We start from the raw sequence: 116,021 nt of genomic DNA, 5'->3' as shown, positions 1-116,021 counted from the left end.
GCCGCTTAGGCAATCTTAAGGCAGTTCTATTTATTTGCATAATATATACAAATCATTTGTACAAAGTTAGGCTGGGAATGACCTACTCATCAAAATATTGGCAACCAATGACAAGACGGACACTTTACTTTATAACCTGTAATTTTCAAGAAGATATTTGTGTATCGGAGCCTTGGCTGGCGTAGCTCAGTGGATTGAGCGCAGGCTGAGAACCAAAATGTCGCAGGTTTGATTCCCAGTCAGGGTATATGCCTGGGTTGCAGGCCATGACCCCCAGCACCTGCACATTGATGTTTCTCTCTCTTTCTCCTTCCCTTCCCTCTCTAAAAATAAATAATATCTTTTTTTAAAAAAGATATTTTTGTATCTGATATTATTGGTAATTTGCATTCTTTACAGTCTCATGGTTTGAAATCGCACTTACGTGCTGATGACTCCCAAATGAAATACATCAGAGACCTCACTTTCCAGTTCCAGGCTTGTATATATAGCTATGTATTTGACATTTCCTCTTAAGTATCTAATACATCATTTCAAACTCAGTATGTCCAAAACTTAGCACTTGATCTACAGCTCCTCAAAACCTGCTCTATGCACATCCTTCACCATCTCAGCAAAAGGCAACTTAAAAATTACAGTAAAGTAAAAAGCCTTGGGATTCTCATCACTCTTTTTATCTCACTCTCCCCCAGCCTCTTCACTTCCCCTTCTTTCATCTTGATCTGAACCATCCTCAACTCTCACTGGGGTTGCAGCAACAACTTCCTAACTAGTCTTCCTGAGTTTACACCTGTTTCTACAGTCTATGTATTCTCTACATTGCAGCCTTTTTTTCCCCCCAAACGAGGCCTCACAGGACTTCTTTGCTTAAAGCCCTGCAATACCTCTCTGTTTCTCTCAGAACAGAAGCCTAAGTTTTTACAGTGAATTATGAGATCCTAGATAAGTTGGCCCCTTTTTATATCTCTGATTTTATTACTCTCTTTACCTACATCAGGCATATTTCCCCTTGGGGCCCTTCTGCTCCTTTTCCCTCTGCCCAATTGGCCTCTTCTGAGCCTTCCCCAAAGCTAACTACTATCCTGACTTCTAACAACATATATTAGTTTTACCTGGTTTTGTACTTAAGACAAATGGAATTGTACAGTAAGGGCTCTTTTATGTCTGTATTCTGTTCAACATATTAATGAGTTTCATCTTCATTGTTGCATATAGTTATAGTTTGTTTATTCTCATTGTTGTATAATAATAATCCATTATGTGAATATGACCCAATTTATCTTGCCCTGGCTGGTGTGGCTCAGTGGATTGAGCACCAGCCTGCAAACCGAAGGGTTGATGGTTCTATTCCTGGTCAGGGCACATATGCCTATGTTGCAGGCCAGGTCCCTTGTTTCTCCTTCCCTTCCCCTCTCTCTAAAAATAAATAAATAAAATCTTTAAAAAACAAACAAATCCACGTTTATAAAAAGATACCCAGATCTTCTCTTTCCTTCTTGGTGTTACCAGAGTTGTTGTGAAGATTAAATGAATTAATACAGAAAGCATTTGGAATGGTATTCAATATATAGCAGGTGCTCAATAGAGGTTAGCTATTAATTTTGTTATATTCAGATATTTTATTCAATTCAATACTTTTATCCTTATCTGAAGTGCTGTACAGCCACTGCAGCATTCTTTGGAATGCCAGTCTGGCTTCACTACTGGGAGGGGCCAACATGGGTGGTCTCAGTAGCCCATTCTGTCCTCAGTACATGAAACAATCTGGGCCAATTGGATTCTCTCTTTCCAGGGTGGCAGGAAATCTGAAATAGTGGCCAGTGACTGGGGGTTGCTACTTTCCTTTGAGGAAAGGTCCAAGAATAGTCTCACTGAGTTCTTTGGCATCTGCCTTCCCTGTGGTTGGCTATTTAACCCTTTTTGCCATCCAGGGATCCTGTATCCCTAACATCTGCCCTCAGTATCCTCCTAATCCAAGCCCCTTCCCCCTTCATTAGATAGCTGTTTTGTAGCTTGTCCCCAAAAAGACCTTGAAGACTCATTTAACACTTAAATTGTCAGGCTCTATAGTGTTGTGAATCCTTTACTCCATCCAGTTACACCAGTTCTTTCATCCATACATCTGTCCATTTATTCATCAATCCATCCATTCAATTTTAAGCATTATTGAGGGTTTGTGATATGTCAGGCATTACAGGATGGATTATATTATCCTTATTTTCAGGGGAAAGACTCAGAGAGCTTGAGGAATTTGTTAAGATCACAGAGCTTATAGTGATGGAGAATGTTGGTTTAAAGTAATCCTTTGTCTTCACCATGGGCCTGGGTGATTTTTCTTTTTTCTTTCCTTCCTTTTTTTTTTTCTTTTTTGAGTACATGTCTTGTCATCCCCTCTAACTTCCTTGAGGTCAAGGTTACTGTATACAAGGGTGTGGAGGGGAATAACGTGGGAAAGAAGGGAAAGGGTCATAAATGAACATGTATAAAGGACCCATGGACAAAGCCAAAGTGGGGCAAGATTGAGGGTGGGAGATGGGGGTGGGTAGTGTGGGGGAAAGTTGTGGTAGAAAAATGGAGACAACTGCATTCAAATATCAATAAAAAAAAAGGTTACCTTATACATCTGGAATCCCCCTTGGCATACAAAATTCTCTCCTGTAGCAGACATTGCTTATCTTGGCAAATCCTTGCTCCCCTTCCCTCAAAGATGCTTCACTCCTTTCCAAACCCAGGGGGGGAAAATCCCTCCAAACACTGACAAAGCTGACTTGATCTGCAGAAGGAGAATTTATTTTGGTTTGACTTTGGCTCACAATTTTGTCTTTTTTGTGTGTGTTGGGTTATTAGAAACACCTTCAATCCCACCACAAATCAGGGCAACTCAGAGATGGCTTTCTTGGCTGGAGGACCCGTTGGTTTCTCCTGCTCCCTTGCTTTCTCCTCATACATCAGGATCCTGGTCAAAATGGGAAGAGACACAAAGATCAGGGAACAGTCCTCTCAAGAGAATAAATCTTATGCTGCTATGAAAGTCCAGAAGAAGATGGGGGTTTCAAGGGTGGAAGGAGGAGGGGGGTGTGAAGAGCAGGAGTAGGAATGCAGGGGGCTGTAGGGACCAAACTGTGGATGGGGATAGGACCTTGGAAGGGTTTCTCAAAGGATGGAAGAAATAGATGCTGAGTAATATGTAGAAGGTGAGCCTGGGGATGGGGGTAGTGGTGGGGACAAAACAGGTAAGTATAGGAGAGGTTGGAACTGGATGCGGAGGGCCTACGCTTGCTCTGCCTTCCCCCCCACAGCAATTCCCTCACATTTTTAGGATGGCAGATCTCTTGCCCAACATCATCCTGAGAAAGTCAGAGTAGTTGAAAGTCTCCCCAGAGCCACTGGAAACCTCCTTGATTAATTTCTTTAGTTCCAGATGGGTCTTGGGTACCCCAAGTTTCTCAAGCATTCGCTTCAGAGACATGATATCTGGAGAGAAAGAATGGGGGTGACAAGATAGGAAGTCTCCCTTGTACCTCCACATTCCCATTCCCTTTCTCTTATCCTGGAGGCTGGGCCCTTTCCCAAACCATCAGTACTGGAACACTATAGCAGAGACCTCTCTCTTCCTAGGTCTGCACATGTCCCCAAATCACCCTTTTCTCACCGATATCTCCGTTTCCATTCAGGTCAAACTCCATGTATTTCTCTGGGTGAGGGGAAAAAGCAGAGGGTAAGATCTCGCTGGAAGGGCAGGGGCAAGACAGAGGACTAAGAAAGAGGTTACTACCTAATGCTAGGTGGGGGAGAAGGTATGGAAGGAGGAAGTGGGGCGGGCAGAGGAAGTAGAGGTTGAGGAGTTGAAGGGCCCAGTTAAGGTATCCTGAACTTAGAGGGGCTGCTGAGAGGGGCTGGCCAGGGAAGAGAACTGCAACCAGAGGAACAATAGAGGCAGCCTTCCTTCATCCCACCACAAAAGTAGACTGTGTCTCTGCTCCCCACCCTCTGTTCTTGGGAAAACCCTACCCCCTCACCTCCCACCCGCCCCTATAGTTTTCCCCTCACTCTTGAAGGCTTCCAGTTTGGAGGGCAGATCCTCATCACTGCTGTACTTAGGATCATCCAGGAATTGCTGTGGAAAAAAATAGAGACACAGTAGGCATTCCAGCCCAGGGCCTCTTCCCCCAGGCCCTGCCCCCTTAGTTCTTCCTTTCACCTTGTTGATTTCATTCAGGCTCTCTTCCTGCCTGGCCTTCAGCAGCCCAAAGGTTTTTCCTCCTGAGGGGGCACAAAGGTTAATGTACCCTCACCCCCAGACCAGCCCAGGGCTATCACAGTTTTGCCTCCTTAGGCCAGCTAACTGCCCTCCTAGCCACTGGCCCATGCTGTTGGCTCCTTGCTCATGTTTGAGGCTTCTGCCTATCCCACCTTTCCTACCCTGTAAATCCCTGGTTTGGCTCATGGCTCAGCAGATGCTGGTGGAGACAGACAAGCTTGCTGTTTCTCTGCCTGCTGGTTCTGCTCTCCCACAGCCTCCTGGGAGGCCTCCTTCACAAACTTCCCCTTTCCCCTCATTCCCTCCTCCTCTACCTCCAGGCATCACTTCCCCATCAGCTTCTGCTGACACTGGCAGAAGGGGGAGCTAAGTGTAGATGGAGATGAGAAAATAACATTCTCTCAAGTTCCTTTTAAGGAGAGCCCTATGTGTGCATGAAAGAAATTTCTTGATGAGCTACTGGAGGTGTGGGGGAAGGACGAACCCCAGGGGTATTTATTCTCAGGAACAAGTGGTCTTTGAGCAGGTCCAGAGATTCAGGTAACACTAAGGCCTTGCATTTCCTCAGGTTTCATGAGTCTGGGCGCACAGTTTGGGATAGGGAGCTGAGGAAGGGCTAACTGGATTTTTCTGTGCTTAGGAGAAGAATCTAAAGTCCAAAAGGGTGGCAAATGGGTGTAGGGTCTGGAAAGGGGCGAAACTTCATTCCTGGTTCGGCAGCTCCAGAAAGGCATTTGGAAATAGGGAAATGTCTAATAAAGGCATTTTAGTTTATTTGCTTTAGGATGTACAATGTACTCCCTTTAGGATGTACATCTTACTCCCTTTAATTCTTTATAAAATCTGCAGAGCTCAGGAATTTGAGAATTGAAGTAGATTCTTTGGAGGAACTGAAAGTGGTGCTGAGAGAGACTGCATTTATAGACATGAGAGCCAGGGTGGCCCTGGCCAGTGTAGCTCAGTTGGTTGGAATGTTGTCTTGTAAACCGAAAGGTCATGGGTTTGATTCCTGGTCAGGGCACATGCCTGGGTTGTGGGTTTGGTTCCCAGTTGGGGCGCAGGCAGGAGGCAACCAATCAATGCATCTCTCTTATATCCATGTTCTTTCCCTTTCTTCCTCCCTTCCCATCTCTCTAAAATCAATAAGCAGCCCTGGCTGGTGTGGCTTAGTGGATTGAGCACAGGCCTGTGAACCAAAAGGTCACCAGTTCAATTCCTGGCCAGGGCAAATGCCTGGGTTGTGGGCCAGTTGGGTTAGGGGTGTTTGAGGGGGCAACCACTTGATATATCTCTTGCACATTGGTGTTTCTCCCCTTCTCCTTCTCCCTCCCTTCCCCTCTCTCTAAAAGTAAATAAATAAAATCTTTAAAAATGTCATTGGGTTAGGATTAAAAAAAAGTTCCGGGGGCGAGGTCAACATTAGGTTAGTGTGTGTTTATGTAGGTGGTAAGGGTGCTGGTCATTGTGGGTTCAACAGAGCCCTGATCAACATCCTCCGTAGGCAAACCTTCATCTCCCTTGCTGCTCTGTTTGACTAGTCACTGCTAGGGAAGGTAAGGACAGTGTGTCCCTGTCACTGAGACCCTTTCGTGCAAACACCCTGCCCAGAGTTCCATCCCTTCTGCCCCAGCATTGATCAAAACACCTTTCCTTCTCTCCCCTCGACCTACTTCCCTTCTATGGCTGGGAGTTTTCACTTCTCATTGTGCTCTCCCTGACCCATGCAGGTAGGGGGAGATGCTGGAGGGGACTTTGACTTAATTTTTAATTAATTAATTAGCTTTTTATCCTCACCCGAGGACATGCTTATTGATTTTAGAGAGAGGGGAAGGGAGAGAGACAGGAAGAGAAACATCAATGTCAAAGAGAAAGGCATCAATTCGCTTGCCTCTGGCATGTACCCCAAATGGGACCGAACCTGCAACCTAGGCACATGTCCTGACAGGGCATCAACCTGCTCCCCTTCAGTTTACTGGACCATGCTCCAACCAGCTGAGTCACACTGGCCAGCGCAAACTTTGGCTTCATGACTACGCTTTATTGCAGCTGCTTCTCTCCTTGGAAAGAAAGTTGGAACCCTGCAGTCCTAATGGTCTCACTGCCTGGTGGGGGGAATTAATTTCTTTATTCTTATATTCATTCAACAAATATTTATTGAATGCTAACTATATGCCAGATGTACTTTAAAGCCCAGTGAACCAAACAAGTGTATACTCTTGTCCTCAGGGACAGTCTAACTGGAGAAGACAAACGATAAAAATAAACAAATGTGTTGAAGGCGGTAGGTACCCATGGAGAAGTGAGGAAGGGGGACAGGAAGTGCTGTGGTGGACTGCAGTTCATTGGTTAATAACATTATACAAGTTTCAGGTATACGACTTTGTAACACACCATTGTGTGTTCACCATCCAAAGCGTAGTCTCCTTCTGTCACCATGTATTTGATCCCCTTTACCCACTTCATTTTTCCCTTTCCCCCCTTCCCCTAGACTGCATTCTTAAATAACTACAATCTTAAATAGGGTAGTCAGGGAGACTTCACTGAGAAAGTAATTTTTTTTTAATCTTTTTTTTTTAAGATTTTATTTATTTATTATTTTTAGGGAGGGAAGGGAGGGAGATAGAGAGAGAGAGAGAGAGAGAGAGAGAGAGAGAAACATCAATGTGCGGTTGCTGGGGGTTATGGCCTGCAACCCAGGAATGTACCCTGGCTGGGAATCGAACCTGGGACACTTTGGTTCCCAGCCCGCGCTCAATCCACTGAGCCACACCAGCCAGGGCCGAGAAAGTAATATTTAAAAAAAATTTTTTTAATGTATTGATTTTGGAGAGAGAAGGAGAGACAGAGAGAGAAAGACATCGATGTACTGTTCCACATATTTATGCATCATTAGTTGATTCCTACATGTGCCCTGACTGGGGGTCAAACCTACAACCTTGGCATATCAGGATGGTGCCCTAACCAGCTGAGCCACCCAGCCAGGGCAAGAAAGTAATATTTGAGCAAAGATTTCAAGGAGGTGAAGGAATAAGCCATGTGGATATATGGGAGAAGCAGAGGGAACAGGAAGTACAAAGGTTCTGAAGTGATATGTTTGGGTACCTGGAGTATTTGTGAAGCAGCAGGGAGGACAGTGTAGCTGGAGCCAGGTTATGTGAGGAGAAACAGAGGCAGAAGATGAGGCCAGACTGAGTAGAACTATTGGGAAAACTCTGGCTTTTATTCAGAGTGATGTTGCTTCTCAAAGTGGTCTTTTTTTTTTTTAGTTTATTTATTTATTTATTTAGAGACAGGGGAAGGGAGGGAGAAAGAGAGGGAGAGAAATACCAATGTGTGAGAGATGCATTGATCTGTTGCCTCTTGTACGCCCCCAGCTGGAGACTTGGCCTACAACCCAGACACGTGCCCTGACTGAGAATCAAACTGGCACCTTTTGGTTTGCAGGCCAATGCTCAATCCATTGAGCCACACCAGCCAGAGCTCAGAGTGGTCTTTCCATCCAGGATGGCTTGGCAGACTACCATGATGAGGCAGAGCTTAGATGCTCAGAAAAATGTCCTGTGCTAATATGACAGCTTCTCTGACCATGGGACAAAAATTAAAAGTGAAGAGTATCTAACAGGGCAAGTGGGTGGAAAATCGTACTTAGCCTAAACATAGATGTGAGGAAAGCCTGTGAACATGAGACATGAGAGAAGACACCTCCCACCCAAACTTGGGGTTGGCCTTTTGACCACAGAGAGGGCCGGTGTGCAGCAGTTAGGGCTGAAGGAGACATGGGGCCTCTGGGCAGAGAGCTGCCAGGGTGCATCATGGGAGCTACCACAAAGAATCCACTGAAAACTTCAAAATAGGGGAAGATAACCCTCTCTTTAAAGCAGAGGTTCTCAGTGAGTGGTCCTTCCACCAGCATCACACAGAAGCATGGTGGAAATGCACATTGTTGGGCCCCAGCCCAGACCCACTGATTCAGAAACCCTGCGGTGGGAGCCTAACAATAGCTTTTGTAACAGGTGTCTCAGATGATTTTGATACACACTCAAGTCTAAGAGCCACTGCCCTAAAGCAATAAAGTGGTTTCCAAGCCTACAAGGCTGCTAAACCCAGGCTGTGGGTATCAACACAGCTTAAGCACAGGTCAGTGGGTGGTGGGACTGATCAGCCTTGGGCGCAGAAAAAAGGAGTCACTGAGGCCAGGGTCGTTAGTGTCCAGCCATGCAGTCACGGAGAGAATGATGAGCTGGCTTAAAAAATTACCTGCTGGGCCCTGCCTGGTGTGGTTCAGTGGACTGAGCACTGGCCTGTGGACTAAAAAGTTGCCCATTAGATTCCCAGTCAGGGCACATGCCTGGGTTGCCAGCCATGTCCCCAGTTGGGGGCATTGAGACAGGCAACCCACCAATAGTTGTTTCTCTGGCACATTATGTTTCTCTCCCTCTTTCTCCCTACTTTCCCCTCTCTCTAAAAATAAATAAAGAAGTAATTACCTGCTGGAAGTTGGTGACATCAGAGTCCCTTATGGAACTGGCACCGTGTTGCCAACAGCCTGTGTCATGATGCCATGATCTCTGGGGGCATGGCTGGTTAGAATCACGCCCTGTAGAGTGTGCCTACAGGAAGTGTGTACACTGGCCAGAGAGCTTGTCTGTGTGTGTGTCCTGGATGTTTTCTGTTTATCCTTCTATTTCCCCTCCCCCTCCACTCTGCCCAGGAGACTAGCCTGTACAGACCACATTAAGGGCACCTCTGGCTTCTAGCTGTTTTTGGCTGATGGAAAGCCTGGCAGAAAAACAGTGGGAGGAAGGACATTAGGTTGAGAGTATTCGTTCTTCTGGCTGCCTTCCACAAGGTCACCTCAGGCTGGCTGAAATCTCCACCTCGGGGCAGTGCTCGTCTTCAGGTAGCCTGCTGTGCCAGACCATGTTCTTCCAGGTGTTGGTAGGCCTTGGAATTCATTTTAGGTAGTCTATGAACTTGGAAAAGAAAAGTTGTACCTCATCTTCTCATGTCCAACATTACATGTGTTGCCTTGCCAAAGACTGCTTCACAGTTTCGACTTCTTATTTAAGCCAAGCAAAAATACTGTTTGCACTGTCTTTATTTATTAAAATCTAACTTCAATCTCTTATGTTTTAAATGTCTTGCCTTTTATTTAATGTGGTAATAAAGAAGTACATGGTTTATGCTTTCTCAACTTTTTAGTAATATTTTGATAACTGAAATTCAATATAATTGGTTTACTTTGTATTAATAATTACAAATGAGTAAGCATCCCCGCTGGAACCAATATTTATGGGATGTGAAGTACAGCACAGGGAATATGGTCAATACTATTGTAATAACTCTGTATGGTGTCAGGTGGGTACTGGAATTAGTGGGGGCATTACTCATAAATTACATAAATGTCTAATCACTATGCTGTATACCTGAAACTAATATAATATTGAATGTGAACGGTCATTAAAAAATAAAATAAAAAATAATAAGAACAACAATAAAAAAGAATCCCTGCTGGAACCTGTCCCTCCCCTCATCCCTGGGGTCTGGGCTGGCAATATCCCTGTACACCCACCCCACTCCCACCTTTGTAAAGAAACCATCTCCAGCCCTGGATGGTGTGGCTCAGTGGATTGAATGCCAGCCTGTGAACCAAAGTGTCGCCAGCTGATTCCCAGTCAGGGCACTGCCTTGGTGCTGGGCCAGGTCCCCAGTAGGGGGCATGCAAGAGGCAACCACACATTGATGTTTCTCTCTCTCTCTTTCTTCCTCCTTTCCCCTTTTTCTAAAAATAAATAAATAAAATATTAAAAAAGAAAGAAAGAAACCATTTCCTCAGGTAGCCTAATTGGAGGGCTGTGTTCTGTTTGGACCCTGACTAATACAATGTGTATGTTAGTGTATGCCTGTGTGCACATATGTGCACGCACGTGTGGTTTGTGTGTGTGGAGTACAGGGCTGGGAAAAAATGGACCTCCTTGGCTCTATTTCCCACTGGAAATGAACAAAAAGTGTGTCCGTCCTGGTGTGTGAACCAGACTGTGCAGCCTGGGAAACCAGAGGCCCTCTATGAGGAAAGGTGGGTAAACAAGCCAGAATTCCTCCACGCCCACAAGGTTCAGCTCTGTAGAATCTTAGCCCACTCACTTATGCTGCCTTTGCCAAAAGCCTTTTCTTTCTAAAATGCCTCCTTGCGGGGCTTTCATGGAAACATGACAGCAGTTTATTTCCAAATTTCCCCCTTTCTCCTGGAAGCCTTATAGATCAATAAAGAGATTGGAAACACACACACACACACCATTTTCCAATCTCCAAGCTAGGAGGTACAGAATACCTACATACTCCTACCTCCTTGTGGGACCAAATTCAAAGCTGAGCAGGCAGTTCCCAGCAGCGCCTCAGGGAAGAGTGGGAGGGAGGAACCCAGTGATGTTACACAAACAGCAAATAGTCCTTCCTGGGAGGAAAGGCCTCACCCCAAGAGGGAAAAGCCAAGGGCAGGGCTAACTGAACAGACTCAGCACTGGTAAAGGTAAAGTGAGAACGTCTTAAAGCACCCAAAGCAACCCAGGTGTCTCAGAAATTGCCAGGAAAATTCTCTTTCTAGCATTAAGTGTATGACTTAAGTACAGTTGGGAGATGGCCATCTGTGAGGCCTCCTGTGAAACAAAGAAGCCTAAGGTGGTGGTGGACTCTTGCTTAACAGGGAGAGGTTCTCAGAGGAAAGGAGGTAGTAGCTACACAGAGGTGCCAAATTTAAAGGAAATAATCCATGGTTATGGCAAAAGGAGAAACCCTTGAACTTGTAAGTTTGGAAAACTACGTATTCTGGGCTTTCTCCCCACCCACAACGAGGTCCTCTGATAATAGTTCAGAAAAATCTGGCATATTTCAACAGGAGTAACAAAAAGAAATGACTAGCCCCGGCTGGTATGGCTCAGTGGACTGAGCACCAGCCTGAGAACCAAAGGGTCTCTGGTTTGATTCCCAGTCAGGGCACATGCCTGGGTTGCAGGGCAGGTCCCTAGTTGGGGGTGCATGAGAGGCAAATACACATTGTTTCTCTCCCTCTCTTTCTCCCTCCCTTACCCTCTGTCTACAAATAAATAAACACATAAAGTATCCTTAAAAAACAAAACAAAACAAGAAATGACCAAAGCTTCTGTTCAATTAACTATGAGAAAAAAAGGTTAAAAGGAAAAAAAGAGCAATCCAGCTTACTGACAGATGACAATACACCAGAAGCAATTTCCCACTTGGTGGAAATTGTAGCCAAAATTCCACCATGAACTGAAAAACAAAATTTTGTGTAGCATTTTAGTAGTGATGGAAAGCCACACATCACAAGTGCAAGTACTCAGAGAAGATGTAACGGGAAGGGATGAATGGGAACAGGAGGAAAGATGTAGAAGAAAAATACAAAGCCATTTCAAAAATGAACACTACATTTTATAGGAGAACAGAGACACATGGTATACATTTCTAATTTTTAAATCATAAATGACTGTTGGAAATGGTTTTCTTCTATTTTTAAAACAGAGAGGTTGCTATCATGAACAGCTTTTGTGAATGCTTTTATTGTATTGATTGAGATGGTCATACGATGGTCATAAAGATTGTCCTCCTTAATCTCTTTTTTTAAAACATTATTTATTTTTAGAGAGAGGGGAAGGAAGGGAGAAAGAGGGAGAGAAACATGAATGTATGATTGCCTCTCACTTGGCCCCCACTGGGAACCTGGCCTGCAAACCAGGCATGTGCCCTGATGGTAATCGAACTGGCAACCCCTTGGTTGGCAGCCCATGTTCAATTCACTGAACTACACCAGCCAGGGCTGTCCTCCCTAATTTCTTAATGCAATGAACGATATGAATAGGAACTAGGAATTACATGAATAGTGACTTGCTTTCCCAGATAAAGACTGCTTGGTTGTTTGATATTATTTAGTCAATTCTGGCTTAGGGTTCCTAATATTTTTATTGTGCTTTTTTTCTTGTATCTATGTTCATGAGTGAAATTGTTTTATGCTTTTTCCTTTTTCAAATTGTCTTTGCCTGGTTTTTGTATCAAGGTTATATTATGTAATGAAATAAGTTGAGAAACTTTTCCTGTTTTCTGATTACTAGAATAATTTTTATATGAGTGGAATGATCTCTGTTTTAAAGATTTCATAATGATCTGGGCTTGGTGGTTTTTCTGGTGGTTAAATTTTTAACAACTGATTCATTTCTTTAATGGTTACAGATACATCAGTCTTTTGATTTTTTCTTGAGTCAATTTTGGTCATATGTTTTTTAGAACATTATTTGTCTTATCAAAATTTGCAATTTAAATACTGTATCTGACATTGCATTCCCTCTAAATTACTTATTTTTGGTATGTGCCTGCTTTTTCTCTTCTTTTTCTGCTTAGTCAATTTGGTCAGAGATTTTTAGTATTAGTGGTCTCTGTAAATAAATATTTGTATTTTGCTTCATTGTTTTCTGTTTCATTAATTCCTAAAAGTGTTTTATGGGTTTCACTTTGTGCTCTTTTTCTAATTTTTTTTAAAGAGAGGTTTATTTGGAAAGTTACAGATGTAACTTTCAGTGTACAGAAGTGAGCCAGCTGTAACTTAAAGTTACAGATGTAACTTACAGTGTACAGAAGTGAGCCAGCTGGGCTGCATAGGCGCAGGAAACAAGTTACAGAAGCAAAAGAAGGGCCCTTGGAATTTGGGAGAGAGAAAGGCAAGATAATGCACCAGCCACCAGCAGGGAAGAAGACGGAGACAGGAAAGGTACAGCGTGTTCTGGAGAGGAAGAGCCCTAATTTCTTGAAATACCTGTTTGACTTACTGATTTTCAAGCTTTCTTCCCACCCTGGCTGGTGTAGCTCAGTGGACTGAGTGCTGGCCTGGGAACCAAAGAGTCGAGGGTTCCATTCCAGTCAGGGCACATGCCTGGGTTGTAGGCCAGGTCCCCAGTAGGGGGTGTGTGAGAGGCAACCACACAATGATGTTTCTCTACCTCTTCCTCCCTCCCTTCCCCTCTCTTTAAAAATAAAATAAAGTCTTAAAAGAAGACTTTCTTTCCTAAAATGCACATTCTATGAGTTATTTTAGCTACATCCCATAGTTTAGATAAGCAGTATTTTCAGTCATTCTATTCAAAATATTTTAAATTCTATTATAATATTTTCTTTTAAGATTTGAATTTTTATAAGTAGGCTTTTAAAGATAAAAAAATATATTAGAGATGCATTTTTAAATTTTCTAAATACATACCAAATATTCTTTGTTATTGATCTTAAATTGTGATAGATTTGGGCAGCAATTGTGTTCTATGTAAGTTTGATTCTTTTTCCAAATGTCTGCCTATGCATACCTGAAAAGAATGTGTATTTTCTACTTTTTCTAAGATTCTACATACTTCTGTTAGAGCAAGCTTGTTGATTGTCTGGTTTTATTCTTCAGTCTTTAGTAATATTTGTCTGAGTTATCAGTTTCTGAAAGATGTGGATTAAAAATCTTCTATTATTATACATTAAAATTTTAAGCATCCTTGCACAGGGAGTCTGACGGCACGTGGGAGTGGTCCTAGTCAGCCTGGCAGAGTGAGGGAAGGCTTCTCAGTGGAGTGGTGATCGGCCCCCAAAGGAAAGAGGTGAGTGCCTTCCCAGCCTTGGCTCCTTCTCACACCCAGAGAGAAATGGGGGAGAAAAAAGGTAAGAGATGGGGTGGGGGAAAGAGGTGTGCTGATAGGGGGAGGTGGGGAGGGAAAACTTGGCAAGAGACAGGGAGGCAGAAAAAGATGTGGAGAGAGATCAGGGAAGAGAGAAGGATGGAGAGAGAGGATGTCTTTCACGGGAAGATGCTAACTAAAGATTCGTTGAATGCTCACAGCACATAAATGAATTAGTGAATAAACAGGCATGTGTGTGTGTATAGATGAGGGGTGTAGAGATGTGAGGTATGGGGAGAGAGATAGGGAAGAAACAAGTGATATGAATAAAGATGGTGAGACAAAAAGAGTGGAGGACAGAGATATGAGATAAGGAAAGAGGTGAGGGGAAGCGACATAAGAGGAGATAAGGCTAGGTTGACTGGCACACAGAAGGCACTCAGTGAAATCATTGTTGAATGGATGGATGAGCCTTGATGCTCAGAGAGGGAGATATGGAATGATACTGAAAAGAAATCATACTAGCTACCAGAGAAGCCACTGTGAGAGGCCATCTTGAGATGATGGCCTTTACTAGCAGTGGGAATTAAGAGGCAGAGAGATACCTAAGACATTTCAGAGGCAGAATGGATCAGACTTAGAGATTGTGTGGATGGGGGGATTAAAGGAGAAGGCAGAATAGGATAAATCCTGAGGATTTGCCTTAAGTGAATGGATGGCTGTATTTCCATTCACTGAGAGAATACAGGGTGCTGACCGAGTATGGCAGACACTGATGATTTTGGAGTGCTTCTGTAACATTCTGGAGGAGTATCTAGAGGGCAGTTAGCTATTCTGGACTCAGACCTCAAGAAAGAGGTCTGAGATAAAGGTGCAGACTGTGATGGAGATATAGCTTGGGGAGACAGTGGTTAAAACTGTGGCTAGGACAGGGTTGCCTGGGTAAGTCCATTGCAGATGCTCAAAATGTGTTGACTTAAACTGAGAGAAACTCCAACAGGAGAATGGTGTCAATGTCCTTGTGTAGGGTACAGGAGTCTGGAGGGACTCAGGCCTGACTGCTCTTATGTTCCTGTGAAAAAGCAGGTAAGATTACAAAGTGGAACAGCTTCCATAGTGATGAGATCTAAGGTGTGGGTCATGCAGAGTCAAGGTGTTAGCTGGAGTGGACAAGTGGAAGCAACTGTGAAATCGAGGATGGAAAAGTCATTTGCAAGACATATGCAAAAATGTTCGTAGGAGCCCTGGCCAGCTCACTCAGATGGTTAGGATGTCATCCCAATGTGCCAAGGTTGCGGGTCCAATCCCTGCTCATAACACATAAAAAAATCAACCAATGAATGAACAGACAAGTAAAATAACAAATCCATGTCTCTCTCCCTCTCCCTCTCTCTAAAATCAATTAATCAGTCAATAAAAAAATAAAACATTTAATTAATTAATTTATTTTTTAGAGAGGCGGAAGGGAGGGACAAAGAGAAGGAGAGAAACATCGACGTGTGAGAGAAACATCAAACACATGCTTCTTGCATGCCCCTAGTTGGGGACCTGGCCCACAACCCAGGCATGTGCACCCTGACTGGGAATCAAACCAGTGGCCTTTAGTTTTGCAGGACGATGCCCAGCCCACTGAGCCACACCAATCAGGGCAATAAATAAACATTTTTAAAAAGAATGTTCATAGGAGATTTATTCACAGTAGCAAAAAAATAAGAAACAACCCAATTGTACATCATGAGGTGAATGGATATACAAAGTAGTATAGTCCTGGCTGGTGTGGCTCAGTGGACTGAGTGCTGGCCTGTGAACCAAAGGGTCGCCAGTTCCATTCCCAGTCGGGGCACATGCCTGGGTTGTGGGCCAGGTCCCCGGTTGGGGGTGTGTGAGAAGCAACCACACACTGATGTTTCTCTCCCTGTCTTTCTCCCTCCCTTCCCCTCTCTCTAAAAACAAATAAATAAATATCTTAAAAAAAAAACTAGTATAATTGACATTACTCAGCAATAAAGGCACAAGCTACTGAGGTGTGCGACAACATAGGTGAATGTCACAGACATTATGCAGATTGAAAGAAGCCAGATACAAGAGTGCATACCACATGATTCCATTTATCTGAAGTTTAAAAACAGATTAAACTGATCCATAGGGGTTTAAAACCATGGATTTATAACCCCAATAGATTACAGGGAGGGGAGAGGGATTGACCAAAAATGGACATGGGAAAATTCTGGGGTGATGGAAATGATCTATATCTCAATTGCAGTGCTGTTTGATGAGTCACCAGAGGTGGGTCATCAAAGTATACGCTTAAGATCTGTGCATTTTATTGTATATACTATATCTCAGTGTTTAAAATGTCATCTCTCTGGACATTAAGTCTTCTAGAGAGATGACAGAGGTTGAAATAGAGGGGAAGCCAGAGAGTCAGATGCCATCTGTCGGTGAATGTGGGGGAGGTTGGACAAATGCCAGGGGAAGAATGAAGGTGATGGGATCCAATGCTCTGACCCTCAGAGAAGAAATTGTGGTCAGAAATTGAAAGTATAAACTGGAACCGTTAATTAGTTTGAAAACATTTATAAGGACTTGGCCAGAGATGTAACTCATATCTCACCCTTTCCTGCACTTAGAGGAAGAAACACCAGGTGAGGTGGAATCACCTGTGCTGGGGTTCCAGAGTCCCTTCTGGGTCGTCACCTGCTCTGAGCTCTGAGGTGGGAGTTTACTTGTTCTGACCACACTGAAGTCAGCCCACAGCTGGATGTTAAAAAAGTTAGACCAGCCCTGGCTTGGTAGTTCAGTTGATTAGAGGATCATCTCTATACACCAAAGTTGCAGGTTCGATCCTGGCTCAATAATTAACCAACGAATGCAAACCTAAGAGGAATAGCAAACTGATGTCTCTCTTTCTCTCTCTCTAAAAATCAACTTAAAAAATAGGCCAGGTATGTGTGTATGTCCACTTCACACCTTTTCTTTTTATTTTATTTTAATCTTTTTTTAAAATTATTTTTTAATATATTTTATTGATTATGCTATTACAGTTGTCCCATTTCCCCCTTCACTCCCCTCCACCCTGTACGCCCTCTCCCACCCACGTTCCCCCCCTTTAGTCCATGTCCATGTGTCATACTTATGAGTTCTTTAGCTTCTACATTTCCTGTACTATTCTTGCCCTCCCCCTATCTATTTTCAACCTACATTCTATGCTACTTATTCTCTATACCTTTTCCCCCTCTCTCCTCCTCCCACCCCCCTACTGCTAGCCCCCCATGTGCCCTCCATTTCTGTGGTTCTCTTCCTATTCTAGTTGTTTGCTTAGTTTCTTTTGGTTTTGCTTTAGGTGTGGTTGTTAATAGTTGTGAGTTTGCTGTCCTTTTACTATACATGTCTTTTCTTTATCTTCTTTTCTTAGATAAGTCCCTTTAGCATTTCATAAAGTAAGGGCTTGGTGATGATGAACTCCTTTAATTTGACCTTATCTGAAAAGCACTTTATCTTCTCTTCCATTCTAAATGAGAGCTTTGCTGGATAGAGCAATCTGGGATGTAGGTCCTTGTCTTTCATGACTTGGAATATTTCTTTCCAGCCCCTTCTTGCCTGTAAGGTCTCTTTTGAAAAATCAGCTGACAGTCTGATGGGAACTCCTTTGTAGGTGACTGTCCCCTTATCTCTTGCTGCTTCTAGGATTCTCTCCTTTGTTTTTTACCTTGGCTAAAGTAATTATGATGTGCCTTGGTGTGTTTCTTTTTGGGTCCAACTTCTTTGGGGCTCTCTGCGCTCCTTGGATTTCTTGGAAGACTGTTCCCTTTGCCAGTTTGGGGAAGTTCTCCTTTATTATTTGTTCAAATAACTTTTCCACTTGTTGCTCCTCCCCTTCTGGTACCCCTATAATTCGGATGTTGGAACGTTTAAAGGTGTCCTCGATGGTCTTAAGCTTTTCTTCGATTTTTTGAATTCTTATTTCATCATGCTTTCCTGCTTGGTTGATTCTATCTTCCTTCTGGTCCACTGTGTTGTTTTGAGACTCAGATTCCTTCCTTTCACTATTGGCTCTCCTCCGTGTATCTTCCTGCATCCCTTTTATGGTAATCTGCATTTTTTCATGTAATTTGCATCCAAAATCAACCAGTTCCGTGAGCTTCCTGATCACCAGTGTTTTGAACTGTGCATCTGATAGACTGGCTATTTCTTGGTCACTCAAAAGGATGAGTCCTGGGGGACTGATCTGTTCTGCTGGAAACATGTCTTATGTCTTTCCCTGTCTCTCCTATTATTTTATTTATTTATTTATTTGTTCTCCGGTCTGGTCGCTCTTGTTATGGTAGGGGGCGGAGCCTTAGGTGTTCACCGGGGCTGGGTGCCCCAGTCGCTAGATTGTGACGTTATATGTGGGGGCAGGGGTGGGAGCGGGGACAGGAGGGATCAATGGCGACCGTTCTGTACTCCTGGAGCCAGACACTTCCCTGGGCTTCTGGGCCGTGAGCTCTACCCTGGTCCACGATCGCTGCCCCACTGATTCCCCCAGCCGCTGCTTGCGTACTCAGGGATCACCGCTGCAACGCTGTGCTCCTGCGCCCCGGATTGCTGTCGTGCCGATTTTGCGCCAAATTTCCCCCGACCTACGCGCGCCTGCGACCCGCGCCAGCCCCGCACCCGCTTGGCTTGTCGTCCCCTACCAGTCTGGATGTACGGGTCTACTTCAACTTCTTGGCTGTCCGACTTCCATTTAGATAAATCCTCTGACAGTTCTGATATTATGACTGCAAATCATTGTTGTAAATTATTGTTGTTCTGTTCTTGGTTGTGCGAGGAGATACGATGCGTCCACCTATTCCTCCATCTTGCCGGAAGTCCTATTTTAATCTTTTAAAAATTTAATTTATTTCTATTGTTTATGCTATTACAGTCGTTCACTCTTTTTCTCCCTTTTTCCACCCAACAACTTTCTATTCATTGCCTCTCCTCTTGAGTCCCTGCTAGAATTTTCTTTTGAAAAATTCCATCCTTGTGTGTGCTGAGCTGATTTGCATGGCAGTTCCCATTCTTCGGGTGAAAGTTCCCCAGAGCATCTCAGAATTATTGAAAAAGTTCTACACAGAATTTATTCTAGATGGACTTAAAAAAATCTAAATATTGTCTTTGGAATCCACAGCATTTTTGTATATTTAAAATCGTAAGTAAATAAAAGGTAGAGAGAACAAAACACCCATGAGTTCAGGCCCAGCTGTCACATGGGTCGTCCTAGCCCGTGACTGGGGAGGAGCTAGGGGCTACCAGACACTGCGCACCCAGCACAGCAGGATCTGGGAGTGACAGATGCTACACTCCCATTTTCCACATGTGCTAGTAGTGGAACCAGGACTCCAATTTAGGCTGACTAGACTTCTAAGCTATGTTGCCTTAGGCCATGAAGTAGAGCTCTGTGAGTATGCACTGTGACAGTAAGGTTTTACTTTCAGGCCAGTCACCCATTCCAGCCCCCGCCCCCACTCCACTAAGTGGTCACCTTCTCTCCCTCTCCAAACCATGGGTTTCTCACAGTTGAGTGAACACCCTGTTTTCTCTACATTGACTCTTTGTGGGGTGGTAGGTGTTGATAGCAAGAGGCAAGGTAAGGGACAGGGCAGAAGCTGGAATTTAAGATCCTGGGGAGGCTTCTCATTCAATGTAGCCACCAGGGGGCAGCCCTTGCCTTGCCTTGGCACCGCAGTCCCACACCCTCTGGTTAGGCCCCCCTGGCATGCGTCCTGGCCTAGACGGTTCAGAGTAAGTTAAATAATTTGTTCAAACTTATATAACTAGTTTGTTGGGGAGCTGGCATTTGAATCCAACCTGACTCTAAGACAGAACTCTTAAGCATGAGATTACTGCTTCTCCAGAAAAACAAAACAAAACACTCCAGTTTACTGCAGTAGAAGGGGGACTGTGGGGGCGGCGGGGAAGAGTTGGAAACACAGACACAAAGAAAAATAACGTGTTGATCTGAAAGGAGCCAGAGAGAAGTGTGTGGTGAGAGCTGGGCCCATGTTTCACCAGACACATTACAGGTAATCTTTCTTTTCTACCCGCTGTGTTGTCTCACAAAGGTCTGTAAGATACACGTGTGGCATACTCTTGTATTAATCCCTGTATAACTTTGCAGCCACATGTAACACAATGTATCTTTCATTTGTGTCTCTACAAACACATTTCATGTAATGGACACTTTGTAGTTTCTCAATAAATGTTAGTTAAACAATGAATAAAATAATAAATGAGTGAATTTACCAGTGGGTGATAAGTCCATGCACCGAGTTCTCCATAAAGCAGACCTCTGTGAGAGGTGAATTCCTTTAGTGGAGACCTGAATGAGTCCAAGCATCTCCATCAGCTGCACTCACTTTGCCAAACCTTCCTAGTCAACAGCCAAAGTTAAACAGGGATTAAGTCTCTAGCAACCCTGTCACCACCAATCAGTTTGCTTCTCCTAAACCCTACAATTATAGAATTTCTAGAGCTGCTCTGGGGGAGATCCAGATTCAAGGGAAAAAAATGAATGGGGTGGGCCTGGGCCCTGTTGACCCAAAGGGTGGGGACTTAGGTTAGCTCTGGGCCAGGAGGGCTCTGGGAGGTGCTTCTGGGTTAAGGGTTGGTCTTCTTGAACATCGGAAGTTGGGGGAACCACATCCTGGTCTCACCTGCCCACCCACCCACCCTGGTGTTACCAGGCATTTAAGCCCTACCTTCTCTCTCAAATACTTAGGCAACCTGCTCCCACCTCCTCGTGACCCAGATATCACCATCAGCAGAAGCCTCTCTCCTCAGAGAGGCATGCATTTCATGCCCAAGGTCCCAGGCGGTTGAGGTTCTTGGCAAGTGATATGTGAGTCCTGTGGGTCATAGAAAGCTTCCCACCCTCATCGTCACCAAAGGCCTTCGAGACCAAAGACCATTCCTCCTCCGCTCAGACCTCACTGCCCAGGTTCCCTTCAACTGGAATGTCCTCCGGCACAGCCCAGATGATGGTGCTCATCTTTATCGCGGTCCATCCAGGTGACAGGGCTTTCTCCCAGGACTCTGAGGGCTATGGGGCTGGGAGGAGGAAGAATGAGGGAGGCCGGACATAGATGTCCTGCGGTGCAGGCTGGTGGGGGCTGAATATTGAGCCCTGAGGGAGCGGCAAGGAAAGGAGAGTGGGAGCACGTGGCCCTCCACAGAGCTGAAATCCAGGGACTCCGCAGTTCAGTTTCTTCCATGTTGCCTGCTGGCGGGGTCACTCCCCAGCTTCCACCCAGAGCTCTTTTCTCCTCAGCCACCTACCTAAAAGGATAAAGTTGAAAGGGCCAATAAAATTGGCTTGAAGGGATCTATTTTTTTAAGGGGTCAGTTTTAATTTGATGAGCGTAATAAGCCAATTAAACAAGGCTTATTATCTGGGTCTAGATATAATTAGGAGTTTGGAAGGCCTAATTAAATCTGAGATAAGTTTCTTAGTGAAGCTGATTTTAATTAACTGAGAGACCTTACCTATCAGACATATTCCTTAACTCAATGCAGTGTGGACTCCAGACTTGTAGCTTCAGATCAGCTGGAACCTGGGGCAAATCTAGGCCCCACTCCTGACCCACAGAATAAAAAAGTCTGGGGATGGGGCCCAGGGAGCTGGTTTAACAAAGACTCCAGGTGATTTCAATGAGCTTTTAAGTTTGAGAACCACTGAAATAGAAGAATGACTGGTAAATTTCACTAATCAGAGAATTTGATTGGGGATTTTAATAACTGGTTTAATTCATCAATTTAGATAATTTAAATAGGGATCGCAATCAATTACAACCAGGTCCTCACCTGATGTTTTAAGTAGTTAATGCTCTTTAACAAAAACCAAAGTAGCAAGGGTGGTATACTATAGAATGTCATTAGCACAGAAATAATACCTAGGATGATATAATTAATGCTATCAGTGAACTAGGCAGCCACATTCATTTTTGAGATTCAATTTCATTGTGACAGGTTAAATTTCAGCAAGATGTTACTGGTGAGTGTAGCTGGAAAATGATGAAAGCTGAGTGTGAGAGTTGGTACAGGAAAGAATTGAGAATGATTTAATAAGCAATGTTAAGAATTAGATTGGTAAATAGAAATAGGTTTAATGACCCGATGTGTTAGTCCCCCGACTCTCTGTGGGTTAGTGACAGCTGGGATATTCTACTGCAAGCTCTCTTGTCTTTTCAGAGTGACTGGGGAGGCATTTATCTGGGTCTTCTCTCTGCCCCTAGAATCCTGTGCTCTCTGGGTGTCCCAGCCCCCTGAGATTCGTACCCAGGAGGGTGCCGCTGTCCTCCTGCCCTGCTCCTTCAATGTCAGCCAAGGGAGACTGGCCATTGGCTCTGTCACGTGGTACCGGGATAAGGTGGCCCCAGAGAAGGAGGTGAGGAACAGGACTCCAGAGTTCAGGGGCCGCCTGGCCCCTCTTGCCTCTTCCCGCTTCCTCTGTGACCACCAGGCTGAGCTGCAGATTTGGGACACCCGAGGCAGTGACGCCGGAATCTATGTGTGCAGTGTGGAGGTGCTGGGCCTGGGTGTCGGGACAGGGAATGGGACCCTGCTGGTGGTGGAAAAAGGTGAGGCCCCAGGAGGCTGCGTGTCCTTGGCTAGAGGCTCCACTCTCCCTGGAAGAGGGAGTTGAGAGTCCTTCCCTGAGGCTCCCTGCCCTCTATCCCTCCCTGAGCCTGTGCACATTATTCCCTGGGTCCCCTTTACCAAGCTCTTCTTCTTTACCACCCATATGCAGGACCTCCTCGGCTAGGGGCCCTCACAGTCCTCCTCCTTCGGGCTGGATTCTATGCCTTCAGCTTTCTCTCTGTGGCCATGGGCAGCACCATCTATTACCAAGGCAATTGTGAGTTATGGAGCCATGGCAATGGAAGAGATGGAGGGGCAGTGAGAGAGCTGGAGGAGGAGGAGACCGAGATCAAGAAGAGAATTGACTCTGGCCATGTCACCACCAGGCCACTGTCACATGGGAACACACTGCCACAGCTTGGATGGCCTCTGCTAAGTGATTCCAGACCCCAGTGATCCCAGTGCTCATCAGAAGACCCCAATAAATCTCTCTCTCTCCCACCACTAGCTTCTAATAGGTCTTATGTATTTCCTTCCACATTTTCTGGATACCCTGGTGTGCTCTTCTCCAGGTTCCCCTGATTCTTAACTCTTCCTTCTGCTAAGCCTGACCTAGAAAGGTCCAAGAAGGGAGCTTCCCAGCAATTGTGCCTAGAACCCCTCCCACCACTGTCCTGGGGCTCAACAGAATAGGACCCAATTCCCCTGGGCCCAGGAGGCTGAGGCTGATTCTCCTGAGAAATGAGACGTATCAAATCTGATTGGTCCTACTTGTCAGTTGCCCATAGACAAATATAAAAGTCTGCCCCAATCCACAGGAGATATATTTCAAAACCCCTGTTTTTTTTCTGCATGTACATATCTATGATAAGCATTAATTTATGAATTAGGCACAGTAAGAGATTGAAAACAATAGTAATAAAATAGAACAATTATAACAACATACTATAATAAAAATTATATGGATGTGGTTTCTCCCTCTCAAAATATCTGATTGTCCTGTACTCACCCTTCTTCTTGTGATACGTGAGATGAACAATGCTTGCCTAGGTGATGTGATGAAGTGAGGGGACCAACGTGAAAGGTGTAGGCACAGGCACTGTGGCAGAGTGTTAGGCTGCGTGCGATACGGGTGACTTGAACACAAGCACTGCAATGCCACGACGGCTGGTCTTGTAACCCAGTGGGATGCACTGCAGCTGGGTAGCATATCCAGGGTGGATTTGTGCACAAACGGATGACTCATGTACCAGGCAGAATGAGGCGGGACAGCATGAAATCTCAGCAAGCTACTCAGAATGGTGTGCAATTTGAAACTTAGGAATTGTTTACTTCTAGAATTACCCATTTAATATTTTCTGCCTGCAGGTAACTGAAACAGTAGAAAGCGAAACCGCATACAAGGGGTGGGGCAGGGGCTATTATACTCTGTTCTGGCCTCAGGGGAGCTTGGGTCCCTAAACACCCTTCTTCATCCAATAAGTCACTACTTGATCCCAGAGTGGGTGGGAAGGTAAGTCAGTTAAGTTCTGATGGTGGCTATATCGAATGGGGGCTTGAGATAGACTGAGAAGTCTGAGACATGGGAGGCCTCAAGACCATGGTCTTTGCTGGGTGAGCCACAGGATGTTTGCCTGGGTTGAGGGTGGTATCTGGGGGTTCAGGTGGGTTTGTTTTCAGCAATACAGGTGTAGTTGGTGCTGGAGTCCCCCATGGAGCCTTCCCTTTCTGGATCACCAAGGTCAGGTCGCTTGCAGTAGGGCAGCCTCCACAGAGACGCACGGTGGAGTTCCTGCTCCTAGAGGCCAGTGCTGAAGCTGACAGGAGGAAGGTGACAGGAGAGGCCTTCCTCAGCGGAGCCTGACCCGTGAGTGCTTGCCCCACCCCCACTTTCTTACATCATTGCCTCCTCAGCCTCTCCTCCCCACACCCCTCCCTTCTCCCCTCAGCTCAGGCTCTTTTCTCCAGTTTCCCTTTTGCTGTGTGTCTCACTGTCCGCCTCCCTCCGCCCCCGCCCCTTACTCTAATTCTCCCTCACTTTTTCTCTTGGTGTCTCTCTTTTCGAGAGTCTCTTTTATTCTCTCTTTTGCTCTCACTCTTTGTCTCTCTCATTTCTTCCCCTCTCTCTTTCTCTTTTGTTTCACTTCCTTTTCCTATCTCTACACCATTTCTTTCCTCTCTTCTACCCATTCTCTTATTTCTGTTTTTGCTTCTCTTTTCTTTTTCTCTCAGTGACTCTCTCATGTTCCTGCTTTCTCTCTCTTCCCTGGCCCCCACCATCTCAAGCCTCAGCCTTCTCTAGTGGCCCCCTCACCCACTTCCCTGCCCTCTGCACTCACTCACCCAGCTCCTTTCCAGCTTCCTCACTGAAAGGAAAAAAAGGTCAGCATGGCCCAACCTGTGTGCTTCCCAATCCTCCTGAGTGCCCCCCACAGTTCCCCACTCCCTAGGTCTGTTCCTCACTCGACTTGCCTGTTGTTCCCATGGCCAAAGCCCTGGACTCTCTTTTTGGACACTCTCCCCTTCCCTCTCCCACCAGCTTCTCCCACCTTCCTCACCAGGGCGTGTCAGGGTTGATGGGCGCTTCTGGGAAAGCGGTAAGAAAGGGTGTGGGTGGGGGTCCCTTGGGGCATTGCTGGGCGGTGATGACGGAGGTCAGGGTGGGCTCACCTCCCCGATGCAGCCAACACATACAGGAGGACAGAACCACAACCAGGAGCCCTCCCAGCCCTGAGCTGCCATAGAGGTAAAGGCATTTGTCTGTAGGGAAAAGGAATGAGTATGAGAGGGCCCCTTTCCTTCTTCAGTTTACCTCATCCTCCTGGTTGGTGGGGATATCTCAGTGACCCCTCCTACGGTATTAGTGGCAGACAAATATACTCTCCGAGATTCTTCCCTCACCTCCTACCAGAGGGACCCACCCATCATTGGCTATGTCACTCGCTCCTGAGACCTCTTATTCCTCAGAGGCTCCCATTGCCATCCCTACTGCTTCTGGGTCTCTCCATGAAGTCCCTTGCCCACCTCACTGCTGGTCCTGAGAGGTTACTTACTCATGAACTGCACACATCCCTTTTCACACACTGCGCCCTGTGCGAGGGTTACCTCGCCTGCTATCAAGTCATTCAAATCTGCCATTAGGTTGGGGACTGAAGACTGGCTTGGAGATCAGAAAACCTAGCCCCTGCCCTGCCAGCCTAAATGGCCTGGGATGAGTCACGTGCCCCAAGTTCCTCATCTGTAAAGTACAGGCCCTCTGTTATAATCTTCCCAGGCCGAGTACCCTCACTCCTGTCCAGCCCTGAACCGGGCCCTTTCCATTCATCACTGCACATAGGAGGGTGTGGTGGTGCCCATCTCTCTGGTGAGGAACCAGCCTGGAAGTGCCAGAGCTGGGGTTCAAGTTCAGTTTGTCCAGCTCCAGAGTCCATCCCCTTTCGCCTGCCCCAGGCTGACCATAAGGGCCTTCCCAGCACTGGATACTTCTAAGTTCTGTTCAGAAAGGGAGTTGGTGGAAAAGGACAAGCCAGAGTTTGGAATGCCTGTGGGGACTGGTGGAAAGGTAGGGAGGGCAGTGTCTGTTAGAATGTACTGGGACTTCAAGAACAAAGCCACCTCCTATGCTATAACAAAGAAGGTATGCGTCACCAGCTAAATACCTGACTACTAACCAAGACATTCCCTGTTACCAGAAGCAACTGAGACATAGCTGCTGGCATCCTTCTGGAAACCTGTTGAATCCTCACTGCCCTCCCCTCTCCTTCGAGCTTTTTCCAGAGGGAAGGCCCATAAATCTCCCTGACTTTCTGCCACCGAATCAGCCATCACTGATCAGAGGACATCGTCTTGCAAACACCTATGCCCTGGACACCTGGGGCAGATCAGCAGGGTGACCCATCCTCTTCGGAGGTTGGCTATGCACCCTTAAAAATCCTGCTGCCCTTTCCCTTGCTGCTGCAGACTGCTCGGACTCGGCCCGCCTGATCTCAGTGTCTCGCCTTGAATGAAAGCCCTTAATTGGACCTTTTTATCTCCCAGTCCTTTCTTAGCCACTGTGGTGACCTAAAAATATCCAGTACCACCTGGCCCCTGGGGGACTCAGGGGTCCTCTCCTTCAGTCCCAGAGGGACTCAGCAGAGCTTGGAGAGCTGCTTCTCTTGGGCAGATTCTGTGGGGCTGAAGTGGGCCATGGAGGAGTGGCTGGGGCCCCATAACTTCCCTTCAGGCACTTCCTGCCTACAACCACTAGTTCCTGTTTGAAGGCAAAGAGGGGGCCTCTGACTTCACCCCAGAGCCAGATGCACTGACCAGAGTCTGAAAACTGAGACCCTCCTGGGTACAAGAGGAATTCTGGGCTGATGGGGGTTGGGAGGGTGGGAGCAGAAGCCCAGGTGGAGAGGAGGGCCTGAGGTGGCCACGGAAGGCAGTAGGGGCAGAAGTGGATTGTTTTTAATTTTGGAAGGGAGCAGAGACAAAGGGTGGACAGAGGACTCCTCCAGGGCTGAGGGGACCTCAAAGCTATACTTTTTCACCATAGCCTCATGTTACTCTGGGGTGTGCCTGTCCCACACCCTCCCCCAAGGGTCCCTGCACCTTTCCAGCTTACCCCGAGCCTATGGCGGGCAGGGGGTTGAGGGCTGGGTGGGGCAACTGGCTGGAGCTGCCTGGGTGGAAGGAATTGTTGACACCTGTGACATTCCTGCCCCTTCTCTGGCTTTCACTTCTCCCCCAGCCTTGAGGCCTCCCCAGCATTGTTAGAACAGGAAGTTAGGCTTTACGGTAGGGTTAGGACATTTTTCCTTTCAGACTCCTCAGACTGTAAAGAAGCCTGTAATCCCTCTCAGATCCTGCCATCCTATTGAGTCTGCAAGGAGTCAGTGATTGCATACATCCTCCAGGTGCCTTCCCTGATTAACTCTCTCCCAGTTACTTCTTGAACTGCATCCACTGAGAGCTCATGATCTCAGTGTATGTGTGTGGACACACCCTAGCTCCCGCAGCAGACTGGGAGCTCTGGTGCTTTTGGGGTGACTCACCTTCTCCTGTTCTGGGCTCTATCTAGCAGGGTGCTTGGCTGACGGATTTACAAACAGGAAAGTCAAAGGCAGCCAGACTAGACCTACAGAAGTACTGCTGTTAGATCTAGGATAGAAAGTTGATGACAAATTGATGTTTTGAAAAAAGGGATGGGTAATCCAGGTGGACTTTTGCTAGAGGCAGCATTCTGATATTAAGCACAAAAATAAGTAAGGGCAGTAGTCTGAGGCCCTTTGGACAGGGTCGTGGATGAAGCCCTCTTAGTGGCACTGTGATGGTCAGGGAGATGTGTGCTGGAGGGCTGCACACCCGTCCCTGAGGAGGGTGGACTGGGGAACTCAGGGAGGCAAGGGGTCAGGAGGAGATCTGGTGCCTGGGTCCGTAAGCATTTGCATTTTCTTCTCCAAATTCAGAAACTTTTTGCTATTTCCTCTCACTCCCCCTTCATATTGTTTTTTCTCTCTTGCAGGACAGTAGGATAATATTCAGTTTTGGGAAGTTTTATACATTTATTATTAAAAAGTTTAAACATAGAAAAAATGGATAGAATTGTACAGTGAAAGTATTCCTACCATCTAGATTCTACAATTAAACATTTTTCTACACTTGCTATATCACTTATCTATCAATCCATCTGATTTTTTGATACCTTCCAAAGTTGCAAACATCAGCACATTTCATCTCTAAACCCTTTGCCATGTTTAGCATTGACTGAGTTCATTATTTGTTTCTCTGTTTCTCTTTTGGAGAGCTGAAGAAAGCAAAATTTACATGTAGTGAAATGCACAAATCTGAATTCACTTAGCTTTTAAACTTTTGATCAAGGCTCTGGAGCCAGGCTGCCTGGGTTCAAATTCCAACTCCACCACTACTGTGTGACTTTCCACAAGTTCCTTAATGTCTCTCTGTCTCAGTTTCCTCTTATAGGATTTTCATTGGGATTTAAAAGAGTTATTATATATAAAGTGTATGCATCAGTTGCAGGCACATGCTAAGTGCTGTTTGCCTATTAACTTATATTGTTATTATTATCCAAACACACAGAGATGTCGCTGAGAAAGGGAGATGATCTGCGACCACCTCTAACTTCCTTGGACTTGGTCTTTCCCCCAACTCCTACCGCATGGTCTTCCCTAATGTTCGTTTGACCTGTGCTGCCTGATCTTGCTTACTCATTCATTTGTCCTTTCTTCATTTATTCATAAACACTTAGTCAACACCTACTCAATGGATGGAGCTCATTCTGGGCTGCAAAGCTCTTCGAGGACATGCCTTATGGTTTTCTTATGTGTACTCTGCAGCCAGGGAGGTAATGCTCATTCCATCCCTCCTCAGTGAGACCCCCTTCAGCTGCCATTGCTGTGGACTCAGTTCTAGGGGTTGGGGGAGACAGGAATGGAGGAGGTCAGTCCAGTGTGGGGAAATGTTCTTCTTAGGGACCTGGATGTCCATCTCTCAAGACCCCAGTTCTTGACATCAGGGATGTGGGTGCAGCCCTCTCTCCAGCACCCTCCTCTGAGGTGCAGAAGCCTACAGGATGCACTGGATATTGGGAGTTCTGTGTTCTCATTGCAGCTTTGCTACCAGACTTTTCAGCAAGCTATCTGCCCTGCCTGGGCCCCAGTTTCCCTCCCCATTGAGCCAGAAGATCTCTAAGACCCCCTCCAGATCTATGCTGAAAGCCTGTCTCTTCACCTCAACTCCTTCCCCAGTTCAAGGAACCCCGGCATCCAGCTGCCCCACCCCAGCTCTGGGTAAACAGGAAGCTGGGTGAGGGGAGCAGGGGTGTGTGGAAAGTCCCAAGCAGGTGTGTGGGTCTATGGGGAGGGTGGGCCCCACCCCTGAGATATGAAAGCCCCCTTCCCCTGGCCCTGGCTCAGTCTCAATGGGGGCACTGGGGCTGGAAGGCTGGGGGAGGAGGCCCCGGGGGAAGGGCTGCCTCCTGCTGGCTGTGGCAGGAACCACTTCCCTGGTGACCTTACTGCTGGCTGTGCCTATCACTGTCCTGGCTGTGCTGGCTGTGGTGCCCCAGAAGCAAGGAGGACCGGTGAGTGGCCACAAGAACCCAGAGAGCTGTTGCTCATGCTCACTTATTTTGGGCTATGTCTGGGGTCTCTTGCATCACCTGCTCAGCTGGCTTGGCTGTCTCTGGCAGGGGTTTCTGGTTCTCCTCTTTGCTGGCTCTTTCCCTGTTCCTGTGATGCTGTTGTGTCCTGATGTCTGCAAGCCCCTTCCTGGTTGTCTCTCAGTCTCCTCCCTCTTCCCAAGAAATACTTAGGCCTCAGTCTGCCTGTCAAAGTGTATCTACCTTGATTGCTCCCCTGCTGGGGAATGGATGTTGGGCTGGGAGGTTGGGTCTATGGTTGAGAGGGGTGGGACTGGCATCAGCCGAGACTGAATTCTGGCTACTGTGACCCCCACCCACTCAGGTAACGGAGACCACTGACCCCGGGGCACAAGCAAAGGCTCAGCAGCAACTGGGTAAGAGCAGATCATCTCCCCTCCCGGCTCCAGACCCTCAGGGACTCCCATCTCTCATCCAACTGCATTCCCAGATACTCTCTTACTCTTCATCCAGGAATCCAGGTGCCCCATCCCTGGGCCCTGGCGCCCTGTCTTCTCAGGGCGATCATGCCTGGGTAGCCGCCCCGTCCCAATCGTGGACTCTTCGCCCCTTTCAGGGTCCCAGGAGCTGCCTGAGCAGGACTCAGAAACAGATCCCAGCCCCAGGCTCCCAGCTGCTCACCTCATAGGTAAGGGTCTCGTAGATCTGAATAGTCCAAGAGGGCCAGTTCTGTTCGTCCATTGTTAGAGCCCCTTTACTCCGATATTGTAGTGCCCTGGGTCTTACCCAATTCACCACCTCTCGCCCCTAATGAGCCCACCCTTCCACCAGCCCCACATTCCAGCTCCTGGCTTCCCTACGGGAGCAGGCAAAACCCGGCCTGGATCTCCTCCCCAGAGCCGCGCTCCACACCCTGCCCAGGTGCCCTCAGTTCCCAACTGCACCCATTGCAGAGGCAGCACCCTTACCTTGCCCTCTCCCGGCTTGGTTCCCGCAGGGGGTTAGAAGCCCCCCCCCCCGCCGCCCGCCCTCCCTCCCAGGGTATCCCGGTCTCAATCGCTCCTCTGGGATCGGATTTCCGAGAGCCCAGCCGACCCACCCATTTCTCCGCAGGCGCCTGGACGCTGGGACAGGGTCTAGCCTGGGAGGCGGAGAAAGAAGAGGCGTTTCTGAGGAGCGGGGCGCAGTTCTCCAGCGCTGACGGGCTGGCCCTCCCGCGGGACGGCCTCTATTACCTCTACTGCCAGGTCGGCTACCGAGGCCGGGCGCCCCCTGCGGACGGGGACCCCCTCGACCGCTCGTTCACGCTGCGCAGCCGGCTGTACCGGGCGGGGGGCGCCTACGGACCCAGGACTCCCGACCTACTGCTCGAGGGTGTCGAGACTGTGAGCCCAGCCTTGGACCGCACCCGGAAGCTCTGGTACACCAGCGTGGGGGTCGGCGGCCTGGTGCAGCTCCAGAGGGGCGAGAGGGTGTACGTCAACATCAGCCACCCCGACATGGTGGACTACAGGAGAGGGAAGACTTTCTTTGGGGCTGTGATGGTGGGGTGATGATGGTAGCCCTGCAGGGTGGGAGTGTGTCTGTCAGCCCAGCTATTGGGGACCCAATCACCAGGGACCCCGTGGTAGGGGTAAAATGCAGGACACTGTTTGGAAACTGATTTTGATCCTGATGAAAATAAAGAATGTCAAGCTTTAATGCTGCCCATACAGATGCTGACATGTTAACATGTCTCGGTTCAGGGTGGGCACACAAAGTTGGTTAAGTATTCTCTGTGTTCTTCTGGATGCTTGAAACAAGGGTTGGTTAAGTATTCTCTTGTGTTTTACTGGATACTTGAAACAATTCATAACATGTTGTGTGGGGGCTGATCCCTGGGATGGGGGTCTGTAGTCCCACCCACCCTCTGCCTCCGAATGGCCTTGTCCCAGCATTGGCCCAATTAGAGGGTAGAAGGAAGGGGATCTCCTCAGACTCAGAACGCCTGCAAGCATCCTGATTCTCAGAGCCACATGAACCCCACCCCACTGCACTCTTCTCTTGGGCCCCTCCAATATCGAGAGAGGGGTCATTATAGGGGAAGGCAAACACTACTCAGAAAGGCCCAGCCCCAGAGGAACCCTGGAACTGGCTGAGAACTGGAGGCCTGAAGGGCCCAGTACTTCTCCCCTGCGGGTAACCTGAAGGCCCTTTCACCGCTACCCCAGAGTTAACTTTCCTTCCAAGGAGCAAAAACAACAGCTCATGGGGTGTGAAGGGAGGAGGCTGAAGGAAAAAGCTGGGAGGGTGTTTCAGAGAGAGATGGTATGGGGATGGTATCTGAGAACGCCATGGAGAATCTGGGGAGAAGGAGAGGAGGAAAATCTGATGCCACCTGTTGTGGGGATGGAAAGTTCTCACCCCTCTTTCACACTTCAGGTCTCCTTCCCTTGAATGGGCAAATGTGGGGGCCTAGGGTGAGAAACAGCAGCCCTCTCGCCCTATGACTGCCTTTCAGCCCTGGGCTGGAGGAGGCAGAGGGGGACTCCAGGCCCTATCGAGGTCACCCCAGTGGGTCACCCCACCCCTGCGGCACACCATGTGGTTTTCCCCTGCCTGCTGGTGACTCTATTTTATTTCTTCACTCTACTCCTCATTTTCCCTTTTTGATTAGGATTTTTCTCCTAGAAAACACTGTAGATCAAACAAAACATTTTAAAGCCCCTTGATGCCAAGGTAGCAGTGCCTTCCTTGGGTCCATCATGCCCCTTGGAGGGAAGACATGGGCCAGAGACATGCCTGCCATAGGAGTTTATAGTCAGCTCAATATTTGTGCCAATTTTTAGACTGAAGCATTAGGAAAGGATCAATTAAGATATTATTATTTATAGTTTTATTTATTTTCTTTAGAAATTGATTTTAGAGTAGAGAGAGGAGAAGGGAGAGAGAGAAGGAAACTTCTATTTGTTGTTCCATTTAGTTATGCATGTATTGGTCAATTCTTGTATGTACCCTAACTGGGGATCACACTTGCAACCTTGGCCTATCAGCAGGGCACTCTAACCAGCTGAACTAAGTGGCCAGGGCTGTTGGATATCAGTTTTAGAAACCATTTTCAGTCTTGAGAATAGGTGAGTTCAGTTAAACAGTTGTCTCTCATTTTAAGAGGCTACGATGCAGGTAACTCCCAACATTAGGCCTCTAATGAAAATAATCAGGTATTTAATAAGAGGCATCTCTCTGGAAACAAAAGGATAACACTGCTTAGTGATTGAAGCCGACGATAATCCCAGTTTGTGTGTTCTGAAGGCAGCCAGTCGAGAAGATTTGAGGATGTCTGGCTCGAGTCACCTTCAGATGGAGCGAAGGCAGGCGTGCAAGGGTCTGGTAGTTCTCGTGGTTTTCAATTCGAATGTCTTTTTTCTGCAACAGTCATGAAGGCTGTCCATATGTGAACTGTTGTAGTGATTTCTCCGAAGTTTTTATCAAGTTGCCCCACTTTCACCGGTATGGCTTTGGGAAAGGGGCAGTTTTAGTCCTCAGTGATTTTTCTCTCTAAAATAAGCCTCATTTTTACCCCATGTAGCCAAGACTAATTTGTTTGTGAAATAAGTCTAGTTTCAAACAAGTTGGCCTGTTATTTATGTATAAGCAGCAGGAATGGTAAATAACCAATAGGCTTCTTTTAAATCTGCTTTGCTGGAATTTTTCGTAAGGAATCTTCAGATTGAGCTTTAAAGGCCCCTGAGGCCAGAAACGTCAAGGCAAGGACTTGCCATCAGACATCATCTGCAATACCTATATATTTGGGTGAGGTTCTCTCTTTGAGTAATTCAGATTCCTGCACCTGCCAGAAAGCAACCGTCTTTACTCACCTGGTTAAGGCTTCTGAGAACTCTGTAAGCAAAGTACCAGGGTGATATATCCAAGGGTTTTTTGGCTTCCATAAATCAGTCTCAATTCCTCAAAGCTGTCTGCTCATATCGGAGTCCATGCGTGTGTCTCTCCGGTATGACATTACAGTGAAAGCCTCCGTAGTATAATCAGTTTCCAGTTGTGTTCTGTTACAAGGAGAACAGGTTTTTATTAACTTATACAAATAACAATATTGTCATGAAAATAAGAATAGTCACTGAGAGTTTCTGAATTCTGGAGGGACCAAGTAGGTAGAAAAAGGTAAATGTTTCAATTCTGCTTACAAAAGTATAATTTGTTGCTTAAGAGCAAAGTTTCCCCCTGCCGATGTAGCTCAGTGGATTGAGTGCCACCTGCTAACCAAAGGGTCGCCGGCTCAATTCCCAGTCAGGGCACACACTTGGGTTGTGGGCCAGGGCCCTGGTGAGTGGCATGGGAGAGGCGACCACACATTGATGTCTCTCTCCCTTTCTTTCTCCCTCCCTTCCCATCTCTCTAAAAATAAATAAATACAATCTTTAAAAAAAGAGAAAAGTTTCCCTTATATCTAGAAACACAAAAGATTAAAGAACCAGCAATATTTTAAATAAAATTATAAAAATTGTAATCATTCTCATCAGCTCATTCAGCCCCATGTTATTAATTCTTGTTGATCTTGCTCTTTTGGTTAACAGTTTCGTGAATCCAGTTTTTCCTTAGACTTCTGCAAATCCTCAGCCAGTTTAAAGGTATAATCTGAGAGTTAAACAGAAACATGTATTTTAGAGTAAGTGTCCGAGTCCTCTCTGAAGATGAAACATATTTGCAAAAAAAGTCAGAGTAAGACAGTGACGTTCTGTAAATGACAAAGACTTAATGTGACATGGTTAAAGATCTGATTATGATGCAGTTGACATATTTGCTTTCCTCTGTAGCACATTTTAAGATAACTAGAATGATGAATGAAGACATTATATTAGGATATTGTAGATTTCAGGAATTTTAATATAATTTCTAGAACATTTATTTTAACAATAATAATATATGCATACAAGTATAGCATATAATTATTATTTCTTATATGACAATGCTTCTCATGTAATGTCAGCAACTCAAATAGACTTAATTAGTTATTTTCCTTTTTCATAAAGAGAGAGAGAGAGAGGGAGATCCTTTGGAATGTTTCAAGGATTCTTTTTAAAAATCTCAGTTATCTGCCCTGGCTGGTGTAGCTCAGTGGATTGAGCGCGGGCTGGGAACCAAAGTGTCCCAGGTTCGATTCCCAGCCAGGGTACATGCCTGGGTTGCAGGCCATAACCCCCAGCAACCGCACATTGATATTTCTTGTTTCTCTCTCTCTCTCTCTCTCTCTCCCTTCCCTCTCTAAAAATAAATTTAAAAAGTTATTAAAAAAAAAAGAAAAGGACTCTAGTTTTTGAATTTTGGGAAGTTTGTCAAACATATAAAAACTTTAATATAATTGGTCAAATAGGATCATAGGTCACTGTAAGACAATACTTAGTTATCTACTTAGTCATGGTGACAAAGACTTCACTGGCAGCCCTGGCTGGTGTGACTCAGTGGACTGAGTGCCAGCCTGTGAATCCAAAGGTCGCTGGTTCAGTTCCCAGTCAGGGGACATGCCTGCGTTGTGAGCCAGGTCCCCAGTTGGGTGTGTGTGAAGAGGCAACCGATTGATGTATCTCTCACAAGCATCGATATTTCTCCCTCTCTCTTTCTCCCTTCTCCCTTAAATAAATAAATAAAATCTTTAAACACAAAACTTCACAACAAATACAGAAAGTTAAATAGTTGTAAGCAAAATTTAGCTCTTTTTAATATTAAGAAGACTGTTTACTTAAGCAATCAAAAACCTGGAAGTACAGAGGGCAGAACATAACTTTAATAAAGCAAAATGTTTGCTTTCTCTTTATAATCTCTTGTGAAGAGTATATCAGCCCTGGCTGGCGTGGCTCAGTGGATTGAGTGCTGGCCTGTAATGTGGACCCTGGCTCATGGGGTCCATGACATTGTGGATGAGATATGAGACAAATTCACATGAACTACCGAGTCCTGTGGAGAGAAAGGGACAGCACGGCCACTTTCTCAAAGGGAGAGCGCCGACCCTTGACTTGACAAGCTTTTATTGCTTTTCTGGGCACATTACATTGAGGAGGGTCCTTGTTTACTAAGCACAGGTTCACATAGGTTTGCTTTAGGTGGTTACCTTTTACAGAAAACAAAGGGAATGGTGCTACTTACTTCAAAGAGAAGGGTTCAACCAAAGGTAAAAGTGGTTGAACTGGTTACATTCCATATTGGGGAGGTTTAGCACAGACTTTAGGAAGTTACAGTAAGCACTTGCTGCCTCAATTCAGGGTGAGGAAGTTTTAGCAAAAGTAAGTCCCATAGTAGTCTAAGTACAATGCAGGCCTGATTCCCCATGGGAGAATCTATCCATGAGCGTGGGTCCTGTGCATCGGACCTCACTTTCCACTGGCCTTCTGAGTGGGAGCTGGGCCCATGCCACACAGAACGGTCTCCTACAGGCCTGCAAACCAAAGGGTTGCCAGTTTGATTCTGAGTGAAAGCACCTGCAGGGTTGTGGGTCAGGTCCCCAGTTCTGGGTGTGTGAGAGGCAACCACACATTGATGTTTCTCTTCCTCTCTTTCTCCTTCCCATCCCTCCCCTCTCTAAAAATAAATAAATAAAGTCCTTAAAAAATAATACATTCATTTACTGAATTAAACTCATTTTGATTTTATTTAGTTTGACCACATGTAAAATTTCTTTCTCAAGTTTTCTTATTCACAAACCTTTCACAACTTTCCTTGTCCCTCTTAGCTTATCTCTTTTTAGTTATTCAGAAATAATCAACTTATTTTAGTACAAACTATTTTCTTTTTAATTTCTTAAAAAATGCATTTCAAAAAAAATGCATTTCCAGGCCCTGGCCAGGTAGCTCAGTTTGTTAAAGCATTGTCCCAGTAAACCAAGATCTCAGGTTCAATCCTTGGTTGGGGCACATACAAGAAGCAGCAACAAATGCACAAATAAGTGGAACAACAAATCAACGTTTCTCCCCCCCCCACTTCCTTTCTGTTTCTGTAAACACAATCAATAAAAAAAAAGTTTTTTAAAAGACATTTCCATGCCTTATATCTTCTTTTCCTGAACTCTTTTGTTATTCCTTCCATAGTAATTAGAATTCTTAACCCTTAGAAACCTTAATTTATTTTAAAAATATTTTATTTATTTATTTTTAGAGAGAGGGGAAGGGAGGGAGAGAGGGAGATAAACATCAATGTGCAAGAGATACATCGATTAGTTGCTTCTTGCAAGCCCCCAACTGGGGACCTGGCCTGCAACCCAGGCATGTGCCTTGACTGGGAATTGAACCAGCAACATTTGTGTTCATAGGCTGGCACTCAATCCACTGAGCCACACCAGCCAGAGCAAAACCTTAATTTCTAAAGACAGCTGAAAAGTAAGCAATTAGCATTCTGTAGATTGGCAAATTATGACTATATTTCCTAACCTCTGGAAACATAGTGTCTTTTACTGGCAAATACATTTCATAAATTTTAGATAACATATACTTCCTCAACAAAGTATGAAACATGTTCATTAACAGATCCAAATTTATCTTTTAGTTTCTCTGTAATAAGAAGTCAAAAGTAGATAGACTTATTTAATGATTGATGTTCTAGTATTTTATCTTACTGGGAAATGATGTAGACAGTTAATGAATTTAACTTGACTCATAGTTTAACTTAACTTGGCAAAACTCTAGGATACAAGTTACCAAAAGATTTTGATAAACTATTTAAGTAAATATACCATGAAACATAAATATTGCTGAAAATTTCACCTAAAACTTTTAATTCATTTACATCTGTTTATTTTACTTGTTCTCAATAATTTGTTTAGGTTACTTGAAAATTTTATTCTATGCAGTTATTTTTCTTGCTGATAAATTTTGCAACAGAGATAGTGTGAACTTATTTACCTAATAAACCCATGTAAAATAAAAGTATTGTAAATAATTCTGATAACTGTAAAGATATGCTTATTTAAGCAAACCAAACCAGTTTTAGTATCAAATATCTTCCTAGAGCACTTTATCCTGAAAAAGCACTTGGATTTTTTAAAAAGATTTTATTCATTTATTTTTAGAGAGGGGAAGGGAGAGAAAAAGAGAGGGAGAGAAACATCAATGTCAGAATGAAACATTGATTGCTTGCTTCTTGTAAGCACCCTGACCCTGGACTGAACTCACAGCCCAGGCATGTGTCCTGACTGGGTATCAAACCCGATACCAACCTTTCACTTTGTGGGATAACACTCAACCAACTGAGCCACACTGGTGAAAGCTGGATTAGTTTTTATAATATTTTTAGAAGTTTTATGTAAGCATTTAATTTCTTTAAGCCAGGTAAACATAGCTCTTATCCAAATTAGCAGTATTATCCAGAGATAAAAAATACCACACAATATACATGAACATACACAGATGCAAACAAAGACCTAATAGTTTTGTTTTCAAAATTTCAGCCATGAGTCAGTACAATAAGGCAAAACTCCACTAATTTATAAGTTAATTTTTTAGATGGCTAAGGCCTTTTCTTATTAATATTTGTAGATAATACAATTAAGATTTGTATTTGTCTTTGGCAAGGAGTTTTGGAATCAGAGCAGCAGTTTGTGCTTTAAAAAAAGAACATTTCTCTTTCTTGTGTTTCAGTCTTAGGAAGTGAGGATGGTAAAGATAGGTGGATTTGCCCTGCTTTTGGAGCTGCATTTCTGGCTTCACAAAGATTTGTAAGATAAGACCAGTTGCTCTCAACTTCCCGCAGACTGGGTTTTAACTTATGTGGCATCATAGGTTGAGCTACCTGTTCCACTACATCATTCCTAATTTGCTTCTTTCCCTCTGGGTACATAGTTTTATTTTAGGTTAGAGAAGGAGGATTAAAAAACATTCCCATTAAGCTTTGAATCTTTAGCTTTCAATTTTGCCAAATTTCTGATCATAGAGTCATTAAATTATTTGAAATATCAGGTTGCAGTGGGGAGAAAAAGTAAAAAAAAAGCATCTGTTGAGATGGGCAAAGTTTCTTTTAGAATCCTTTTAGAGCTCTTTTAATTAATTAATTAATTAAACTATTTTATTTATTTATTTTTAGAGAGAGGGAAGGGAGGGAGAAAGAGGGAGAGAAACATTAATATGTGTTTGCTTCTTGTGCAACCCCCACCGGGGACCTGGCCCGCAACCCAGGCATGTGCCCTGATTGGGAATGGAACTGGTGACCCTTTGGTTTGTAGCCTGTGTCCAACCCACTGAGCTATACCAGCCAGGGCTAGGCTACCTTTGAATCATTTAATTTCTGAGTCCTTTAAATACCAATTGAAAAGTGCTTTAAATTCAGCTTGTTTAACATTTCTAAGGTTTTTCAATTGTGCATGCAAAGTCACTAATTTTGGAATTTCAGAAGATCCCTCGGCTTGGCAGGGTAGCTCAGATGGTTAGAGCATCATCCCACTATGCCAAGGTTTTGGGTTTGATCCCTAGTCAGGGCACATACAAGAATCAACCAATGAATGCATCAATAAGTGGAAAACCAAATCTTTCTTTCTTTCTTTCTTTCTTTCTTTCTTTCTTTCTTTCTTTCTTTCTTTCTTTCTTTCTTTCTTTCTCTCTCATCAATCAATTAATACATTTTTAAAAATTTCTGAAGTAGCCACTGCAGCCCTGGATGGAGCCACTGAGCCCACTGAGCCCTGCCACTGAGGGCGCAGCCACTGAGCCCTGCAGCAGCTCAGTGGACTGAGTGCTGGCCTTCGAGCCAAAAGGTCACTGGTTCGATTCCCACAAGCTTGAGTTGTGGGCCAGGTCCCCAGTTGAGGGGCGTGTGAGAGGCAGCCAATCAATGTTTCTCTCCCTCTCTTCTCTCCCTTCCCCTCTCTCTAAAAATAAATAAGGAATATCTTTAAAAATAAATAAATAGCCCTGGCTACTGTGGCTCAGTGGATTGTGTGCCAACTCATGAACCAAAGGGTTGCCAGGAACAAAAGGGTCGCTACAGGGAACTGTTCCGAGTTGCATGGCGAATGTAACCCAACCTTGTCAGAAAGCCGACAGGGGCCAGTCAGCACACAGGAAGCCAAACCCACAAGTCAGTTTTCCTGTGGGGAATCAGGCCTGCATTGCACCTAGGCTGCTTTGAGGCTTGCTTTTTGCTAAAACTCCCTCACCTTAAATTGAGGCAGCAAATGTTTACTGCATATCTTGCAAGTAACTTCTAAAATCTATGCTAAACCTCCCAAGGATGGAGTGTAACCAGTTCAAGCACTTTTTCCTCTGCATTTGCAAATATCCTTTTTCTTTGTAGTAATTAGCAACTTCCTCTCCTTTGTTATCTGTAATAGGTAACCACCTAAAGGGAACCTGTGCATAGTAAATGAGGACCATCCTCCATGTAATGTGCCCAGAAAAGCAATAAAAGCCTGTCCAGGCAGGGGTTGGGGCCCTCTCTCACTCAGGGAGTGGCCATGCCATCCCTTTTTCTCCACAGGACTTCTGTAGTCTGTGTGAATTTGTTTGTTGCATCCACAACACATGGACCCTGTGGGCCAGGTTTTGCATCAGGTTGCCAGTTCAATTCCCAGTCAGGGCACATGCCTAAGTTGTGGGCCAGGTCCCCAGAAGGGAATGTGCTGGAGGCAACCACACATTGATGTTTCTCTCCCTCTCTTTCTCCCTCCCTTCCCCTCTCTCTCTCTAAAAAATAAAAATTAAAATTAAACTAAAACAAATAAAGTGTTAAAAATATAAATAAATAAATAAAATGGCCACTGCAGTTCTAAGTTATCTTTTGTATATGTGGTCCTTTGGGGTAATAACTTCATTGAGAATAAACCATCAGTTTTGAACATATATATAGCTGGTGTTCCAGGTGGGGACTCCTTCTGAGGCAAACTTAGACAGAGGACATCCCATTACAAAAACTGGTACTGAAGAATATAAGCTCTGAACCTCAACCACTCAACCAAAGGAAGGAGGTTCAGAACTCAGAGAACGCGCCGCCGGAATCCCAGAATTCTCACGGAGATGACAGAGCACAGAGGGCTCAAACAGCTACCTTGCTCGAATCCAGTGGCGGTGCCGGGATTGCAGCAGAGTGTTTTTCGGATCGCACTGCTGCCCCCATAATGTCGAGTGAGCATAAATGTATCAGAAGGCTTTGGCTAGTAATAAATAATAAAGATTTATTCAAAGGTTTTATGGTTTGCAAAGTGGAAAAAACAAACACCACTAGACAATGTGCAGAGTGTTCTGAGGAAGAGAGGAAAGCTGAGGGTTCTTACAGCAAACAGTACACGTTTGAGAGGAGTCAGTTCTGCATTCTTAGTCTTTGGATTGGTCCAAGATGGCAAAGTTCTAGACGACTAGTATTCTGGATACTGGATGTCAGGTGGTCTGGATACATGAACATTCTTTCCCTAGTCCTTCAGGGGGTAGTCAGGGTTTTATCAGGCAGAAGGTTTGATGTATATCTAAGCATTGACACAGGAAAGGAAAGTTCAAAAGTTTAAGTTCTCGGGCTAGTTAAAACAAGAATAGAATTGTTTCCTCAGGCCCCAACCTACTTGATTTTAGTAATTTAGTGGCTTGACAATAGTGACTCCATTTTATTTCTTCATGCTATTTCAAAGTGGCAGGGGAGAAAGCCCAACTTCTGAGCCCAGTGTGGGCTCACATTCTCTGGGCCTCCATTTCTGACTTCATATTTGTTTGTGACTGTGCCCAGAAGAGCCTCCTGGGGGTAAGAGGTGCTTTTCTCTTGCCAACTCACCCACCTCACATTCCTTTCATCAATTGTCAAGAAAATCAGTGAGACCAAGCTGGCATATGAACCCTTCAGCCACATCTAATTCCTAGTTTGTTATTTTCATCTATCTCTTCAATTCCACCCACTGAGAGATGGAAGGGGATAGGATGGCTGGGGGCTGAATAAAGGAAAAAAGCCAGAATTCACTGAATGCCTACCCTGCCACGTGCTATGCTAAGTGCCCTGAGGTAGCTTATATCTTCTCTTCTCTTGTGGTCCCATATGTGCTGGGCATCCTTATCTCCATCTGATAGATGAGGTTCAGTGACTGGCTCAGGTTGCACAGTTAGGCAAGGGTTGGCTGGAGGGCTCCCAGAGTGTGATCTGGAGTGCAGATGCTTGAATGTCTGGAAGTCCCTTGGCTATGATTCAGGTGTCAGAGAACATGGCTCCTCCCCGTCTTCTTTCACGGGCAACAGCCGGAAATCTCACCCGAGCACCTGAGCTGCAGGACTTCCCCGCTGGTTTGGAATTCCCTGAGCTGGAAATTCCCATGTCCTGAGGGAAAGGTAATTAGGTTTAGGCTTCAGTTTCCTGGGGGTGGGGCATATCTGGTTGAGCTTTGTTTTCTGTAGGGTCTCCAGAGCCCCAGCAGTCCAGGGAGTTAAGACTGGGTCCAAGGATCTTAAGCCTGGTGGAAGAGGACTTCAGGGAGCAGCCTCCCACCCCCAATGCAGAGTTAATTCCAAGAAAGAGACCATGTTTCTTTTCTTAAGCACACTTTATTTCTCGCCACTGACCAGTAGGGCGGTTACAGACACAACTCCCCTGGGGAGCAGAGGTTCTGTGATGTAGCGACAGTCAGTCACCAAATCAGCATTGTTTAGACACCTTGATCAGAAAAACATTTTTTCAAAACATTAGCAAAAGGAGGCACAGAGGCCGAGAGGCTAGGTGGTGATAGCCTAAAGTTCAGCTCCATTTTCACAGAAAATATGTCTGAGCCAAGGCGGCCCCTGTGTTGGGTCTCCCAGGACACCCAACATCCTGAATAAATAACTTTCATCAGTAAATAAATAAATAATAAATAATAAATAAATAATCACAAGTGCAAACATAAATAGAGGGAGCTGGCCCCATGGGGGAGGGGCTGGGCTCTCCATCTCAGGGAAGCGTCTGGAAACATTTGAAGCCATGGAGGCCTGAGGTCCACTTATATCAATTTGTAGGTAAGATCTCAAGGGATGTTCCGAAGTGTTCTGGCCTCCACATTCCAGGTGACCTAGGTTGCATTCAGAGACCCAAACCTGAGGCCCCCAGTGCATTCTGGAAGCCCTAGTTTGAGCGCTTGGTGGTGGCCAGTGCCCCGCTGTCCAGGCAGCGCATTCGTGCATCCTAGGTTTCTAAGTGTTTGAAGTTCTAAGCTCAGGACCGGCCTTGAGCCGCTAATTCCCTTTTTAAACCAGAAGGGATGAAGAGGTCTGAAGGAGAGGTTGATAAAGGGATTAAGGTGGACTGGGATGGACAGCCTGCTCCCTCACAGGGCAATGAGCCCAAAGTAGACCTGCCCAAATTCGGCAAAATCGAGATAGTCAGGCAGGTTGACCTCGGCGCTGAGTTGATCATCTTTCTCCAGCTGGAAGACCCCTCCCAGGTAGATGGGTTCATACCAGGGCTTGGCGTCAGTCCCTTCTGGGGTCTCCCTTTGGCAAGGGCTCTTGATGGCGGAGAGGAGGTTGACCTTTCGGGCGTAGGAGGCGGAATAGCGGCTGATGGTGTGGGTGAGGAGCAAATGGGTGGGAGGGCAGCCTTGGCCCTTGAAGAGGACCTGGGAGTAGATGAGGTACAGCCCATCCAATGGCACAACCAGCTGGTTGTTTCTCAGTTGCACACCATTGGCCAGGAGAGCATTGGCAACCTGATTCTTCCACTGCAGCTGCCCCACAGTTTGCTGATTTGCTGGAGGGAGGGAGAGAGAGGGAGAGGTGAGCCTGTCAGTTCCACTCTCCACATCCTGGCCCTCAAGTTCTGCCCACCCCCCACATCCTGTTTCTGTCCCCTCTGTCTGTCTTCCCATATCCCATTGGGCCACGAGGTTCTGAGTGTACCCTGCAAGGCCTGTGGTGTTTCTCCACCCTCCCCTTGAATTCAGTGAGTTCTCATACTGTCTCCAAGGTCTGTCTACCTTCATCTTGGGTTCAGCCCCCAAATCCTATCCTTCCTCAGCCCACCTGCTTCTTCATTCCCTAGACATATCCTCAGGACTCTTACCTACAACATGGGCAACAGGCTTGTCACTTGGGGTTCGAGAAGATAATCCTGAGGAGGAAAGAAGAAAGAAAGAGATGAGACCCTTAAGCTTCTGAAAAAAATACCTCGCTTCTTCGACCTCCATTCCTCATCCCCCCAAATCCCAAGTCTAAATTTCCCCCACTGCTACCATCCCAGGACTAACCCCAACTCTACCCAAACCCAGAAGTAGGAGAGGGGCTTTGGAGACACTTACCAAGGGTCCGGGCCAGTGAGGGGCCAATTAGGAACTGCTGGGGAGAAGGAGGAGAATTAGAATCAGAGCAAGTCGCCCCTAGATAGAAACAGCTGGCTACGTATCTAGTGGGTGTTCTCTGTCTGATGTGTCTAGTTTTCTCTCTTCATTTGTCCATTCATTCATTCAACAATCTTTTGTTGAGTGCCTTCCACATGCCAGACATTCTGCCTTCATCTTTCCTTATCTCTCCTTCCCTCACCAGTCTTTCACATCTCCCTTATCTCTTTATTTTGCCATCTTTATTCATATCACTGGTTCTCTTCCCATCTCTCTACCCACACCCCACATCTTTCTACATATCTCTTTATATATGTTTATCTCTTGCTCATTCATTCATTCAACAAGTGTTTAGTTAGCACCTTCCAGGTGACAGATATTCTATCTCTCCATCCTTCTCTCTTCCCTGATGTCTCTCCATTTCTCTTTCTGCCTTCCCATCTTTCTCCAGTGTTCTCTCCCCATCTCTCACCCTCCTTCTCCTCCATTTCTTTCTGGCTGGGAGAAGAAGCCCAGGCTGGTAAGGCACTCACCTCTTCCCTCTGGGGGCCAATCACACCGAAGTGCAACAGACAGAAGAGTGTAGTGGCTCCTGCCACGAGGAAGAAGGAGAAGAGGCTGAGGCACAAGCACCGTCTGGAGCCCTGGTGACCCCCTGCCTTCTTGGGGAGCACCTTCTCAGCCAGCTCCACGTCCCGGATCATGCTTTCAGTGCTCATGGTGTTCTTTTCAGAGGGGCTCACGTCTAGCTGGGAAATGGTATCAGAGGAAGAGAATCGCCTGGCTGCTTCTCTGGGAGCTGTGTCGTCTGAGAGATTACTTCCAGGGGGTCTGGAGTTGCTTCTCTCTCTCTTGGCTGGTCCCCTGTTGTCCTCGCTGAGGGAGCTTCTGCTGGCAGGCTGTGCAAACAGCTGCCTTTATACGCCCCGAGGAGAGGAGGGCGGGGAAAGGCTCTCATTCAACCAGCGGAAAACTTCCTTTGTGGAGAAACCCATGAGCTCATCTGGAGGAAGCGGTAGTGGGCCCTACACCTTCTGTCTCGGTTTCTTCTCCATCACGGGGGCGGGGATTTGGAAAGTTGGGGACACCCAGGCATCAGGGATACTCACCACCCTCACTGCTTGGATTCTGAGAGGGGCTTGCTGGGCCAGCTACTGCTGTGACTGTAGGACCTTGAAGGCTGGACCCTGTTCCCCTCTGATCCAACTCCCATTGACTCCATTCCTTTCGGGGACCAGTCCCCTCTGATTTTCAGAGAGGACTAACATAGGAGCAGAACTAGAAATGGAAGGGGCTTCAGAAAGCTGAGTCCTTGATGGTGAGAAAAAGGAGAGAAGCTGTGCTGGGTCCTGAGACATGAGTTTGGGTCCCTGGAGTAAGAAAGAGCTGGGGGAAGGGAGGTGGGGGTATGGATGGGGCCTCTGGAAGGGCTTGGGGGCGGATAGCAGGGACAGCCCTGGGACAGCCCCAGAGGGAATGAAGGCAACCCTGGGAATTCACAAACTCCACCAGGGTGGGCCTTCTCCTTTCGTTCTGATCAGGGACTCACAGTGCTGGTTTCAGTCTTGGCTTCCAGAAGAACCTGAGACCCTGATTTTCGCCTGAAGGCCCCATCCCTCTGAACCCCCACATATAGCTATGTACCCCCAAAGAACTCCTGCTCTCTTCAGATCCCTAGAGACAGCCCCAGACCTCAGACCCCCTGTGTGTGACCACGTGCCCTCAAATGTCATCTGTGTTTCCCAGGCCCCTAGCTTTGGAGACTTTCCAACTCCTCAGGGCCCTTGCATGGCCCTGTCTTCCCGGGGATCCCCATGCTCCATCCCCGAGGTCCTGAAGACCCTTTTGTGAAGTCACTTCCCTCCGGAGGCTTCCTGTAACCCCTATTCCTTACAGCCCTGCTATGTGGCCATATCTGCCAGGGATCCTCTGACTTTCACTCCTCCAGACCCTGAACCCCAATTTTTTGGTCTTTTCAGCTTATTCTTTGGTTCCCCTGCAGGGCCTGGCTGCCTTGCACCACCCCACTCCCCATCCCTGCACCAGCCCCAGGGCTCCTTAAGCCCCTGCATCTCTTTGTACGCCCCCAGCTCCTATGCCCTCTGAGGCTTCTGTTCTCTCTTCATTCCTTAAGAGAGACCTGAGAAATTCTTTCCCAGACAGACACAGGCAGACAGCATTTCAGAGAAAAAAACATTTATTGGGCTTGAACGAGGCTGCAGATATTGCCTCATGGGGTGTCTAGTCAAGCAGTGTTGGCCCTTCAGAACCCATTATGTTCTTCTAGAGCGCCTCGGTCCCTCAACTCCACTCGAGTTCTCGCTTGGTCTTTCTTGTGCAATGCCTCTCAGCTTCATCTCTGGGGCATATTTATCTCTTTCTCTTCTGATGTCCCTCTACTATTACCTTCTCTGCATTCTCCATAAATAAATAACTTAATTTTTTCTCTTCATAAATAATCCCCTCTCCCTGCCTCCAGATGTCCAACCAAGCTCCCAATGTGTCTGCTTCCCTCCATGCCCAGGGCTAAGCCCTTGCACTGGCAGTGCAGAGCAGAGCTCGGAGCCGGAGCCGGGATCTCTAGGCAGGCTTAAGTCCGCAGCCGAGCATCGAGCATTGAGCAGAGCACTGGGGTGATTCAAGGAGGAGGGAGTCCTGGGGTGCCGAGATTCCTTCTTTGGAAGCTCCAGGTGATGTGAGCAGGGGAGACTTGAGACTGTTGGAATAGTCAAAGGAGAGGTGTCCTGACCCTTGAAATAGTCAGGATGGAGGCAAGATGGGGAGAAGGCCTTGAAACCAATTTTTCCTTTCTGGATGTTTCTACAGAGCGAAGGCTCCAAAGAAGACACTGCTGGGACTGAGGAGTAGGTGGGAAATGCCATCTGTGTGAGTGGAGAGCTGGTCTCCTTGGGTAAGCAGGAACACTGCCCCCTGGTACACTGAGCGTACCCAAGGTCCCTGTGGCCCTGGGCACACAGACTTCTGAGCACTGAGGAGAGATACATGGAAGGGGTACTGGGAGGAGAAGAGCTGGACTTCATGGGCCAGGTAGAGAGGGGTGGGGGTGGCCTTGGGGAAGCAGCCTTCCCCAGAGAAGACCACCTGGGAATAGACGAAGTAGAGGCCACTGGTGGGGACCAGGAGTGAATTGTTGCTCAAAGAGAAGCCATGGCGGAGGAAGGCACGATCTGTGTTCGCTCTCCAGCGCAGTGAGTTCTGGGTGCTTGGGTCTCCTAGGAAGAGCCATAGGTATGTGTGTTTGGGGGTGGATCAAGGACCTGGGGGTCAGAGGTCTTAATCCCTGAAGAAGCAGATGCTGGACTGAGTTCCTGCAGTAGGAGTAGGAGCCTCTGTTTTGGGGGGTGGGGAAAGTTGGGAAAAGGTGGGGTAGATAGATGATTGGGTCCCTGAAGGAGGTTAGAAGGGGGCTGAGGGATACATGTCTGGGAGGGCAAGAGGATGTTTACCAACAAGGTGAGCGGCAGGTTTGAGGGTGCCTTGTTCGAAGTGCTTCTGGGAGTGATAATGGGCAGTCCGTGCAGCTGAGAGGCCAACATCAGGGAGCCCCTAGGGGGAGAAGAGAGTTTGCTGGGCTCTAGGGCCCAAAGTTCAGCTGGGCTACCCCTGCAACCTCCTTCTCCTGCTGCCTCACCTGGGCCTCAGGCAGCAGAGCCAGCAGTAGCCCCAGAAGGAGAAGGAGGAGGAGGTGGGCACCATGCACCCTCAGGAGGTAGAGATGTCCAAATGGTGTCATGAGGAGAACCTGCAGGGAGAGAGACAGTGATTGGGTTGGGGTGGGGCGCTGCACAAGACTGGCCTGCTCTTGAGGAGACAGCCACCACAAGACATAGGGTGATAGACAGAGAAGGGGACAAGATGCAGTCAGGGAAACCCCGAGGTGAGCAGTTGGAGACAGAAAGACAAACAGAGAGAGATCGCGGCAGAAACAGAAAAGACAGAGACAGAGAGAAAGAGACTGACAGATAGAGAGCCAGAGAAGGGAAACAAACCAAAACCAAACCCACTAAGGCCCAGGCCCACGCAGGAGGTGCAGGAGGGGCCGGGAAGAGTCCACCGCCGGGCAGCCCAAGGAGATGGGGTGGGAGAGTCTCACCTGCTGTGCGAGGCCCCTGGGTCCCTTTATAGAGGAAGCGGCAGTGGCAGGCAGGCGGCAGGCGGGTTCTAGGCCAAGGCTGGGGCCGGGGAAGCCCCCAGGGCTTAGAAGATGCTGCTGTTTCAGCCGAAGGCAGGAAAGGCTGAGGCCTAGGAGAGAACCGCAGGCTGGGGGCTCAGACAACTGAGTTCTGGGAAGGGGAGTGGAGTCAGGGGAATTGTGGGCTGGCAGGGCCAGGGAGTGGGGTCAGGCTTAGGAGTTCCAGAGAAAGACAGTAAATTCAGGGGAGCCAGAAGAGTATCAGCTGGGGTGTGGGCTGGAGGCCTGTTTCCCTGAAGAGTGATTATGTATAACACCTTGGCATCCTTGGCTGATTACAGGCTTCTCTCTGTGCCCATTTCCTCTTCTTTACCCCTATCCTTGTCCCAAACGGCCCAGGTCACACTTGTCCCAGTGTGAATACTTTCTAGGTTGTCTGGCATGTTTCATATCAAGAAACCTGGGACATACTCCTTTCCTAGGACATTCTGGTTTATGCCTGCTGTCCTAGTGAAACAACTCATGGAGCACATTTCAAAGTGTCCTGACATAGATGTATGTCCCCCTTCCCAGAAACGATGCCACACAGCCATGTATGATGAGGACCTACACCTCACCCCCAGGTCAGACTTAAGTAACTGCAAACAAACACATTTCAGGGTCAAGGAGTGTGGCAGCTAAGCCATTGGCCTTGAAGCTACATTTGTAGAACCAATACATTGTTTTAAAATTGCTAAGGATTTCCCTGTTTTTATTTTTTGATGTGTGACTTAGATATGGTGAGATGCTCGTTTTCTAAGGGAATAGCCTGACAGACTTTTCCATCTGTTCATAGCTATGTAGCCACTACCCGGTTCAACATATTCCCGGGTCCCCAGAAGTTTCTCTCAAGCCCTCTCCCAGTTGATATCCTCTAAAGATCACCAACCACTTTCTGACCTCCATTACCGTAGATTAGTTCTTCCTGCTTCTGAACTTGAGGTAAATGAAACCACACAGAATGCACTCACTGGAGTTTCGCTCCTTCCGGGCAGCGCGGTCCGTGAGTGCCATCATCATGGTCGCGCAGATTGTAGTGGGTTTTCACTGTGGAATAATTTCTATTTAGAGTCTGGTGAGTAGGCTGTAATTCATTTATCTATTCTCCTGCCGAGGGGCATTTGGTTTGTATCTAGGTTTTGGCTATTATGAAAACCATTGATGTGAACGTGAGCTAGTTATCACTTAGCTTATAAGTTGCAGGTTAAAAAAAATCAGGTCTCTAAACAGGATTTTATTCATGTTTCATGATAATTGAGAAAACAATAATCATTCTTACTAATGTTGTTATGTTTTCATTTGGAGAGTTTTGGAGGGGCTGGTGCTGAGGGTGGTAGCGATGGAGGCCAAAACCTTCCTGCTCTGGCATTGGAGAGATTGCCATGCTCCTCTGGCACAAAGTCTCCAAGGGGTCCTGGTGTCCTGTGGCTCGTAAGTAATGTTCAGGATGTTTACAAACTATTTTCCTGTCTTCTTCCCTCTCCCTGAAGTCCTGCAACTTTGCCTTTCATGCCTTACTAGTCTTATCTATTATTTCTTTTTGTTCTCATTCCATCTCCTTAGCTGTCTTTCTATTCCACTAACATTTATCAACCCTGTATAAGACCTTGAGAATAGTCTTTCTCCAGGACCTCAAAGACCAGTGTGGGAGACAGGAAAGTTATCAAAAAATTACAATAAGGTATGATAAGTTCTGTGACAATGGGCTCACGGCAGCCTACAGAAAAGCCATTGGACTTTGGGAGAGGCGATTCAGGCATTAAGTACAGAGGCAAAGAAGATGGTGAGGAGTATTCCAGATGGAGGGAACAGTATGTGCAAAGACTGGAATTAAAAGATGTTATGGAGCCCTGGCTGGTGGGGCTCAGTGGATTGAGTGCTGGCCTGTGAACCAAATCAAGCAGGTTCAATTCCCAGTCAGGGCACATGTCTGGGTTGCGGGCCTGGTCCCTAGCTGAGGCTTGTGCAAGAGGCAACCAAATTGATATTTTTCTCTCTCTCTCTCTCTCCCTTCCTTCCCCTCTCTCTAAAATTAAATATTTTTTTTTTAAAAAAGACCCTATTAAAAGATGGTATGGAGTGTGCTGAGTTATGCTATTGGGTACAGATAGAAGAGGAAGCCACAGGCTTGGGAGGGAAGCTGAGAACTCATCCTGAAGGTTTGAAACCACAAAAAGAAGTTTGCATTTCATTCTAATTATAATGGAAGCCACAAAAAAATTTTGAGTGAGAGAGGGATCTACCAGATTAATATATTAGAAAAATGAGTCTGGCAGCTACACAAAAGGTGGACTGAGGTAAGGGAGTTGAGGGTGCTGGAGGGGAAACCAGAAGTGTTCAGATCAGTTAGGAGGGTTTTGCATAACCAAGCAAATAGGTGACAAGAGCCTGCATTTATATTGAGACCACAGCAGGAGAATGGAAAGGAGAAGAGAGTTTCTAGGCACAATCTACAGGTCTTGATGACTGAGCAGATGTGATGGAGGAGAGAGCAGTCATAGATGCCTCTTTTAATTTCTTGGTCTGCGTCTCAGCTTCTTATTCTTTTAACCTCACTGTCTGTTGTGTTGCTGTTGGTTTCCCTCCTGGTCTGTGCCCCTTTCCTTTTCTCTGTGTCCCTCTTTCTCTGGGGTCCTTTTTTTCTCCCTCTCTAATGGTAGGAGCTGATGAACAGAGACCTCAGCTCTCTAAAAATCTAAAAGGATATTGCAACTAACAGTGAGAAATAGAAATGGGGAAACTGAGGTCAGAGAGAAAGGCTGATGCATCGACGGACAGAAAGGGGAAGGTGAGGAGTGGTAGGGAGACATGAGAGACAGAGAGGAAGGAAGGGCAGAGTTGGGCCGGGCTGGCTGTCACGGGGTTTGTGCTGAGCTGAAGGATGCTCCTTGACATGGGCCAATCTTGGTTTCAATCTCAGTTTCAGAGGTTATGTGAAATTTGGTTTCTTTCTTGGGGTGGCCAGCAGTTGGTTTGGGGCTTTCCCTGAGTGGGAGTGGTGATGACTGGAGTCTTGTGCTCCAAACTCAGGGAAATGCAGTTTCTACAGTGGTCTCTGTGGAGAAACCAATGAAATCTCTGAGGCTCCCCATGGGGTTGAAATGACATTAGTCTGAAACCTAAACTTAGCCTCAAAAATCAAAATTGGGATTTAATACCAACTTTGACCTTAACCCAAATTTAACCTCAACCCAAATCACAACCCAAACTCAACCCTAATGCCAAATCTAAGTACATCCTGATAAACGAACCCCAAACAAGTTTATTCTCTAATCTAACACAACCCTGTTTCTAGAGCTAATCTTCAAACAAACCGATCGTCATGTGTAACCCTATAGTTAACCCTGGCTCTAAATGAAGCCCAATCTGAGCCACAGACCTAAAGTTGAGCTTTATCCTGCTTTGCCCCATTATTCACCCATCTCTCCATTTAATAACTCTTCATTGAGAGGTTACTGCATCCCAGGCACTGTTCTAGGCAGGAGGGGTACTGTGGCAAACCAGTCAGGGTTCTGTCGCTCTTGGAGCTTATATCCCGGTAAGGCAAGGCGGAAAAGAAATACACTGAAGAGGAATCAGCAAGAAGTGCTGTGAGGAAGCAAGACAGGGGTGTGATAACAGTGGTGGGGAACTACTTTAGACACAGTGGTCAGAAAAGTCCTAAGTGGCATTTAAGGTGGGACCCAAATGACAAGAGTGATTGGGTGGAGGTTTGGAGGAAAAACATTTCAGGCAAAGGGAATACCTTCTGCAAAGGCTAAATAAAGGGTGGGCACCCGCTAGGAGCGCTAAAGAACAGAAAGCAGCCAGTGTGGCTGGAGCAGAGAGAGGCATGGGAGAGGGCTGGGAAATAAGGCTGAAGGGGCGATCAGGGCCCAGCTCACACAAAGCTAGGCAAGGAGGGGTAAAGCATCTGGGTTTTGTTCAACTGTTCTTTGTTCTGAGAGGCTTTGAAGGATGTCAGTGTGTGTGTGCGTGTGTGTGTGTGTGCATGCGCGTGAGAGAGAGAGAGAGAGAGAGAGAGAGAGAGAGAGAGAGAGAGAGAGGGAGGAAGGGAGGTGAGAGGTAGAGGTGATTGGATTTATGTTTTAAATGATTGCTGTGGCTCCTCTGTTTAGACTGGATTGTAGGAGGCAACATTGAGAGCTGGGACACCAGTTCAGGGGCAATTACTATAATCCTGGAGAGAGATGGTGGCAGCCAAGAAAAATTTGTCTCCTGGAGAAAAGTAGACAAATTTGGGATATACTTCAGGGGTAGAATTGACGGGACTAGATGATAGATTGGATGGATGCTGGGGGGTGAACATGGGGAGACTGGGAGAGATGTAGGATTCCGAAGGGGTGGGAGAACCAAAAGTTCAATTTTGGGTTTGTTAACTCTAAACCTATTGATCCAAGTGGAGATGTCACTTAGCAGTTGATTGAGTCTAGATTTCACAGGCCAGGCCAGAGCTGGACAGGCACTGTCAGCAAAGCAGGTGTTTATTAAAGCCGCAGGGCTGGATGAGATGCCTTACCTTGCCTACTCCCATAGGACACCTTCGAGGTTATTTTTATTTTGCCTTAATAAATGCTGTATGTCTTCCATTTTGAAATTCCAGAAGCAGCAACCTCTTGCTCCTAGGGACAGAACTGTCCAGATTTTGTCTGCTTCTGACCTCTCAGTGGGATTTTCTCCCTGGATTAGATTTCCTACTCTGCAAGGACATGTCTACGGATCTGTTTCACAGCATCCTGTGGAACTTCTTTTATATTCAAATCCTCTCTTTTATTTTTGAAAGCATCTTCCTTTGGCACTTGGAAACCTGGATTTCTCCTAATGATGCTCCTTCTCTCTGGTGAATCCTGCCTGCTCCTTCTTCCACACTCATCACGAGGGACAGGTGGCAGAGGAGAAGCCAGTTTCCTTCTCCTCTGCGCCTTTGGAAACTCCTCCTCTTGAAGCCCATTCCTTCTGCATTTGCCGCACTCTTCCTGTGTTTACGCAGTCTTCTCCACCAACATCTCTACCATGCTGTTAACAACTTGTATATCTAACTCGGTTATTCTCCATCTCATCTCCTACCACCATTTTTAGAGACTTTGAAACCACAAAGATGAGACTTATACTCCGGCCTCTCAGTGATTCAGCTTTGGAATCACTTACCTACCTGACGTTCTAGCTAGAGGATCTGAAACACTTGATTTGGGTAAACTTAATGGTCTTGTCCTTGAGCGTTTCTTCTAGCCTACCAAGCATTGTAGGAGTCATGTCACTGTAAGAGGCCTACAGCTAATCCTGACTGTCTGACCTGAGGGCCCTGTGTTTCTCAGTTCTTCTTTATTGATTATATCCGTCACAGCGCAGGTGACGGTCTAAGTCTCCGTGCCTTATGCTCTCCATTCTACCTCTTTCATCTCAGTTGGTGATGCTGTCATCTATTTCACTGAGCTCAAGGCCACGCAAAGCACAGTTCCTGAGTTCTGTTACCTTTATGTTTGATTCTTTCCTTTCTTCTCAACTCAGGGAAGTGCTTTTTCCTCTGTACTCTGTATCCCATTCCCTGTCTTTATTGCATTCTCTCTTTCTTATGTTTTCAGTATCTTGCTCTCTTCATGCTCCTTCCCTTCATTTTACAGATGATAGTTTTTTTTTTTTGCCTTGAGAATAAAAAATCCTTACTCTTTCTGCGTGCTGTCTTAAGACTAACTCCTTTAACCACTTTAGGAACTAGTAAAATTTTCCTTATCTGTAAAATTCGTGGGTTGAACTAGAGACAATTCTTAGTTTCTTCTGTATTCACTATTCTATGACTTTGTACCCACGACCTCCCTTTCCTCACCTCCCACTCATTCCTCATCTTATGTAAAGTGATTTCTGTCCCTCTGATAAGTGGAAACTATTTTCTCGAAATTTGTAATCATCTAGTTCTTGAACCCAAAGGATCTTTTCAACCCTCACCTACCTGACGTCTTTGAAGCATCAGATGCGGCCTCTGCACGGCATCACGCTTCCTTGCCCTACTTATCTGACTGCTCCCTGATCTCGCTCCTTCACTGGTTCTTCTTCCTTTGATCTCCCTCAGGACTCATCTGGTCACCTTCTCTTCTGGAAATCCCATCAACTCAGAGGTTCAACCTTCATGGGGAGGAGTAATGCCCAAATCTATTCTTCCAGCCCAAATGTCCCTCTAGTGCTCCATACTGGCTTGCTGGAGATCTCCACCCGAGTAGCACGCTAGCACCTCCGGCTCTGTGGGCCTTCTGTGAGCCCTTTATTATGCTAAGCCAGCGATTTTCAACTGGTGTGCTGCAAGAATTTTTAAAACGTGCAATACCTGATTATTTAGTGAGGGACACTGACCTTTTCCCTTAGATTGTCAAATTAAAAAAATGACAACATGCAACACAACAGCCACCAGCATGAATCAGTCAAAATTATATGCATCTTTTGTGTCCTGCAGAATGTTAAGTTTGGGTGCCATGAGATGAGAGAGGCTGAGAATCACTGCTCTATGCAGATGTAGCTCCTGTTATTATGTGTAGTTGTCCCATTTATACCTGTGTAGTGTTTGTTTCCTTAGACCGTGTGCTGAGGGCAGTGACTTTATTTCACTTGTGTTCATTGTCTAGCAGAGCACCATGCTTCTGTCAGCTGCTGAATACAGATTTATTGATCGAATACCTGAAATTAACTCCTCACCTTCCCCTTGGACATGCATCTCCTTGGTTTAGGACAACTTGCCCTTTCCAATTCCCTTGGCTCAAAACTCGGAGTCATTTGACTCTTCTCTCATTCTCACCACCAATCAGCTGCCATATCTTGACTTACCCTCTTGAAGTTTATAAAATCTGTGTCCTCTTTGAATTGAATCAGCAACCCTTTGGTTCACAGCCTGCGCTCAATCTACTGAGCTACACCAGCCAGGGCCTGTTTCCTCTTTTAATGCCATTTGGAGTTATTGAGACCTATGCAGTAAGTACACAGGAGTCTTAGAATAAGATGAGTTTAATGATCCCATTACTCTTCAGCTGTGTGGCTCTAAGCAAGTAACAGGACATGGATGGCCTCAGTTTCCTCATCTGTACAATGGAGACTCACTCCCACCCTTCTGGACAGTAGTTGACAGCATTACTGGTGTTAAGAAAGGGACCTGCCATGGTCACACATAGTAGGTGTTCAAAACACCGTTGCTGTCTTCTTCCCTTGGAGCCTGCGCCTGTAGTGCTCTCTAGCACAGTGGTCACAGCGCCATTGCACATCACATAGCCTGAATCCTGTCCCTCCGATACCTGCTCACTCACACCTGTGCTTTGTTCACCTCGGGACACTCTTTTCCTCAACATACTGCTTTTCTGACTTCCTCCTCTGCTCAAGCCATTTCCTTTACCCACTGAGCCCTTCTACCTCTGCCCACAGAAATTCTCCCCGTTGGTCAGTGCAAGCTCTCATGCCCTCTCCGCCTCACAGGCCCTTCTTCTGTACCCACCATGCCTCCCCTATGGGACTGGAAAGTTGAAGCCGAGTTTGAATTTATCTCTGGGCTACTTGATGCTGGGTTGAACTATACTGAAGAGAGTCCCTCTGGGTCCTTTTCCTGACTTAACCCAGACCTGCCTGGACCCCAATTCCCACTCAGTCCCTCTTCAGTCTTACCAGTCTCATTCCCAATTCCGTTTCTCTAACTGAAACCCAAGGCGTCCTCCAGAGAACTGATTCCTCACTCCAACTCTAGAGGACATGCACTCTTCCACCTCCCCAGTGTTTGTTTCATGGTGGGCACTGAGTCACCCCTTGGGGATCCCTGGACCCCCTCCCTGCCCCCACTGTGGTGGACAGGATGCCTGCTGCCTGGCCCCAGGGGGTCAGAGGAAGCCAGGGCCTCTAGGGCTCAGTATTTTTATCAGCCTAGGAAAAATAGACACAGAAGCGGAAGCCGTGTGGTCAGAGAAAGTGAACAGCCCTCATCTTAGGGGAACCCCCAACAGGGCTGGGGGCCAGACATCAGGGAGAAACACTGAAAACAGGGAGGTCTGGGGGGCCAGGTATCGGGGCTTATTTTGCTGTGGTTTTATATAACTCTTGCAAATGGTTGGTGATGTGATGAAAAACCAGAGAAAAACCTGGATGGAGGAGCAAAGTCGGACACCAAAGTTTTCTGCTGTTCACCTGTCAACCTCCAGCTTTGGATCCCCCCCACCCAAACCTGAGCTCTTTGCATGCCACTTCCGAAATCTCCGGCCTGTGAAAGGAACCGGACGCCTGGGTTGCTCACAGCTCAAAGTCTCTTCTCTGAATCACAGCAGCTTCCTCTCACAGGCTCTTTCTCACCAGCCCTTCCTCCTCCTGCTCCCGGAACATCTGGCTGGTCCCTCGGAGGCCTTGGGCCTCTCGGCTCAGTCTTCTCCAATGGTTTCATGCTCACCCCATGTTCCCGAGGCTGTCACTCCGCATCCTCCAGAGCCCTCTACCCTTGGGCTTCTCCTGTGCAGGCTGGGGCCCCAACCTGAAAAATAAGTTCCTGATTCATAAGCTTCTCTGATGTGGACAAGTGCAGACTGTACACGCCTGCTCATGCCTGTACCCTCAGTCCTGCCCTTTCTCTTCACCTTTTTGCTGCTGGTCCCTGGGGGTGGCAGTGGGTTTGGTGCCGTCTACAACTTCCTATCCCACCCAGTCCAGGGAGCAGGAGTGAGAACTGAGTATGAACAGTGGGAGGGATGACGCCTCCAGTCCTCTGTGGGAGTTCTAGACCTTCTCCTTCTATCCCACAGGACCTTTTCCTCAGCCCCAGGAAGAGGAGAGGTTTATCTGGAAGGCCATGCCTGCCTGCCCAGAGATAAACCCCAAATTTGGGATGGGGGCAGAAGCTGGATGGAGGGAGTTAAGAACTGAGGCTGTCAACCCCCCCCCCCCAAAAAAAAAGTGTTTGGAGGCTTTGGCTAGAAATAAATGACAAAGATTTATTAAAGAGTTTGCAAACTGGAAATATAACTAGGCAGAAACCCACAAACGTTTCTGAAGAAGGAAGACAAATTAAGAGTTGTTATAGTAAAAAGTGTAATCCTTGAGAACTGTCAGTCCTGCATTCTAGGATTGGTCCAGGAAAGTTATCTGTCAGATGGCAGGTGGTCCGGATGGTGGATGCCAGGTGAATGTATACCTGAGTCCTTCAGGGGTAATCAGGGGGTTACCTGGAGGTCAGATGTGTGCCCAGGCATTGAGGCAGGACTGGAAAATTAAGAAGTTTTAGTTCCAAGGCTAGTTAAAATGAGAAGAGAATCATTTCCTCAGGCCTCAACCTACCTGATGTTAGTTTTTAACAACAACAACTTGACTATAGTGAGTCCATCTTACTTCACTCTTTCCTCAGGGTCTGGAGGAGAGGAGTGAACTGGAGGGGAGAGATGGCCTCGGGTTGGATTCCATGTTGCCCAAGAGCAGACAACCCAGGTTACATAATTTGGCTCTTTCCGCCTGCTTCCCCTGCTTCTAATTTTAGCAACTGAAATTCCACTCCCACACAGAGCTCTTCCTCCATCCATCCTGCTTCTATCTTCTGACCTCCTACAACCTCCTTATGTCCCCCAGCTCTGGCTGCCCCCAACTTGGACCATTCAGTGACTCAGCAAAGGGAAAGCCCTGTCTATGCTGGGGGAGGGGTGTTGGTGGGGAGGAGGATGTGGTTCTGGCTGGGGAGGGGAGGGAAACTGGGTTTGTTCCTTTTTTTTTTTTTTGGCCTCTCTTCACATCTATTTCTCCAGGGGCTGACTGCAGAGGGGAGACCAGCATAGGGAGTGGAGTCATGCTGGAGGGCAAACTGGGCCTTCTTAGGACCAACCTAATGGGTGGGCAAGCAGGGGGTTTGTTGTCGCCAGCTGAGGGCACGTGTTAGTGCGTGCATGCATGTCACAGGTGTGTGGGAGCTGTGGGTTTTGGCTGGCGGGGCGGGAAAGGAGATGTCATGGGTGATGAAAACCACAGCAATGGAAAAAAGGCAGAGGAGACACCAGGAGTGAGATGCGAACCAGGTCTTATTAGGAAATGAAAGAGTCAAGGAGCAGCGGTGGTGGCCTGTCCTCCCCACCCCCGCTCATTACCAGTTCTACTCCCACCCCATGTCCTCTGCTGTGCAGCATCTGCCTGGCTCTCATCATTCCTGTCTCTGACTGTGCTCTTCCTGCCATCCTGCCCCAAGGCTGTGTTCCTTGCAGTTTCTCCATTTTCCTGAGGTCATTTAAGGGCCTCTGAATGCTTCAGGGCCTGAGAAAGGGCTGTCACAGCTCCCGTCACCTGGCCTAGCTCCCAGGTCTCAATCTGGCTCCATAATCACTGTAGGAAGTGGTCAGGGTGCCAGCAAATGCACTGGATCCTCAGGAGCCACCTGCTCCTCCAAGGGTGGGGGGGGGGGGGGGGGGGGCGGGCCCTGGCCACCAGGACTGCAGCCATGGCCTCTGGGTCTCCTCCCCCAGGGTGGGGCCTGGGCACTTGATCTAAGTGCCAGAGGCTGCCCCTCCCTGCTCTGCAGGGTGTTGGGCCCTGGGCCCAAGGCCCCTGAGAGCCTGCGGTGATGGCCTGGCTCCTGGCTTGCCTCTCACACAGCTCCTCCTCCTGGGCTCCAGCTCACTCTCGGAAGAGCCACTGCTCCTTCTCCTGTTGCCACCAGCTGAGACTGGAGCCCTCAGCCTGTGGGGCTCTGCAAGCTCTCTGCCTCCTGCTGCTGCAGCTGCTGCTGGCACTTCTGGGCATTTTCCCAGGCCAGGTGATCTGTCCAGGCTGGGAAGGGCTCAGGTTCCTGGGCCTCCTGGGAGGTGTCCTGTGTTTGGGAGGGTGGAATGGGAGTGGTTAGGAAAAATCTGTGAGAAGGTTATGGGGAAAGAGAAACAGGGTGGGCCAGAGGGAGGGAGTATAGGTAAAGCAGACTGCAGGAAAAGGCAACTGTGGCTGGGAAAGGGTTCCTCACCTTCAAGTGGTCCAAAGACCTCCTGCTGTTCCACTCATCCTCGAGCTCTCCATGTGGCTTCTGCCTTCAATGTGCTCCCTGGATGCCTTGTCTTCTTCTTCCTCTTCAGCAGAATCCCAGGGCAAGGTCCAGCCTAGGAGTTGCCCAGGGGTCTCTCCATCCTTACTCTTTATTCCCATGGCAGATGGACTGTGACTTGGCAGTGGCAGGAAGAAGTCATGCAGGCTCTTGGTGGCAGAGCAGTGAGAGGAGTTAGCTGGGGCCTCCCTCCTTGGCAGGGCACCATCTGGATTCTGCCAGTCACTCACGCCCTTCTGGACTAGACCAATTATTTACTGACAGTTTGCCACATGCATAATAAGTGTGGTAGTTTAACATATTCTGACCTGTGTCCCCACAAACTATTTTAGTTTCCTGGGGGGTTCTACTGTGTCAAATGACATTTTCCGGCCTGCCTGCAGCCACCCAGGGCAATGTCAAAAACCTCCATGTACTCTGTTTTTGGCTTGGAAAATACAGTCACTCTCTACCTCTTATTGCATTTGTCATCCCACATTATAATCCAGATGGTAAAATATCTGAACATTCCATTCTATACCATTATAAATATACAGATATATAAAAGTATCTTTTTATACCACTTTTCAATAACTGCATAAAATGAATGTTTTTAGGGGAGTTTCTCTCAGCCAGCCTTTCCCAGGCTGTGCTGAGGAGAGTGGGGAGGCAGAGGGCCCAGATCAGCAATGAGTGTGAGCCACAGAAAAGTTCCTAGCAGCAGAGCAAGCTCTTTCCAAATGACTGCTGGCCAAAGGGCGGGTTGTGTGGCAGGAGGGAAGGGACTGAGACAGAGGGTCCCTGCCAGGGGCTGTCTGACAAGAGGCTGGGGAACACAAAAGAGAGACTGCCATTGCTGAGCTCCCCCTTCCTGTGCCCTGACCTCACTGCATCTGCTCCAGGGCAGGCCGGCTCAGGGCTGGGCTGTGCTGTTCACTGCCAACCCGGGCATCTTATTCCTGGCCAGGCCCACCTGCCAAGGCCACCAAGGCCACCAAGCACCTCTTCCACTCTTGGGACAGAGGAAGGTGAGTGAGGCACCCTCTCTTCCTGTAGACCTACTTATTCGCCCCAGGGCTGGAGGTCCTCAAATCTTTTGTGGTACTAGGAAGTACTGGCTATCTAGGAAAAGGATGGGACAGGAGAAGGGCTGTTTTGTTACTGCCAGGAAGGTAGGAAGACAGAATGCACCCAGTCTTGGCTGGCCACTGCCCATCTCCTGGCATACTTGAGTGCCATGTACCCAAACCACATCAGGATGAGGGGCACTTCTCTGTAGTACTGATATGACCTGTCACAAGCCCTCCCAACTTGTCCCACCCAACAAGTAAGTAGTCCTGTCTTTCAGCTGCTTACTCCCTCCCAGGGTTCATGGCAGGTATGAGAGTGGGTGCATGCTCAGTCTTGCACAGATGTTTTTTAAGTTCATAGGTTTTAAGGCTTCCAACTAAAAAACATAAGTAAAATATGATATGGGATATTACATAGGCACTAAAAATGATGTCTCTGTGTGGAAATAAGCTGGCTACAAAACTGTACATAGGGTCTGATTACAACTGTGTGAAAAAGAGACCAAATGCTGTGATTCAAGAACACAGACTGGACATGTGCAGATTCCAGTCTCTGGGTGGCAGGACCATGGGTGGCTTCCCCCATCTTATTTACTGATATTTTAATGTAAAAGGGACATAACTAATCTAAAAAGTTCCTCTCATTTAGTTATTATTTTATCCTCACTCAAGGACGTGCTTCTTAATTTTTTATTTTTAGAGAGAGGGAATGGTAGGGAGACAGAAAGGGAGACAAACATCGACTGGTTGCCTCTTGTGTACGCCCTGATTGGGGCCCGAACCTACAACTTAGGTGTGTGCCCCGACTGGGAATCGAACCCTTGACCTTATGGTTTACAGGATGATGCTCCACCCAATTAGTCAGGGTGCCATTTTTTGTTTTTGTTTTTTAAATTTTTAAAGAATAAAGAATAAATTTATTCACTCTTAAGAGTATGCTGTGGTCCCTTCCAATCTTGTTTTGGTGTATATAAATGCATACGCATCACAGTTTTTTTTTTCAGAGACCTGTGACCACACTATATGTATTATTTGGCAACTTGCTTTTTTCACTTAACACCTTATATTTTTCCACAAGAGTAAACATAATTGATCTCATTCTTTTTTATGACTCTGTAGGGTTCCACTGAGCATGAAACAAATGTCTCCTACCACCAATTTATAGACTTGTTTCCAAAACTGTTCAGCCTCATACACATGTCTCTGCAGACTCCTTACGGTATTTCTGCGGGGTGAATTCTCAGAAGTGGAATTTCTGAGTAAAGAACATGCGCGAGTTTGCCAAACTGCCCTCAAGTTTGTGCCAACGTACACCCTTACCAAGAAAATGAGCACCTGCATCGTCCTTTACCAAACTGAATCTTATCAACCTTTCAATTTTGCCCATCTGACAAATTAAAAAATGATTCTAATTATGAAATTTTCTTTTTCATATGCTTTTTGTGTTTCTTTTGTGAATGACTTGTTCACATTTACTTTAGATATCAACCCTGTATGTCTGTTATAGATATTGCAAATATTTTCTCCATTAAAAAAATTTTTATGTACAATATGCCAAGGTTGTGGGTTCGATCTCCAGTGAGGGCACATTAAAGAATCAGCCAATGTATGCATAAATAAGTGGAACATCAAATTGATGTTTCTCTCTCTTTCCTTCCTCTTTCCCTGAAATCAATCAATAAAAATAAATTTAAAAAATTTAATGTAGTTAAATCTGTAGCAATAGCTTTTGACTTTATTTCATTCTTAGGAAGGTTTTCTCCACTCCAAGATTATAAAGGTATTCCTGTGTGTTTTTCCTACCATATTTACTTTTTTGGGGGGGGGGGGATTTAAAAAATTAAGAAAGTACAAAGTATAGTACAATAAGTATCCATATTCCTATCACAGGGTATGTTAACATATTGTCATTTTTGTAACACCACTTTATTTTATTAAAAAAAAGTTTATTTATTTTTAGAGAGAGGAAAGGGAGAGAGAAAGACAGGGAGAGAAACATCGATGTGCGAGAGATACATCGACCGGTTGCCTCTTGCACACTCCCTTCTGGGGACCTGGCCTGCAACCCAGGTATATACTCTGACTGGGAATCCAACCGGAGACCTTTTGGTTCACAGGCCAGCATTCAAGCCACTGAGCCACACCAGCCAGGGCAACACCATTTCATTTTAAAGAAGTAAAGCCATGATAGGTAAGCTAAAGTTTTCTTTGATGCTGCCTTCTAAGTTTTATTGCCCCCAAAGGAACTGCTTCCATGGATTTGGTATGTACCCTTCCTGTGATATTTAGGTGTTTAATCTGCTGTAATTTACTTTTAAGGTAGGTATGAGGAAGAACTCTATTTTTTCACCTCCCTACAGTGATTTGAAATGCGAACTTTATCATCAATTTAGCAGTAGAGATCAACTTTTTCCAATGTACTTTTATATTGGGAAAAATAAATATGAAAAAAATTTTCTGGAGTATATATGGACTTTTTGTCTTAGTGATGAAAGGCTGCTCTTCCCCTTGCCATAATAAGATGCTTTCCACCTTAAAGCAAAGTCCACAATAACTGGTACAAGTCGCTCAAAAAACCCCACCAATATCAGAGGCTTATACTGAGGACAACTGACTGAGGCAGGTGCAGAGGAAGAAAAGGTAACTGGGCAGGAAGGTCAGAGAGGGCTTTTCCAGGAGGAGGTGTGGCTTATGTTGGGCTGGGAAGGTAAAATAGCAAAGTGGAAATCAGGCAGATAGGAAGGCAACAGGCAAGAGAGACAGCCCTGTGAAAAATATGCTGGGGTGGGGGGGGGGGTCACTGAACACGTAGCTGGAGCTGTGGGTTTGAGGGTGTGCCATGGGAGGTAAGGTTGGAAAGGCAAATGGAACACAGACTAGATGGCTCAGCCACCTGTAAAAGAGGGCTGCGGCCTACGTCTGCAGTGAGGATCCAAGTGGGTAATGGATGGTATATGTCAGCTACTGTGCCACCAACACAGCAGAGGTGCAGTGAATGTCGCATTAAAAAAACCTGCATCTATATATCTATATGTCAGATTGGCATTGGATTTTATCCTTTGATAAACTGAGACTGATAAACTGAAACTGAGACAGCTTCCCTCTGAGGTGATGGGTCCAAAGAGAAGTTACCAAAAGCCCAAAGGTAGGGGCCAATCACCAGCATCTCCCTGGTATGACAACTCAGCACAGCCAACCCAGCAATAACAGGCAAATCCCTCAGGCCTAACATAGGAGCTGAGAGGCATGCTGTCTCCTCAGGGGATCCTAGATCATTTCATCAGTTAAAAAGAATGCGTTTAAAGGCACAGTGGTTTCTAAAGCAGGTGGCAACTGAATAAGATGGACCTTTCTATTTAGGAGTTAGAAGGCCCCCTGGTGGCAGGGCTGGCAGGGATTAGGAGAAAGTAAGGCCTAAGAGGCTGGACAGCATGCGAGATATTATTAATCTTGCAGGCTTCTGAGAATTCAATACAATGAAAGAAGCACTTACCATACATTGAGGGAGATTTTTATTATTCAAATAGCCTTAATTGAATAATATCAGAATAAAAAGAACACTACCTATCATCTAGTTAGTGCCAAACTGCACCAGGTTCTTGCCTCTCTTATTCACACAGCCTGTGTTTGAGAGGCAAATCAGGCTCTCAGAGGGTGAGTTGCCTGTCCCAGTCACACAGCCTGCAGTGGCTGGCCTGCAACTTGGATGAGGTCTCTGGCCTGCCTCAGGGTGCTCGGTTCTTACTATCTACAATACCAGTTCGGCTAGATTGCTGCACTTTATAAACTTCCTCTCTTTAAGTTAAGAAAATCCCAGTGTGCCAGCCTATCTCACTTATATTAAGGGGAATTAAAGGCGAATCTTTTCCTTTTTACTATGAGGCAGATACTGGGGAGTGGGAGTGGGTTCCTGTACTTGGGAAGCTGGGAGATGGTAATAGTGGCAATCAAATTAAGTGAAGGTTGTTCATCCTAACCTAGAGGTTCTCGAATGCTCTTACTCTGGAAGGAAAATCCCCAGATGGGAAATGAGGGTTTCACCTTTCCTTTTCCTAAGGAGGGTTATACCTCCACAGAGCTGCCTCCACTGCCAGTACGGGATCAACAGGTTCCCACAGGAAACCGCAGTGTCAAAGGTTTTTCAGGTCTCCATGTTTTGGGATTCAATAGAGCTGATCTGAAAGTTCACACACTGTATCAAGTAGCCCAGAAGGTCCTGGGCGGCACCAGGAACCAAACACATGGATGTTTGCAGCAAAAGGTCTGGATACTGACGTCAGTACAATAAAAACAAATCATTAGATCAGGTTAGGTTTTGTCACCAAACTCATTTGGTGGCAGACTGATAAAAAGTGTTTGTTTCTCAGAGTGTGTGTGAGTTGCAGCACTGTGGGTAAGGGAGTATGGATGTGGTGACAACAATAGGAACAATATGGCCAGTGTCAACTGAGTGCTTATCTCATGTACTGTTTCAGTTGGTTCTCAAAACACTCACCCCAGCGGGGGTCTATGAACACAGGCACTACCACTGTATGATTCTGTAATGTATCACACAGTATCATACTCTTGCTGGTCTACCTGAGTTACAATCCCTGCCCTACCACTGTAGCAAATTACTTAACTTCTCTGTGTTGTATCCTAATGTGAGAAATACTAGTACTTATTACTTTGCAGGATTAATGTGAGGATTAAACATGTTACTTTGATTAAAAGAGTTCCTTTATGAGAAGTGCTGGCCACATAGCAAGAGTTGTTATTATTTAATTTTGCACATGGCAAACTAAGCCTCAGCAAAGTTTGTGTAGAGCTGGGATTTGAACCCAGGCAATCTAACTCCAGAGCCTACCCTCTATGCTACTTTTTGTGCTATATGCAAACAACCCCTCAAAAGACAAAGTGGCTACTAATTTAGAAAGATGTAAAATTTGAAGACCAGTTGCTGTTTGAGGAATGATGGGCTCTTCAAACAATGGTAGCTCAGTATTGTAATGGCACAGGTGATAGCCACGTGCCAACTCAGTCAGTTACTTCTGTAAGTCCCACGACCAAATAACTAGCTTGTTTTTCAACTGCTGGCCTTCATCTCAGACCTGGTCAGTTGCTCAGGACCTTGTTCCCCATGGGTGGACTCACCATCAGGGCCCTGGCGGGCAGCAGCCTGCAGCTCCTAGTTCCAGTGGCGGTCGTGGTGGGCGGGGTCAGTCCGGAGCCCAAGAAACAGGCAGAGAGCAGAGACAGTCATGGCGCGCACAGGCCCACTGCAGGTGGGGCCTGGCATCTACATCAAGGCCTGGGTGTCGCTGGAGGGGGGCCTGGGCCGAGACTAGCCGACCTGTAGGCAAGTACCGACCAAAGCGACACAGAGCGCCGGCGGCAGGAAGCGGAGGCCATGGAACTCTTGGTCTGAGAAAGCAAAAGGCATCGTGGGACCGCAGCCTTAGCGGCCCGTCCCCTCTCCCTCTGCCTTTCCCTCCGTCCCTCCCTTCGGTACCTGGTTTTTACAGCTTCAGCAAGAGATGACGACTGTTCTAACACACATCCCTTACAAGGTGATACGTTTGAAAAACTTTAAGGGGGGGCTGGGGTCAAAGATTTAATTTTTTCATGTAAAACTGAGGACAAATTATTACTTTGCAGCTCATTGAAAAAGTCAAATTGAGACTGATGAGGGAAGTTTTGATCAACAGATACTTGAGTTACAAAGTTGTAATTTCAAATAAGGAGCTAGAAACTGAATATAATGTACCCAGCTGACTGATGTAGAGGCTTCTCCCTGTGGGACCCTGGGGGTCGGGGTTACTCATCAGACCTACCCCGCGCCCGCCTAAGTACTCCCATAGCAGGAGGTCAGAGGCGTAGGCTTGAAACGCTGGGAGGCTGCCTGCTGGGAAGATGCAGACACCGTAGACTCGCAGAATTGCAGCGCGTAGGCGCACGTAAAGGGCGGAAATGACTTAAGGCACGTTACCGGATGTTGTTATTCCCAAGGAGGCGCAGTGGTGGGGGCTGGGAAGTGTGTTTCTGCTGTCGGACCTCCGGAGGGAAACTAGGGTTAAGATAAAAGGTCCTCATGAAACCAGGAGACTGGAGGATAGACGAGAAAAAGGAGCAGAGAGGCGAGAGCAAGGATAAAGAGGTCGTTCTGGAGGTTTATCCCTGCTTCTCCCAAACTGGGAGGAGAGAGGAGTGGTGCAGTGGTAGACGAAAAGATGAGAAAAGAGAGAGAAAACAGGGAAATAAGGACTGAATAAAAAATTACAGTGAACCCCAGCTGGTGTGGCTCAGTGGAGTGAGTGCCAGCCTCCCAACCAAAGGGTGGCTGATTTGATTACCAATGAAGGGCACATGCCCGCGTTGCGGGCCAGGTTCCCAGCAGGGGACACAGGAGGAACAACCACATTGATGTTTCTCTCCCTTCCCCTCTCTCTAAAAATAAATAAATTAAAATCTTTTAAAAAATCACAGTGAAAATGAAAAACAACAACAAAAACAACACACAATAAGGCCAAGAACAGGGACAGATCAAAAAAGGGCAAAACACAGGCATGGAAAAACAACAATGTAGGATAAGGCAAGTGGGATGGATGCAGAAATTTGAAATTGCAGAAATTTGGGAAAGACGTAGGAGAAGAGATAGAAACCGGAGGGAGTGAGACAAAAAAGAGGAGAAAAAACGTTGAAAGAACTCAGAGTTTAAAATAAAATAAAAAAAAAAAGAACTCGGAGAAGTTCAGCGTACTCTTTTTCCAGTGCTCCACGCATGGTGACTTCCTTACCTTCTCACCCTCATCTTAAACTCTTTGCCTTCTCTCCGCCCCTGCCTCCATTCCTAGATCTCCCGACTGGGAGAGCTTTGCGCTTGTTGTGAAGTTAATGGGCAGCTTCGGGTCTGGTCTCTGCTGCCCCCAAGCGTTCCTTCTGGGCACTGCCAGAGTGAGGTGGGAGAGGAAGACCTGCCAGCATTGGGAGATCAGTTTGGGGGAGACTGCCGATGCAGGATGCTGAGGGAAAAGGGGAGCACTAAGACCCAGGGGTAGTGGAGGACTGCAGCAACGAGCTGGAAGAGGAGAAGTAGGCGGTAGAGGGTGGGGTGGGAGCCATTTGGTACCTTGGTAGCATCCTAAACAGAATCTGCCATAACCACAGAAATGGCCAGCCAATCCCAGGGTATCCAGCAACTCCTGCAAGCAGAGAAACGAGCGGCTGAGAAGGTGGCAGACGCCAGAAAGAGTGAGTCTTCTTCCTCCCCTAAGAATCTGGAAAGAAATTTGGGGATGGTTGACAGCAAACATTTGAGTCCTTAGAAAAACCCAAGCCTGATGCGGGGGGGGGGGCGGTCAGAGAGCTGGGGGCTGGGGTGATTGATTAGGAGGGAAGAAATGGGTGACTGTTAGAATCTAGCAGCTGGTTGGCTGAGAGAAGACAGAATAACTTCCTGAAAAGGACTGACCCCCTACTATCACTACTGACCCCCTTTGTGTAAGGCTCATCCTGATCCTGTCTTTTCTTTTGCTTGCAGGAAAGGCCAGGCGTCTGAAGCAGGCAAAGGAGGAGGCACAGATGGAAGTGGAACAATACCGACGAGAGCGAGAGCAGGAATTCCAGAGCAAGCAGCAGGCGGTGAGTCTGAGGAGAGTTGGGAGGGCATCCCGGGTTGTAAGTTGGTGGGATGTGTACAGGGTGATTCTACAAGAAAATAATGTGGTAAAGGACAGAAGGGGATCCTGGTGGGGACCATGGCATTGGTCAGGCTTTGTTTATGTAACAGAATCTGGGTGTTTGAAGAACTTGTACAGCTTGTGGGGGAATTGCCAGTCTGTGTGGAGTATGGTGATATTTGGGGTTGAGGGCAGATTTTGGTGGTCATGGGTGGTAAGGTGGGGATTGTACAGTCTGTTTTAGGTAGAAGTTACATGTCAGGTCTTGGAGGAAGGGGGATTGTGTTGCTTTCTTTGGTCTCTGGGTATTTCCATGGGATGTGGTCTTTGGAGAGGGCCTTTCTTCCTGGCCTTGCTCCAGGATCTTTCCTTCCACATGCCTGGACCTTTCTTTCTGTTTCTTCCTTTCTTTCTTCTACTTCCCACCCCCCAGGCCATGGGCTCCCAGGGGAACCTGTCCGCCGAAGTGGAGCAGGCTACAAGGCGCCAGGTGCAGGTCATGCAGAGCTCCCAGCAGAAAAACCGTGAACGTGTCCTGGCCCAGCTTCTTGGCATGGTCTTCGATGTCAGGCCCCAGGTCCACCCCAACTACAGGATTGCTGCCTAAGACAAATCCTGGGGCCTGTCTTTCCTGCTGGTTCCCTCCCTCAAAGAAACCCCCAAATCAGAATCACCTTCCACCCTAATCCTACTCTCCATTTCCTAGAAATTCTAGGAGGCAGGACCCAATAACGTGAAATATAGGTGTCCTGCTCAGACCTGAATCTCCTTATTGTTTTTTTCCATTTTATTTTAATTGTTGTTCAAGTACAGTTTTCTGTCTTTTACTCCCATCCCAGCCCACCCCCCCAACCATCCCCACCTCCCTCCCATTTCCATCCCACCCTAGTTTTTGTCCATGTGTCCTTTATACTTGTTCCTGTACCCTTATTGTTCTTTAACCTTCACTGGGACCTTGTAAACTCCCAAGTCAGCCTCACCCATCCCCTCTTTGAAATTTGTAGAATGGAGAAGTAGGAATGTAGAAAACATCCTGACTCCAGAGCCTTGCAGGCTTGGGTCCCTCTTCTGACCCTGCTACTTGTTGGCTGCTTAACCAGGGCAAGTTACTTAACCTGTAGCTTCACTGTCCTCCTCTGCTACACTGGAACAATAATGCCTACCTTCCAGGGTTGCTGCAATGATTAGGAATCATTCCATAAAGACCCTAGCGTGGTTTCTGGCATGTAGTAGGTGTGTTTCAATTAATGGCAATCCTGTGATATTATTACCACCCTGTCCACCTGCCAAAACCTAAACACAGCTGTTTTCTCACTCTGTGGCTCTCTAATTTTACTCATGTATTCTGTGACCCAGTAATTCTCTGAAGAATTGGCTCTTCCCACCTTTCTTTGTTCCCAGAGAACTTATGATCCCTAAAAAGATGAAATGATTTTATTTAGCCCCTCTACTGTAGTTCCAGAAAGATGAGGCATTTCATAGGCGCTCTTTTGTCTCTCTTAAGTTGGTCTTTCTCTTTATTGGATTTCTCCCTTTTCTTCTTCCCCCAAAGACCCATCAAATGGTCACTGCTCCCTGAGATCTGGGGATACAGTGATGCTATGTCCCCATGTATGCACGGACTTCCTTTGTAACAATAAAAACTGTCAATAAAATGACTATGGGCAAATCCTTTTTTAAAAAAAGATTTATTTGTTTTTAGAGAGAAGAAACAGAAGGAGAAAGACAGGGAGAAAACATCAATGTGTGCTTGCCTCCCATGCATTCCCCCACCAGGGATCTGACCTGCAACCAAGGCATGTGCCCTGACCTGGAATTGAACTGGCGACCCTTGGGTTCACACAGGCTGGCACTCAGTCTCCTAAGCCACACCAGCCAGGGCCAAATCCTTTTTTAAAAATTAAAAAAAATTTCTCACCTGAGGATATGTTTATTGATTTTAAAGAGAGAGAAAGGGAGAGAGAAACATTGATTAGTTGCTTCCTGTGCTCACCCTCATGGGGGATTGAACCTGCAACCTAGGTATGTACCCTGACTGGGAATTGAACCCTGAAACCTTTTGGTGAACAGGATGACACTCCAACCAAATGAGCAAACTGGCCAGGGCTATGGGCAAATCTTTTTGCTTCATCATTTCTCATTTTCAGTCACTCTCTTGTGCCTTGTTTTCATATTCCCCAAATGCCCCAAAGGGTTGTTTTTTGAAACTTGTTGGAGAAACATAGCAAATAATATGTTATTATGTCTCTAAAGTTGAGAAACATGTGATTCCTGGTTTGGGAACTTGAGGACTAGAGATGGCAGCTGTAGAGGAAAGCTGTGCTGTAGGAACAAGCACTCTGGCCCTTCGTTAACTAAAGAGGCCCAGGCTATAATAAGCACAAAAGGTATTTATTTATTTGAGCAAAAGGACTGAACTTCCACTCCCATAGATGCAGATTCACTTAACTACTCAAACTGCTTCCTGAGAAAACAAAGAAAGGCAGGGTTTATAAAGGCAAAAACCACACAGTACAATTCTTTCATGCAAATAAAAGATTGCTGGCTAGGGATTGGTAAGTCCCAATATGCAAATGAAGGAGCAGTTGTTCCAAGATGTTTATGAGTCAGCCTTGAACTGAGTTTAGCAACTTTATAGTAGCTCTGAGAACTGAGGCACAAGGTGTGCATAGGCCCTGCTTCTTCAGTGGCTCTGCTTCTATTTTAGGTGGTTCTATTAGCAGTGCTTATTCCATTTTATTTCCTCCATTATCACCTTGCTTTAGTTTTCTTGATCGCACTTACTACTACTTGACATATTTGTTTGAGTGTTGTCTCCCCCGTTGTGTGAACTCTGTGAGATGACAGGGCTGTTGACTGCTGTGTCCACTGATCCTAGGATAGCACTTGGGATAAATACTGTTGAATAATTTGATACTTAGGGTTCAAAAAAACTGTCCTATGACACCATCCTTGGATCACTTACTGCACTTCTCTTGGCCACAGGAAACAAGCCTGCTTCCCGAACTGCCTTGAACTAATGAGGTAATCCATAGTGCATTTATTAACCAGCCCCCTTAGCGGGGAGGTAGGCTACAATAGAGTAAGAGGTTTTTACATTGTGGCTCTGTCACCTTACTAGCTGTGTTACTTTCTGTAAGTTGATTTATTCTTTAAGTCTGGGCGTGTTAATAGAATGGGAATACTGGTCCCTACTTCTTTGTGTTACATGGTAATAAAGAGCCAAACGTTTATTGTCATTTTTGTCAAACAGTCTGCAGCCAACAAGTCTGACTTCCATAGCATATTAAAGATAGGGTGGGGGGCAGGGAGAGATATCAAACACTTCATTCAGGAAAAAGCCCAGGCTGAACAAGGGGCTTTTGGAGACGGAGCTAAAAAACATTCTGCTCACATTAACGATACTTATGAAATGTTGTGTAACCCTCAATCCAGACCGCGTCTTTCACGCACCACTTAGGGCCCGTTAGGGTATCTGCTACATTGGCCAACATTACTTTGGGCAAATGCCATTCCACGGTCCCCATGGTTGCGAAAAAATTAAGGGCAGGGCCGCTGAGCACCGATAGTTCTCACCCGAGCTGGGGTCGACTTTCCCTAGCTCCAGCGCGGACGCCCCCAGGTCACCTTGACTACCGGGCCTAGGACCCCGTGGGAAATCGCAGCGCCGCCAGCCTCGTCCCTTGCCGTAGAGGGGTGCCCAGAGAGAAGACCTTCTCGGCAGGAACTTATAAAGAGATGGGCGTGGAGAAGAGTAGGACAAGAGAAAAAGATATCGGTGGAAGGGGATGCTAGTTTCCTTTATGTCTTTTGTCACTGATAGTAGTGGAGGAGTTAGAAGTGAATTTTAAAAAATATTTCAGACAGGCAGTTTCTAAAGGCAACCCTGTAGATCGCAGAACTACAGAACTGTGGAAGGTCCTTCCCGTCCCTTGCGCCTGCTCACTGGCAGCCCAGAAGGCGGAAGGCCGGGGTCGAGGGAAACCGGGAACCGGAAGTGAAGGCAGGTTCCCTCCTTCGTTGCTGTTGCTGCCGCCATATGCGTTCGCCTTGCTCAGGTAAGGTTTGGCCTTCAGTACCATCGATTTCCATCTGCGTTTCTCTGCATCCATCCTATTGCATGGGCTCCTGATGCCCCTTCCACAGGCTATAGCCTGGTCTGTGGGGCCTAGTTTGGTCGTTATTTTCATCGCTTGCATCCCTTTCGAGAGCAAAGAGCTCCGGGGGGGGGGGGGGTAGGGAAGCTAGACAGGCTCAATTCAAGATGGTGGCCTCGGCGCCATTGTGTTCCCTAGCTTTCGGCGCCTCCGGTGGGTCCCTTGTTTACTGGAGGCCCTAGCGACGGTGAGAGGCGGCGCTAGGCGTCCTCTGTCCTGGGCATTTTGCGGAGGGCGGGGCTCTTTTCACGCCCCTTCTGATTTTTGGGTCTTTTTGGCCCGCGGTGGGTCAGTTGGAGTTTTTTTATCTCGACTTGCTCACCTTTATATGGAGCGCTTTCCAAATGTTTTCGAGAGGTGTCACTGTGTTTTTCGGAAAGGAGTCTCACCTGAGGAGTGACGCAGCGGTGATGTGAGGCTAAGTTAAGGCTAAGTTAAAGCCGAGTGTCATCCTCTCAGCTGTTACGTTATTCATGGTATGATGAAGAGATGAACTCCCCCCCTCCCCCCCCGCGGAGCCATTTCTCTTACCTCCACTCCCGCCACTAAATAATTACATAGCGATTTCTTATGCTGCAGGTGGAGGTCACTGAATGGGAGGCTGTTGAGCTGTGGGAGGTGAAGGGCAGCCACATGATGTTTTCATTTTGACAAGTGAGCGCTTTGCGCAGTGATGACGTTGATCTATCACCCTTGACTGATGGCTGCTACTTCAGGGGTTGATAGTTTGAGATTAAAGTGAAAGGGCAACAGGGTCTTTCTTTGAGGATTTTCAGGACTTCATTTTATTTACATCCTCCACCCCGTCATGTTATACTTTTTTTTATTACCTATTCTTTTTCCTTAATGTTATTTACAGGTGAGTTTATAAGCTGAACTCCCCCTTCCAACTTCCTGGTTTCTCCTACTTTGATCCTAATCTCGTTGGGAACCTGTGACCTGGCTACCTCCCTTGAAATCATTTTTTCTGTTCCATGTATTACTTTTACTTTTATGTTTTGTGTTTGTTACTTTTATTGCCAAGTAAAGGTTTCATAGTTTAGGGAAAGTGGGGTCTGGGGAGGATGCAAAAGAGGTGCTGAAGGCTCTGCTTGTTTCCTTGTGACTGATGTCTTTTTTCTTTTTTTTCCTAGCTCTTCTGTCAAACTAGTGTATCTTCTGTTCCTTAAGCTCCCACTTTCCTCCCTTGTTTTCACTTACTCTACGTGAACCCATTCAGAGACCCCCTTGCTCTTGATCTGCCTGCCGCCCAGTTATGGCAGAGAATGATGTGGACAATGAGCTCTTGGACTATGAAGATGATGAGGTGGAGACAGCAGCTGGGGGAGATGGGACTGAGGCCCCTGCCAAGAAGGATGTTAAGGGCTCCTATGTCTCCATCCATAGCTCTGGCTTTCGGGACTTCCTGCTCAAGCCAGAGTTGCTCCGGGCTATTGTCGACTGTGGCTTTGAGCATCCATCAGAAGGTAAATTTCATCTTGGGCATAGAATATTCATTAGGTGCTGTAAAGGTCCTAGAAACAGATGTGTTCATGGCCTTTTAGTAACACAGATTTGTATTTAGGATAGACTAGAGAACAGGGAAGTACTGGAAATACCGGAAACTATTTTATCAGTAGAAGAGGTTTGTATAGGGTGATATTATTTATAATAGTATGGAAGTGCTGGTGATCCAGAAACACCTTAGAGGACTACCTTTCATCTGGTGGCTGGCTTTTTTCCTTGTCTGCTAGTTTTTAATTTTATCACTTGGACTTGCAATTTTAAATTTCTGGAGAGGAGCTGTCTGCACTTGTATTTCTCCTCTTTTGGGCCAGGCCAACTCTAGTCTCTGGAAACCTTTATGGCTGGTCTAAAGGTGGCTGGCTTCTAGGTCAGGTACCAAGTTCTTCATTTAGTAGGGTTACATGACCCGAAGCATGGCAACCTAAGTATGAGAAATGGCCTGTGGCAGGCACTTAGATATCATGGATTATTTAAGATGAAGGAAAATAAGGACAGAGTGCAGATGGGTTGTTAGGACTGGGGGCAGGGGTTGGTTGGAACTAGAGGAAGCTAAAGCTGGAAGGAACTAGGAGGGTCTGATTTATCTTTTTTTCTTTTAGTTCAGCATGAATGCATCCCTCAGGCCATTCTGGGAATGGATGTCCTATGCCAGGCCAAGTCAGGCATGGGAAAGACGGCAGTGTTTGTGCTGGCCACGCTGCAGCAGCTGGAGCCAGTTACTGGGCAGGTACAGCTGGGGAGAGTGCTGGGGAGGGCATTTTGGTTAGGAATATTTGGGCAGGGTGTTTTTTTGTTTTTGTTTTTGTTTGTTTTTTAAGACCCTCACCTGAGAATATGTTTATTAATTTTAGTGAGGGTGGTGAGAGTGGGGAGAGAGAGAAAGAGAAAAAGGGAAACACGGATGTGAGAGAAACACCGGTTGCCTCCCGGGTGTGCCCTGACTGGGGGGGTTGAACACCCAAGCAAAATTTGGTGTTTGGGATGACGCTCCAACCAACTGAGCCACCTGGCCAGGGTACAGCAGGGTGTTTTTATCTTAACTACATGATGCATTGTGAACCATGAGTGCTTGTTGCTAAGATGACCTCTTACCCTTGAGGCCATGGGGAATATTTTGTAGTAATCATGGGGTTGATGATTTAGATCTCAGAATTGAAGTTTATGTTCTGCCAGATACACTTTTGTGATAGTCACTTCCCCAGAAGGATAGTGAAGGGATATACTATTTTTTTGATCTACTTACCCCCTAAGGTGTCTGTGCTGGTGATGTGTCACACTCGGGAGCTGGCTTTTCAGATCAGCAAGGAGTATGAGCGCTTCTCTAAATACATGCCCAATGTCAAGGTAAGCCAAGGTAAAGAGACCTGGGAGTGTGAGGATTTGGGGAGTTGGAGGCATTAGAGACTTAGAGACCAGCAGTCTTAATGTTCCACAGACATTAAATGCCTATATGTGAGCCTTAGATACATCTAATAATAAGTTCTTGCAGACTTTGGTGTACAAGAGATTTACATTCTAGGGCTTGCTTGGGTTTGCATTATAATTTCAGAGGTGCTATGTTTTAATTTTGGAGAAGCTTTTGTTTTCCTTGTTTTTTAACACATTATATAAAGATGCTTGTACAGCAGGAGACTGGGTGATTGGGCTAGAGAGGATGCTTACCACAGGACCATCCTTCTGCTTATTGCTTCTTTATGCTAACATTTTGAATCATTTCAGTGTTCTTTGGTTGACAGTTTGAGATTTAGGGGGCATATATATATGGTAAGAGAAGGTTAGTAATTCCAAAATGGCTGTGGTGAGATGTGAATTTTGAGAAATTTTTTTTAAAAAGGTTTTACTTATTTTTATAGAGAGGGGAAGGGAGAAAGAAGGAAGAGAAACATCAATGTGTGGTTGCCTCTAGCATGCCCCCAACTGTGGGGACCTGGCCCAGAACCCAGGCGTGAGCCCTGACTGGGAATTGAACCGGAGACCTTCCAGTTTGCAGACCGGCACTCAGTCCACTGATCCACACCCTTCAGGGGTGAAAATCTTTAAAGTGGCAGAAATGGAAAGATGTCTGTGGGCCCCAACAAAGTTGGCTTGAGTTGTTCTTTATTATATAAACTTGTGTATATAACTTCCTACTGTTTTGGCTAGAAGGGTGTGAAGAATAGTACCTTTGTTCATATTATTAAATTTTTCCTTGTTATATTTAAAAAATAAAAAAATTGAAGTAGTGCTAGGAATACCTGCATGGTAAAAATGTTTTTATAGCCTGGAAGGCTTTATAATGAAAAGATTTGTTTTCTCACATCGTTTCTTCTTCTTTACAGAAGATAATCACTTGTTAACTTTTTTTTAAAAGTTCTAATTGTTCTTTGAAACCAAGCATTAGGTGCTGTTTCCTCAAATTTATTGACTTACAGACTTTTTGACTTAGTTCCTTTGTGTTCTTTTTGAAACATTCATTTTAATTTTCTAAATATGATTTGAATGCTACACACACACACACACACACACACACACACACAGGTGTCTTTATGTATACTTCTATTTTTACATTGTCAGCAGTGTTTACTTTCTGTCCTTTCTCCCAGCAGTCTTGTCTAGGTTGATTCTAAAACTTGGAAGCCAGAAAAGAGTTTCTATTGTTATGACTATGGAAATAATTTATTATTGAGCTGTGTAGTGAGCTAGGATTGCACTTGCTCCTCTATAGGTCCAGCTCACCACCTTTGTGACAGTGTTCTTGGTGTCGAGATCAAATACAAATTGTCATGACATTTTCTTTTGCTTAAAATTATGCTACAGTGACTTGAAGAATCTGGGCCAGTTCTGCAAAATGTCCTATCTCTGGATTCATCTGGTTACTCCTTTATGGTGTTGTTTAGCTTGTACTTTTTTACAGTATTTCCTGTAAATTGAAATTTATATTTGAAAGCTAAACTGATTAAACATTTTTGGCAAGAATCCTTCATAGATGATGCTGTGTACTTCCTGTTTTGTTGTAAACCTGGGTGTCTCACAATTGGTGATTTTAGATTTATTATGGAATTACTGTCATTATAGTCTGTCTTATCCCCTGAGTGATGCCCCATCTCCCAACCCCACCCCACCCCACCAACTAGAAAACAACTTAGGTGTTATGCTGTTCTAGGACCCACAATTGCTTCATTGTGAGGCACTCTTTTCTCCTGGGTTGGCAGGTCGCAGTGTTTTTTGGTGGTCTGTCTATCAAGAAGGATGAAGAGGTGCTGAAGAAGAACTGCCCGCATATCGTCGTGGGGACCCCTGGCCGCATTCTTGCCCTTGCTCGAAATAAGAGCCTCAACCTCAAACATATTAAACACTTTATCTTGGATGAATGTGATAAGATGCTTGAACAGCTCGGTGAGTGGCAGTGCTGGGATTGGGCTAGTGATCTGGGAGTTTCCCTTTGGAGCCAAATGAAATTTATCTGATACAGGAGCACTGTAGGGCCTGAACCACTCAGTCTGTTACTCATGACCCATAGCTCTGGCTTCCTGGGTTGGTCTTTGTTGTGCTTTTTAAGCAGCCTTGGTACTAGATAGGAAAGTGTGATCCAGGGCAAGTATGGAATGGACTCTGAGAGCTGGAATGTAATAGGTGTGCAGTATTTGTAGGTAGTTGGGGCTTGGGGAGAGAGCAGTAGGGAGAAGGGACTTGTAAAGTGTTTTTCAAAGGTCATATTCTTGGGTGCCTCTACAATGGGCTCTATCCCTGTTCCATAGCTGTGGACTGTGGGGTTTCATCATATTTCTTGCCTGGATAAAATACACAGCTGGGATCTCATCCCAAATCTTTATTCCAAATTCATTGCTCTTTCTATTGTATTTATTAGTATGGATGTAGTTTCATAAGAGTGGGGAAAATAGAGTAGAGAAGCAAATCTTTCTTTGAATTAACTCTTGTTTACCTATTTCCAGCAGTCTTGACCTCATTGGGAAGCCTATCTCTGGTCTTTGCTTATGATACAAGCTGCTTTTCTCCTACGATTTTGTTCCCTTTTTCCTCTAGACATGCGTCGGGATGTCCAGGAAATTTTTCGCATGACCCCCCATGAGAAGCAGGTCATGATGTTCAGTGCTACCTTGAGCAAAGAGATCCGTCCAGTCTGCCGCAAGTTCATGCAAGACGTAAATACCCTTCTACCTTCTCTTCTTCCACTCCCCGCCCACTGCCTTCTCCCCGTCCGTGCCCTCTTCCTCCAGACTCCCTTGTCCTTCAAGTGCCAAGAAGGGGGCACGAGCCCATCTGGGAGTGACGACTCCTTGAAGAGACGAACAGAGGCAGAAATAGCTAGTGTTAGGTTCTGCGCGGGCGCCAGGGAAATTCCGGAAGACTTGGTCGGGTTAACTTGAGAGCGGGTAGTGTTCGACTTTTTTTTTTTTTTAAATCACAGCATTTTGAACCTCTTCTCCCTTTTGGGTGAAGGCAGGATTTTCTGCCTTACCATCTACCCATCGTCTCCTACATATCCCCTACAGCCACGCACCCTCAAGGTGACATCGAGCATACAACTGGAGCCTTGTGCTCCCCAACACTCATTTCCTCCCGGTGGCAGGAGAGCAAGAGAGGGACAGATGGCAGGGCATGTCTAAAAGAAGAGCAAACAGCACAATGAATGCGCTCCCTCCCCACCTCCAGGGGTGGGGGGCCTTTGGCACCTCAATCCCCATCCCCTACTCCTTCCCACGCACACCTCACACCCACATGGAACTTCGGTTGATGTGAGCTGGCAGCAGAGAGAAGCTTCGTGGCGCGGCGGGAGAATTCGGACAGCACCCAGCGGTGGATGGCGGCAGCGGAGGCCGCAGGGAAACCTGACCAGGAAGCTGAGGACCAGCCAGCCTCTTTTTCCGTTCCCGGTTTTTTTGCTGAACCCAAGGCGTGCCGTGCTCCTCGTTTCTCCCTTATGTATTGGGGTGGGGAAGGGTATCCTGAATGGGGTGGTAGGTTTTTTTTCTTTTATTTCATACTCAGGGCAGAGGGGTATAGGAAAGGTAAAGTGAGGTGCTCCACTTGATGTAACCAGGTGGGCTACAGATTAGGACTAGATGGCCAGTTGTATAAGCAGTGGAGTGTGTTGTTTACCTCCCTGCTCTGTTCCTTGTCTGTAACTGGACTTGGGGCTACAATTAGATATGAAGGTGGCTGTGGAACTTCCTTTTGGAAAGCCTGCCTTCTGCGATCAGCTTCTGGTTATCTCTTTGTGACACACACATCCTTTCCTGAAGTCTTGGACTCCAAGTCTTGATATTAACTACGTTCCCAAATTAGTGAAGAGTGCTAGGAAACTGGGGCTCTGAAGTTGGATTTTGAGTTAATTTCTTTTTAATGCAACCTTCCTTCCCTTCAAGGGTTGTGTTGTTTTGTTTTTTTAAAAGGTAACTGCAAATGTGCAGCTCTGAATTTATAAGTATTACTGATACCTTCCATGTAACACTGCAGATGGTCTGATTCTTAGCTTAGAGACCAGTCTCATCCAGAATTATTCCCTGTGGTCCAGGGCAAGTTGTTACTCATCTGGAGTAATTTTTGTTGCTGCTTTCATGGCATTTTGATTATATCTATTTTAGCATTCCATCTTAACATGGATATGATTGCCCTAGTTGAGAGAGGACTCAAATGGAGCAGTCCATGTCCTTTCCCCCATATTCTTACACTTGCTCTGATGGAATTATTCTGACCTTGAGTCAGTGTTTCCCATCATTTCCCAGCTGTTTGGATCATATTCTCCCTTGGAAAAGCTTTTTTTTTTTTCCTTCATCACCTCCACTTGAGGTAGTGGCATCTTGCCATTGGGTGGTTTCTCTATTCCTTTTTCTCCTTGCAAAGTTCCTCTCATGACAGTTCCAGTGTTAGAACTTTACTGATAGGAAGGACTTTAGGTCTAAGATGGAAGAGAGCATATTAAAATGGTGTTTTTGGGGGTGGGGTGAGGTTTTCAGTCTTCTCTCTTCTCCCCATCCCCCCATGGGGTGTATTGGAGATCAACTTCCTCCACCCCCCAGGTTTAACCCCCCCACTCTGCCCTCCCGTTCCCTACCCCTACCTCCCCCCTCCCCCTCAGCCAATGGAGATCTTCGTGGATGATGAGACGAAGCTGACGCTGCATGGGTTGCAGCAGTACTACGTGAAACTGAAGGACAACGAGAAGAACCGGAAGCTCTTTGACCTTCTGGATGTCCTTGAGTTCAACCAGGTCAGTTCAAGGTCCAGTAGGAGGATTAGCACATCTCCCGGTGGGAGCAGAAATCTGTATTCAGTACCCTGTTACTGAAAAAACCTCAAATGTGATGTGAGAGAATGGCAGAAACTCTAACTAGAACTTATTAAAATGAGAGTATGTCTTAGAGCCAAGTATGAGCAAGGTGGGAACTGCTTTACTTTTCCATTGCTGGCACAGACAGGTAGTCAATAAATAACCTCATTAAATAAAGCAATAAAGCTCAAAACAATAAAATCCTTAAAGGGTTTTTTAGTCAGGTTGTAAAAATCCCAAAATACCTTCATTCTGTTAGGTTCTTAAATTTGTTTCTGTACTATTTATGTATTTAGTTTTTAAGATTTTTATTTACCTTTTTAGAGAGAGGGGAAGGAAGAAAGAGGGAGAGAAACATCATTGTGTGGTTACCTCTTATGCACCCCGTGCTGGGGACCTGGCCTGCAACCGAGCCATGTGTGCTGACTGGGAATCGAACCAGTGACCCTTTGGTTCACAGGCCGGCAGTCCACTGAGCCACACCAGCCAGGGCTGTTTTTGTACTATTTTACTGAGAAATATTTCATTACTTTACCTGTTACATGGCTTATTTGCACTAAAAATGATCTAAGATTAGGATCAAGTTAATATTTATAGCAGATGAGGAAATACATGATAGGAACTGAGAGGAATTCCTTTAGAAGAGTAATTACTGAAGACACCTTTTTCATACAATTTCACACATGTGTGGACCCACATCCCTACACATCCACAGGTGGTGATCTTTGTGAAGTCTGTGCAGCGCTGCATTGCCTTGGCCCAGCTCCTGGTGGAGCAGAACTTCCCAGCCATTGCCATCCACCGTGGGATGCCCCAGGAGGAGAGGTACGTTGGACGTGGGGAAGATATTGTGTGTCCTTGGGAGAAAAAGACTGAAAAAGAGAGAAGGGACTTAAATATTTTTCTAATTTCCTTTCTTACAAAGGCTTTCTCGGTATCAGCAGTTTAAAGATTTTCAACGACGAATTCTTGTGGCTACCAACTTATTTGGCCGAGGCATGGATATCGAACGGGTGAACATTGCCTTTAACTATGACATGCCTGAAGATTCCGACACCTACCTGCACCGGGTACGCCCCGTACCCACAAGGACATTCAGTGACCTCTCCCACTGACTTTATTTTTTGTATCTTCATGGCGTACATCTTCATCCCTCCTTTCAGATGTTTTCTTCTTTGGGGTCTTCCAGTCCTACCTTCTGTCTCCTTCCAGGTGGCCAGAGCAGGCCGGTTTGGCACCAAGGGTTTGGCAATCACGTTTGTGTCAGATGAGAATGATGCCAAGATCCTCAACGATGTGCAGGATCGCTTTGAGGTCAATATCAGTGAGCTGCCTGATGAGATAGACATCTCCTCCTACAGTGAGTATTGATCACAGCAATTGGCTCCTCCAACCTTTGTGATTCTCCTTGTTTTAGTGTGTTTGTCTTAAATCCCATTATGGACGTGAAACACTAGTACATATGGACAGTTGCCGGGTTGGGATGTTTAATTGACCTTTATGTGGGATCTTTTATCAGATTATGTCTTTTTCCACCCCCAAGTCTGCCCTTTGCTCCCAGACACTACACAGACATCTGCATGTATGGGCATGTGTATTTCTGCCAACCTCATTTTTTCTGTTTCATGTCTTATTCTAACTGCCATATTTTCTCTTCAGTTGAACAGACACGATAGAGGACTCATCCACCTCTCCTGGAATGTGACAGTCTGTCCCTCTTCAAGAGATGATACCAGGCGTGGGGGTGAAGGAGACACTACTGCCACCTACCCCTGACAACCCCCAACCCCACCCCATGCCTTCCCTCTTTTGCATCATCCCTTCTAAACCCCCATTTCCTTATTTGTCAGAACTTTTTTTTAAACAAAACTAAAAAACACATGCGTCTATTGTGTCTGTAAGCACTCCTTCCTTTTATTGGATTTGGGGTGAGGTGGTTTTAGGTTATGTATGTGGAGCTGAGGTGGTGAGTGGGAAGAAGCATGGTGGGCGATGTGACTAAAAAGACTGCAGAGGTCATGATTACCCCACTGCTTTCCAACTTCTGGTCCTCTGGAGGTGTCTCCTGTTTTTCTTAGTAGCTTGGGAAAGGCTGGTACATTTCCAACCAAAGGACTCAGGGTCACAAGTAGTGTGCAGTGTTCCAGGGTAGGAGGGCAAAGTGGGAACTGGTGGGAAGCTTAGGTTTCTCTTCCCAGGCTCTCTCGGTGTCTCCTCATCTGCTCCTTCAACTTCTGGATCTTGAGCACCAGGGCCTTTGCTTCCCAGGCCCCCTCTTGCCCTTCCAGCAGGGCCTGGTATAGCTCCAGCTGCTGCTCCAGCAGCTCTTCCGCCTGGGCCAGCTCAGCTGTGTGCCTGGGTCCCTGGCGGGGAGGGGACATGAGAGGGAGCCTCAGCCAGGGCAGGGAGCTGAAACTTGCTGGGAGTTAGGAATTTTGCCTCTAGGTTTTGATTAGTTTGAGGGTAGCTTCCTAGGCATAGGCCCTTCAGGAAGGGGGTGGGCACGTAGAGGTCACTGGCCCAGGGGCTGTAACTGGACTCCTTGTAAAAGGAGGAAGGAGAGGACTGCCTGCCTGCCCCTGTCCCTCCCCCTCCACCACCAGAAATAATTAACTGTTAGATGAGGGGAAATTCCTGCTCTAGAACTCAGTGGACTGTGAGGTGGGGGGGTGCTAGGAAAGGGAGCTCTGAGGTCTAGCAGGGTGGGGGTGGGGGGACCAGCTGGGAGTTGGAACTAGGTGACAAGCTCCAGGGGTCTGGATTGGTATATGTCCTCCGGTAGGCCTGTGGTGCTGGATGACAATGAGGCCCCCCTCCCAAATCTCCCGTCATGCCTTCCACTCCTGGTGCCACTTACCGTCGTCTTCCCACTGTCTCTGGAGCTGGTCTCTTTTGTGCTTGCCTCGGGGCTCTGGGAACAGCAGCATCTTTGGGATCCCTCAGGGGCCAGGGGCCAGGAAGGCAAGAGAAGGAGGCGGCCACAACACCGGGAAAGCCAGGTTAGGAGGAGGACCATGGTGGTTGAGGCAGAGAGCTATCTGAGCTGCCCAACAGCCACCAGGAACTGGCTTCTCCCGGCCTTTTGTCTCGCTTCAGTGCCTGGCCCTGCCCTCACCTCCTCCCAGCCTGGCACTGGGCAGAATCCTGTTCCTGTTGTGAAAATGTTGCTGCCAGTTAAGGCAGAACTCCCAGAAGAAGCTTCTTAATGGGAAAAAAAATTCAACTTTCTTCCCATCACGTGTGCCACATACAATTTCCCAAAGACCTCACTTTCAAGTTCTCCATGGCTTCAGTAAGGAATGAAAATCAAAGAGGAACAATTGGACTCAAGAACATCTGGGGTTAGAAGTACAAGAAAATATTAACAAGCAATGGTCCAAATACTCAAAATTCATGTTAATGAATTTAATTGCTGTATATGCAGTTTTCTTGGATGAGGAGGGCTTCGGGCATACTAAATTATCACACAAATCATTGCTTTTTTGAGACTGGATACTTTACAGTTTAATTTGCAAACAATATAACATTTTAAGCCAAATTATACCTTGACAACTTTTTATAGGAAACCCAGGAAAAAAGGGAACTGTTCACTGTGGAAGGCCTTAAATTACATTATTATAGTAGAAAATACAGGGGGTAGAAGATAACTGAAAAGACTAAATGCAACATTAGATACAAATCTATAGCTCCTGTAGCTACTTAAAATGTTTTTGAAACTAAACATTTCCAGTAAGTGTAGAAACAGGTAAAATAAAATTTGTTATGAAAGCCCTTATGTTTTACGTAAAGTAGGACACATTAGACGTGACATTTTATCTGCAACTCCTGTTTGCTTTACTGATGCTATAGTTTCAAAATTCATTCACTGTCTTCATCTTCAGACTCAAATCCTTCAGCATTTTTAAGCCACTACACAAACTTTTTCATTTGTTCAAGAAAGACACTTCTCCCCTTTGCAACATGTGCATCCTTCTACCACTTCAGAATGGGCTCCTTACTCAGGACTTCAGCTTTGTAAAAAAGCACCACTATTTTCTGGAAGGTTTTTATGAAATGAGTGTTATAGAAATACTCCTGAATCTTCAGTAACAGAGTCAGCTCAGACCGACCTTGAGCAGTAGAGGCAGCAAGGAGAGGGCTGTATGGATTCAAGTGACTGATGTGTTGCTCTGCAACAAGCTCCTTCATTTGTTCCATTTCACGGTGCTCCTTACACTGGACCAGACTATTCCAAAGACAATGGTTTTAGGATTTTTTTTTTCATCTCCTCTTAGGCATACAAAATTATATCCTTAAATGGATCACCACGGAACATCTGTTCTTGAAGTTCTTTCTGGAGTTCCTATGGTTTGCTGATTCTGAACATATTCTGAAAGCTCTTTTTTTTTTTTAATCTCACCTGTGTTTTTTAAATATCTTTTATTCATTATGCTATTACAGTTGTCCCATTTTCCCCCTTCACTCCCCTCTCCCCTGCCCACCCCCTCCCACCCACATTCCCCCCTTTAGTTCACGTCCATGTGTCATAGTTCTTTAGCTTCTACATTTCCCACACCATTCCTGCCCTCCCCCTGTCTATTTTCTACCTATTGTCCATGCTACTTATTCTCTACATCTTTTCCTCCTTTCTCCTCCTCCCACTTCCCTATTGCTAACCCTCCATGTGATCTCCATTTCTGTGGTTCTGCTCCTGTTCTCTTTGTTTGCTTAGTTTGCTTTTGTTTTAGGTGTGGTTGTTACTGTGAGTTTGATGTCTTTTTTTACTGTTCATATTTTTTATCTTCTTTTTCTTAGATAAGTCCCTTTAACATTTCATATAATAGGGCTTGATGATGATGAACTCCTTTAACTTGGCCTTATCTGAGGAGCACTTTATCTCCCCTTCCATTCTAAATGAAAGCTTTGCTGGATAGAGTATTCTTGGATGTAGGTCCTTGTCTTTCATGACTTAGAATACTTCTTTCCAGCCCCTTCTTGCCTGCAAGATCTCTTTTGAGAAATCAGCTGACATTCTGATGAGAACTCCTTTGTAGGTAACTGTCCCCTTATCTCTTGCTCCTTCTAGAATTCTCTCCTTCATTTTTATCTTGGGTAATGTAATGATGTGCCTTGGCGTGTTCCTCCTTGGATCCAACCTCTTTGGGACTCTCTGAGCTTCCTGGACTTTCTGGAAGTCTATTTCCCTTGACATATTGGGGAAGTTCTCCTTTATTATTTGTTCAAATAACTTTTCCACTTGTTCTGTTTCCTCTTCCCCTTCTGGTACCCCTATAATTCAGATATTGGAACGTTTAAAGGTGTCCTGGAGGTCCCCAAGCCTTTCCTCATTTTGTTGAATTCTTGTTTCTTCATTCTTTTCTGTTTGGTTGTTCCTTTCCTCCTGGTCCCTTCCATTGATTTGAAACCCAGTTTTCTTTCCATCACTATTGGTTCCCTGTGCATTTTCCTTCATTTCTCTTATTGTAGTCTGCATTTGTTCGTCTAATTTATGACCAAAGTCCACCAATTCTGTGAGCATCCTGATCACCAGTGCTTTGAACTGTGCATCTGATAGGTTGGCTATTTCTCGGTTGCTTTAAAAAACTGGTTCTAGGGCTTTTAACTGTTTGAGCCATCCTTTTTATCTTATTTTATTTTTTTCCTTTGGTCTGGTCATGCCTGTCATGTATGAGGGGCAGAGTCTTAGGTGTTCACCAGGGCGGGGCACCTTAGTCCCTGGGTTGTGACGTTGTATGTGGGGGCGTGGTCCGAGAGGGAACAAAGGTGCCCGCTCCACTCTCACCAGGACTCTGGTCCCCTTGCTGCTTCTCACAGGCAAATTGGGCCCTTCTGGTGCTGGCTCCCAGGCGGGTGGGCTTGTGCACTCTCTCGGACTCTGGGTTTCCCCAAGAAGCCTCCTGTGAGGTTGAGAGAATCTCCCAGCCTCAACTCCCACAGGTGTTTTCAGTCCGTGCCTTCAGGCTTTGTTTCCCGGTGCTGGGTCCCCGGGTTGCATGGTCTGTGTCGCTGCTGTTTTCGCTTAGTTTGCGCGCAAGTGTGCGGCTGTGGACAGCCAGCTGCCTTGTGTGCCTCACTGGGTCTGCTCGTGGCCTCCTGAGCCCAGGGTCTGCCACCAGTCCGTCAGCTGTCCCTGCGCTTCTGGGGTCCGCCAACTGCCTTCTGCGCCCTGCGTGCCCGCGTCTGCCAGCCACCGATTTTTCCTGTGGGTACCCCTTGACTTCTCTCTGTAGGCTTCCAACTCCACCCATCCTTACTGGACTGGATGTATGGTATTCAGACTTTCATTTGGTTTGTTTCTCTCTGTTCTGCTTGTTTTTTGTTTGTAAATTCTTGTTGTCCTTAGTTTTCGTTGTGTGAGGAGGTACAGTGTGACCACCTATGCCTCCATCTTGGCCACAAGCTGAAAGCTCTTTTAAAACTGCCTCACTAAAGTACTTGGTGAACTGCTCAATGCTTTGTTTAGTGGCAGGATAAAGTTCCATCAGTCTGTTATCCATGCTGACTTCCTGAAGACTTGCAGCTACTGCATTGAATCTTTTTCATTTATCCATGATTTAAAGAGCTTTACAGCAAAAGCTGCTGAAACCTTTAACCAAATTCTCATTATAAAAGCTACTCAGAATGGATGCATTAAGTGTTCCATTAGCCAGAAGGACACCAGTCAACATAGCCAGCTTGTTCCTTTCCAACTCTGAAAAACCCTTTAAGAATAGTAGCCCTGACTGGTGGGGCTCAGTGGGTTGAGCATTTGCCTGTGAACCAAAAGGTTGCTGGTTCAATTCCCACTCAGGGCTTGTGCCTGGTTTGTGGGCCAGGTCCCAGGCTGGGTGGGGGCATGCAAGTTAAAAGGCATCCATCAACTGATTAATGTTTTTCTCACACATCCATGTTTCTCTCCCTCTCTTGCTCCCTCCCCCTCTCTAAAAGTAAATAAATAAAATATTAAAAAAACAAGTTGGATGATGCAGGAGGCCAGTGATGATGCTGGGATGTGAAAGAGGCCATGACAGGATGACAGATGAACTCAAGAAGCTGGTGAGCAAGCTGTTGCAGCTGTACAAAGAAGCACAGGCTGAGCTGGAGGATTGCAGGAAGAAGAAGTCTTTAGGGATGTACCAGCTGACTCTCTGTGAGGCTTAGTGGAAGAACTGACACAGGGGTCAGTTCCAGCAGTCAAGGGCATCCAGGGCAGAGGCAGAAGTGGTGCTATCCAAAATAAAGTCTCAGTCCTCAAACCATTGAATGAGTTGACTCAGCTCAAACAGCTGGTAAATGCCCAGAAACAGACCTCTGTCTGCATCACAGAACGTGTGCAGGTGGTGAATACGCTGTGTATGATCATGAGGGGAAGTCAGCTGCCTTAATGAACACCTTGCCAGCAAGGAGGTGGGCGTGGCTAAACTGGAGAAGAGCTTGAGAAGAGGCAGGGAGCCCAGGCCTGCCTGTAAAAAGCCCTATCATCTTCAGAAATCCAAGTGAGTGTGTTGGCATCAAAATGAAAGGGTTCCATAAGAGAGAAAGAACAGGCCCATTCAGTAATTGCCCAGAATAGAAGGGAGATCTCACCAATGAAAAGGGATCTATGCAGACTCTCTACAGAAATCCAACTAAATGAACTGCAGAAGTTCCAGGCACTCTCAAGGAGTGCTTGCAGAAATAAAGGGATATTTGGAGAGCTCTTCAAAACTGGAGGAGGACAAAGACAAGCTGAAGGAGGCCTGGACAGCTGGTTGCAGCTCTCCTCAGCAAGCTCATGCAGGAGGAGTCAGCAGCTGGAGGTACACAGCAGGGCAAAGAGCCCAGAACCAGCCGGCTGAATGCAAACCCTCCAAGAGGTCATGTCAGTTCACAGGGCGCATCTTCTGTGTTCTGTGCAGGGCCAGGTGGGTGAAGATTCCAGAAAGTGCTGAAGCCAATTCATACCATGTGGAAAAACCAGAAGAAGGAGAGTGGATTCCTTGGCAGGACACTGCTCCTTGTTGTTCATCTTTGTCTTAGATCTGGAGTTGGTGGTGACCATCATGGCTGTTGTTCTTATTTGTATCCTAGCCAGCTTCTTCTCATCCAAAGGCTTCTTTCTGAGGATTGGTCCCAGGAGAAGACTGCTCTTCAGAACTGCTTAGAGACTTTAAAGCAGCAGAGGTGAAGGTGCTGTCCCCTTTCCAGATTCCAGAGTGAGAATCAGCCATGTCCTGGAGTCTGGCCTTGGTGTTGGTGGAGACACCTTCCTCAGTACCCAATAGCTGTGTGGCTTGTCATCACTGAGTGATATGTGGACACCTCTATGTAGCAAATGCTGCTTCGGTTCCTCCACTCTGGCTGTCCCTTTCAACACAGGTGGGCTCTTTTTGCCTTTTGGTTACTGATCCCCAAACCTGATTTGACTTCTATCTCAATTACTCTGGCATTAGTTATGAGGTGCATGTTTAAGACCCTTTATTTTTTATTTTAAAAGGTTTTATTTATTTTCATTTTTTAAAAGATTTTATTTATTTATTTTTAAAGAGGGGAAGGGAGGTAGAAGGGGAGAGAAACATCAATGTGTGATTGCCCCTCTGGGGGACCTGGCCCACAACCCAGGCATGTGCCCAAACAGGGAATGAAACAGGTGACCTTTTGGTTTGCAGGCCCACACTCAGTCCACTGAGCCACACGAGCCAGGGCAAGACCCTTTATTACCATATCCTGTGGATTTGAAAACTCTAATTCAATCATTTCCCCTTCTGCCTTATATACCTTATCACCCTGCTTGTTAATCTTAGTTTGATGAACACTGTTAACTAAAATATAAAGCTTAAAAACAAAAGGAATCTGTCCTTAAAAGTTTTAAAGTAAATTATTGATGTATTGCACATTTCCTATGCAGTCTTGCCTCCTGCTGTTATTAGGAAAGCTCAGGAAACCCAAGCATTTGTGATGCAACAAGAGTCAGAGACTGCATGTTCACAGCCGATAGAATTGCCTCATAGTATTTCATCTCAAGTTTTTAAAAGTGTTTTTTTTCTGTACAATATTTTATTGGCTCTTAAGATGTTTTCATGTCTAAACCCTTAAGTAAGTGAAATGCACCCCTAAATAAGTGAGGGTATTATCCTCCCTCAGAGAAAGGAATTATCTGGTTTTAGAGTGACTGAAGGAGAACCTTGAGACAGAAAGAAGCAGTATTTCACAACCAACTGAACTTTTATTGGTTTCTCTTTTCTCTCAGAGTTTGTTAGCCTGCAAGACCTGGATCAAGGCCAGATCCCGGCAGCTGGGGCGTCAGTCTCTGTTGTCAGCCCCTGGTCCACTGACAACTGTGGGAGCCTAGAACCTGCACCCTGGAGGCCTATGGTGACACCCTGCTCTAGTCTCGCAAGCACTTTCCCTTGTGCTGCCTCAGTTTCCTGCTTTGTGAAATGGGAAAATAACAGTGTTTATTTTCATGTGCTGGGCAGGATTAAATGTATAAATAGACATGAGGTGCTGACATCTGTGCCACATTAGTTATTATCATTATTTCTGTTATTTTATATTATAATATACTACATATATAATAGTTACACTATTATCTACTAGCTTACCTGTAAGTTTCTTTATTATGGCTCCTTCTGAGGAGTCTAATACCAGCTTTCTGGCTCTTTGAACTCCCCTTCACCAAAGTCACACAGTTATATGCATTACTTCATGTTTATTAAGTAAGTCTGTATAACTTTATGAGTGTTGAAGTATTCTTTAAAGACACATGGCTGGTCTGTGTTTATTTCATGTGTCTGGGAAGGGACAGACTGTGAGGGCCTGTAGAAAAGGAGAGGTGTATCTTGATGCCTTGACACAGCACTAATGAATCTCCACGTCCTTTCCCCAGCTCCTATGACTGACAGATTCACAGCAAAGCCTAAAGGCCTGGGAGAAGACAGAACGGGATATTTGGGCCAATGTTCATGGCTGACACTATTGGGGGAAAATCTGCTATGAACACCTACCACCCTCTTGTAATGAAGCAGAGCTAAAGTGTGACATCAGGGGAGGGGACAGTGCTTTGGGGTTTCCTGATCATGAAGATTAGGGGTCAGTTTGCTTCTGGAGTGATGTGACTGTGCTGCTTTGTGGACTGAGTTAAGGAGAGAATAAATGGACACAGAATGTGGATAATAAGTCAAGCAGCAGCACCTTGACTTGTGCAAAGCTTATGGGGGTTGAAATTTCCCCCAACCTGATACTCGGTTCTTCCTGACTTCTGGTTTGGGGCACACAGTGGGTGGTGTCTCTTAGAAAAGATCAGTTCTGTGGTTACCAGAGGAAGAAGTAGGAGGTAGGGGTTGGGTGATGCTGGTCAAAGGTACCAAGTTTCAGTTGTGAGGTAAGTAAGTGCTGGGGATGGAATGTGCAGCATGATGACTATAGTTGACACTGCTATATGGTATATTTGAAGGTTGCTAAGGGAATGATAGATCCTAATAGTTCTCACCACAAGCAAAAAAAAAAATTGCATCTATATGAGATGATGAGTCCTAACTAAACCTATTGTGAAAATCATTTCACAATATATGTAAGTTACTATGCTGTATACCTTAAACTTACATAGTGCTGCATGTTGATTATATTGCAATAAAACTGGAACAAAGAATTTTGTTTATATTTCTATTGCATTGTCTTCTATTCTCTGACTTGTTGAATTCCTAAACCAATTTAGTATTTTTAATTAGAACTAAGGAAAGTTTTCAGCAAATTACACTTTTAGAAAAATGTCTTTTCATTAAAAGACATAATTTTATGCAAATTTATGATTCTAAATGCATTCAGGATAATTATTTTTATTTTGTAAATTATATTTTATTGACTATGCTATTACAGTTGTCCCAATTTTTACCCCTTTGACTCTCTCCATCAAGCACTCCTTACTCCCTCAGGCAATCCCCACACCACTCTTCATGTCCGTGGATCATGAGTATAAGTTCTTTGGCTACTCCATTTCCTATACTGTACTTTACATCCCCATGGTTGTCTATAATTACCTATTTGTATTTCTTATTCTCACCTCTTCACCCATTCCCCCACACTACTCTCTGATCTGAAAACTATCAAAATATCCATGGCTCTGTCTCTATTCTTCTTGTTTGCTTAGTTTGTTTTTTAGATTCAATTGTTGACAGATATATGTTTATTGCCATTTTATTGTTTATAATTGATCTTCTTTTTCTTGAAGAAGTCCCTTTAACATTTCATAAAATAATGGTTTGATGATGATGAACTCCTTTAGTTTTTTCTTGTCTGGGAAGCTCTTAATCTGCTCTTCAATTCTAAATGATAGCTTTGCTGGATAGAGCAATCTTGGCTGTAGGTCTCTGCTTTTCATGACTTTGAATTTTTCTTGCCAATCCCTTCTAGTCTGCAAAGTTTCTTTTGAGAAATCAGCAGACAGTCTTATGGGCATTCCCCCATAGGTAACTAACTTCTTTTCTCTTGCTGCTTTTAAGATTCTCTCTTTATCTTTAACCTTTGTTATTTTAATTATGATGTGTCTGGGAGTGGGCCTTTTTTTTTAAGTATTTTAAAAAGATTTTTTTTTATTTATTTTTAGAGAGGGAAGGAAAGGAGAAAAGAGAGAGAGAAACATTAATGTGCAGTTGCTGGGGGCCATGACCTACAACCCAGGCGTGTGGCCTGACTGGGAATTGAACCTGTGATGCTTTGGTTCGTAGCCCGCGCTCAATCCACTGAGCTATACCAGCCAGGGCTGGAGTGGGCCTTTTTGTATCCATCTTGTTTGGGACTCTCTATGCTTCCTGGACTTGCATGTCTATTTCCTTCACCAAATTAGGGGAGTTTTCTCTTATTATATTTTCAAATAGGTGTCCAATTTCTTGCTCTTTCTTTTCTTCTTGTGGCATCCCTTGATGTGAATTTTGGACCTCTTGAAGTTGCCCCAGAGGCTGCTTAAACCATCTTCATTTTTTTTTTTTTTTGGATTCTTTTTTCTCTTGTTCTGATTGATTGTTTTTTTTTTCTACCTTATGTTCCAAATCATTGATTTGATTCTTGGCTTCATCTACTCTACTGTTGTTTCCCTGTAAATTGTTCTTTATTTCAATTAGTATATCCTTAATTTCTGACTGGATCTTTTTTATGCTATTGAGGTCCTCACTAATTTCCTTGAGCATCCTTATAACCAGTGTTTTGAACTCTGCATCTGATAGATTGCTTAGATTGCTTATCTCGATTTTATTTAGTTCTTTTCCTGGAGTTTTGATCTGTTCTTTCATTTGGGCCATGTTTCTTTTAAAAAAATTTTTTTTTATTTATTTATCCTTAGAGACGGAAGGGAGGGGGAGAGAGAGAGAGAGACAGAGAGAGAGAAACATCAATGTGAGGTTGCTGGGGGTCATGGCCTGCAACCCAGGCATGTGCCCTGACTGGGAATTGAACCTGCAACACTTTGGTTTGCAGCCCACACTTGATCCACTGAGCTATGCCAGCCAGGGCTTGGGGCATGTTTCTTTGCCTCTTTATTTTGGCAGCCTCCCTGTGTTTGTTTCTATGTATTAAGTAGAGCTGCTTTGACTCCCTGTCTTGGTAGTTTGGCCTAATGTAGTACATGTCCTGTAGGGTACAGTGGCACAGCCTCCCCTCTCACCCAAGCTGGGTACTCAGGATATACCCTTTGTGGGAGCTGAATACATCCTCTTATTGTAGTTGAGCTTTGATTGTTGTTGGTAGATCGATGGGAGGGATTTAGCCAGACCATTCAGCTGCAAGGACTGGCTGTGACCACTGACTACCAACCTCTGCCCACTTTGGAGGATCAGCTGTGCAGGAGCAGTATAGTGGTGCTTCAACATGGTCTGTAGCTGTCCACTGGGTGCATAGGCCCTGGGGCTTTCCAGGTGGTGCAGGCCAAGATCATACCCCATCTGTTTTTGCCTGGGGCCACCTTGTCTGAGCTATAAACCAATCTGAGATGGCTGCTACTTGTACTGGGCTTGAAGAATTTTAGGGGAAACTAAGCTGTGAATCCAGCTTAGTTTCTTAGTTTCTTAGTTAGTAGCTGGCTACTGCTAATGCCCTGCCTGGGGCTACCTGGCAAGAGGTACAGGGGGCTGGGGGCTTACTGAGGCTGGCTTTTGCTTGTTTGAGAGGATTTAGGAAGTTGTAAAGCATTAGTCAAGACCAGCTGTTCAAAAGGAAAAGCCACTGTTAACAGCTGTAAGTTGGGTGGGATGGAGCCTCAGGGGATCTCCAGGGTGGGGCAAACAGTGTTGGCCAGGTTGATGGAGTCTCAGATATGGCACCAGCCTGCTGGCTCTGTAGGTCTGTGGAGGGAGGGTTCAGAGAAGGGACAGTGGCCTCTGCCCACCTTTCCGTATGGGAAGAAGCTGTCCCCCAGCTCTCACCTTGATGCCACTTAAGTTTCTTTCTGTATGCCACCGGTGCCTTTCAAGGAGCTCAGAGGGAGTGAGTCGGAGTGAGTCTGAGTAAATGCATGTTGGGTTCTTTAAGAGAAATTGCTTAGCACTCCAGAAGTTTCTTCTACCAACTTCATCCCTGCTGGTTTTTGCAGCCAGACGTTATGAAGACTTCTCTTCCTGGTGCTGGAACCCTGGGCTTGGGGTCCTGGAGTCCTCAGATGACTACTTGCATCTGAGATATCCCTCCTGAATTTCTATCCACCACACAAGAATGTGGGACCAGCCTGTTCTGCATCTTCCACCCCTCCTACCAGTCTGGATGGATGTGGTTTCTTTAATTCTATAGTTGTCATACTTTCATTCAACTCAATTTCTGACAGTTCTGAGTGATAGTTGTTCTATAGTTTAGTTGTAATTTTGATGTGGTTGTGCAAGGAGGCAAGCTGTGCTTGCCTATGCCATCATCTTAACTGGAAGTCAAGATAATTATTTTTAAAGTTGACTAAATATGTATCAGTTAGAGACGGTCTCAGTTGTAAGGTAAAAAGTATTACAGTCATAGAAACAGAAAGGCAGGATTTTTCCTCTCACACATATAAAAATTATTTAATTAGTATCCAAACAATTCTTTCAGAACCTGTCTATATTATTTCTCTGGGCTACATAGTCAGAAACATGTGTATTCAGATAGTATGTTTCCCACTTCAGGACTGGATGGCTGTGCGCAGCTGCCCTATGTTTCTGAGGCTGAGCAGCCCATACTGGTCTCACCAGCTCTTGTGAAGAAACATGAAGCACAGTGATTGACTCACTCGTGATAAGAGCTCAGTCCTGGTGCTGGGTTGTAAGGTTTTTTTTTGGGGGGGTAGTGATAATTAGGATTATGACTCTTTCCCCAAAGTATTCTTCTACCCCCAAATTTGCAAGCATTTGTCATGTGCTTTCCTATTTCTGATCTATTTCTCATACTGGTTCTTTGCCTGGCCTCCCTTTTCTAACTGTGAGAAGAAATCATTTTATTTTGTGCCAGGGAAAGGAATTATCCAGGTGCTAAGATGAGGACCTTATCCCCAAGAAGAAATGAAAGAAAAATCCATGGTGGGTAGAGGCATCTCTGCATACAGAATTGGAAATGCTGATCATCCTGTCACAGTCTGTGGAGTGCTCAGTGCCGGCCATGCCCAAAGCCCACTTTATGTATTTATTTTTAGAGAGAGGGGAAGGGAGAGAGAAAAGGAGGGAGGGAAACATTGATGTGAGAGAGAAACATCGACTGGTTGCCTCTCATATGTGCCCTGACTGGGACCGAACCCACAACCCAAGCAAGTGCCCTGACTGGGAACCCTTTATATTGTTACCCAACCAACTGAGCCCCATTGGCAAGGGCTCAAAGCCCATGTTAGGTAAAATCATGCCTCATGAGTTCATTCTGCAAGTTATAAAAGCTTCTGCTCTGTGCAACCTGCTTCTCTGACCACAGTATTTTGGGCTGGAGATGGATTTGAGCCAATCCCACCATGTATATACCATTTGAGGATTTGTCATTTGTGTATGTATGTAGATGGGAGAGTCACCTAATCAGATCTCTGTTGAGCAACAAAGTACTCAGAAACTGCAAGATATTTAGAGCTGTCTCTCAAAAAACAACAGGTAGCAATGCATTGCCACTCCCGTCCCCCAGGAGAGGGTAAGGACTGAGCTTTAAGGTCTTCAAGGTGGAGAGAGGACATTGTGGCTGATCTTCGAGGTTCTGAGTAATAAACCTCCTGCCAAGTCCATCCAGTTCTCCCTGGATCCTCAACTCTAAAACGGATCAGAGTATGAAGCAGTGGGCATGGTATATGGAGAAGCTGGGACCTGACCATCTGCTCTTCCAGGGAAAGTCCAGAAAGACTCTCTGGATCTATCTCTCAGCAACCTGAGGGTCCTGGGAGGGTATGATCACCAGGGCGAGGCTGCAGAGTGGCATCAGGCTCTGGACATAGGTCCACACATCCCGTCTCCCTTCCCAGCACTGTGGGTGGGACTTCACACTGACCCCTCACAGGAGAGAAGGAGGAGTGACATTTTTGCTTCAAGTTTCATTTTCAGTCCTGGTAGTGACTGAGGCTTGCTGTGACCAATCACAAGGAGGAAACTGAGGTGGGAGGGGTGTGAGGAGGGTGTGATAGGACACCAGAGCCCCTGCCTAGGCTGATGCCCACGGGCCCTGGGTTCCCACATCTTGCTGTGTGGCTACCTGACAGAGCTTACTCAGGGGACACTTTCAGTCCACCCTCAACAATGAGGACTTCATCTACCTGAATAAGGATCTACAACTGTGGCTCTGAGGACTGAGTACACATGATAAAGGCCACCAGGAAACTGACAGGTCACTGTACCAAGTGGCTTCTCAGATACCTGCAGTGTGGTACCCAGATGCTGCTTCAGGCAGCTACTAGACACTGTGGGCCACAAACAGGACCTCTCCAAAACTGGATTAGGTTCCTGGAGGCATCCCTACAGAAGGGAAGAGGGGACACATGCCAGCGCCCTCCTCCCTTTTCTCAGCATTTTCCTTGAGTGGGGGGATTCTGTCCTGGATATTGAGGTGTCCAGAGGGTGGGAGGACAGGAGGAAACGAATATAGGAAGATCTGTAGGAAAGGACAGCAGGTACCTTCATCCATGGTGATGTATTTGGGGTCTGCCTTCCCAAGGGAGTCCTTCCCATCCGGGTCCTCTGTGATAAGCAGCATTCTTTGAGATGATGACCTAACCGTTGCCAGCCAAGGTTAGGTGGAAGTCACAGCCCAGGAAGGTGAGATCAGGATTCCTGGGGCACCTAACCCACTTCTGTCCTGAAGGCATTTCAGAATCTGAGTAGATAAGGAAGCCTTCCATGGCCCCGAGACATTGAGTGGAAAGAGAAGTGAGGGCCAAGGACCACAAAGGTAGGGATGTGGTGGAGCACCCCTGCATTACACAGGGTCTCTGAAATATTGTTTCCTAGAGGTAGCTGTGAACTTGTAGGAATTTACTACTCAGGCTTCACCCCTGGGTGATCTAGGATACTTCACACCTCCATTGTGGATCAAAACACTCCAGGACTGGAAACCCACCAGGTGTAACATAGAGAAGAATGCAGAGAAACTTTCTGCAGGAAAAAAAATCATCCAGGACTAAAAACAATACTTTTCCTTTCTAAAATGGTGTGGCACACAATTAAAGGTAAGTTTTAACAGACCAGGAGCAGACACCAGGAAATGGAATCAGAAGAGAGAGCAGCAAATGGAATTAGTTCCATAAAGGCTTCAGCATTAGAAAGTAGCAGATAGTGAGTATTAGCAAACTGTACAGTCTGACAGCAAGTTAGAAAATAAGCAAGTATAAATGTTTTAAAACTGAAAAATAATATCAATTTTAAAACCAAATTAGTTGCTTAACAGAAGATGAGACACATCGGAAGAAAGAATTAGTAATTTGGAAGACTTGTCATTCCAGAACCTATTTTTAGTTTGAAAATTACTGCCACCTAAACCAGAGGCAGGGGGATATCTGAGATTCTCACCTAAGTTTCTTCAACTATGAGAATCTTATTTTCTATGGCTCAATATGCTTCAACTTTCCTTCCTCAGACCAGCCATCAGCACATGTGTGACCTGTCATTCAGGCCCTAAAGGTGCTGTGCCCAGGGCTTCTGCCCAGCAGACTTGGCGGCAGGGCAGGGAGAACCAGGCTAAGGGCATGCGGCATTTGGAGACCAGGCCTGAGGGGGATGGGAACGTCCAGAAGTGGCAGGCTGTGGTGGTGCTGTCTGAGGAGGAGCAGAGACACATGTGCCATAAGCAGCAGAAGGGCTGCCCAGACTTATAATGTTGAGAAAGGGGCAGGGAGGGATGGAAGGGTAGAAGCCTCTTCACTGATTGTGTATGACAGGAGCTATTCAGAGTACCTGGGGCAAGGTCTGGGTTGTGACATGAAGGCTGCTTTATTCCCTTCTTAGAACCACCTTCCCAGCTCATCCTAACCATGTGGAGGTCACTGCTGACCTGGTGCTTCTTGCTGTTGTAGTCCGTGGAGCTGTGATATGTAAGAAGTTCTCAGGTATGGAAAGGGTGGGAATGTGACTTTGTTCCCTGCATCTATGTGGATACCACTGCAAGTGGGCAGTTTGCCATGCCATTTCTCTGTTCCCACTGGGGCTGGGGATGATGGACTCGGAAGAGCCACAAACCCCAGAGAGGGAACCAGATACACAGACCAACTGGCAGAAACTACTGCCCTCAGTCAGGAGTTTGAAGGTAAGAGAAGAGGCTTGGGAGGCAGAAGTGTGTCAACCAGGGTAGACGGAGGTGCAAGCTGACTGGAGAACCTGTCTGAAGACCCAGGCAGTTGTCTCTTGAGCTCCAGCATCCAGAGCAAGGTCCCTGTCACCAGAGAGCTTCAGTCCTGTGACCTTCTCTGGGCTCTAGTTTTCCTGGACTTTTGTGAAGATTCTGAACTGCACAGATATGGTACCCAGGGCACAGGAACCTGATTCTCATAGCACTCGAGTTACTTTTACTAAAAACATCTTTTTATTTTGCTCATTTCTTATAAGATCTAAAATGTTCATATGGTCATATAGGATTAATTAACATGTAAGTAGCAGATACATGTAGCTGAGACCTACGAGTTGTTTATACCACAGGGGGAAGGGGTCAAGCTCCCTTCCCAGGTGGGAACAGCAAGGTGGCAACCTTCAGGACAATGATCCTATGTCACTCCCACCCCCAAAAGAAGACCTATTGCTGCCAACAGACATGCAGGAGTGTGATTACCTGGTAATCACCCTCCCCATTCTTTTTCTGGGGTATAACTACCTCAATCCCAGATGGGAAGCAATATCAACCAGTTATTCAAGAACCTTGGTTCCCCCTCAGCCATGGCACCATAGTGTCTCTGTCCTGTGGAAGTCCTGGAGGGATCAACTTCTACAAATACCAGATGTGTGGGGTTGGTGGGGTTGGAGTTAGAGCAAGCTGGTCTCTACAAGCCCTAGAATAAAGCCTGGCCATGTGCTTCACCCATCCCATGAGTCTGCTATAAATATTGCTCTTCCTGATGGCCCAGCCAGTGTCCTCTTTATTATTATCCATGTGGTGACAGGGGCCCAGACACTGAAGTATTGATCACAACTTCCTGAAGTATGATCCTATGGGACCTGAAGTCAGCAGACCTTGAGGTGATAGGAGACAGCTTTGGGCTGTAAGGGATCTTTAGGTATGAGGTTATAGGAAGGCAATAGGTTGTCCATGATGATAAGGATATCAAGACTGAGAATGATTGATATGAATGTGGCCATTATCATTTCCTTTCACAGGTTGAGAGAGCTGCCTGGTGTGGGACAAGATAACGAGGCACTAATAGTTCACCCTTCCACTTTCTCTTTGGACCCCTGAGTGCTCTTCCATGAGATACTCTGCTGATGAGTTCTGTCTCCTCCCCGTACAGCACCTTAGAGGATGTAGGGAGAGGGGCCCATTTCCCTCATTACTGGGAATCCACAACATGTTGTATATCTTAGGCCTGTGGGTCCTGTTCCTTTGGTCAGACTTCCTTTTCCAGGAATGAAAGGGTTAAATGTCTCCCTCCAAGGTTCCCCCATTCTTTGCATGCCCCAAGTATTACTGTTACCATAGACATTCAGAGTGCTTGGGAGTCTCACCCACTGGCCAAGACAACACCAGTGGGTCGTTCTTACACTGAGTGGGCCAAAAGCTAGAAAGATGAATGGACAGGACCCAAGCAGGCTGAAAGCAAGACAGATAAATGGATAGGGCCCCATTCATCAGGATAGCAAGAGAAAGATTCCCGCCCCCCCACCCCCCTGATGCTAGATACCCCTGAAATACATCCCAGAGGGATAACAGTCCCACCTCTGTGTGAGGAAGGAATGGTCTACCATGCAAACACTGGGCAGGGCACTCAATTTGGCCAGGGAGCATCCCTATCTGAAGCAGGACAATTCCCTTTGAGACAATACCACATATACTCTATGGGCGAAATAAACCAGGAAGGCCAGCCTACTGGCTATTATTGGGATCATACTCCATTTTCCACTTCAGATTTACTGAATTGGAAAAAATCCAACTCCTCATGTAGAAAATGGTAGATCTTATCACCTCCATTTTTGTCACTCACCATTCAAACTGGGCAAATATACAAGTTCTCCTCAATATCCTGCTAAAGCCCTGGCTGGTGTAGCTCAGTGGATTGAGTGCTGGCCTGTGAACTGAAAGGCTGTGGTTCAACTCCAGGTCAGGGCACATTCTTGGATTGTGGTCCAGGTCCCTAGTTGGGGGTGTGCGAGAGGCAGTTGGTTGGTTTCTCTTCCTCCCATTCTGTCTCTCTAAAAATAAATAAAATCTTTTAAAAAATCTCCTGCTAATGGCAGATGAAAGGTGGCTAGTTATAAACAAGGGTAATGAAGAGACTTATCACCTCCATTAAGAGAATCCCAATGAGACCCCTAACCCAGTTGGAGTGATTCCTTTGACAGAGCCCAACAAGGACCCTAACAGGAAGGGCTTAAGAAAGGTGCCTACACAAAGGACCCTGAATGTAATGCATGCTGTTCAACAGAAGCCAAATGAAGACCCTTCTGAATTTTTAGAACAGATCTATCAGACAGGCCTATCAAAAGCACACTGATGTTGACCCATCAGCCCCAGGATATGTCCAGATGGTAAATGTGACTTTTATTGGGTAAGGTGCCCTAGATATCAGAAGGAAGCTCTAACATTTAGATGGAGCATTAGGAATGAATCCCTCCCAGCTGGTGGACATAGCCTTTAAAGTTTACAGTGTCTGGGAAACAAGGTTATTAAAGCAGGCCACCCTTTTCTTAGAAACAGTGTGGGAAAACCAGAAGGAGAGTCAGAACCCAAAAAGAAAAGGGAAAGACCCACTAGGCCCCAATCAATGTGCCTATTGCAAAGAGAAAGGCCGTTGGAGAAAGGAATGACCAGAACTCAAAAAGAAAAAGAGAAAGAATAGAAAACCTTGCCAAGACAGAAATCTTTCAAATTATACATTCATGAAAAGCAAGGAATTGGCTTAGGGTACTAACACAGACCATGGGAAATACCCCTCAACCCATAGCCTATATCTCAAAGAAAGTAGATCACATGACAACAGTATGGCTGTCAACTCTGGTATTAGTACCACGCCAAGTGTTAACCCTATTGGTACAGAAAAGAGGATGCTGGCTGGCAGCAGGGTGCATGAGAAAATATCAGTCCATTTTATTAGACAACTTAAATATTACCTTACAAACCACCACTACCTTAAACCTGGTCACCCCACTCCTGGACTCGGAGGGAAGCTCAGACCTCCAACATGATTGCTCAGAAATCATTGACTAAATTTATTCTAGCAGACTGGATCTATTGGACTAGCTGCTGACATAACCTGACTGGAAATTATGTACAGATGGGGGCAGCTTCATGGAGAATGGTATATGACGGACCATGTATGCAGTAATCACCATAAATGAAGTAATAGAAGCCCAAGCCCTTGCTTCAGGAACCTCAGCACAAAAGGCTGAACTATTTATTAGTCCTCACCAGAGACTTTGAGTTACCCCAGGGAAAGAATGTTAACATCTACACAGACTAAATATACCTTCATGGTAGTTCATGCCCATGGGGCAATATTGAAAGAAAGAGGGCTCTTACCCTAGGGGAGTAAGGACCTCAAACATGCAAAAGAGACTTTACAATTGCCAGAGGCAGTGAATCAACAGAATCAGATTGCCATAATGCACCGCCCAAGGACACCAGCAGAACAGTTCCCAAACAAGCCAGGGAAATCAAACTGCCAATAAAGCAGCAAGACAAGCCACCCAAGAGCCGCCACTTCTTGGGGTTTTCACCCCCCACCTAGACTTGTCAGAATTTAAATCTCATTAAAAGAATGAGATCAGGAACAGGCCTGTGAATGGGGACTCCCTAACGCTGACCCTAATTCTATATGGAAGATTAACCTGCCTGGTATGATCTTACTCCCTGAAGTGCTAGTATATCCCATCCTCAAACACCTACATGAAGGGACCCATTCTGGAAGGGATGCTTTAATAGATGTCATTAGGCCACATTTGAAGGGCCCCATTTACAAGGGACCATTCTGAAGATTCCAAGCCTGTCAGATATGCACCAAAAACAATCCTAAGACACAACATACCCCAACAGGAAAGGGAGTACAATATAAAGAGTTTATGCACATTTGAGGACTAGCAAGTTGACTTTACAAAGATGTCCAAAACCATAGGAGACTTTAAACATTTTATAAGTTTTCCTCAGGAAGCACACATGAAAAATTGGCAACATGCTCTTCTCTGGCACCCATCCTGGGTGCTTGGGGTCTGGGGAGGGAAAATTGTTTCCCACTTCAGGTCCTTGGACTGTCTAGAGAGAGCTTTGCACACTATACTGCATTGAAACCCCTCTTATTTGCAGGGCCCTTTCCAAGTCAGGTCCAGGCGGCACTGCTGTGGCTGTGTGGCAGGCCCAGATCCAGGTCCTCCCCGTGTTCCTCCAGCCCAGGTGCCCAGGCTGTCACATCTCAGAGCTGGCACTGCTGGTCCTGGGCCTGAAAACCTGCCACCAGGCAGCCCCTCCCTCCCTGGCAGTGTCCCCAAGCGTCCTCGCTGAGCGGCTCTCCCTGCATTGCCACTGCCCGGGCCCCTCCAGCCTCCCTCCAACCCCACCCGCTTTGCTTTTGCTCACACCCAGTTCACTAACACACATTTTCAAAGTATTCATTTAATTGTTTACTGTCTGTCCCTCCTTGAGAACACAAGCTTTATGAGGACAAGGACAGGGATTTGATTTTCACAGCAGTATTTCTACAGCCCTGAAACTTCCTGGTTGTTGATTTTAAAACATCTTGAGTAATAAGTGAACATGCAGAATAATTCACACATGTGGACTCACATGCTGACACACATACACTCACATGCACACTACTGAACCCTGCTTTTATTTTGACATTATTTTGTGAACATTTCCTACATCATTGCTTTTTTTTTTCTAAAGGTGTTCCATATTATTGGGAATATTTTCAAATATACAGGAAGTGTGAAAGAATAGTGCAATGGTTACCTTAGATTCAATAGTTTTAAGATTTTGCCACATTTACTTCATGTGTATGACACACTACCTTTAATGGTTTTGGGGAAATCATCAGAAAGCACTTGCAAGCATCATGATCCCTAAATATTCAGCATTCATCTCTAACAAAGAAGATTTTCCTCCAAACTATGAAATTGCCATTTTTCTTCTTCTTCTTCTGAGAAAATATCTATAATTCCCATATGTTTTCAAATTTTAAGATTATATAAAATGATACTAGTTATTCTCCAAAGGTCAACTTTTATAACAGTTTTAAAAAATTATCTTATTTGGTACCACCTTTTTAATGTCTACATGACCCTCCACTGTGTGCACATGCACATCCGGGCTATTGGGTCAAGTGAGCCACAGCTACCCCAGAACTCTGTTCCCTCAGCAGAACAGAAGAGGAGCTCCTGTGTCAGGGTCATACCTGGTGCCCCAGAAATGGAGAAACATGAATGTGTGGTTGTTTCTTGCATGCCCCCTGCCGGGGAACTGGCCTGTAACTGAGGCATGTGTCCTGACTGGGCACTGAGCCAGCTACCCCTTGTTTGGCAGGCCAGCACTCAATCCACTGAGCCACACCAAAATGCCTCTTCTGAAGCAATTGCTAGGCAGACCCGAGAGCTGGTATGAGTTCACATCCACCCCACAAGGGTCAGCAGTGAACCCATGGATTAACCTTTAAGACCCCTTCTCCCCCAGGGTTTCCACCCTATAATCAGGGGGTCAAGAAAAGCTGCACACACTGGGACTAAGACCCCACCACCCAACCTCCTCATCCCCATCGACAGAGCCCAAGCAAGAGCCCAACCCCCTGCTCCTCCCCACTCCCTCTCTCACACACTCACCACCATCTGCCCTGAAGCCACCTCATTGTGTCCTTGTCCCTGTTTGTCTCAGTCACACCAAACATCCTGCATGCTCATCTCCACAGGCTCTGCAGACCCCACTCTGTCCCCTTGCACACCCCCTCCTTCCCAATCCCTGAAACCTGTCCACTGTGCCCCCGAGTGCTCAGCCCAGGACCAGCTGTACTGCACAGCCCTCCCCCAGGATGTCCCTGCACCTTGAAGTTCTGACAGGAACCCGGGTCTCCCTGAGGCCACGGCTCCCTCTGCAGTCCTCCCTTGGGGTTTCTTCCCTCCAGTAGACCTAGTACCATAAGTTCCTCCCTCTTTCCTAAATATTCCCTCCCTCCCTCCCTCCCTCCCTTCCTCCCTTCCTACCTCCCTTCCTTCCTTCCTTTGTCTTTCTCTGTGTCTTCCTTCCTTCCTTCCTTCCTTCCTTCCTTCCTTCCTTCCTTCCTTCCTTCCTTCCTTCCTTCCTTCCTCCCTCCCTCCCTCCCTCTCTCTCTCTCTCTCTTTCTTTCTTTTCATTTATTCCTAGAGAGAGAGGGAGGGAGGGAGAAAGAGTGAGAGAAACATCAATACGTGGTTGCCTCTCACACAACCCTCACCAGGGACCCAGCCTGTAACCCAGGCATGTGCCCTAACTGGTATTCGAACTGGTGAACCTTTGGTTCACAGACTGGCACTCAAACCACTGACCCACACCAGCCAGGGCCTAAACATTTTCTTCCATGAATCTTCTGTCATCAGATTGGAGCCCCCACTCCCCTCATTGTAGGAATTCCCTGTGGACCCCCAGACCCCCCTCCCATTTCTTTTAGCTCCCAGCCTACTGTCACCCTCCCAGAGCACTGCCTCCTTGATCCTCAGTGACAACAACACCATCAGAGGTGGGAGGCTGAACAGTGTCTCCAGAGATGCCCAGCCTGGTCCTTGGAGCCTGTGAACAGGTTTCCTTCCATGGCAAAGGGACATGGGTGATGTCATTAAGGCTAAGGACCTTGGGATAGGGAGATTCTCCTGGAATATCTGGGCTGTTCAGTCAGGTCTCATAAATTTTGAAAATTAGAGAAGTTTCTTTGGCTGGAGTCAGAGAGGCTGCAGTAGCGAAATCAGAGAAATTTCAACCTGGGAAGGAAGGATTGTTGCTGCTGCTGGTTATGAGATGCAGGGTCCCCAAGTGATATCAAGGGAGAGCTCCAGGTAACAGCCAGCAAGGACATGGGACCTCAGTCCTGCACCTGCAGGAATCTGGATTCAGACAGCCAGGTGAATGAGCTGTGCAGGGGGTTCTTCCAGAGCCCCAGTGAGGAGCAGAGACCTGCCCCCACCTTACTCCTAGCCCAGGGAGGCCATGTCAGATGTGTAAACGAGGCAACCGTGAGATAACAAGTGGCTGTTGTTTCAAGCCACTCAGTTTGTGCTAATTTTATAGCAGCAACAGAACACAGACAGTAGCAAGGATGCTCTCAGTCTCTGCCTCTCACTTCCCTGAGCTCCTCTCTCCATGACCTGGTACCCTGCTCTCCCTGGGCCCCCTCCCTTGTCACCCCCTAGCTCTTGTCATTGCCAGTAACCCAGGCCTGCCACAGTCTGCATTTCACACTTCCCACACTCTGCCCACCATCTGTCCGGCTCATCCCCGTAGTGGGGCCCAAGCTCTGGAAACACTGGTATGTTTACTTGATCATATGCTGTAATGTAAGATCAGCAAACCTTCCTCACAACTGTGCCTGTTTCCAGACCTGAGTCCACCCTGTGCTATATCAAGTCCAACAACCATTGGAGCCCACTGGGGTCCCAGTCTATGATCCTACCATCTGTTCACTCTCCCTCACCCCTTGGGTCCTCTTCTCCCTGCTCTTAACTTCTTAAGATGATGCCATGAGGCATCATTTTAATCCCTCCCTTGGCTCCCTCTTGCTTTGTTGGCCTTGCCCGGAAAAACTACACAGCTGGTGACTCTACTTCCTCCTGCCCCACACCTCCTGCCCAACCAGCTACAGGAGGCTGGAGCTCCACACAGCCACGCTGACACTATCATGTTAACGTCGTGACCCAGACTATAGTGAGGCCACACCGCTGCCCTCAGTCCTGTCCCTGAAGGGCTCCCTCAGGCCCCCGCATCCTCTGCTCAAACATCCACCCTCCTGCCCCATCTTATTACTGCCAGTGACCCTGTTTCCTGCCTCAGTGAGAAAACCGAACACGTTAGAAGATAGCTATTACAGATTCCCAACATCATGTATGTGGGGACCTTCACCACAGGGGAGTTGTCTATGCTCCCAGCCAGAGTCAGTCCCTAGGCTGGTACTTGATGCCTCATCCCTTCTCGTCTACTTAAAGGTGTTGGCCCACCAATTCTTCCCTTTGCTCTCCTTTATCATTATTTTTTTCCTCTTAACTAGATCAGTGTGCACATCATGAAAATGCAAATCCCAGACCTGAGGTAGAGGAAGGATAACTGACTGATGGTTCCTGCTGTGACAGTCTGGAATCTGCTGCCATATTTGTGCTGATGCTACACTTCCCATGGGCTTATCTTGCCACTGACTCAGCAGAGCAGGGAAACTAAGGCAGAACCATTGCTCTCAAAGACTGACTTAGGCTCCAGGCTCCTTGTCATCCTCTCTGAACTTTCCTTACTCTGCCCTTGGTCTAGGATACTTAGCCAAACTTTCTTCTTTCTCCTTTCTCATTTGGTTTCAGAACTGCATTGAGTTTTGGTGGCTCACTCAGCCTTTTCTGTCTCCCTCTTCATTTTCTCTTACAGGTGTTTTCTCTAAAAATATATTCCATATTTAATATTGTATTATTGTCTGCTCCTTACAAGGCCCTAACTAACACAAGTGGTATCGGGATGGTCCAAGAGCACAGGCAAAAAAACTGGGGATTTGGGACTGACTTATCCACTGCCTGTAGACCAAGAGGATATCATCCAGGTTGATAGATGTGGCACATAGTAGCAACTCAACTGCTGGATGTCTCTGGTGGTGACCTGAGAAAATGTCCTGCATTGGGGGAATGCTATAGAAAATGTAATCATGTAGGCCTTTGAAAATAATTTTTTGGGCTGGTTACTGCAAGTTGTATTGCTGCCCTAGAGAAGGATAATGAGAATATAAGGATTGTTAATAAATTATTACTGGCAAGTGTGAGAGCTTCTACAATAGTTTATAGAGAAGACTTTATCTCATGTACAGGAGGGCAGATAGAATTGAATAGCAGCTGATGACATAATTCTGAGGGTAGTAGAACCCTAGAGATGTTTGGTCACTTAGCCAACTTTGTTACTCTTTCTCAAGATTGCAGTTTCAAGGTCTTTTGCGGTTCCACATACATTTTTGAAATATACTATCTCTGTGAAAAATACCATTGGTATCTTGATAGGAATTGTATTGAATCTGTAGATTGCTTTGGGTAGTATGGACATTCAAATGATGTTAATTCTTCCTATCCATGAACATGGTACATACTTCAACTTATTTGTATCTTCTTAATTTCTTTCTTCAGTGTCTTATAATTTTCTGAGTATGGGTCTTTCACATTTTTGGTTAAGTTTATTTCTAGATATTTTATTCGTTTTGAAGCAATTGCAAATGGGATCATTTTCTTACTTTTCCTTTCTGATAGTTCATTATAAGAGTATAAAAATGCAACTGATTTCTGGATATTAATTTTGTATCCTGCTATTTTATAGAATTTATTTATCAGTTCTAGTAGTTTCTTTTTTTGGTGGAATCTTTGGGATTTTCTATATACAGTATCATGTCATCTGCAAATAATGACAGTTTTACTTCTTCCTGTCCAATTTGGGTGCCTTTTATTTCTTCTTGTCTGATTGTTGTGGTTAGGACTTCCAGTACTATGTTAAATAAGAGTGGCAAAAAAAGGCAACCCTGTTGCCAATCTTAAGGGGAATGCTTGTAGTTTTGCCCACTAAGTATGATATAGGCTGAGGGTTTGTTGTATACAGATTTTATTACATTGAGGTATGCTCCCTCTATTCCCATTTTGTTGAATGTTTTTATCATAAATGAGTGATGAATTTTACCAAATGGTTTTTCTTCATCTATTGATGTGATCATGTGGTTTTTATTCTTTATTTTGTTTAGGTGGTATATCAAATTTATTGATTTGTGGATATTATATCAACCTTGCACCCCCAGAATAAATCCCACTTGATCATGGTGTATGATATTTTTAATGTATTGCTGTATTTGATTTGCTAATATTTTGTTGAGGATTTTAGCATCTATGTTCATCAAGGGTATTGGCCATAATTTTCTTTCTTTGTAGTGTCTTTATCTGGTTTTGGAATTAGGATAATGTTAGCCTCTTAAAATGAGTTTAGGAGGCCAGCTTCTTGATCATGGACTTCCAGCCTTCAGAACTGTGAGAAATAAATGTTTGTCATACAGCCTGTGGTAGTTTCTTATAGCAGCCTAAGCTGACTAAGATAGACATTAAATTACTGAAATTATGGACCACCCTGATTCCAGCAGACCACAAACAAGTAAGCTTTTGTGCTCCAGAAGAGGCCATAAGCAATCAAGATGGCATCTGAGTCATTGTGATCCAGGGAGAGACAGTCCACCACCCAAGACACAGGACCCAGGACCTAGATAGAAAATCACTGATCAGAGGATGAAAGGGTGCTATGGAAATTGCCACACTGCAGCTTGTATGTAATTAACTTCTTTCTGGAATTCCAAATTCCATATCTTTACTTCCCCCCGTGAATTCCAAATTCCTTACTTACACTTTTTTTGTCCCTATAAAAAAAAGGCTGGATTGAAAGGAAATGCATGATAGTCTGTTAGGGTACAAATCTGCTGTCTTCTCAGATCATCAGCTATCTGAATAAAGCACCCATAAGATTTTTTAAAAAGTGAGCTTGGAGCCCTGGCTGGCGTAGCTCAGTGGATTGAGCACGGGCTGCGAACCAAAGTGTCGCAGGTTCGATTCCCAGTCAGGGCACATGCCTGGGTTGCAGGCCATGGCCCCCAGCAACCCCACATTGATGTTTCTCTCTCTCTCTCTCTCTTTCTCCCCCCCTTTTCTCTCTAAAAATAAATAAATAAAATCTTAAAAAAAAAAGTGAGCTTGGGAGTCTTCCGTCATCTTGAATTTTTTGAAATAGTTTGCGAAAAGGAGGTATTAGTTCTTCTCAGAATGTTTGGTAAAATTCACCTGTGAAGCCATCTGGTCCAGGGCTTTTGTTTGTTGGTAGTTTTTGATTACTGCTTCAATTTCACTAGTTGTAAATTGTCTATTCAGATTCTCTGATTCTTCCTGATTTAGTTTTGGAAGATGGTAGGTTTCTAGGAATTTATCTATTTCATCCAGATTGTCCAATTTGTTGGCTTATAATTGTTTATAATATTTTCCTATAATCCTTTGCATTTCTGTGTCATTTGTTACTTCTTTCATTTCTGATTTTATTTGTCATGTTACTTTCTCGTTTTTCTTTGTTGAGTCTGTTTAAAAGTTTGTCAGTCTTGCTTATCTTTTCAAATAACCAGCTCTTGGTTTCATTAGTTCTTTCTATTGTATTTTAGACTACATTTCATTTATTTTTGCTCCAATCTTTATTATTTCCTTCCTTCTACTCACTTTGACCTTTGCAACTCTTTTTCAACGTCCTTTAAGTGTAAAGTTAGATTGTGTATTTTATCTTTTTCTTGTTTCTTGAGATAGGTCTGTAATGCTGTAAGTTTCCCCTTTAGAACTGTTTTCCCAGTGTCCCATAGATTTTGTTTTGTTGTGTTCTCATTTTTTTTTGTTTCAGTGTACTTTTATTTGTTCCTTGACCTCATTTTTAAGTCATTCATTGTTTAGTAACATGTTATTTAGCCTCAATGTCTTTGTTCTTCAGTTTTCTTCTTGTGATTGATTTCTAGTTTCATATCATTATGGTCAGAGAAGATGCTTGATATGACTTCAATTTTCTTAAATTTACTGAGACTTGTTTTGTGTCCTAACATGTGGTCTATCCTAGAAAATGTTCCACGTGCACTTGTAAAGAATGTATATTTTGCTGCTTTGGGGTGAAATGATTTGAAGATATCAATTGAATCCATTTGATCTAGTGTGTCATTTAAGACCATTGTCTCTTTGTTGATTTTCTGTCTGGAAGACCTATCTATTGAAGTCAATGAAGTGTTAAAAATCCCCAACTATGACTGTATTTCTGTCATTCTCTCCCTTTATGTTCATCAACCTTTGTTTTACATATTTAGGTGCTCCTATGTTGGGTACATAAATGTTTATAGGATTATATCTTCTAGTAGATGGATTGCTCCCTTTATCGTTATGTTGTGTCCTTTTTTGTCTCTTCCTATAGCCTTGGTTTTAAAGTTTATTTAGTCAGATATAAATATTGCCACCCAAGCTTTTGTCCCTTTCCATTTACTTGAAAAATTTTTTTCCATCCTTTATGTTTAATCTTTGTGTATCTTTCATTTTGAGGTGGGTCTCTTGATGACAGTATGTATATAGGTCTTGTTTTCTTATCCATTCAGCTACCCTGTATCTTTGGATTGGAAATTTAAGCCATTTACATCTAGAGTAATTACTGATAGACATGTATTAATTGCCATTTTATTTTTAACTATGTTCCTCAGTTTGTTTCTTCTTCTTTCTCCTCCTCCTCCCCTTCTTCTTCTCCTTTTTCTCCTTCTTCTTTTTCTTCTTCTCCTCCTCCTTCTTCTTCTTGTTCTTCTTCTTCTTCCTTTCTTCCCCTCCACCTCCTCCTTCTTCTCCTTCTTCCTTCTTCTTCTTTTTCCTCTTCCTCTTCCCCTTCCCTTTCTCCTCCTTCTTCTTCTCCCTTTAGTCTTATAGTACTGGTTTGTAGTACTCTGTTTTTGTCTGAACTCCTTTAGATTTTTCGTGCCTGGAGAGGTCTTTATTTCCTTTAATTTTAAGTGATAGCCTTGCTGGGTAAAGTAGCCTCGGTTGTAGGTTCTTGCTTTTTATCACTTTGAATACTTCATGCCAATCCCCGGTGGCCCCAAATGTTCTTGTTGCGAAATCTGCTGAGAGTCTTATGGGAATTCCCTTGTAGGTAACTGCCTTTGTCTTGCAATGTGTAAGATTCTGTCTTTGATTTAACCATTGGCATTTTAATTATGATGTACTTTGTTGTGGGCCTCTTTGGAACCATCTTGTTTGTAACTCTCTGCACTTCATGGAATTGTGTGTTTTTTTCTTCACCGGGTTAGGACAATTTTGTGTCATTATTTCTTCAAATAAGTTCTCAATCTTTTGTTCTCTCTCATCTCACTTTGGTGCCCCTATGGTGTGGATGTTGTCCCAAAGGTCTATTAAATTATCATTGTTTTTATTTATTTATTTATTTTCTGCTCTGATTGTGTGTTGGTTTCTATCTTGCCTTCCAAATTGCTGATTCGATCCTCTGCTTCATCTAACCTACTGTTTATTCCTTCCAATGTATTCTTTATTTCAGATATTTTATTCTTCACTTCTGACTGGTCCTTTTTTATGGTTTCTATGTCCTTTTTATGCTGTTGAGTATCCTTATAATCATTACCCTGAACTCTATATCTGATAAATTGCTTGCTTCCATTTCATTTAGCTCTTCTGGGGAATTCTCTTGTTCTGTCATCTGGGACTTGTTTCTTTGTCTTCCCATTTTGGCTATCTCTTTGTGTTTGTTTCTATGTATTAGGTAGATCTGCTATGACTCCCACTTTAGGCAGGGTGGCCTTATGTAATAGATGTCCTGTGGGACCCAGTGGCACAGTATCCCTGATTACTTGAGCTGGATGCTCTAGGAATTTACCTTGTGTATGTTTTGTGGGCCCTCCTATTGTAATTGAGTCTTGATTGCTTTTGGCCCATTTGTGCATGAGATCAACCCTCAGGCTGGCTGACTGTGAGGCTCAGCCCACAACACAGTGTGCAAGCTGCTTGTAGGTGCTGATCACATGAAGCTGAATCCACCTCAGCAGGGTTTGGTGTCTGCTGAGATCTCCTGTGGATATGCCATAGTGAAGCTTATTGGATTCTGCTCTGTTGTTGTCTGAAGGTGGCCATTGCATGTGTCGGTTTGGGCCATTTTGAAAAGACTCTCATGAAGACCTATGTCTGACGCTGCTTGTGACTAACCCTGGGCAACCTGTTTGGAGCTAAGCTATCAGCAATTCACAGCTTGTGGTTCCCTCTGCTGGGCCTGGGTGCATGTGCAAATGACCAAGCTGAGCATGAAGGCTAGCTTTTACCAGCACTGAGCCTGGGGGAAGGTCATCAAAAGTCTCAAAGCACCCAGAGATCTGCCTTTGCATACAGGCTGCTTATTGGGCTTAGTTACTGAATCAACATCCAGCTGTACTCGCCAGCAGAGTGTAAGCTTCACAGGGTGGGACCAGAGGGATTCCTGTGGCTGTGGCTATTACTTCCCCCCATGCTGATGCCCCATGGAGGGGAGTACTCTCCTAAGAATGATAGCTTCTGCAGTATGGGGTGATGACTCAGCACAGGGATTCTGGTGGCTAACCCCTCAGCTTTCTATCCAGAGCCACCAACTCCAGACTTTCCTCATGTAGCTCTAGTCCACTCTCCCCTCCTTCCACCAGATCCCAGGCTGAGTGGTTGTGAACAAAATTTTGATTGCTGGACCTTTAAGAGGGTGGCTGCATTTCTAGCTGTCTCTCCCTAGTGGACAGAAACTCTGCTGCTTTTCACAGCCAGATGTTATGTGGATGTCTTTCCTGGTTCTGGTGCTCTAGGCTTGGAAGCCCAGCTTAGAGTTTAGACTTCATACTTTTCAGGGGGAAGCCCCTGAAGCTGAGGTATGCCTCTGGAAACTCAGCTGCTGTTTGTGGGAGCCCAGCCAGCACTCTTGTGCCTTTGTACTTCCTACCAGTCTCTACGTGGCTTTTTCTGTATGTCCTTGGTTATAAGCATTCTTTCCAGCTAGTTTTCAGTTGGTTATTCAGGATGATTTTTCTAGAAATAACTTAGTTATAATTCCAGTTTGGCCCTGGGAGGAGGTTAGTATAGGTTCCACCTAATATGCTGCCATCTTGGATCTTCTCATAGTTACTTTAAATTTAAATGGATTAAACTCTTCAATAAAAAGGCAGAAGTGGGCAAAATGGGAAAGATGATCTAACTATATGGTGTCTACAAGAGACTCACTTTACCCAAAGACACAAATAATTTGAAAGTGATGGGATGGAAAAAATATTAGATGCATACAGTACCCCAAAGAAAGCTAAGATGTTTAGTTTATTATAAGACAAAATTGACTGTAAATCAAACAAGTTTAGAAGAGACAAAGAAGATTATATATTAATTACAGTTTCAATAGAGCAAGAAGATGTAACAATGATAAACTTTAACATCTAAGAGCAGGTCAACAAAATTATGAAGCAAAATATGACATAATTAGAGATGGAAGTAGAAACTCCCACAAGAGTTGAAGACTTAAAAATTCCACTCTCAATAATGGATAGAACAACCAGACAGAAGATAAAAGTAGAAAAATAGAAGACTTGAGACACAAAATAAATCAACTGTATTTAACATACATATTCACAACACTCCACCCAAGACTACAGAATGCATATTCTTCTCAAATGCACATGAGACATTCTCCAGAATACATCATATATTAGGAGACTCAAAAAGGTAGATATCACACAGACTATCTCCTCCAACCCAATGAGAGGAAGTTAGAAATCAGTAGCAGAAGGAAAACAGGAAAATACACATTTGTAAAAATTAAGTAGCACACTAAAAAAACCAGTGGGTCAAAAATAAAGAAATCACAAGAGAACTTAGAAAGTAATTAGAGACAAATGAAAATGAAAATACAGCATACCTAAATTATGGAGTGCAATGAAAGCAGTGATGGGGGCAATTTATAGCTGCAAATGCTTAAATTACAACTTAATGAACTCAATGAAAAAAAATAAACTAAATCCAAGACTAATAGAAAGAGATAACACATATAAGAGCAGAGATCAATAAAATATAAAGTAGATAAACAATCAAGAAATTAGTGAAACCAAAAGTTAATTCTTTCAAAACATCAACAGAATTGACAAAAATTTAGTTAGGATGATTAAGAAAAAAGGAGAGAAATTTCATTACTAAAATCAAAATGAAAGTGGGGATATTACTACCTACTCTACAGAAGTAAGGATTATAAGAGAGTACTATGAACAACAGTATAACAACAAATTGGAAACCAAGATGAAATTTATACATTTCTTTTTTTTGTTTTTAAAATATACTTTATTGATTATGCTATTATAGTTGTTCTGTTTTTTTTTTCTCTGCTTTATTTCCCTCCACCCTGCATGACCCATTCCACCAGTCTTCCTCTCCTTAGTTAATGTCCATGAGTTGTACATATAAGTTCTTTGGCTTCTCTATTTCCTATACTATTCTTAACCTCCCCCTGTCTATTTTGTTCCTGCCAATTATGTTTCTTATTCCCTGTACCTTTTACCCCCTCCCCCTCCCTGCTGATAACTTTCCATGTGATCTCCATTTCTGTGATTTTGTTCCTGTTCTAGTTGTTTGCTTAGTTTGCTTTTGTTCTTTTTTTTTTAAGGTTTAGTTGTTGATAGTTGTGAGTTTGTTGTCATTTTACTGTTCATGTTTTTGACCTTTTTTTCTTAGATATGCCCTTTTTTAATTTTATGTATTTATTTATTTATTTATTTATTTATTTTAGAGAGGGAAGGGAGGGAGGGAGGGAGAGAGAGAGAGAGAGAGAGGGAGAGAGAGAGAGAGGGAGAGAGAGAGAGAGAAACATCAATGAGTGGTTGCTGGGGGTTATGGCCTGCAACCCAGGAATGTACCCTGGCTGGGAATCGAACCTGGGACACTTTGGTTCCCAGCCCGCGCTCAATCCACTGAGCTACACCAGCCAGGAGATACGCCCTTTTAACAGTTCATATAATAAGGGCTTGGTGATGATGAACTTCTTTAATTTTAGCTTTTCTGGGAAGCACTTTATCTGCCATCCCATGCTAAGTGATAGTTTTGCTGGATAGAGTAATCTTGGATATAGGTCCTTGCCTTTTGTGATTTTGAATACTTCTTTCCAGCCTCTTCTTTTATTTTGAGAAATCAGCTGATAAGTCTTATGGGAACTCCTTTGTAGGTAACTGTCTCCTTTTCTCTTGATGTTTTTAAGATTCCTTCCTTATCTTTAATCTCGGGTAATGTAATTATGATGTGCCTAGGTGTGAGCCTCCTTGGGTCCAACTTCTTTGGGAGTCTCTGAACTTCCTGGACTTCCTGGAAGTATATTTCTTTTGCCAGATTGAGGGAGTTCTCCTTCGTTATATTTTCAGATAAGTTTTCCATTTCTTGCTCTTCCTCTTCTCCTTCTGGCACCCCAATGATTCAGATGTTGGAGTGCTTAAAGTTGTCCTGGAGGTTCCTAAGCCTCTCTTCATTCTTTTTGAATTCTTGTTTCTTCATTCTTTTGTAGTTGAATGTTTACTTCTTCCTTCTGCTCCAGGCCAATGACTTGAGTCCCAGTTTCCTTCCCTTCACTGTTGGTTCCCTGTAACATTTCTCTTCATTTCATTTTGCATAGCCATCACTTTTTCCTCTATTTTGCGACTATACTCTACCATTTCTGTGGGCATCCTGCTTACCAGTGTTTTGAACTGTGCATCTGATAGGTTGGCTATCTCTTCATTGCTTAGTTTTATTTTTGGAGTTTTGTGGGCCCAATATTCACTCCCAGGTCAGAAGATGCTTGTGGCCCCTAGATCCAGGAAGAGCCAGTAGGGACTTACTTGGATTTTGTTTTCAATTTAGGAGGAAAGGGGCTCTGATCAACCACCACCTATTGATGTAGCTCAGTGTTAGACTACACGGGTGCCAAATCCTGGCTAACTTCCGGCCTGGGGCCAGGGTCTCACACCTTCCAGTGGACTTCTGGCTACGATGTGGGGCCTGATGGTCACTTCCTCCTGTTATGAGCAGTTTGCATACCACAGCACCAACTACATCAGCCTGAATGAGGACCTGTGCTCCTGGAGAGCAGCAGACGAGATGGCCTAGACCACCCTGTACAAGTAGGTGGTGGCCAGACTAGCTGAGCACTACTCAGCATATCTGGAGGGGGAGCGTGTGAATTGGCTTCTAAGGTACCTGGAGAAATTGAAGCAGATGCCACATCGAGCAGGTACCAGGAACTGCAGAGACCTCCTGGATCTTCCCTCAGGCTGGAGCTGTACATCTAGCTGGCCAAACCAAAAGGGGAGAAAAATGGGACTGACATGAGATTTCTTCTCCCATCTCCTGGCTCCTTGGATTCTGAGGGTAAAGATTTCCATGGGTTTTCAGATCTAGAACTTTGAGTGACTCACCGAAAAGGCTCAACTTTCTCTCAAGATATTTAAGGGATTCAATCTTTTCAGAGATGGAAAGGGAAATCTCTGAAGTAATAGATTTTTTTTTTTTTTTTTTTTTTTATCACTGGTAGTAACTAGCCTTGGGCAGCACTGGGTGACTTGCACTCTCAGGCCTTGTTGTTTGCCTCATGCCTCACTTCAATGGATGCCTGACTTCAGGTTTTTTGAGCCACTCAGCTTCCACCCAGGTCAGGATCAGGGGTCTCTGTTGTCCCACTCAAAGACCTAAGGAGGCTTAGGCTTCTTACCCTGATTTTGAAACTTTCCAAGGAACAGAAAGTTATGTCAGGTCCTGGAGCCCAGGCTGGAGTTTTGCACTTCCTTACCCCTACTCCAGTTGTTCTGTCCATTCTTGGGATGGTCATGTGAGTGTTGCTGTAGTGGCCCATGGGAAGTAACGCAGAGTTCCTATGTTTTCTCATCCTCAGACCCTCCAAAGATACATGTGACCCACCACCCCAACTCTGAGTGTGAGGCCACCCTGAGGTGCTGGGCCCGGGGCT

At 45.6% G+C, this 116,021-nt stretch overlaps 10 protein-coding genes, 2 long non-coding RNA genes, 1 other non-coding gene and 1 pseudogene across 22 annotated transcripts; 5 read left to right on the top strand and 9 right to left on the bottom strand.

The window, feature by feature from the left end:
* Positions 1 to 2,774: 2,774 nt before the first annotated feature.
* Positions 2,775 to 4,552, bottom strand: AIF1 (allograft inflammatory factor 1). Of its 2 annotated transcripts, XM_028509769.2 has the most exons (6): positions 4,423 to 4,551; positions 4,202 to 4,263; positions 4,051 to 4,117; positions 3,653 to 3,694; positions 3,312 to 3,474; positions 2,775 to 2,956 (listed from the first exon to the last, which is right to left on the bottom strand). In XM_028509769.2, the coding sequence occupies exons 1-6, from the start codon at positions 4,445 to 4,447 to the stop codon at positions 2,872 to 2,874; spliced, it is 444 nt and encodes a 147-aa protein (XP_028365570.1). In that variant the 5' UTR covers positions 4,448 to 4,551; the 3' UTR covers positions 2,775 to 2,871. The 2 variants fall into 2 exon arrangements, with proteins under 2 accessions (XP_028365570.1, XP_035879702.1); XM_036023809.1 differs by lacking the exon at positions 3,653 to 3,694 and having other exon boundaries at positions 4,423 to 4,552.
* A 15,814-nt stretch (positions 4,553 to 20,366) lies between these two features.
* On the top strand, positions 20,367 to 23,031 carry NCR3 (natural cytotoxicity triggering receptor 3). 2 transcript variants are annotated; one of them, XM_028510288.2, is made up of 4 exons: positions 20,367 to 20,955; positions 22,179 to 22,523; positions 22,694 to 22,801; positions 22,911 to 23,031. In XM_028510288.2, the coding sequence occupies exons 1-4, from the start codon at positions 20,901 to 20,903 to the stop codon at positions 22,958 to 22,960; spliced, it is 558 nt and encodes a 185-aa protein (XP_028366089.2). In that variant the 5' UTR covers positions 20,367 to 20,900; the 3' UTR covers positions 22,961 to 23,031. The 2 variants fall into 2 exon arrangements, with proteins under 2 accessions (XP_028366089.2, XP_035879701.1); XM_036023808.1 differs by having other exon boundaries at positions 20,370 to 20,955; positions 22,694 to 23,031.
* Positions 23,032 to 23,375: 344 nt separating this feature from the next.
* LST1 (leukocyte specific transcript 1) lies at positions 23,376 to 25,449 on the bottom strand. Its single transcript, XM_036022583.1, has 4 exons — positions 25,433 to 25,449; positions 25,083 to 25,322; positions 24,868 to 24,886; positions 23,376 to 24,322 (listed from the first exon to the last, which is right to left on the bottom strand). Exons 1-4 carry the CDS (start codon positions 25,447 to 25,449, stop codon positions 24,185 to 24,187), a joined length of 414 nt encoding a protein of 137 aa, XP_035878476.1. The 3' UTR covers positions 23,376 to 24,184.
* A 3,939-nt stretch (positions 25,450 to 29,388) lies between these two features.
* On the top strand, positions 29,389 to 31,389 carry LTB (lymphotoxin beta). 2 transcript variants are annotated; one of them, XM_028509992.2, is made up of 4 exons: positions 29,425 to 29,608; positions 29,991 to 30,042; positions 30,243 to 30,314; positions 30,740 to 31,389. In XM_028509992.2, the coding sequence occupies exons 1-4, from the start codon at positions 29,447 to 29,449 to the stop codon at positions 31,177 to 31,179; spliced, it is 726 nt and encodes a 241-aa protein (XP_028365793.1). In that variant the 5' UTR covers positions 29,425 to 29,446; the 3' UTR covers positions 31,180 to 31,389. The 2 variants fall into 2 exon arrangements, with proteins under 2 accessions (XP_035879700.1, XP_028365793.1); XM_036023807.1 differs by lacking the exon at positions 29,991 to 30,042 and having other exon boundaries at positions 29,389 to 29,608; positions 30,740 to 30,876.
* A 10,869-nt stretch (positions 31,390 to 42,258) lies between these two features.
* TNF (tumor necrosis factor) lies at positions 42,259 to 44,877 on the bottom strand. 2 transcript variants are annotated; one of them, XM_028510587.2, is made up of 4 exons: positions 44,414 to 44,877; positions 43,842 to 43,878; positions 43,607 to 43,654; positions 42,259 to 43,294 (listed from the first exon to the last, which is right to left on the bottom strand). In XM_028510587.2, the coding sequence occupies exons 1-4, from the start codon at positions 44,597 to 44,599 to the stop codon at positions 42,873 to 42,875; spliced, it is 693 nt and encodes a 230-aa protein (XP_028366388.1). In that variant the 5' UTR covers positions 44,600 to 44,877; the 3' UTR covers positions 42,259 to 42,872. The 2 variants fall into 2 exon arrangements, with proteins under 2 accessions (XP_028366388.1, XP_035879692.1); XM_036023799.1 differs by having other exon boundaries at positions 43,842 to 43,875; positions 44,414 to 44,875.
* A 1,182-nt stretch (positions 44,878 to 46,059) lies between these two features.
* On the bottom strand, positions 46,060 to 65,419 carry LTA (lymphotoxin alpha). Of its 4 annotated transcripts, none has more exons than XM_036023793.1 (5): positions 65,278 to 65,419; positions 47,995 to 48,143; positions 47,533 to 47,643; positions 47,348 to 47,447; positions 46,060 to 47,113 (listed from the first exon to the last, which is right to left on the bottom strand). In XM_036023793.1, exons 3-5 carry the CDS (start codon positions 47,632 to 47,634, stop codon positions 46,701 to 46,703), a joined length of 615 nt encoding a protein of 204 aa, XP_035879686.1. In that variant the 5' UTR covers positions 47,635 to 47,643; positions 47,995 to 48,143; positions 65,278 to 65,419; the 3' UTR covers positions 46,060 to 46,700. The 4 variants fall into 4 exon arrangements, with proteins under 4 accessions (XP_035879686.1, XP_035879685.1, XP_028365404.1 ...); XM_036023792.1 differs by lacking the exon at positions 65,278 to 65,419 and adding an exon at positions 59,018 to 59,059; XM_028509603.2 differs by lacking the exon at positions 65,278 to 65,419 and adding an exon at positions 57,361 to 57,450.
* Positions 57,382 to 65,413, bottom strand: NFKBIL1 (NFKB inhibitor like 1). The gene is given in 5 exon segments (XM_036023790.1): positions 57,382 to 58,759; positions 58,761 to 58,870; positions 59,018 to 59,085; positions 59,088 to 59,331; positions 65,278 to 65,413. Coding segments are annotated over 5 exon segments (897 nt in total). The 5' UTR covers positions 65,281 to 65,413; the 3' UTR covers positions 57,382 to 58,287.
* Positions 65,420 to 65,634: 215 nt separating the features above from the next.
* Positions 65,635 to 69,460, top strand: ATP6V1G2 (ATPase H+ transporting V1 subunit G2). Of its 3 annotated transcripts, none has more exons than XM_036023796.1 (4): positions 65,635 to 65,693; positions 67,291 to 67,374; positions 67,664 to 67,764; positions 68,236 to 69,460. In XM_036023796.1, exons 2-4 carry the CDS (start codon positions 67,293 to 67,295, stop codon positions 68,407 to 68,409), a joined length of 357 nt encoding a protein of 118 aa, XP_035879689.1. In that variant the 5' UTR covers positions 65,635 to 65,693; positions 67,291 to 67,292; the 3' UTR covers positions 68,410 to 69,460. The 3 variants fall into 3 exon arrangements, with proteins under 3 accessions (XP_035879689.1, XP_028365408.1, XP_035879688.1); XM_028509607.2 differs by lacking the exon at positions 65,635 to 65,693 and adding an exon at positions 66,942 to 67,082; XM_036023795.1 differs by lacking the exon at positions 65,635 to 65,693 and adding an exon at positions 67,097 to 67,215.
* On the bottom strand, positions 69,178 to 80,310 carry LOC118500157. The gene is made up of 2 exons (XR_004902693.1): positions 80,164 to 80,310; positions 69,178 to 69,612 (listed from the first exon to the last, which is right to left on the bottom strand). It is a non-coding gene; the product is annotated as an uncharacterized LOC118500157 (long non-coding RNA).
* DDX39B (DExD-box helicase 39B) lies at positions 71,708 to 81,628 on the top strand. The gene is made up of 11 exons (XM_028508389.2): positions 71,708 to 71,860; positions 73,093 to 73,425; positions 74,065 to 74,192; positions 74,717 to 74,809; positions 76,657 to 76,840; positions 77,489 to 77,607; positions 79,545 to 79,676; positions 80,452 to 80,561; positions 80,662 to 80,806; positions 80,949 to 81,096; positions 81,396 to 81,628. The coding sequence occupies exons 2-11, from the start codon at positions 73,215 to 73,217 to the stop codon at positions 81,410 to 81,412; spliced, it is 1,287 nt and encodes a 428-aa protein (XP_028364190.1). The 5' UTR covers positions 71,708 to 71,860; positions 73,093 to 73,214; the 3' UTR covers positions 81,413 to 81,628.
* On the bottom strand, positions 72,266 to 72,919 carry LOC118500156. Its single transcript, XR_004902692.1, has 2 exons — positions 72,790 to 72,919; positions 72,266 to 72,715 (listed from the first exon to the last, which is right to left on the bottom strand). It is a non-coding gene; the product is annotated as an uncharacterized LOC118500156 (long non-coding RNA).
* LOC114495824 lies at positions 72,588 to 72,665 on the top strand. Its single transcript, XR_003684489.1, has one exon. It is a non-coding gene; the product is annotated as a small nucleolar RNA SNORD83 (small nucleolar RNA).
* MCCD1 (mitochondrial coiled-coil domain 1) lies at positions 81,629 to 82,850 on the bottom strand. The gene is made up of 2 exons (XM_036023797.1): positions 82,592 to 82,850; positions 81,629 to 82,109 (listed from the first exon to the last, which is right to left on the bottom strand). Exons 1-2 carry the CDS (start codon positions 82,750 to 82,752, stop codon positions 81,917 to 81,919), a joined length of 354 nt encoding a protein of 117 aa, XP_035879690.1. The 5' UTR covers positions 82,753 to 82,850; the 3' UTR covers positions 81,629 to 81,916.
* A 744-nt stretch (positions 82,851 to 83,594) lies between these two features.
* Positions 83,595 to 87,756, bottom strand: LOC114494908 (annotated as a pseudogene).
* Positions 87,757 to 116,021: the final 28,265 nt, after the last annotated feature.

Source organism: Phyllostomus discolor, chromosome 4 (assembly GCF_004126475.2).
Source record: "Phyllostomus discolor isolate MPI-MPIP mPhyDis1 chromosome 4, mPhyDis1.pri.v3, whole genome shotgun sequence".
Taxonomy (NCBI): Eukaryota; Metazoa; Chordata; class Mammalia; order Chiroptera; family Phyllostomidae; genus Phyllostomus; species Phyllostomus discolor.
The sequence above is the reverse complement of the archived record's forward strand: the minus strand, read 5'-3'. Positions and strand labels throughout refer to the sequence as shown.

Excerpts from the sequence above, each read along its gene's own strand:
- AIF1 (XM_028509769.2), bottom strand. The coding sequence starts at position 4,447 with ATGAGCCAAACCAGGGATTTACAGG. Across the intron at positions 4,118-4,201 it reads GCCTGAATGAAATCAACAAG|CAATTCCTGGATGATCCTAA; the intron begins GTGAAAGGAAGA and ends TTTTTTCCACAG. Across the intron at positions 3,695-4,050 it reads CAAACTGGAAGCCTTCAAGA|AGAAATACATGGAGTTTGAC; the intron begins GTGAGGGGAAAA and ends CCCCTCACCCAG.
- TNF (XM_028510587.2), bottom strand. The coding sequence starts at position 44,599 with ATGAGCACTGAAAGCATGATCCGGGACGTGGAGCTGGCTGAGAAGGTG. Across the intron at positions 43,879-44,413 it reads TTGGCCCCCAGAGGGAAGAG|CAGTTCCTAATTGGCCCCTC; the intron begins GTGAGTGCCTTA and ends CCTTCTCCCCAG. Across the intron at positions 43,295-43,606 it reads GCCTGTTGCCCATGTTGTAG|CAAATCAGCAAACTGTGGGG; the intron begins GTAAGAGTCCTG and ends CCCTCCCTCCAG.
- DDX39B (XM_028508389.2), top strand. The coding sequence starts at position 73,215 with ATGGCAGAGAATGATGTGGACAATGAGCTCTTGGACTATGAAGATGAT. Across the intron at positions 73,426-74,064 it reads CTTTGAGCATCCATCAGAAG|TTCAGCATGAATGCATCCCT; the intron begins GTAAATTTCATC and ends TTTTTCTTTTAG. Across the intron at positions 80,807-80,948 it reads CCGACACCTACCTGCACCGG|GTGGCCAGAGCAGGCCGGTT; the intron begins GTACGCCCCGTA and ends GTCTCCTTCCAG.
- ATP6V1G2 (XM_036023796.1), top strand. The coding sequence starts at position 67,293 with ATGGCCAGCCAATCCCAGGGTATCCAGCAACTCCTGCAAGCAGAGAAA. Across the intron at positions 67,375-67,663 it reads GGTGGCAGACGCCAGAAAGA|GAAAGGCCAGGCGTCTGAAG; the intron begins GTGAGTCTTCTT and ends TTTTGCTTGCAG. Across the intron at positions 67,765-68,235 it reads TCCAGAGCAAGCAGCAGGCG|GCCATGGGCTCCCAGGGGAA; the intron begins GTGAGTCTGAGG and ends CCCACCCCCCAG.
- NCR3 (XM_036023808.1), top strand. The coding sequence starts at position 20,901 with ATGTCCTCCGGCACAGCCCAGATGATGGTGCTCATCTTTATCGCGGTC. Across the intron at positions 20,956-22,178 it reads CTTTATCGCGGTCCATCCAG|AATCCTGTGCTCTCTGGGTG; the intron begins GTGACAGGGCTT and ends CTCTGCCCCTAG. Across the intron at positions 22,524-22,693 it reads CCTGCTGGTGGTGGAAAAAG|GACCTCCTCGGCTAGGGGCC; the intron begins GTGAGGCCCCAG and ends ACCCATATGCAG.
- MCCD1 (XM_036023797.1), bottom strand. The coding sequence starts at position 82,752 with ATGGTCCTCCTCCTAACCTGGCTTTCCCGGTGTTGTGGCCGCCTCCTT. Across the intron at positions 82,110-82,591 it reads GACAGTGGGAAGACGACGGT|TCCCCGCCAGGGACCCAGGC; the intron begins AAGTGGCACCAG and ends TCTCATGTCCCC.
- LTB (XM_028509992.2), top strand. The coding sequence starts at position 29,447 with ATGGGGGCACTGGGGCTGGAAGGCTGGGGGAGGAGGCCCCGGGGGAAG. Across the intron at positions 30,043-30,242 it reads AAAGGCTCAGCAGCAACTGG|GGTCCCAGGAGCTGCCTGAG; the intron begins GTAAGAGCAGAT and ends CGCCCCTTTCAG. Across the intron at positions 30,315-30,739 it reads CCCAGCTGCTCACCTCATAG|GCGCCTGGACGCTGGGACAG; the intron begins GTAAGGGTCTCG and ends ATTTCTCCGCAG.
- LTA (XM_036023793.1), bottom strand. The coding sequence starts at position 47,634 with ATGACACCATTTGGACATCTCTACCTCCTGAGGGTGCATGGTGCCCAC. Across the intron at positions 47,448-47,532 it reads CTCTGCTGCCTGAGGCCCAG|GGGCTCCCTGATGTTGGCCT; the intron begins GTGAGGCAGCAG and ends TTCTCCCCCTAG. Across the intron at positions 47,114-47,347 it reads ACCTGCCGCTCACCTTGTTG|GAGACCCAAGCACCCAGAAC; the intron begins GTAAACATCCTC and ends GGCTCTTCCTAG.